Source organism: Delphinus delphis, chromosome 3 (genome assembly GCF_949987515.2).
Source record: "Delphinus delphis chromosome 3, mDelDel1.2, whole genome shotgun sequence".
Taxonomy (NCBI): domain Eukaryota; kingdom Metazoa; phylum Chordata; class Mammalia; order Artiodactyla; family Delphinidae; genus Delphinus; species Delphinus delphis.
In genome coordinates, this window is record NC_082685.1 from 13,714,947 (window position 1) to 13,855,476 (window position 140,530).

At 52.0% G+C, this 140,530-nt stretch overlaps 4 protein-coding genes across 7 annotated transcripts in view; 1 reads left to right on the forward strand and 3 right to left on the reverse strand.

The window, feature by feature from the left end:
• Nucleotides 1-14,419: 14,419 nt before the first annotated feature.
• On the forward strand, nt 14,420-78,762 carry UNC13A (unc-13 homolog A). The gene is made up of 44 exons (XM_060006684.1): nt 14,420-14,554; nt 23,716-23,745; nt 24,338-24,437; nt 26,309-26,426; nt 28,078-28,201; nt 28,898-28,971; nt 29,868-29,922; nt 31,805-31,840; nt 35,624-35,831; nt 42,123-42,659; nt 43,176-43,278; nt 45,073-45,119; nt 47,583-47,661; nt 47,826-47,831; nt 48,316-48,387; nt 48,661-48,880; nt 49,463-49,690; nt 50,608-50,749; nt 51,035-51,204; nt 52,168-52,283; nt 53,594-53,757; nt 54,128-54,278; nt 54,589-54,657; nt 54,977-55,066; nt 55,293-55,427; nt 56,985-57,118; nt 58,213-58,298; nt 58,492-58,618; nt 59,277-59,373; nt 59,753-59,896; nt 60,783-60,866; nt 61,448-61,525; nt 61,781-61,869; nt 62,311-62,463; nt 63,457-63,580; nt 64,671-64,676; nt 66,212-66,250; nt 67,406-67,435; nt 68,823-68,879; nt 69,261-69,341; nt 70,242-70,389; nt 74,535-74,627; nt 75,339-75,498; nt 77,198-78,762. Exons 1-44 carry the CDS (start codon nt 14,533-14,535, stop codon nt 77,496-77,498), a joined length of 5,127 nt encoding a protein of 1,708 aa, XP_059862667.1. The 5' UTR covers nt 14,420-14,532; the 3' UTR covers nt 77,499-78,762.
• A 13,076-nt stretch (nt 78,763-91,838) lies between these two features.
• On the reverse strand, nt 91,839-112,935 carry COLGALT1 (collagen beta(1-O)galactosyltransferase 1). Its single transcript, XM_060008082.1, has 12 exons — nt 112,581-112,935; nt 111,170-111,280; nt 110,336-110,453; nt 104,986-105,120; nt 103,647-103,851; nt 102,089-102,208; nt 97,127-97,203; nt 96,947-97,053; nt 96,547-96,679; nt 94,903-95,030; nt 93,858-94,064; nt 91,839-93,629 (listed from the first exon to the last, which is right to left on the reverse strand). The coding sequence occupies exons 1-12, from the start codon at nt 112,841-112,843 to the stop codon at nt 93,362-93,364; spliced, it is 1,872 nt and encodes a 623-aa protein (XP_059864065.1). The 5' UTR covers nt 112,844-112,935; the 3' UTR covers nt 91,839-93,361.
• A 221-nt stretch (nt 112,936-113,156) lies between these two features.
• On the reverse strand, nt 113,157-131,623 carry NIBAN3 (niban apoptosis regulator 3). Of its 3 annotated transcripts, none has more exons than XM_060006687.2 (15): nt 131,569-131,623; nt 130,138-130,268; nt 127,027-127,152; nt 126,288-126,402; nt 124,241-124,408; nt 123,525-123,640; nt 123,337-123,441; nt 122,952-123,114; nt 122,148-122,338; nt 120,540-120,698; nt 119,376-119,492; nt 119,188-119,295; nt 118,278-118,389; nt 116,211-116,309; nt 113,157-113,944 (listed from the first exon to the last, which is right to left on the reverse strand). In XM_060006687.2, exons 1-15 carry the CDS (start codon nt 131,621-131,623, stop codon nt 113,733-113,735), a joined length of 1,977 nt encoding a protein of 658 aa, XP_059862670.1. In that variant the 3' UTR covers nt 113,157-113,732. The 3 variants fall into 3 exon arrangements, with proteins under 3 accessions (XP_059862670.1, XP_059862668.1, XP_059862669.1); XM_060006685.1 differs by lacking the exon at nt 113,157-113,944 and adding an exon at nt 114,421-114,819 and having other exon boundaries at nt 116,226-116,309; XM_060006686.1 differs by lacking the exons at nt 113,157-113,944; nt 119,188-119,295 and adding an exon at nt 114,421-114,819 and having other exon boundaries at nt 116,226-116,309.
• A 3,118-nt stretch (nt 131,624-134,741) lies between these two features.
• PGLS (6-phosphogluconolactonase) overlaps nt 134,742-140,530 on the reverse strand; it is a 6,164-nt gene continuing 375 nt past the window's right edge. The window contains exons 1-5 of one of the 2 annotated variants that reach the window (XM_060006689.1): nt 140,331-140,530; nt 136,665-136,772; nt 136,106-136,207; nt 135,664-135,804; nt 134,742-135,103 (exon numbers count right to left, since the gene is read on the reverse strand). The exon at nt 140,331-140,530 is cut by the window's right edge and continues 366 nt beyond it. In XM_060006689.1, coding sequence (XP_059862672.1) covers nt 134,966-135,103; nt 135,664-135,804; nt 136,106-136,207; nt 136,665-136,772; nt 140,331-140,530 — 689 coding nt within the window. In that variant the 3' untranslated portion in view covers nt 134,742-134,965. The remainder of the gene's footprint in view (nt 135,104-135,663; nt 135,805-136,105; nt 136,208-136,664; nt 136,773-140,330) is intronic. The other variant, XM_060006690.1, reaches the window with a different exon arrangement.

A 140,530-nucleotide genomic window follows, 5' to 3' on the forward strand; every position in this document is an offset into this window, starting at 1 on the left:
TGTGATTCCAGGTCCTGAAAGGGGCATTCATTCATTCATTCATTGTTTATTCATTTGTTCATTCATCCATTCCATAAACACTTCCTGACAAGTTTACTGTGCCTCCAAGAGGTCTCAGTCCTGGTCCCCAAGGAAACCCCAGTCTGCAGGAAGAAGGGCGGGCCACAGATGCTCCCCAGCTGTGGATTCAGAACTGGGCTAGAGGGTGCACCTGGAGCTGGAGGAGTCAGGAGTAGGGCAGTGAAGGCTCTGTGTGGGGAGACAGGGAAGGTGTCCTGGGACAAGGGACATTGAGGCTGGGCTTTTGAGGAGTGCACAGGAGTTCATCAGGCAGATGATGGATTCATTAATTCGACAAACACCCTCAGCCAAATCTTCTATGCCAACCTCACCTCGGCCTGGTCCCAGGGAGTCCCCAGGCTGGGGGAGACGGTGCCAGACACAGACTCCCCAAAGGGTCATGGATGGGCTGGAAGGGGAGGGAGGGGCTGGTGGTGTCCCAGGTGGAGGAACATAGAAGTTCTTCAGCGGACCAGCAAGGGTCTCCTGGGAGGAGGATGTGGCTCCAATTTGCTCCCCCAGAGCAGAAAGAGCTGATGCTGAATGTTTTTGTTTTGGAATATATTGCTTGGGTTAAATGAGGCAAAGGCAACATGATTCTGCCTCAAAGGGATGCTTGGATTTGCTCCAAGGCACCTCCCAACAGTGGAGCCTCAGTTTCCCTGAGTGAGCAGTATGGGAGGAAAAACATACAGCCCCTTACCCATGAGCCTGGCGTGCTGGTGATAGAGGAGGACCTCAAATTGTTGCCTGTGGGTGGAAGTTCATGCATTTGAGATAAACAGGGATCTGTAAATGGAACAGGGTTGTCTCAACTACACCTGAAAGGGTCTAGGAGGACTTCCCAGGGGAAGTAGCGCTTGAGTCAGTCAGGACCTCAGCATAAGTATGGGACAACAAGAGGAGAAGCACGTGGAGAAGGAAGAGCATTTCCTCTGGAGGGGGAACAGCATGTGCAAAGGCCCTGAGGCCAGAACAAGCTGGCTGTGTTCAAAGACTAAAGAGGACCACAGAGTGGCTGGCTGGTGTGACAGGGAGGTGCAGGGAGGGGAAACCAGGGAGGTTGGTGGGGGGTGGGCCATGCAGGGTCACAGGAAAAGGTGTGGGTTTTACCCTGAGGGCCATGGGAGCTACGGACGGTTTGGGAGCAGAGGGGATGTGGAAAGTGAACTGTAAAAAGGACCATGAACTGATTCCAGGCATTTTACACCATTAACATGTAACTATCCATCCCATTTTACAGGTGGGGAAACTGAGGATTGCAGAGAGTAAGTCACGTGCCCAGGATCACACAATCACATGACAGACCCAGGATTTGAATCCATATGCCCTTAGTTTTAGGGGCTGGGCTCTTAAACACTACACTATGGGGCAAAAAGGAAAGAGGGGTCTGGGAGTCCCCTGACAGGGGTGGGCACTCACTTGCAATCACTTTCTATAAAATCACCAGGATGTGAGGTGGGGTGGAGGTGGGGTGGGATGGGGGGAGGGAGGCTCCATTTTGTTTATAATCCAGTCCTCTCTGGATGGGGGAGCTCTCAGCCCCTTCCCAAATCCCCCAATTAGTGCAAAGAGGCCCCCAAATGACGATAACCTCCCCTCTCCTCTTACCAGCTCAGGGTCCTGCCAAGCTCCACCTCCACAGAGGATTGGACGAGACAGCCCACTTTGGACACCTAACAGCAGCTCAGGACATGAATGCCCCCCCTTCCTCCCCCTTGGGCCATTCTAAATCTCACCTCAGGGCAGGCCCTAGATAGAGGGTGAGTAGGGAGGGAGGTGACTGGCTGGAGTGGCTTGGATCCCTGCGAGCTGCAGAGGACCATGAAGTGGAGCCATGAGTCATTGAGCACATACTGTATTCAATGTCATCCTCAGAAATGACCTTCACCCCTTCCCTCCTCTGTTCCACACACATGTATTGAGTGACAGACCAGTAGTGGGTGAATCTCGGTCCTGCCCTCATCAGGAGCTTCTAGCTCAGTGCTCCCAAGAGTATTACTGAACTGAACTCGGATCCTCTCATCCAACACGCTGCAAAGCCAGTCTACTGACACCAGGTTGTGGTGAAGGAAAGTACAGCATTTATTCTCAGGGCAGCAAGCAAGGAGAACAGGCAGCTAACACTCAAAAGACCCAATCTCTGCAATGGCTTCCAGAAAAGGGTTTTTAAAGGCAACGTTAGGGGTGAGGGTCAAAGGGTGTGTGACCACTTCATGGACATTTTTCTGATTTGGTGGTGGTGAGGTAACAGGGTGATGTTTCAGGAATCTCAATCATCAATCTTCTGCCTCCAAGCAGTTTAGGGTCTATATGTTTGTGGTCAGCAGTTTCCATCTGTTGGGGTGCTGGTTTCTGCAAAAACAACTTAAGAATGTGTGTCAGAAGATTATCCGTATCCCTCAAGGAGAAACTAGGGGCTCTGTGACTCTTTATATAATAACTCTTAAATAATAACCTATTATTTAAGTTATTGTCATTATTTTCCTCCTTGACTGCTTCTCCTTTGTCCCTGCTTTTCCACTTCTCTAATCATTAACTGCTTGAGTCTGCTCTTGAGGAAGGCCTGAGAGACTAAACCTTTTTCTACAAGCAAGAAGTGGGGAACACAGGGGTCTGTCACTGGGAAGGCCCCACAGGGTCCATTCTGTTTCATGAGGGCTGAGAGCTCCCTAATCTTTGATACCAGATTCATTCATTCATTATTCCAGTCAACATATATTTCTTGAGCACCTCCTATACGCTAGGCAATGGGGAGACAGTGTTGTCTGAGACCCCGTCTAGCTTCTAAAGAACTTGCTGCCTGGTTGGGAAACAGACAAGAAAACTGGTATGAGAACACAGGATGCCAAAGGCCCAAGGGGCGGTCTCCACCCAGCCTTGGGCATCAAGGAAGGTTTCCTGGAGGAGGGGACGTTTCAGTTGAGAGAGGGAGAGAAAGTGGCCTATACAGGAGAAGAGAAAGGAAGGGTGTTTCTGGCAGTGGGAACAGCGCGTGCAAAAGCAGGTAGGAGAGGCCTGTTGGAGGAATTAAAGACATTTAGGGAGGCCTAGTCTGGAGGAGGATGCAAGGGAAGGGAAGACCGGTTGCCAATCACCGGGCAAGAAGAGCCTTGTGGGCAGAGCTTTCGAAATACGTCCTCTCATTGGCTACCAGCTGTTGTATGAAGGATTGCCCTAGTGGTTACACCTGTCCTGGTCCAATCAGCGACGGCCAACAGGGTGCAGTCAGGGGCGGAGCTACATCCTGTCAGGCATCCAGTCCAGGGCCGGAGGCGACCTGCCTTGGGTGGCTTGCAGTCCAGGGAGGAGGATGGGGACTGGAGGAGATTGAGAGGAGTCCTGACCCAGTTTCCCACCATCGTCCAGATCTGGACCCCCAAGCGGTGCAGTGTCCTGACATCCAGACCCTATTCAAGTCAGACGGTCACCATTGTATCTGCATCTCCCGTCCTAAAAATAATGCCGCCGTGAAACACAAGCTTGAAGACAGCACAGGGATCAAGGGTGTAGACCCCAAGCCTGGTGAGGTTCAAATACCAGCTGTGTCCCTCCCCAGTTCTTTGACCTCCCTGTGCCTCAGTTTCCCCATCAACTGAACCTGTATCATAACAGCCCCACCCAGTAGGGGCGCTGTTGGGATTAAAGGAGTTAAAACACACCCAACAAGAACCAGATGCTGTATGTGCTAAGTACTCACGCGGTTAGTTCTTTTTTTTTTTTTTAATTAATTTATTTATTTGGCTGCATGGAATCCCAGTTGCTGCACGCGTGATCTTCGTTGCGGTGCGTGGGCACCAGAGCACTTGGGCTCTCTAGTTGTGGCGCGTGGGTTCCAGACTGCGCAGGCTTAGTTGCCCCACGGGCATGTGGGATCTTAGTTCCCTGACCAGGGAGCGAACCCATGTCCCCTGCATTGGAAGGCAGATTCTTAACCACTGGACCACCAGGGAAGTCCACCAGTTAGTTATTCTTGTAATTTGTCTTTTTGCTTTGGAAATCGACTGGCCACACAGAGCTCTCTAGACAGCTGGAGGCCATCTGCCTGGGGTCTTCCCAGGGAGACCATTCCAAACCCAGGCCTCTTTCCAGATGCATCGATTTTTAACCCCAATAAAGTTGACATCCTGTTCCTAAACATGGTTAAGCATCAGTTCATTTGGACTTTGCAGTGCCCCTTTTGCATACTAGAGCCCAAGTGTGTACACATCTGGGTCTCAAACCTTTTCAAAGGACTCTGGTATTCTTGGGAGCCCTGAGCACCTGGGGACTGACAGCCTTATCCTAGAGGCATGGCTTCGGGTCCAGCTGTACCTCATACTATCTGCACAGCTTGGGCAAATGCTTTGGCATCTCTGATCAGTTTCCCACCTGTCAAAGATGACATCATTGGGCTTCCCTGGTGGCGCAGTGGTTAAGAGTCCGCCTGCCGGTGCAGGGGACACGGGTTCGTGCCCCGGTCCAGGAAGATCCCACATGCCGCGGAGTGGCTGGGCCCGTGAGCCATGGCCGCTGAGCCTGCGCGTCCGGAGCCTGTGCTTCGCAACGGGAGAGGCCACAACAGTAAGAGGCCTGCGTACCGCAAAAAAAAAAAAAAAAAAGATGACATCATTGAAGCCCCTTTGTCGAGTGTTCTCAGCCCTCTCCCCAGGCTGGGCGAGAGTCCACTGGGTCTCCAGCCAGTCTGGGTTGGGGAAACAGGACTTGGAGGGGTGGCATGAATAGGAGTGCAGCTCTGAGTTGGGGCACGTCGAGGGGCTTGGCTGGGGCAGTGGTGGCAGCAGCGGCCTGGAGGCTGGAAAGGACAGAGGCTTGGGGTTCCTGCTGGCTTCTCCCCTGAGCTGGACCCAGGCCCAACTGCAGATGAGCCTCACAAGCTCTTGGGATTTTCACTTTGGACATACATCCATCTCAACTCCCAGAGTCACTCCTTTATGCCTCAGTTTTCTTGGAAAATAGAGATAACTGTACACACCTGGAGAGATGCCACATAAGTAAGGTAAACAAGAAGAGCTCAATAATTGTTGAGAGGGAGCCCTTACTTTAAAAACAAAACAAAAATCAAAGCAAAACAAAACAAAACTATCATTTTAGAGGATTTGAGAATGTAGGTGTTAAGGGTCCCAGCTGGATTCCCTGGGTTCACACCCCAGCTCTGCCACTTCCCTGCTGTGTGACCTTGGGTATGAGACTGAACAATTTTGCTCTCAATTTCCCTGCCTGTTAAATCAATTTGGGGATTAAACGAGCAAACATTTGTAGAGTTCCGTGCAGCACCTGGCACACTGAGGGCACTTGCCGAATAAGTTAACTCCCCTGGAGGTGGTCCCTGGCTCCGGGTGACCCCCAGCCTTAGGATCGTCTATTGACCCAGTACTGCCCCCTGCTGGTCACTCTGGGGACTTTGGGCTGAGCCCCGCCTTGGAGGCCAGAGCCCCTTCTGCCATCCTGTCTGAACCAGTCCCATTTCTTTGCCCCCTTCAAGGCCTCATCCTCTTGATCAATCCAATCACTCTCTTTTATTATCAGCACTCTCCAGGCCAATCCAATCCCTTCACTTCCTCGAGTTAGTCACGCCCCAGAGTGACGCTGCTCAGGGCTGGGAATTTGCAAGGGATCAGCGCTGACCTTGTCTCATTGGCTTTCTAGGAACCAATGATTTTATCCCCATTTTATAGGTGATAAACGAAGATTGCCCTGATCGATTTCTCTTTGTTACCACCGGCCTGAAAGCCACAACTAAGGCCATCAGAAGGTCCAGCCTCAGAGCATTTGCACTTGCCATGCTCTCTGCTAGGAATGGCCTTCCTCCAATTCCACTGTGCTTAGCGAGACCTTGCCACTGTCCAGCTTCCTCTCTTCTAGGACGCCTTTCCCAACATCCCAATCGAGTCTCCATCCCCCTTAGTCATCTCCCTTCCTTTGTCCCAGCACTGACCTCAGAGACTGGGTTCTGTTGCTCCACATCCTCCTTCCAGGCTCTAGGCAGCACCTTCACCCACAGCCCCACCCCGACCATGGACGTGGCATGGACATGAATATGGATCCAGGCTGCGTTTGTTGAATGAATGAATGAATGGTTACATGAATATCTGTGTTGCAGAAACAGCCTATTCTGAGAGTTGGTCCATCCTCACTTCATATCCCAGCCTTGTCTCTCCAATCTCTCAGGAATCTCTCCAATATCTTCCTATCTATAAAAAGAGCACAGTATTGCACCCACCTCTGGTTTCAGAGGATTGAGAGAAATAACACGTCAGGCAGGCACCCAGCACATTGCCAAGCACACAGTAGGCCTTCAGGAACCACACGAATACTCTTCTCCTCTCCAATTATGAGGACCTTGGACTCGGGACTCATGTCCTGCTTCATCTACTTCAGTTCTCCCCCACGCCCCACCCTGCCCCAGTCCCCAGGGCAAGGCCATTGACAACAGAACTGTCAGGGGAAGAAGATGAGAGCATAGGACAGTCCCAAGGGCTCTGAATTCCATGTTCCCCACACATCCCATTGCTTGCTACATGGATAACAGGGACTGGAGTCAGAGATAGACAAACAGGTGAAGGGTGGACCCCTGGGTTTGATGTCTTGATTTTGGTCCTAGAAGCCGGGAGGCCCTTTACCCTCTGTCTACACCCTGGTCCCAAGTGGCTACACTCTATCTCATGTTGATATCTCTTCCATTTGTATCACCAGCCCAACCTCTCCCCTGAGCTTCAGACTCCAATATCCAACAGTACTGGGTCTTCTCATTGGGTGCCTTGTAAGTATCTCATATTCAGCAAGTCCAAAGCACCGGTCCCAGTTTCTCACCCTGAGATCTGCTTCTCCATCAGCATGGCAGATGATAGCTCCACCATCACCCACGTGCCCAGGTCCCAAACCCTGGACTCATTCTTGTCACTTCTTTTCCTTTACCCCACATGTCCAGTCCATTGGCTGGTTGTGTAGGCTCAGACTCCAGAATGAACCCGAAACTTCCCTGCACTCCCATGGGCCCCACTGTCTCCTGCCTGGATTCTGTCCTGGCCTTCTGCCACCTACATTCCCCTCCTGACCATCGCTTCTCCCCTGAGCAGCCTCAGAAAGATTTTTTAAATTATAAATCAGATCATGTCCCTCCTCTGCTCAAAGCCCTCCCATGGCCACCCATTGGCCTTCAAGGAAAACCCACAATCCTCCCTGTGGCCAGAAGATCCCATGTGGACTGTACTCCTGCCCACTACCTCCTCCCTTCCTCCCTCCCTCCAACCCTTCCTCTCTCCCTCTGACAAGTACTGATGCATTCATCTTTATGGACTTCCAACTGTGTGCTGAGACTGGTCTCAACACAGTACAGTCACCCCCCGCCAGTGCAGTTGGGGCATCAGAGAGGGGTCTGGGGTTAAGTTTAGGGTTAGAGTTAGGGGTTCATGGGTGAGGATGAGGCCTCAGTGGCCACAAGTTGCCCATGGAGCCTAGGGTCCTGCTGGGCCTATGTTCTGCCCCACAGGGCTGAGGTCCCCTGTCTCCTTCTCACTTAGTCTCCTTCTCTCAGTCTCTTTCTCTCTCTGCATCTCAGACCCCTCCCCCTATCCCCCAGGCTCCTCACAGCCTCCCCATCTCCTCCGTCTCTCACTCTGCTCCAGCCACACCAGCCTCCTCGACATTCCTCCAACACACCAGGCATGTCCCGCCTCAGGGCCTTTGCATCTGCTCTGCCCTTTGTCTTGAATCCCCCTCCCCCAACTCTCCCCATGCCTGGCTCCTTCTCCTCCCTTGGGTCTTAGTTCCTGTGTTGCCTCTGCCGGGAGGCAGTTACCCTCTCCTCCACCATTTCTCTCTATCATAGGACCCTTCCTGTTTTCCTCATAATTTTCCTTGATTTCCTCTGTGCGTGCTTATTTGTTTGTTTCCAACTCTCGTGCTAGGGACCATGTCACTTGTTGCAACCTGTTGACAAGAGTAGTTCCCAGCATCCAGATGGTGCTGACAAATATTTGCTGAACAAATTGATTGACACCTGATTTATATCTGTCTCCTCCATGGAGCTTTGCTCAGTGCCATAAACCTTGCATGTACTCAGCAAGGATTGGGAATTTATTTGAAGACCAAGCAATGTTGCCCTGTGTTGGGACCCTAGAAGCAGCTCCGCTCACTCCCCAGTAAAGAGCTGAGCTCAGCAGATGCTGTGGAGGAGGAACTTTCTCATCCAAAGCCCAGATGTCTCCATAGCTTCTCTTGGCACCGGGGATTGGCAAGTTTTAATAAGAACAGGGCCCCTGGGGATGGCCAGGAGCTTGGATGGCTGGGAGGGATGTGTGTGTGCATTTGGTGGAGTGGGAGGGGGGTCTCTTTGCACGCACGTATGTGTGTGTCTGTTGTACTTTTCACCAGTCTGTGCACTATCTCCCATCACCTCTCTTTCAATAATTTTTATCTGTGGATTTTATAGGATGGTGGAGAGAAAGTGAGACATCAGAAGCTAAGAGAGATGGAAACACAGACAGACAGACAGATGGATGGACAGTCTGAGTTTGCAAAAGACATGAATGTAGATGCACAGTGAGGAGAGCTAAGGAAAGAGGGAAGAACAGAGAAGAGAGGAGAAGAGAAAACAGCAGGGCATAATTAAGTGGAGGGATGAGATAGCTCAAATAAGTAACTTTGGATTGAGCTGAGTTGTTGGTGGGAGTGAAATGGGACACTGGGACTTAAAAATTAATTGGATATGAGTGATCAGTTTATCAGGGGCTTTGGCAGAAGGAAGGAGATGCGGTGTGGGTAAGAGAGAGAGAACAAGAGATAGCCTTATCCACCAGAGGGCAGACAGCAGAAGCAAGAAGAACTACAATCCTGCAGCCTGTGGAACAAAAACCACATTCACAGAAAGACAGAAAGGATGAAAGGCAGAGGGCTATGTACCAGATAAAGGAACAAGATAAAAGCCCAGAAAAACAACTAAATGAAGTGGAGATAGTCAACCTTCCAGAAAAAGAATTTAGAATAATGATAGTGAAGATGATCCAGGACCTCGGAAAAGGAATGGAGGCAAAGATCGAGAAGATGCAAGAAATGTTTAACCAAGACCTAGAAGAATTAAAGAACAAACAAACAGAGATGAACAATACAAGAACTGAAATGAAAAATACACTAGAAGGAAACAATAGCAGAATAACTGAGGCAGAAGAATGGATAAGTGACTGGAGAATGGTGGAATTCACTGCCATGGAACAGAATAAAGAAAAAAGAATGAAAAGAAATTAAGACAGCCTAAGAGACCTCTGGGACAACATAAAATGCAACAACATTCGCATTATAGGGGTCCCAGATGGAGAAGAGAGAGAGAAAGGACCCGAGAAAATATTTGGAGAGATTATAGTTGAAAACTTCCCTAACATGGGAAAGGAAATAGCCACCCAAGTCCAGGAAGTGCAGAGAATCCCAGACAAGATAAACCCAAGGGGAAACATGCCGAGACACATAGTAATCAAATTGACAAAAATTAAAGACAAAGAAAAATTTTTTAAAGCAACAAGGGAAAAACAACAAATAACATACAAGGGAACTCCCATAAGGTTAACAGGTGATTTCTCAGCAGAAACTCTACAAGTCAGAAAGGAGTGGCATGATATATTTAAAGTGATGAAAGAGAAGAAACTACAACCAAGATTACTCTACCTAGCAGGGTTTTTATTCAGATTCGATGGATAAATCAAAAGCTTTACAGACAAGCAAAAGCTAAGAGAATTCAGCACCACCAAACCAGCTCTACAACAAAAGCTAAAGGAACTTCTCTAAGTGGAAAACACAAGAAAAGGACCTACAAAAACAAACCAATAACAATTAAGAAAATGATAATAGGAACATACATATCGATAATTACCTTAAACATGAATGGATTAAATGCTCCAACCAAAAGACACAAGCTCGCTGAATGGATACAAAAACAAGACCCATATATATGCTGTCTACAAGAGACCCACTTCAGACCTAGAGACACATACAGACTGAAAGTGAGGGGGTGGAAAAAGATATTCAATGCAAATGGAAATCAAAAGAAGGCTGGGGGCTTCCCTGGTGGCGCAGTGGTTGAGAGTCCGTCTGCCGATGCAGGGGACACGGGTTCGTGCCCCGGTCCGGGAAGATCCCACATGCCGTGGAGCTGCTAGGCCCGTGAGCCATGGCCACCGAGCCTGCGTGTCTGGAGCCTGTGCTCCTCAAAGGGAGAGGCCACAACCGTGAGAGGCCTGCATACCGCAAAAAAAAAAAAAAAAAAAAAAAAGAAAGCTGGATTAGCAATACTCATATCAGATAAAATAGACTTTAAAATAAACAATGTTACAAGAGACAAGGAAGGACACTACGTAATGATCAAGGGATCAATCCAAGAAGAAGATGTAACAATTATAAATATATATGCATCCAACATAGGAGCACCACAATACATAAGGTAACTGCTAACAGCTATAAAAGAGGAAATTGACAGTAACACAATAATAGTGGGGGACTTTAACACCTCATTTACACCAATGGACAGATCATACAAACAGAAAATTAATAAGGAAACACAAGCTTTAAATGACACAATAGACCAGATAGATTTAATTGATATTTATAGGAAATTCCATCCAAAACCAGCAGATTACATTTTCTTCTCAAGTGCTCATGGAATATTCTCCAGGATAGATCACATCTTGGGTCACAAATCAAGCCTCAGTAAATTTAAGAAAATAAAAATCATACCAAGCATCTTTTTTGACTACAACGCTATGAGATTAGAAATCAATTACAGAGGAAAAACGTAAAAAACACAAACACATTGAGGCTAAACAATACATTACTAAATAACCAAGAGATCACTGAACAAATCAAAGAGGAAATCAAAAAATACCTAGAGACAAATGACAATGAAATCACGACGATCCAAAACCTTTGGGATGCAGCAAAAGCAGTTCTAAGAGGGAAGTTTATAGCAATACAAGCCTACCTCAAGGAACAAGAAAAATCTCAAATAAACAACCTAACCTTACACCTAAAGGAGCCAGAGAAAGAAGAACAAACAAAACCCAAAGTTAGCAGAAAGAAAGAAATCATAAATATCAGAGCAGAAATAAATGAAATAGAAACAAAGAAAACAATAGCAAAGATCAATAAAACTAAAAGCTGGTTCTTTGAGAAGGTAAACAAAATTGATAAACCATTAGCCGACTCATCAAGAAAAAGAGGGAGAGGACTCAAATCAATAAAGTTAGAAATAAAAAAGGAGAAGTTACAACAGACACTGCAGAAATACAAAGCATCCTAAGAGACTACTACAAGCAACTCTATGCCAATAAAATGGACAACCTGGAAGAAATAGACAAATTCTTAGAAAGGTAAAACCTTCCAAGACTGAACCAGGAAGAAATAGAAAATATGAACAGACCAATCACAACTAATGAAATTGAAACTGGGATTAAAAATCTTCCAACAAACAAAAGTCCAGGACCAGATGGCTTCACAGGTGAATTCTATCAAACATTTAGAGAAGAGGTAACACCCATTCTTCTCAAACTCTTCCAAAATATTGCAGAGGAAGGAACACTTCCAAACTCATTCTATAAGGCCACCATCACCCTGATACCAAAACCAGACAAAGATACTACAAAAAAAGAAAATCACAGACTAATATCACTGATAAATATAGATGCAAAAATACTCAACAAAATACTTGCAAACAGAATCCAACAACACATTAAAAGGATCATACACCATGTTAAAGTGGGATTTATCCCAGGGATGCAAGGATTCTTCAATGTACACAAATCAATCAATGTGATACACCATATTAACAAATTGAAGAATAAAAACCATATGATCATCTCAATAGATGCAGAAAAAGCTTTTGATTCAACAACAATTTATGATAAAAAACTCTCCAGAAAGTGGACATAGAGGGAACCTACCTCAACATAATAAAGGCCATATACAACAAACCCACAGCAAACATAATTCTCAATGGTGAAAAACTGAAAGCATTTCCTCTAAGATCAGGAACAAGACAAGGATGTCCACTCTCACCACTATTATTCAACATAGTTTTGGAAGTCTTAGCCATGGCAATCAGAGAAGGAAAAGGAATACAAATTGGAAAAGAAGAAGTAAAACTGTCACTGTTTGCAGATGACATGATACTATATACAGAGAATCCTAAAGATGCCACCAGAAAACTACTAGAGCTAATCAATGAATTTGGTAAAGTTGCAGGATACAAAATTAATGCACAGAAATCTCTTGCATTCCTATACACTAATGAAAAAATGAAAAAATCTGAAAGAGAAATTAAGAGAAATTAAGAAATTAAGAGAATTAAGAGAAATTAAGGAAACACTCCCATTTACTATTGCAACAAAAAGAATAAAACACCTAGGCATAAACTTACCTAGGGAGACAAAAGACCTATATGCAGAAAACTACAAGACACTGATGAAAGAAATTAATGATGATACAAACAGATGGAGAGATATACCATGTTCTTGGATTGGAAGAATCAACATTATGAAAATGACTATAGGGCTTCCCTGGTGGCGCAGTGGTTGAGAGTCCACCTGCTGATGCAGGGGACACGGGTTCATGCCCCGGTCCGGGAAGATCCCACATGTCACGAAGCAACTAAGCCCGTGTGCCACAACTACTGAGCCCACATGGCACAACTACTGAAGCCCGTGCACCTGGAGCCCATGCTCCGCAACAAGAGAAGCCACCACAATGAGAAGCCCGTGCGCTGCAACGAAGAGAAGCCCCCTCTCGCTGCAACTAGAGAAAGCCCGCGTGCGGCAACGAAGACCCAAGGCAGCCAAAAATAAATAAATAAAATAAATTTATATTTTAAAAAAGTCCACCAACTGGAAAATAGATAATCAAAGATGTACGAATTCAAAGGAACACTATACAGCAGTGAAAAATGCATGCATTACAGCTAACCACAAGAAACTCAGATGAATAGCAGTAAAACCATGTTGTGCAAAAAAACCAAGTTATAACAATGTGAATGTTTTATTTTAGTTATGGACAGCTCAAGAACACACAAAACTAAACCCTGTACTGTTTGCTGATAAATATGTGGTAAAACTCTAAGGAAAAGTAGGGGAATGAAAAACAAAATTAGACGTAACTCTTCCTTCAGAGGGAAGGGACAATCGATTGGGGAGGGACAGTGGCCTATGGGGTCTACCATTATGATGGTATTGTTCTTTATTCAAGCCTGTCATTGCTGCTTCTTACTCCTTACCTATGGTTAATCAATATGTAATAAAAATTTTAAAAGCAATGAGAATCTCAACAATGGTTGACATTATACATTACTATTCCAAGTGCTTTCAGGTGTTAACTGATATAATAACTCCTGCAACTCTGCGAGATAGGTCCTGTTATCTCTGTTTTACAGGTAGGGAAACTGAGGCAGAGTGGTCACATGACTTGCCCAAGGTCATGCCAGTGATTAGAGGCAGAGTTGGGTTTTGAACACATGCCTCCCTTGTGACTAACTCCATATACATCTTCTGTTTATGAAGCTCCGTCATGTGTGCTGGAGGCTGGGGACTCTGTGGGCCTCAGCCTTCGGGACTGTTCTAGGTACTGGAGATAAACAATGAACAGGTTTGTGTATTAGGTGTGTTAGGGCACCGGCTCACACGGAACTGCCTGGTTAGATGTGTGGGGAGGGGTGGTGAGCAGAGCTGTGTTGGGGTCAGGGTCCAACCAGAGGAAGAGTTGGGGTCTGGGAGAGTCCAGAAATGTGGAGTAAGGGCTCAGTTTGGGGGAATTAGGTAAGGCTTTCTGGAGAAGAGTATATTCAAACTGGGCATTGATGGATGAATAGGAGTTTGCCAGTTACACAAAGGAGTGAAGGGTGGAATCCAGTCCGAGTGTGTGCCAAGATCCACAGGCTGAGAGAAACAGGGACAGAGAGAGACCTAAACAGACGTGGCAGAAACACAGAGAGATTGAACGGAGAGAGGCTCCGAGGGAGACACATGACCGAGAGAGACAGGGAGACAAAGAGTCAGGGGAATAGAGAGACCCAGTGAGAGAGACAGAGAAACAGAGGCAAAGAGAACGAGACATAGCGACAGAGGAATAGAGATACTCAGGGAGAGCAGAGAGACAGCAAACGACTCAAGATTGAGAGCTAAAGGAGAGACGAAAACACGCAGAACCAGAAGGGAACCTGCGTGATGGCTGCCCTCAGCTCCCACCCGGCTCCTGCCCTTTAAACCCCACCCTCACCCCAGAGCTTGCAGCACCCGCGCCCCATCAGGCTCCGCCCACCAGCCCCGCATCAGCACCACGTCAGGAGCTGTCCGCGCCCCCAGTGCTGAACCAAGATGGCAGGCGGCGGAGGCCGGGCCCCGGCGTGAGCTGAGCGCGGGCTGCAGCCCCCGCCATGCCCCAACCCAGCGGCAGCTAAGGTCGACCTGACAGAGCCGGCCCGCCGGCGACTCTGGAGACATGTCTCTACTATGCGTTGGAGGTAAGAGGCGAGGCTGCAGGGCGGGGAACCGATGTGGACCAGGACTGGGCTCGGGGTCCGTGTGGATGCGGCTGGGCTCCTGATGGGGTGACCCGAGTACACGCGGCTGGGTTTTGAGGGGGTAGCCCTTGTAGACGCGTCAGGGCGCCTGAGAGGGTGATCAGTGTAGATGCAGCTGGGCTCTAAGGGGGTCCTGGTTGCCGCTACTGGGGTCGTGTGGACACGGCTGAACGCGGAGGCCCGTGTGGACGCGGGCAGGGGTCTGAGGCTCCATTTGGAAACGGTCTAGATTGGGTCGTCTGTGTAGAACAGGTTATTAGCGAGTTCGTGTGGAAGGAGCCGGGCTGGGTAGTTCAAATGAATCCTGCAGGGTGCTTGGAAGGAGTCTTGGGCTGTGAGCTGGGCTGCAGGCAGGGCTCGGAATTCGGAGAGGAGTGGAGGGGGAGCGGTCTCCAAGCCCTGAGCGTGTAAGATCTGGGTAGAGGGGCTTGGTCATTAGGACTACGGTGAGCTCTAGGTATCCCTCACCCTGGGAGCGGAGAGGACTGGGGTGGGGGAGACGCCTTCCAGCATTATGAGAGGGCTGTGATTGGGGGGTCTGGGGGCACTTTTCCGGTTAACTCTTTGCCTTCTCTAGTGGAGGCTGGGGCAGTCGCCCGAGGGCCTCCCCCTCCCCGCCCTCTCTGGCCCCTCCGCATGCAAATCCGGCCTTCTCCGCAGGGAGCCGACCCTTTGGAAGTGCAGTACCACCCTGCACCCCTCACGACCCATCCTCACCTCACCCACTTTGCGCTGGAGGGAGGAAAAGAGAGGTGGGGTGGAGCTATTTTGGGGCCAGAACGCCATCTGCATCGAGGCCCACGCCCAGGCCCACCTTCTGCGTTGGGGTGGGTGGAGGGAAAGAGACTCGGGAGGGGCATGACTGCCCCCCCCCTTCACCCCTGAGGCAGGGTTGGGGGAGAAGCCAGCCCACTTGGACCAAGGCGACTGGGGCAATTCTGAGTTCTTAGCAGGAAACCTTGGCGGTAGGGGTGGTGGTGAAACAGGGCTCAAGGTTTATAGAGGTCTCAACCTTGGGTTTTAAGGGTTGGGGTCCACCCCTTTCGCCTCTATTCCTTTCAAGAAGGCCTGGGGTGGGAGAAGGGGTGTATCCGCTAAGCCTGAGAAGGCAGGCTTAGGGAGACCTCAGGCAGCCGGGAGTGTGCTGTTTGTGTGTGTGTGTGTGTGTGTGTGTGTGTGTGTGTGTGTGAAAGAGAGAGAAAAATTGGGAGAGAGAGAGAGAGAGATATGAACCCCAGCCTCCTCCTGGACCCGGGTGGGCAGGCCCAGGAGCCGGGAACCTCCCCCACTGCCCCTCCCCCTCCCCCCTCCTCCTGTGCCTCTCCATTCACAAACCCAGCCCCGCCCGCCCGCTCCCCGCCGCGGTGGCTTCCCGTGTGCTGCTCGCGCGGGGCTGGGCCGGCGTGGACGCGGGTGTTCTTAAAGGGACAGGGGCCTCCTTTCCTTGAGCTCGTTCCCAACGGTCGGGGCTGATGGTGGGAGAATGGCCAGTAAGATCAAAAGTCAACTCATTCAGCCCCTAGCCTAGGGAATTAGGGGAGTCAGGAGGTGGAGTGGACCCCCATGAAGCCCTCACAGACTAGGCCCAAGGGTAGGGGGAAGTGAACGTCCAACCCCCCTCCTGGCCCCTCCCCATTCTCTGAGCTGCCTAACACTTGGGAGGGGATAGCACTGGAGGAGGGGGCATGTGGGCTGCTGGCTGACTCCTCCAAGTTTGCTCTCCTCTGCTCCTCACCCCCGTCTTCGGAGCTGGGCTTTTCTAGAATCTCACCCTTAACTCTGATGCACACTGGAGTCTTGGCTGCAGGGGTGGTGTGAAGCGGAGGCAGTAAGTGGGGTGAGGCTTCCTAAATCGGAGGCCTAGGGGAAGAAGAGTGTGGGATGATTTTGTGGAACTTCTAGAGAAGGAGTCACCAGCTGAGTAGAGGGGTGTCGCTGGGAAGAGCAAGACTTGGGATGAGGTGGGAGGTAGAGCCCTGAGGTGTAAAGGGAGCAGTGGATGCTGGGAGAGGCTGGGTGCAGGGAGATGGGGAGAAGTGGGGAGAGGGAAATGCTGAGAAGTGTGGGGGAGATGCCCAGAGTGGGAGGCCTTGAGGGCTGAGGGGGAAAGAAGAGGGAGCAAGGCAACTAGGCTGAGAGGGCTTTTCTTGGATCTGAGTTTATCCTTAGAGTTGAGGAAATACCTGTTCCCGAGCCAGGGACGCACCCATGATTGCCCACATCTGCATACACTTGGACTGGAACGTTCAGAGTGTATGGTGTGGACAGAAAGGCTCAGAATTCACCAAGTCTCTATGAAGACCACTTGCCTCTGACTGCACATTCACGGACACATGTACAGGTTCACATGCCCATGTGAACACACACACATACATATATACTGGACACAGTCACCCTGCGCCATAGACATTGTCCCCACATTACAGGCATGTGTGTCTGCACACAAGCACACACACGGATATGCGAGATTAACGTTCACAATAGCCATGTCGCCTAAAGATCTACCCATGCCTTACCCCTCAGGCATGTATATATATATATACCTGTTAGGGCCCTGAATCCCAAGAAACACATGTATACACACGATCAAATGCCAAGGCCATATATGTACACACATGATAACACTTGCCTGGACACTCAAAGCAGTCACTTTGAATAGGTGAGTAATGTTGCACACATGAGTGTGTGCATGCATGCAAGTAAACAAAAATACACAGGCTATACAACTGCATATCACACACCCCAACTTGTGTCTCTACCTAACATATCACTCAAAAACCTGCACGTACCTAAACTCACACAAACCAGCATGTCCCACATACAGCCACACCCCACTCCCCAGCACATACGTGCAGACCCTCACCTGCACTCAGATGGTGCACATGAGTACATGTCCCTCTACACACGCACACATACGCCCATATACACTCACTTGCCTGCACTGGTAACACGAGCAAATACACATTCAAGAACACACAACTGTAAGTTCTTGTGTGCATGTCCTGCACTAACACATGGGAGACCACCCTGTACAGACCTTGCCTCTGCCCCCTCTCATCTCTTTATCTATGTGGAGCCCCATTGCCCCCTCCACCTTAATCCACTTGCTAAGTCTTGGCAGAGTTCTGAGGCTGCTAACAGCAAGTGCCACCTTGTTCCTTCGTGAATTCATTCATATATTTACTCAGCGAGCATTGAGCACCCACTGTATGTCAGGCACTGTTCCTGGCTCTGGGGACCAAGCCTTACTCCTGGCCTCATGCTGGTGGAGTCAGAGTGGGGGAGATGGGGAAAGGCTGCGGGAGATGGAGAGGAGCGTTTCTATGGCTCTTTTCCTCTGGGAAGCCTACCCTGTTCCCATCATCACCATTTGCCTGAGTCTCAGAAGATGAAGGGGAACTGAGCAGAAGGGAGACCATGCTCTAGGTGGAGGGCACAGCAAGCCCAAAAGTGTGGTGGCAGGGATTTGGTTCTAGACTTTCCTACGTGCATCATGACATTTTGCCAGGCCACTCAATGTTTAAAATGTTCCATAAATATTTGATGACTGAATATTGCATATAAATTAGCAAATGCGTTTGAGAGTGAGTTTACCGCACAACTAATAATAATATCTACAACAAGCCCCATCTATCCAGCATTCTATAGGCACACTGTTGAGGACTATCATGCCCATTGCCCTCTTTAATCCTCAGAGCAACTCGTTTTAGAGATGAGGAAAACCGAGGCTCTGGGAGGTTCAACAACTCGCCTGGTGCCACAGAGCCAGAGGTGTAGCTGCCTGACTCCACAGCCTACTGGGAGTGAAAAGTGAAAGTCGAACCTCCCCTCAGCCCCCAGAACCTGGAGACCCTACCACGGGGTGAGAATCTGTCCTGAGATCCCCTTTTTTCTTCATCCACTCAGCAAACAGACATATCACGATCTCCCATTCATCATGGCTTTTCCCCTGCCCCTCTCCCAGGAAGACTTCACAAATCCCTCTGTCTCTTACTGTTTCTGATACCACACAGCCAGGGGGGTCTGCATCTGACCTTTGCTCTCAGCAACCTCATAGGATGCCTCCGGTGTTGGCTCTGATTCACCTTCAGGGCTGCAATCTTAGCCTCCATATCTTGCACCTCACTTGCCTCCCACACACAATGAGCTTCCTCTGTGAGGTGTGAACCAGGACATCCTGAGTCCAGGAGGTCTGGGTTTGAATCCCTAAATCCACCACGTCCGGAAAAGTCCCATATCTTCTTCCTTCCTCAGTCTGTCCATCTGTAAAATGGGCACACTAATAGTGTCCACTGCCTAGGTTTTCTGGAACTCTCCAGTCATATGAGGCACGCAGAGAACTTGGCATGATGCCTGGCTTGTGGAAAGGGTCAATAAGTGTGAGCCAAAGACAGGAGAAATCTGTGATGGTGTTTTTATTAGTGGGGACTAAAAGCTTTCTGGAAAGAGGTTCGTGAGTGTAGGACATTTCCTGAGAGCTCACTGCGTTCTCAGGCCTGAGGAGGGCTCAGTAATACATAGGGCGCAAAAGAGGTGCCAACTCTTTGGAGGTACGTGGGCAGGGATGAAAAGTTCAGCACCGTGGACAGTTCAGGGAGGAGACGCTGAGTTCAGCACAGTGGACAGCGCCCACTCCGCGGGACCCCGTCTTCGCGTAGGGCTGCTGGAGGGGGCAATGACGTCATTCCTTCAGTGAACACTATTTAATGGGCAACTACTATGTGCCAGGCCTAGTTCTAAGTGGTACCTGGTAAACAACACAGACAGAATATCTGTCAAGTTTCTTGGTGTGTTTTTTACATCTAAGGCTTCAGTCTGGCCCTGGCTTATTTCTGTCCATGGAGGATGAGAGTCCTCATTTATTCTCTCCCAGATGCAAAGCCAGAGAGACCAATATCCTTACCCCAAAGCCCTTGTCTGCTATCGACATCACATATTAAATACCAAACATCCTAGAATCTATTTCTGAATTCTCTATTCTTTCCTTCCACCACTTGTAGTGTCTTCTGACACCTGATAAGCATGTCCTGTGGGTGGGCTTTCAGCCGCTTCCCCTGATGGCTGGAGTTCTCTATTCCCCCACTCCCACTCCCAGGACTGGCAGGTTATGGACCAGATGCCCCAAGGACTGGAGTCTACCTCAATTAGTATCCAGGGTCGTCCAGGCCAGGAGCACACTTCGAACTCAACCAAATAATAAAAATAGTAATGATACTAGTAACGGTAATGATAATCATAGTAGTAATAACAGTATAATAATGCTGATGTTAATAATAATGAAGAAGAAAGGGGAGAGGGAGGAAGAGGAAGGAAGAAGAAGGGAAGAGAAAGGGGAGAAGAAAGTGAGACCAACTAGGCTTGCCTTGCCCCATTTCCCAGATGCAGAAACTGAAGCCCAGAGCCTGGCAGCGCCAATGAGCCCCTGCTCTCACTTCCACCGATTCTGCCCTGGGCCACAACTGCCTGTGCGACCACGTTAATCAGCCAGCGCTGATGGGGCGGGGGGTGGGCGGGGACCGGGGAGGCCGCGCAGTCTGCTGACCTGGCGTGACGCGGTATCTCCTGCCCGCCCGTCAGTGGGCACCTCCCCCACTCAGCACTCCCCGCGGTCGCGTCGCTCACGCCCTCCGCGCCCACGTTATAAATAGCTTCGTGCTTGTGACCAGGAGCTCGTGAAGGAGGGGCGGCGCTTCCGCCCTGGTGACCCCGATACCGCAGGCAAGAGGAAGGCAGCGGGGCGGAGATGTGATGACGATGACGGCGGTGAAGGCGACAATGACTCGGGTTCCTCTTGCTGACGGGGAAGAGAGAGGCAGAGAGAGACTCGGCTCTTTCTCTGAGCCCCATCCGCCCCCCACCCCGAGCCCCTACCTCCAAGCCCTCTTATCCCCTGAGCCCCTTCCCTGAGGCCACCCACCCTTCCTGAGTCCCCTCCCCCGTCATGAGCCTCCTCCAAGCTCTCCGAGGCCCCTTCCCTTAGTCCCCTACCATCCTCCTCCTTATCGCACACCCTATTCCCCGCCATGAGCTTCCTACTCTGAGGCTCCTTCCCTGACTCCCCATTCTTCTCTGAGCCCCGTCTCCCACCCTGAGTCTGCCCCTCCACGCTCTGAGTCCTCAGTGATGAACATATATTGATGTCCTCACCCTGAACTCTCTGAAGGGGCCCGGGGGCTCACTCTTAGAGCTAGAGCTCTCTGGCAATCTCCCATTGCTTGTGGACCCCAACTGAGCCCATTACCCTCTGGCCCAGAGAGACTTAGGGAGGAGGAAAGGGGGAGAGATAAGGGACTGGGAACAAGAAAGACAGGCAGAGGGAGGAAGGGAAGAAGAGAGACAGAAAGACGTGACAAGGGGATGACAGGGGTGGAGAGAAACAGAATCAGAAGGAAGGAGACAGCGAGAGACCTCCTCCCTAGAGGAGAGGATGGACGACAGACCTTGGACAACTGGCTTCCCCTCTGAGCTCTGCCCCTGGTCTGTAAAAAAGGGACACAGAAAGGGAGTTGCAGAGTGGGGCCCAGGTTCGGTCATACCCCAGTGAGTCCCTCAGATCTCCCAGGGCCTGGCACGTACCTCCCCTCTGGTTCCCACCCCCAGCTTTTCTCTCCCAATCCTGCCTCTCCTCTCTGCAACATCTTCCCTGCCTACTCTCCCTAGTGAAAATCTGTGTGTCTCTCTGTGTCTCTGACTATCATGTCTTATCTCCCCTCACTTCTTCCTCCCTCCTTTTCCTTTCTCTCCTCATGTTGGTCCCTCCATGTATGTGCCTTTCTGAACCTCTGTGTCTCTCCCATCATTCTCCCTCCCCGCCCTCCCCCTGCACCCTCCTCCCCCTTCACAGAGTCATCAGGTTTGCAAGCTGGAGGTCCCCCAGGAGGGAGGCCTGGAGCTACTGCTGGACACAGTCCTAAGTGCCCATGAGCCTCACTCAGTCCCAGAGATGAGGGGCTGGGTGGCTGAGCTCTCTGTGGCCTGGGTGGGGATGAGACTATGAGAGGGGGCATGTGGGACAGGGGTAGGGACCCTCTCCCGCAAGAGAGGGACTTTTGCATGTGCAGTCACGTGCCTTGAGTGGGAAGGTGGGGAAGACAGGACTCGATGACTGATTTCGGATGTGGGGGAAAGAGAGAGAGACAGAGATGGAAGCCCAGAGAGGGGGGTTCACTTGCCCAGGGTCACACAGCACCATAATCTGAGCCCAGCTCCACCTGACTCCATGCTGAACAAGGGCTCACCTTTCCCGATGACCAGTCAAGGGCTCTATCTGCATTCTACCTCCCAAACCCAAACCCAGATATGGCGGGCATAGTGCCCAACCCATATGCATTTAAAATCTGGGTCTTGGGGTGGTGGTGGTGTTGGCATAGGAAGGCACTCACTCCCTCTTCTGCTCTGCAACTCTGGGGAGCTCACTCAGTGCTTCTGAGCATCAATCCCCACCCCCAACCTCATCCTCCCCACAGTCTGTCTGCAACAGGAAAAAATAGTATTTACTGACAAGTGTTTAGAACCACTCTACTTCCCCCACCCTTGATGAAAATTCTCTCTTCACTGGCTCCATTCAGGTGCTTTTTTGAGGAAGAAATTCAAGTGGTGAGGACAGAGAAATGAACCCCATATGGGAGGCTGGATCCCAGATAGGAGGTTGTGGCACTTGCCCAGAAAAAGGCTGAACTGGACTCTCAAAAAAAAAGAAGAAAGAATAGAAACACAATTCTGATTCCAGGAATTTATCCTTCAACTTACTTGCACACCCTCTTTAAGACATACTGAGAAAAAGAAAGGTTCTGCAGAGGGTGTAGAATGCGACCATTTGTGTAGGAAATAAAATAATGCACATGTGCACGTGATTGCCGATGCATCTCTAGTACCACAAGGAATTGGTACTGTTGATTGCATCCAGCAGGGAGAGTGAGAGCTGGAGTAAAAAAAGCCTTATCTTCATTGTATGATCTTTCCGTTGCTCTGGATTTTGTAAAATGTGGGTGTATTGCCTACTCAAACAAAAATATTCATTTGAAAATGTTAAAGGGAGAAGAAATATAGAAATCGAGAGGTCTCAGTTTGGGAGCAGGTTTCAGGTGGGAGTAGAGAGTAATGGTAGAGAAATGCATTGGGGGCAGATGCAGAGTTTGAGAGGTAATGAAAGGGAAAGTTTAATGTCCTGTGAGAAAATCTAGTAAAGAGTGGAATTGCTTTGAATCACTTGGGGTTGGGGGGTTATGTGAAATACGAAGAGACTGGACCACGTGGAACCCTGAGGTATATTTGGGTTGCACCTTTCACGGGCAGGTTGGGCTGGACAAGCTCTAGCAACCTACTGGCCAGGACTGGGATATCTCTATGTGCACTATGGAGTCAGCTCTTTGGGTTGTTTTTTCCCACCTCGCCCAGTCCCCTTTGAATATGAGACTCTAAACCCTGGAAGCATTCAGGAGGACAGGCTGAGCTGGACAATTCGTGGAGAAGTCTCACTGGTCTAACAAGGGGATGGGAATCATTGGCTGTTGTTTTCTCCTTTCTCCCCTACCTCCTCCTTCCCAACTCCCCTCCTCCTTCTGAAGCAATCCTGGAGGACTTCCTGTAAGAAGCCTCTCCTGCCACCTGCCCAGCTTCTTCTTTTGAATCTTGTTCAATTTTGGTCAAGTCACAACTGGAGGGAGGGAGCTATAGGGGAGCTTGATGGGGAGGAGGGTGGGACATGGACTGCTCCCAAGGTCCAAACATCCTTCCACCCCAGGTCTGCCTATGCTTATCTGTCTGATGGCTTCTCTCTCTCTCCCTCTCATCCCTGCCTCCCTCCTCTCCCTATTTCTCTTCCTCTCATTGTCTTTGCCTCTGTCTCTGATTTTGCCTCTGTCTTTATCTTGGGTTTTTTTGTGGTTGTTATTTTGTTTTGTTTTGTTTTTTAAATCTGTTCGGTCTCTTTATTGGCCTCTTTTGCTCTCTACTTTTTGCCTCTCTTCTCTCTGTCTCTTTCTTTCTGTATCTCTCTCCTCTCTCATTATGTCTCTCTTTTCATGTGTCTCTCTGTGTCTCTTTCTCTCCTCCCCAACTCTCTCCCCGTCTCCCTTCCCTCTCTCTGTCTCTCTCCACAGTCAAAAAAGCCAAGTTTGATGGTGCCCAAGGTAAGTGGCCTCTACTCCTGTCCTCTCCTGTGTTATCTGTCTGTCTGTCGGTCTCTTGGAGAGACGGGAGAGGGTGTCTGAGCCAGGGACGGGGAACTTGGGCTCTTTGCTGAGCATCACAGAGCGTGTCAGACTTGCTCTAGGGTCCCAGCAGTCTTCCCAGCCATCCCCTGAAGACTCCAGAGGGAGTGGGGCTCACCCTGAGCCAATGGTGCTTCCCAGGATCCTAAGAGATAGGGTGGGGACACTTACATTAGGCTGCAGGTGAGAAAAGTGAGGTTCAGAGAGGCAAAGGAAGTTTCCTATGTCCAAGGACATTAGACGAAGTCATTTCTAAGCATCAGGATCAGTTATCCCAAAACTCCACATTTCCCTGCACCAAGGCCCCTCCCTAGTGCTCTGAGGGGCTGGGGGTGGGGCTCTGGGGACTGGTCTGGGAGTGGAGGCACAGAAGCACCTCAGGGTGTTGGACCGGGGGTGGGCCCAAGAACTCACAGCCCCTGAGGGATCATAGGGGTGTTATTGAGAGCTTGGGAAGGGGTATGGGGGAGTCCCTGAGCCCTTGCACTGACCTCTTCTCTCACCGCCACAGAGAAATTCAATACATATGTGACCCTGAAGGTGCAGAATGTCAAGAGCACGACCATTGCCGTACGGGGCAGCCAGCCCAGCTGGGAGCAGGATTTCATGTTGTGAGTCTGCAGTGACTGGACCTGAATGGCCACGCCCCCTGGCACAGCCAGGCACTTTGCTGGTGCTGCAGGGCACAGCCGGACACCCGGGTGTCGTCTGGGACTCCCTTCGCTCTGCCTTCAGCCTTGCGTCCAGCCATCAGCTTTGCCTCCAAAGCACTTCCCGAATCCAATTGCTTCCCTTTATCTCCGAGGCCACCAGCCAAGTCCTCTCTGCCCGCCAGCCTCCACCCTGGCCTCCTGCTGCCATCCACCTCCTGCAATCTGTTCTCTAGGCAGCAAGGAGGATATTTTTAAAATTGCAAATCACATCCGGTCACTCTCCAAACTTGCCTGGGGCTTGTGGCTCATCAACCTGAGAGCAAAACCCATATCCGTCCCTACAGCCCCCCAAGGCCCGGCCCCTGGGACCTCACACCAGTATCTTGCTTCATCTCTCCTGTCTCACCTGCCCCAGATACACCCACCTCTGCACTGTTCCTCCAACATGTCCAGCTTGTTCCTGCTCCAGGACCTTTGCTCTTGTTCTTCTTTCCCCCTCTCTCCCCAACCCAGCTGACTCCCTCTGTCCTTTGGGTCTCAGCTGTGTCACCTCCTCAGGGAAGTCTTCCCTGACCACCACCCTCAAGCTGCAATTGAACAGTAATTTCAGGCCTTGTCACCAATTGTTATTCTATTTATTTGTGTGATTTTTGACAGCTTTCTGGCCCCTTCCCCTGGACTTTGAGCTCCACGTGGGTAAGGCCCTATTGGTCTCTGTCCCCACTGTGATCTCCATGCCAAGCACAGAGCCTGGCACACAATAGGTGCTCGATAAATATTTGTCTAATAGCTGAATGAATTCAAGACCTGGACCCTCCCCTCAACCTGGAGCTACTCAGGGACTCCTATTACATCCCACCTACTCTGATGATGGCCAACATGTGCCATGCCTTCTTCTAAGGCTTTGTTTAAATCAATTTTGCTTATAACCCTGGGAGGGAGGGTGCTAACATAATCCTCATTTTACAGATGAGGAAACAGAGGACCAGAGGGACAAAGCCACCTCCTCAGTGTCATACAGCCTGTACAAAGCAGAGCTGGGATTTGGACCCAGGCAGCCCTCAACCCCTGAGCAGAGCCTGGCTGGGGACTGTCACTAGTGGAGGCCATGAGGGAATCCAGAACTGGGATTCTGGAGCAGAGGAGCACTTGGGGAAGGAAGAAACGAGCTGGCTCTACAATTCTAGGAAAATGTGAAGGGGGCAGGACAGAGTGGTCCCCAACTCCCCCTAAAGCCAGTTACTGAATGACCAGGTCACGGTCAACAGATATATTCAAGAACATTCCTTAAGATAAACCTTTGGTAAATTGGTAGATTCAGTGAATTGGACATTCACCAAGGTTTACTACCAAATCTGCATATTTCCGGGATGGAGTCTGCAGGGAAAGTGCTTAGAGGTGTAATCACTGATATGCTCAAGGGTGTCCTCATATGATTGGTTAGAGATGACACTGGGAAGGATGAAGGCAACACAAATGCCCTTATCTTGGGGTCATAGGGAGCCATGGAGGGCATTTGAGCCTCTTCCTCACTTAACCAGCATTCTCAAGGTCTGAGGGCTAGAGGAAGGGCCAGGTGATTTGGGGTTACAGGAGACATGCGACACCTGTCCCCATTCCTTCTTTCTCAGCTTGGAATCCTGGTTCTGCTGTGATACCCTGAGCATGTAACTTAGTCCTTTGGCCTCAGTTTCCCCTCTGTAAAACAAGAACTGCTGTGTTACCTTCCTGACTAGGACTCACCCAGGCCTGGGTTTGAATTCTTGTTGGTCATGTGTCCAAAGGCGAGTGAACTGACTTTTCTGAGTCTTCATTACCTCTCTCCACAGCGAAATTAACCGCCTGGATTTGGGGCTGACGGTGGAGGTATGGAACAAGGGTCTCATCTGGGACACGATGGTGGGCACTGTGTGGATCCCTCTGCGGACCATCCGCCAGTCCAACGAAGTGAGTGGTGGGATGAGGGTTGGATAAGAGTGCCTGGGAGGGGTCCAGAGGCCAGTGGTCTAAACAAGATGGACATCTATCTCCATTCCCTGACAATGTTCATGTAGACATCCAGGGCTGCAGTGGCAGCTCCAGTCGACAGGGTTTAAACTCCTTCCATCTTGTCGCTCTGCCTTTCTCCTCATGTGGCTTCCACCTCATGGCCCAAGATGGCTGCTCAAGCATTACCATTACATCTGCATTCCAGTCAGGGGAGGGAAATGTAACAAGGGAAGGGGTTTGCACTCCTAATTAAGGGCCCAAACTGGAAGCTGGCTTTCATTGGCCAGAACTGTCATGTGGCACCACCTACCTGCAAGGGAGTCTGGAAAATGCAGTCTTAAGCTGCATAGCCCTGGGTCCAGCTAGAAATGCATCCCTATGGAAGAAAGGAGAAGGGATATTGCAAGCAACTAGCACTTTGTGCCCAGATGGGCATCAGGGAGTTTACGCCAGTCCCAAAGAAAATAACCTTGGCCTCCTCTCTAACCTCCTGGCCTTAAATTTCACCCTCTCCACTTGGCACCTAAGATCCAATCCTGCCCTCCCTGCCCATCACCCTTGGGAGGCCTTCCAGACGGCACCAACCCACTTTGCCAGTCTTATTTCCCCCACACCTAAACCTACACTCCTCACAGGGCCCAGGGATAGCTTCTGAACTTTCACATATGCTGTTCCCTGGGTTTCAAGTGTCCTCCTTTCCATCACCCTTAAGCCCAGCTCCCATGCCCTCTCCTCCAGGAAGCCCTCCCTAATTTCCTCCTGGATTCCTCACATCCCCTCCCTCCTTCTGGCCTGGCCCTGACTTCATGGTGTTGCGGGTGTCTGTGTCAGGCTCTATCTCCTGTGACTGTGGGCTTCTCAGGCATTGCCCAATGTGGACCAAGCTTAGAGCAGGCACCAGGTAGGGCTTATTTTTTAATGAATAAATGGAGATGGAGGAAAGAGGCGCAATAGTCCAGGCGAATCCAACAGGAAGGCTTGTGGGTGACCCAACATTTCCTCAGTGACCCTCCAAGTGTGAGGAAGGCCTAGTCACCTGGGACAACCATGACCTATGCAAGGGACCCTGGACTACTCCCCCATCACTGCCAGCCTTTCCCTGGGGCTGCAGAAGGAATATTCTGCAGAGCATCATTCTCATTTCAGAGATGAAGAAACTGAGGTTCAGAGTGGACCCCAGCTGCTCAAGGGCTCATTTCCCTGAACCAAGGGGGACTGGTTCATTCACTCAGCGGGTATCCTCCCTGAATGGTGGGAGGATCATGCCTTTTATCTGAAGTCGGGGCCCCATAACCCCTCGTTAGGGATGAGGAGTGCTGTGCAAGGCTGGGACCGCCCCTACCTGACCCTACAGGTCTCTCTCTCTGGGTCCTTGCTTCTGGGCTCTCTGGACCCACCATGTTGCCCTGGATTGAGACCTTCCTTCTCTGAGTCTTGGTTTCCTCATCTAAAGTGGGGACATGGCCCTTGGTCTCGGGGTAAGCGTAAGATGGGGTGAGGGAGACATTTCATTTGAGAATAGGGAGCCTGTTGGTCAGTGTGCAGCAGATACGTTACCCGCCACACCTCCCCCAGAACCCTAACCCCTGTTACCCAACCCACACCCCAGGAGGGCCCCGGAGAGTGGCTGACCCTGGACTCTCAGGTCATTATGGCGGACAGTGAGATCTGCGGCACTAAGGACCCCACCTTCCACCGCATCCTCCTTGACACCCGCTTTGAACTGCCCTTAGGTGAGTGTGGCGGGGGCTTGGGAGGGGTGGGACCCTCACCCCGCCCCAGGAGAATGGTCAGGTCTAGCTGGGTCCAGACAACACTTTATTCTGAGGATGAGGTTCCCCCTCCCAAGAGGAGAGTCTCCTGGGCTACAGCAAGTCAGCAGAGATGTACGCCTGCCGCACGCGGAGTACAGTCCAGCTCCTGCAGGCCACCAGTGGGCTGCAAGTGCTTTTCAACCGACGGGGCTCAGGTCTGAGCTGTCTTAGCTGGTCCTTGGTGAGGTCTTAAGCTGCAGAGGTGAGCTGGATGTGGAGAAGACACAGACAAAGGCAGAAAGACAGAGACAGAGAAATGGAGAGAGAGAGAGAGAGAGAGAGAGAGAGAGACATGTAGAGATCAACAAAGGCAGAGACACAGAGAGGCCTCTTTACCTTTCCTGGAAGCAGCTCAGTTCTCCCACATCATCCTTCCAAGAACCCATGATGTCCCCGTCCTGGTAATGCTAGGATGCAGCTCCTCTCCCATCCGCCACCCATTCCCAAGGCAGTTCTGGGTGTGTGGTGGAGGGGTGTTGTCAGGGGTGCCACCCCCTCCTCCCTTCCTCTCCCCCACCCACTGGAGACCAGCCACATAAGCCTGCAGCATGCATTGGCTGGAGGCTGAGGGGCAGGGAGGGGCTTCCAGGCTCACGGCCAGGTCTCTGCTTCCAGACATCCCTGAGGAGGAGGCACGCTACTGGGCCAAGAAGCTGGAGCAGCTGAATGCCATGCGGGACCAGGATGAGGTGAGCGTTGGCATGGGGGCTCTTTTCTTCCTCTCTCTCTCTCTCTCTCTCTCTCTCTCTCTCGCCCTCTCTCTCCGTGTCTCCTCCTCTCCTCCATTCTCTGTCTCTGTTTCTCTTTCCACTTGTCTTTCCCTGTGTCTGTGTCTCTAACTCTTTGTAACCTGACTAAATCACTGACCCATGTGGTCCAGTCTCGAACCAACGATGGTGTCAAGGAACATACGGTCCACCAATGACACGACAATTTCAATCGAGTCAAGTTGTGTATTTACCAAATACCATCAAGGAGATATAGAGGCCCTGTAACAGTTCTTACACCCCCTTTCTGCCCCTCAACCCTCAACTCCTTGAGTCACACTTTCAGGCTTTCTTAAAAGTTCTCCTCCCCCACTCCCAGCCCTAGCCTCTGTACCTCTGTTCTTCCATGCCATCCCCCTTCTTCTACACTCTATATTTTCACAGTTCAAAGACCCAGTGTGGCCCTGAAGACAATCTTCAGAAGGTGAGGGCAGGGAAGAAATAGCAGGCAAGGCTAGAACACCCTTTAGTGGGAGGTGGAGGGCAAAGGGGCAACACTCACATGTTAGCAATTTTTGTCCAACCTGAGTTCTCATCACCTTTCTTCAGCTCCCTGCGTCAGTGTTTCCTCTCTCTTTCCTCTGTTTCTTTCCCTCATCTGTGTCTCTTTTTCTTCTTTCTGTATCTGTTTCTCATGGTCTGTGTTTGTGTCTCTGTCTCCCTCTTTCTTTCTCTGTGGACGTCTGTATACTTCTCCTCCAGAGGGAGAGGATTTAGGAGGCGGGAGAAGTCAGGATAGAACAGAACAGAGGACCATCTTGATCCTCTGGCTTCTGGCACCCCCTGAGACACACCCTCTCTCCTTCCCTCCCCCTCAGTATTCATTCCAGGATGAACAAGACAAGCCTCTTCCTGTCCCCAGCAGCCAGTGTTGTAAGTACTTCTCAATTCCTTCCCGGGCTTCAGCTGAAGCCCTCATCCATCCTCTACCCCATGACTGTCCTGTGTAATGAATGGGTCACTCGTCTCCAGAGATATGAGTCCTAAGAGCACACAGTATCCCCTCACAGTGTAGTGGAAAGAAAAAGGGATCTGGGACTTGGGTTTGGGTCCTGCCTTACTACGTGGCCACAGGCATGTCCCGATCCCTCTCTGATCCTCAGAGCCCCTCTCTTTGAAACAGGGGCACCTGACAGCCCCCGCATTCTGATGGTTTTTGGAAGGACCCAGAACATCTGGAGGCTTGAAAAACACTTTGCAGACTCTTCAATTCCATTCATTAGACCCCAGATGAGGACTTAGAACTCATTCATCAAACTTCCATGAGGCCAACACAGACCCCCAAGCAGCCCACACTCAGATGGTGCAAACAGACAGTCCTGCCAACACATGTATAATAGGCACACATTTATTTAGATAAAGAAGCCGAGGCCCAAGGGGAGAAGGGACTTGCCAAGGTCACACACCTGGCAGGAGGCAGAGCCAGGGTTTGAACCCAGGTCGGAGGGACTACAAGTTTGCTTCTCTTTCCAGTGTGCTATATCTATTAATTATGATGAAGATCACCATGTTTCTCTGTATATTGTCCCTCCATCAAGGCAGAAATTTTCAAGAGTGTCTATCCTCCCGTGGACACTGAGATGCCCCCAGACCGGGTCTCCACGGGTCTAGATGACTTTCTCCTAAAAGTGCCCTCCAAGTCGTCTGAAGTGAGGAGGAAGTGAAAATCATATAGTCTCAGGACAAAACCCCCACCCATGACACTTGGTCCCTACCCCACACTTCAACCTCTTTCTCCTTTTCCATCTGCTTCCGCATCCTCCTTTCCCCCCCTCTCACAGTCTCCCCTGTATCCGTCGTCCACCTCCCCCCACCCCCATATGCCCAGGATATGTGATGATGGAGCCTGGTGGAGGGAGGGGCTGAGGGACTGCAGTTCGGAGACCTCATTCCTAACTTGGGGTGTGATATGGAGAAAGTCCCTTATCTTCCCTGCCTGGGGAGGGGTCATCACTGCCCTGAAGAAATTACACACCCCCTCTCTGGTGAATGAGGTCATTGAAGGATTGTGGTGGGGGCAGAGACAGGCACGGCGGGGGCAGGAGCAGATGACAAACAGCACCTGGGCAGGTGACCTGAAGCAAGAGGTGGGTTCAATTTGAGAATGGAGACTTACCACCCAGCGTTTACCTCCGAGTTCTCTTGGGACTGTCTTACCACCCCCATTTCACGAAGGAGGCAGCCAAGTGTCAGAGGAGTCAGAATTCTGGTCAAAGTGGTTTTTCTGAGATGCCAGATGCTGGGGATGAGGCGATGAAGATGTAGTTCTCTCCCTGGTCCTGATGCTCAGGCTGTGTGACTTTAGGCTTTTCACTCTACCTTTCTGAGCCCTCTTCACCTATAAAAGGACAAGAATGATTAAAAATAAAAACCCACCCAACAGGGGTGTTTCAAAGTTGAGGATTTCCAGTTCAGTGTTTCTTTCATTATCTGGGGGATGGGGGAGGGAAGGAATGAGGAGTGCTGACCCCAAACTTCAGAGTTGGAAAACCCTGGGTCCAAATGCCCTCTTTGTTACTTCCTGGCTAAGCCTGTGGTCTTGTCAAAAAATGGTGGTATCCTGCCTTCCTCCCGGGGTGGTGAGTGAAGGTATAACAAGTCAGTGGTTAAAGTGATCCTCGGGGAAGATACACAGGGCAGAAGGGGATGGGGTCCTGGGCTGGAAGAAGGAGATGGGGAGGATGGGGGAGCCCCCCTCCCCATGCCTCCCCCTCTGCCTTCTCCCTTTTATTATCTCTGCCCCTTCTCTTTGTAGGCAACTGGAATTATTTTGGCTGGGGCGAGCAGCAGAGTAAGTACTCAACTTGATGTTCTGGGAGGCCATGGGGAGGTGGGCACCTCGGTGACCCTGAGGCCCCCGCCCCATTGCTCAGGGAAATGGGGAGCCTGTGGCTGGCACATTGGGGCCAGAGGACTGGCAAGACCCCTCTTGTGCCCTCCTGCCCCCTGATCACTAACATCTGTTTGAGGGTCCTGCTCTGTCTGGTGGGGAGTGGGTAACGTGACTCTGGGTGGGAGGATTCAGCTGGGAGGAGTGGGCATATAGACAGGAAACCTGCCTGTCTCCAGCTGGGCACTGTGAGCCCCCCACCCCCTTGCTCCCCTTGTATAACCTTATCTCCTCTCCTGTGATTCCTTCCTCTTTTTATCTCCCCATCTTCCTCCTCTACCTGGAGCCCTCCTCCAGCCCCAACGTCCCTCAGAGGCTGGTGGGCAGGGAGGGAAGAGGGTCTCAGACAGAGCAGCTGAGCAGAGACCCCCCCCAGACAGATATCACTCTGGAGACCTCAGCTCCCAAAGCCCCCCCAACACATACACACATCTTCCTCCAATTTGCCCCCAGGGGAAAGAGACAAACTACCTCCCCCCAAAACTGGATGACCATTTTTCTCCTTAACGAATAGCTCCCTTTTCCCCATGCCCTTTTCAGAGAAATCCAGTCCTCTAGTCTAAGCATGAATCTACCTCCTAATCTCTACTCCATCAACTGGGGGGCCTTCCACCCCACCCCCATATCCTGATGGACAAGTTGCACCCCACTCTCCCTCCAGGAGCAGGAAAACTGTTTACAAATACAGCTGACCCTTGAACAACATGGGTTTGAACTGTGCGGGTCCACTTACATGTGGATTTCTTCAATAAATACTACTACGGGACTACACGATCCCTGGTTGGTTGAACCCATGGATACAGAATTGTGGATAATTGTGGCCAATTATAAAATCACATATGGGTTTTCGACTGCACGGAGGGTTGGCGTCCCTAACCCTTGCATTGTTCAAGGGTCAACTGTAGTTTGATCCAAAAGAATTTGTCAAAAACAAGTCAATCGGAAGCAAAGTTAGCCAAAATAATCATTTGGCAGACAGCTAGGCTTGATCAAAACCAGTTTGCGGGCTTCCCTGGTGGTGCAGTGGTTGGGAGTCAGCCTGCCGATGCAGGGGACGCGGGTTCGCGCCCCGGTCCGGGAAGATCCCACATGCCGCGGAGCGGCTGGGCCCGTGAGCCATGGCCGCTGAGCCTGCGCGTCCGGAGCCTGTTGCTCCGCAACGGGAGAGGCCACAGCAGTGAGAGGCCCGTGTACCGCAAAAAAAAAAACAAAACAAAACAGTTTGCCACAAATAAACAATACAGTAAAAAAAAAAAAAAAAAAAAAAGACATTTTGGATTAAAACCAGTTTAGCAAAAGCTGAGAATTGGGTGAAGAAGAGCAAAGACAATTAGGCCCAAAGCAGGCCATTTTGTCAAAACAAACGTGGCTGAAAATGCCTTATCCAGAAGCAGGCGATTTGGTCAAAAACTATTTGGTAAAAAGCAGAGTCTGCGTAAAAGCAGAAAGAATCCAAGAGAAAGCAATCTGCCCCTCAAAAACATAATTTGTCAGAGAAAATTAATTTGGTGAACATGCACAGAGCCTCATGTGATTTGGTTGGAAACATCTCAGTCCCGTCAAGGACGATACGGTAGGCTATAAACCCCAGTAATTGGGTAGAAAACAACTTGGTCAGAGGGGCAATTTGGTGATATTGACAAATCGTCCCCAGTTTCAGATCCCCCCACTTTAGGCCCTTTATGGCTTCACGGTTTCACCCTGACGCCCACAGATCTAAGTTGCGGAAATTCACAACTGCTTCTGCCCTTGATGCCAGCACTGTCAGCGCGCAGCGCATCAGAAGGTGGCCATATGGCAGGGACAGGATAAAAAGCTTGCAGGTCACAATGGCTCAAGTCAAATGAGAAACTAGGAAACCAGAGCTACTTTGGTAAGGCCGGCTTTGCTGGCTAAAAATGAATTTGAGGTTTTTCTGAAGGTAAAATAGGGAATGAATCAAATAGCTAGCTCTACATGAAGTATGAAATTAATTTTTTAGCAGTTTACCACATTAAATTTTTTGACCTATTTTTTTAATATATAGAAATACTCTATTAGTGGGAAAAGAATTAGAAAGTTAAAATAAAGCAAAAATATTGGGAAAAGAGCAAAAATACTTAAAGGCATAAAAAGTACAAGCCCCCCCCTTGGTGTTTAAAATCACCAGTAAATTGATACCATGGCGAGCATACCGTGGGCTTCCCAATCGGCTGGTTAATTTAGGGGGCGCTCACTTCTTTTCAGCTCAACTGTTGTTTTCTAAATAAATTCAGTCTTTCCTGTTCCCACCACAATACAACGTCCTTTGAGACTGTTTTCTTTTTACTAAGAAAGAAAATCTGTTTCCCATTTACTAAGGAAAGCAAATCGAACTGAAGCATCCTTTAATTCTTATGAAACACTTGGAGTTTGGCAACCCCTCCCTGTTCCATTAGAGCGATAGATTCTGGGCATGTGGTAGTCTTGCGAACTGAAGAATCTGATCTTTTTGAGGAAGACAGCACCTTGGTAGAGCCCCTTCTTTGTTCCTGCGCATGAGAGTTCAGGGCTGGGGTCCCCATCCTCGGATATTAAGGAATCTCTGAGGGTTAAAGGGCATTTATATTCTACCTTGTCCTCTTGATCCTCCAACTTCCCCATGAGTATCTGTGTGACTCCTGTTATGGGAAGCCTGATGGAAAAACCAATATTGTTTTCAGAGACCCTGGACTTTAGTCAAAGTCCATTTTCACATTTGAGCCAAAAGACACCTTCCAATTTGTCCCTGTCCTCCTCACGTTGTACGACCTACCATGGGCCCCGGACTCTAGGTCCAGTTTGACCCACATACAGCAAAGCAGGGTTTTCACTTCCCTTCTTCTTCTTTTTTTTTTAATAGATCTTTATTGGAGTATAATTACTTCACAATACTGTGTTAGTTTCTGTTGTACAACAAACTGAATCAGCCATATGCATACATATATCCCCATATTCCCTCCCTCTTGCATCTCCCTCCCACCCTCCCTATCCCACCCCTCTAGGTGGTCACAAAGCACCGAGCTCATCTCCCTGTCCTATGCGGCTGCTTCCCGCTAGCTATCTATTTTACATTTGGTAGTGTATATATGTCCATGCCACTCTCACTTCACCCCAGCTTCCTCCTCCCACCCCATGTCCTCAAGTCCATTCTCTATGTCTACATCTTTATTCCTGCCCTGTCACTAGGTTCATCAGTACCTTTTTTTTTTTTTTTAGATTCCATGTATATGCGTTAGCATACGGTATTTGTTTTTCTCTTTCTGACTTACTTCACTCTGTATGACAGACTCTAGGTCCATCCACCTCACTACAAATAACTCAATTTTGTTCCTTTTTATGGCAGAGTAATATTCCATTGTATATGTGTGCCACATCTTCTTTATCCATTCATCTGTCAATGGACATTTAGGTTGCTTCCATGTCCTGGCTATTGTAAATAGAGCTTCAATGAAGACTGTGGTACATGTCTCTTTCTGAATTATATGGTTCTCTCAGGGTATATGCCCAGTAGTCACCTCCCTTATTTGAAAGCCTATACCTCTGTTAAAATGACCCAAGATCCTTCATTCATTCTGGTAGATTCCTCTCCTTGGGTTAGCCATCAGTGAAGACCCCCTAAATCTGAGAGACTGTGTTGGCCTCCACTGCATGCTCTCTCTCTCCCTCCCCTCCTCTCTCTTCCAGATGATGACCCTGACAGTGCAGTAGATGATCGTGACAGTGACTACCGCAGCGAGACAAGCAACAGCATCCCGCCACCCTATTACACTACGTCCCAGCCCAATGCCTCGGTCCACCAATATTCTGTCCGACCACCACCCCTGGGTTCCCGGGAATCCTACAGTGACTCCATGCACAGTTATGAGGAGTTCTCTGAGCCGCGGGCCCTCAGGTAGTCACAGTGGAGTGAAGGATTCGTGTGTGTGTGTGTGTGTGTGTGTGTGTGTGTGTGTGTGTGTCCACCTCTTATCTCCTGGAGGGGAGAGAGGAATAGGGGGTTGGAGGGAGCTGGGGGTGGAGGTAAGTGGGTTCTAGGAAAGCAACATCTATACTTTCTTATAGGCAGTAAAACCTTTTCTTTACCCAAAATCTTGCAAGAAAACTCTCCAAGCTTGATTAAAGGGGGTCTGCTTTGGCGGAAGAAAGAGACGGAAGTCAGGAAGCCCCTGAGAGGTTCCCCTGAAATAGGCGGGCTCTTTGGCACTCCGCTTAAAAGCCCCTGGTCCCTTTGTACTCTCTAACTGTTCAGGGTAGGAGGTGAGAGGAGGAAGAGATGAGCGTTAATAGGGGTGGGAGGTGAGGCACAGTGATGTTGGAAAGACTCCCAGCAAGCAGCTGACTCGTGGTCCTGGAGTGGTCCTACCTAGCCCTCCTGGTGACCCCTGACTCTATGTTCCTGACCAGCAGGCATGGGCTCAGTGACTTGGGAGCTGCCCCTGATCAGTCCAGCCACCATCACTACTCTTTTCAAAGTAGGCTGTCCCTAGACCTACCCCATAGGTGGGTCCCCTGGCTTTCAAGGGTGCAGTGTGTTGGTCCTTGAGCCTGTGAGACTGAAACTTGTGCCTGCTGCTGCCCCCCCACCCCCCGCTTGCTGACCTGATCACCCCAGTCCTGGTTTCTTAACAGAACAATAGCAAACATGATATTAAACAGGTTGGATATTTGTAAAGCACTTAGGGTGGTGCCTGAAAGTGCTACGTAGTGACTGTTAGATAAACAGCACAAATAATAGTATTCGGAGCTAACTATGTGCCCAGCTCTGGTCCAGCGTCTTCCCTTCATCATCTCATTTCATTCTCTGGTTGGGAATATTATTGGTTCCATTTGACAGATGGGGAATCAAGGCACAGAGGGGTTAAGTCACTTGTCTGAGGTCACACAGCTGGTAAATCATCATAAGGACTAGTGTTTATGGTGAACCCACTGGGTGGAAAGCAGTGGCCTGGTGAATTTTTTTTTTTTTTGATTGTTTTGATTTTTGGCTGCGCTGGGTCTTCGTTGCTGCGCACGGGCTTTCTCTAGTTTCAGCGAGTAGGTACGGGGGCTACTCTTCATGGTGGTGCCCGGGCTTCTCATTGTGGTGGCTTCTCTTGTTGCAGAGCACAGGCTCTAGGCGCGCGGGCTTCAGTAATTGTGGCTCATGGGCTTTAGAGCGCAGGCTCAGTAGTTGTGGCGCGCGGGCTTAGTCGCTCCACGGCATGCGGGATCTTCCCCGACCAGGGATTGAACTCGTGTCCTCTGCATTGGCAGGCAGATTCTTAACCACTGCGCCACCAGCGAAGCCCCACCTAGTGGATTTTTGGTCATGGGTCTTCTTGCAAAATGTTTGCTCCCCAAAGAATACATTTCCTCCATTAAAGGATGAGCGGGATGAAAATTTTCAGTGCTCTTTACTCCCTTGATGTTGAACCTATACTTCTATTAATATGACCCCCCAAATCTCTTTAAGATATTAGGCTCAGTTCACACATACACCAGGGCCTCCTATTTGTGTGAAACCTTGATATACCAGAGTTGGAGGTTAACCCTACAACTTAGGTCCAGGACTAGGCTGGGGCGAGTGTGGTATGCTTGAAGTTGCCTCAAGTACAAAACTTAAGAGGGTGCCAAGAAACTCAGTCCTCAAGATAATAATATATTAATGCAATATTTTTAAAAATCAAAATGGATGCCAAAAACATCCATGAAAAAAATGTCACCAAAATGTTCTTTTGTAAGAGTAGATTTTCTTGTATGTAAGTTATACTTCAGTGAAATTTCTAAAAATCCATGACTAGGAAAATATACAAATTTAAGTTAAAACATGATCTGACTCTGCACTTGCAGGACTCAGCCTCACCTACCTCATTCTGATCCTGGTCCTGCTATATCTAGTCTATAAGCAAGAAAGATAATGATGGTTAATTGAGCGCTTACTATATGCTAGGTATTCTAATGAGTCCCAAATAATGTGCTTATTCTTTACACCAATCTCATGAGGTGAGAATTTACTTCTTCATCTCCCCGTGGTTTTGTAGATAAGGAAAATGAGGCAGAGAGATTAAGTTACTTTCCTGAGGTCACACAGCTAGTAAGTGGCTGAGCTAGAATTAAACCTTGTCAAGCAGGCTTCTGAGTCCACAGCCATGATGCCACACTGCCTCTCAGCCCTATAAAAAGGCACCTGGGAACCTGCAAAGTTAGCCTCCCAAGGTCCTACAGCTGGACGAAAGTGACGTTCCCTCTACATCATCAGCAAGGACTTCAACCGAGGAGATTGTCCATTCTCTGTGTTCCCAGCAGCATCTCAGAATCACCCCCGTGTCACCCCCCATTCAAAAATTCAGGGGCAAACTCGCTATTAAACATAGCTATCCAGGCTCCCGAATTGCAGCCCTTCTCCAATTCTTGACGAAGAGACGAATTACGCAGACAAGTGTTTGTATCTGGTTGAGATCTGGAGAAACCCTCAGAAGCGCTTTATTTCTAGTGCAGTAAGAAAAGAAATTTTAAATGGTTTCTCTTTGTACCATCGAGGTAAATGAGCTTTCAGAGCTGTGCTGTCCAACATGGTAGCCCCATGGGGCATTTTAAAGTTAAATTTAAAATAATTAAAATAAATAAAATAAAATTTCAGTCCCTCCATCTTCCTGGACACTTGTGCTCAGGAATCATGCACATGTGGCTGGTGGCTACTACGTTAGATGATGAGGACAGAAAACATTTCCATTTGCTGTGGAGAGTTTGGGTAAAACATAATTTGAAGAAAACCTTCGTAAGCTCCCTACTCAGTCTTTACCATCATCCAATATAATATTTTTTGGCAGGTATCTGAACAACTTTTATTTTGAATTTTCCTATGTTTTGTATATACCATAGAAAGTTTGGATAGTTTATAGATGGAATGTTTTAGCAGGAACTTTTTTTAAAAGATTGAGCATTTTGGATGCAACTAGAGATTATCATATTAAGTGAAATAAGTCAGAAAGAGAAAGACAAATATCATATGATATTACTTATATGTGGAATCTAAAATATGACACCAATGAACTTATCTACGAAACAGAAACAGACTCGCGGACATAGAAAACAGACTTGTCGTTGCCAAGGGGGAGAGGGTTGGGGGAGGGATGGAGTGGGAGGTTGGGATTAGCAGCTGTAAACTATTATGTATAGACTGGGTAAACAAGGTCCTACCCTATAGCACAGAGAACTATATTCAATATCTTATGATAAACCGCAATGGAAAAGAATATTTTTAAAAAGAAGGTATAGGGGCTTTCCTGGTGGTCCAGTGAGTGGTTAAGACTCCACGCTTCCAATGCAGGGGGGCGCAGGTTTGATCCCTGGTCGGGGAACTAAGACCTCTCGTGCTGCGCGGTGCGGCGAAAAAATAAATCAATAAGAAAGAAGAATATGTATACAGTATAACTGAATCACTTTGCTGTACAGCAGAAATGAACACCACATTGTAAATCAACTATACTTCAAAAAAAGAAAAAAAATTGAGCATTTAGTCTAGCCTCTTTATTTTTTAGGTCCAAGGAAATGAAATGCCATACTCAAGGTAAAACATTTAGTGGCATAGGGGGGAGTAGAATTAGTCTTACCCTGGGTTTAGTCTAGCATTCTTCATTCAACTCCTTTGTGCTTGCGCTATCCTGAAAGCAAAGAACTAGATCCCTTTCCATTTGTATTCATGACTTCCTTATTCAAACTATCTTCAGAAGCACTCCTGTCTCCCTAACAGCTTCTCCTACAATTTTTGCGACTGCTACAATTTGTGAAGCATCATTCATTTGCACATTCAAGGTGGCTCAGACTTAAGCAATTATTGGAACAAAGTTTCGATGCACTGGAAACAGTTGAAAGGAGAGTAAGACATCAAATATTAAGAAAATATTAACTCTTTCAGTAGATGGAAAAGTCTTCTCTCTCAGAAGAAAAGCAGAAGAGTGCCCATCTTACAGATAGAGAAACTGAGGCTTAAAAAGTGGGAGCGAGTTGCTTGAGTCTCAGAGCAGGATGTGCACAGAGCTGGTCCCAGATTGGCTCCCATCCTGTGTGCCTGGCCATGTCTTGTCCTTCTCTGGCTTTGGGTGTGTCTGTCTGTCCTGGGGGGAGTCTATTTATTGTAAGCATTCCTGGGATGGAATGGGGGAGTGGAAAAGGAGGAGAACTCTCCACTCTCACCATGAACAAGTCATACGGTGGGGAGGGGATGCAGAGGCAGAGTTCCCCTGAGAGTGACTCAAGCCACCATCCCAGGCCACCCTGGCCTTGCTGCCGAGCGCTGGATGATGCTGGGCCCCCAGAGGGACAGGCATTCCATCCCACAGGTCAGGATTTGACTGGGGGAGGGACACAGCTGGACACACTGGCAGAGGGGAAGGGCAGGGAGGGTTTCCTGGAGAAATGTGCCTGGGAGCCAACGCTTGAAGGATAAATGAAGAGTCTTAGGAGAGGAATTCCAGGCAGAGAAGACAGCTCAGCTAAAGGCTGGAGAGGTGAACGGGGCCAGATCATGCAGGGAGGCCCTTGGTGGCTAACTCGAGGACATGGCATCCAGGGGAGGCATCTGGGGTCAGAGCTGTGTTGGACCCCAATGTCAGAGCTGTGGTGGGAGGAGTCTTGGGGTCCACTGGGTCCCATGCCTGACCACTGGGGCAGTTTACGTGGCGCCCAGGGTCACAGATGGACACAATCAGGCTTGTGTGGAGATCCCAGTCCTAGGCTGCCCCCCTCACTTGGGACCCCAGAATGTGCTGGGGTGGACTTCTGGGGTATTCACCAGCAGAGGGAGTTTGGAGTCCTTTCCAGGCAAATAATACCTGGCAAATAATACCCCATTCCAGCTGTCTACAAGGACAGGCACTAAAAAGCAATCAACCGTATACATAACTTAGCAAACAAAGACTAAAGGACTGTAGGAATCAAACCCCTGTTTGATTCCTACAGCATCCCAGGGCCTGGCCAGGGAAGAGGGTCCCAGTCACTGAGAGTGGAGGAAGTAAGACAAGGAACGCTGTTTATTGAATGACTGAATGAGTGGTTAGAAGGGGGATGAGAGGTGGCCCATGTGTCATGCTGTCTGCCCTCACGCAGAGACAGATATTTCTTCCTGGTCATGTCGAGTGTGAACCAGGGCGCATATAAGGAGCATATAATGTGGGTGGGCGTGGACTTGACCTGGCTGGAGGGTGGGGGAGACTCACTCAAAGAAGTGCTATTTCAGTGGGCACCAAAGGATTTTTCCAGATAAAGCAGGCAAGAAAGGATATTCCTGGCAGAGAGCACAGCAAGTGCAAAGGTCCAGAGGTGGGCACAATTTAGGGTGTTGGAGGGACAGCGAGGATGGATGCTAATGTAGTTGGAGCAGGGGGAGAGAAGGGAGGGTGGAAGGAGATGGGGATGGAGACGGAGGATTTGGGCCACACAGGGGTGCAGAGCACGGCACAGAATTTTATTTCAAGGGAGGCGTGGTAGGGTTTGGAACAGGGGAGGTCCGTGTTTGGGTTTATGATTCCAATAAGCCCCTTTGTGGCTTCTGTGGAAAAAGGTACTGTCCAGGAGAGAAGTGGGTGTTGGGTAGGGCAGCATCTAGTGGAGATGGCGGAGCCTGGACTAGGGTGGGGCCCAGGGTGCAAGGAAGTGGATGCACTGCACGTATGTTTAGAAGGTGGAGCTGAAGGGACCCGCCGCAGGATCACCTGTGAGTGGAGGCAGGGAGGCCCAGGTCCCTGATGAACGGAGGGGGCTTGGCAGTGGGAGGACCAGGTTGAGGCCGAGGGTAGGGGGTACATCAAGAGACAGGGGCTACTATGTTTGTTTCAGAAGCGCTAGGTCTCCAAGGGGGCTGTGGCAGGGACACTGACTCGGGGTCCCAAACATGTGGGTGAAGGTTTTGCAGCCTCCACAGTGCATGGATAGGAGTGGTGCCCGGTAGGTCACGGATGATCACTAATGTCACTGATCTGGTTTTATTGCCTGCCCCCCAAGATGGTAAATGCCCCAAGAACAGGTGTTTTTGTCTTTTGTTCACGGCTGTGTTTCCCTGGCAACCAGAGGAGCTCCACCAATGCTGGGAATCCAGGGAATGACCAATCCAGGGAATGACTGGGTGATGGAACCTGTATGACCGGGGCTGGGATGGGCAGTGGGTCTGTGCCCCAGCCCCTGAGCCCTTGGCCCGTTCCTGTAGCCCCACAGGCAGCAGCCGTTACGCCTCCTCAGGGGAGCTGAGTCAGGGCAGTTCGCAGCTGAGCGAGGACTTTGACCCGGATGAACAGAGCCTACGGGGCTCTGAGCTGGAAGACGAGCGGGACCGGGACTCCTACCACTCCTGCCACAGCTCGGTCAGCTACCATAAGGATTCGCCACGCTGGGACCAGGATGAAGATGAGCTGGATGAGGAGCTGGACGAAGAGCTGGATGAAGACCTGGAGGACTTCTTGGAGGAGGAGGAGCTGCCTGAGGACGAGGAAGAGCTAGAGGACGAGGAGGAGGTGCCGGATGACATCCAAGGCTACACTGAGCGCGAGGAGGTGGCCGTGGCCGAGCCCAAGGACTTCAAGCGTGTCAGCCTTCCACCCGCCACCCCCAAGAAGGAGGACAAGGCCCCAGCCGTGCCCACCGAGGTCCCCGACATAGCCAAGGTGGCCCCTGAGCCAGCCGCCCCTGAGGAGGCACCTGCAGCTGAGCAGGAGCCTCAGCCTGAGCCCCCCAGGGCTGAGGAGAGGTAACGGGAAGGTGTTGAGGGCCTGTCACAAGGTCACAGGGTCAGTGGTGCCATGATGGGGTCAGTGTAGACCTGGGGAATGGGGGGAGAGGTTGTCACAGGGTCCTGGGTTTATTGAAGGGATCGGGATGCGTCTAGGAGGTCAGAAGTGGCTCAGTGGGGTCAGAGGGGGTCAAGCAGGGTCATGAAGGAGTCTTAGAGGTTGTGAGGGGCTGGAGGGTTTGCCAGGGTTGGAGAGGTCATAAAAGTATCAGAAGAGTCCTCGGATAGGGTTACAAAGTTGCAGAGGGGCCAGGAAGGTGGCAAAGAGACCCAGGAGACCTGAGGTGTCAGAGACATGATGGGCATGTGGGAAGGGGGGAGAGGATCACTGAGGCTGGTCAGAGGGGTCACAGGTGGGTCATTGTGTCTTCGAAGTGCCAGGGAGGCCATGGAGGGCCCAGAATCGCTCGGAGGGTGGAGGGTGGAGGGAGTGCTGGCCCCGGAGCCTCATAAAACCCGTTGCCTCACTTTCAGGCCACGAGAAGATGAGGAAGGCCAACAGGGTCAGGACTCCATGTCTAGGGCCAAGGCCAACTGGCTGCGAGCCTTCAACAAAGTGCGGCTGCAGCTGCAGGAGGTGAGTGAAAGCAGCAGTGGGCTCACCCCCAGCCTGGCCGCGCCCAGTGCCCCACCCACCCTCATTTCCCCACTCCTTCCATGGCCCAACCCACTCTGGTCCTTTCCCTGGCCCTGCCCACACTAGCCCATGCCACTCATGAGCCACCTGGCCACGCCCACTTTGCCACCCCACCCACCACCATGCCTCCATACATCCTGGCTCTTCTATGGCTCCGCCCACTCCAACCTGTTCCCATCCGTGCCCAGCCTGGCCCTTCCTTAGCCCCACCCACTCTTGCCCTGGCCCCAGCCCCACCATTCCTGGCCCAACCCCTGCCCAATCTGACTCCTCCCTGGCCCTACCCATGCTTGCCTACTTTCCCCTGCAACCAGCTGGCCCCACCAAGGTCTAGTCCAGCCTCCCCCAGGATAGCCTGGGATTTCTAAGTGGGGAAGAAGGAGAGGCAAACTGGAACCTAGAGCTGAAATTAAGCTGAGGTCTTGGCTATGGCCAAGTTCAGTGGCCAGGTTCATGGATAGGGATAGAGGTTAGTGATAGGGTTATAGGTCAGGGTTAGGGCAGCAGTCAAAGATCAGAGTTCAGGGTTAGACTTGGTGATAGAGGAAGAAGTCAGTGCTTGTGCTCACAATGGGTGTCAGAGTTGGGGTTTGGGAAAGGTCTGAGATCTGGTCAGTATTGCAGAAGAAATTCGGTGAAAAATAGAATTAATGTCAGAGTCAGGATGACTGTTCAGATGGGCAGCAGGAATGAGGCCGTTCATTCATTCCTTCATTCACTCAACCTGCTCTGGGCTGGACACCAAGCAGTGTTATTATCTGGGGTGACCTTCCAAACTGGGGTGAGGCTGGCAGGAGGAGATCCTAAACAGACTTCCAAAGTCTTAGACCATCAATTACCAGAGCCACAAAAGTTTCAAATCAAATTTCTTATCAGCTGTACTGTAGAATTTTCTTTTACTATACAGTCTCATGGTTCTGGATTCAAACAGTAGAAGAAAATATACCGTGAAAAATCTATTGAATAACTTTCACTAAGTCAACAAATTAAATGAAAAAGACAGCAACTACCCTTGTAATGGAACTAGCGATATGACAAGAAAAATAAACATGAGTAGGATCTCTGGGTTTCATAGAGGGGGCATAAAACTAATCCAAGGCAATCAGGAAGACTCACTGGAGGAGGTGACACTGAAAGTGAAGTGATATCCATAATACTTAAACAATATTTCAGAAGAAGGTGTCAAACCCTTCTCCCTGTCCCCACCACCACCATGCCACCCTTTAGTTGCATGGTAGGGGGTGTTGACTCTGGGTCCACACTGAGACCTGAATGATAGATGGAGGCTGGTCGGGTGCAGAAGGTGGGAGAGCATATATACAGGTGGCACCGCTCGGGCAAAGGTCCTGGGGCATGAGATCAGATAATCAGGTGAGGCAGGGGGAGTTTAGTGAGTGATAGGATCTCATGAGTATTGAGCCAGCCCCTTAGAATCGCAGGACTATAGAGCACGAGCTCTTGTTCGAGATGATGCTAACACATCCCCAATTTTGACAGACAAGGAGACTAAAGTTCACTGAGGTTGGTGTCAGAGAGTATCTCCTTTCTTCTCATTTTACAGATGGACAAACTGAGGCCCAGAAAAAGCCAGTGGGCTCCCTAAGGACACACAGTGAGGACTAGGACCCAGGCCTCCTGTCTCCCAACCCAAAGGGGAGACAGTTGTGGGTGTGGTACATGTGCTGCCCTGGGAAGGGGCAGCCACACTGACCTTATCCATCTTCTGTCCTGCAGGCCCGGGGAGAAGGAGAGATGTCCAAATCCCTGTGGTTCAAAGGCGGGTGAGTATCAGATCTTGGGGGTGAGGGAGAGGAAGTTTTGAACCCAGAGCCTGAGGCTGGTTTGCACCATAACCTCAGCCCAGCCAGGGCAGGGAGAGGTTCCATTTAGACAGGGAACAGATTGCACGTGAGTGAAATAATGTAGCCACTGTAATAAGGCACTCATGACCAGAAGGAGCCAAAGACAGTAACACATTGAATCCTCACCACAAACCCATGGGGGGCCCACTACCCCTATTTTCCAGATGGAGAAACAGTCCAGAGAGGCCTTGCTCAAGCCAATCATAAAATTCAAGAACATTTCCCCCTAGAGATAAATGTAAGGTAAAGAAGAAACCCATTTCCTGCACGATACATCTGCAACCCTGGAGTGAATTTTTTGCTTTGATTCTGCTTTTACATTTCTCAGATTATTGCTACAGTTGCTGGCTGTTTCATAACGATAGTTGTTGGTCTTACATGGAGCATTTGTCATATCTAATTTCTTAAGTTACTGCTTTTCCAGGGTGTTTTTTCAGCACTTGTGTAGTGAGGTGAGAGGATGCAAAAGATATTTGTAAATTACACTAAGGTTTTAAATAACAGCTGGAGAGTGACTGCCTTCCCTTGTACGTCCTTTTCAAACAGAGGCAGGGACACGGGAGCTGTGACTCCCAGACGGGCAAGTGTCCCGTGTGGGGAGCCCTGGAAGTGGGGTCTGAGATGGGGGCTCCTGTGTGCATGATTTATACAGGAAGCCTGTGAGGGCTTCCCTGGTGGTGCAGTGGTTAAGAATCCGCCTGCCAATGCAGGGGACACGGGTTCAAGCCCTGATCCAGGAAGATCCCACAGGCCACGGAGCAACTAAGCCCATGCGCCACAACTACTGAAACCCACGTGCCTAGAGCCCATGCTCCACAACAAGAGAAGCCACCACAATGAGAAGCCCGCGGACCACAAAGAGTAGCCCCCGTTCGCCGCAACTAGAGAAAGCCCACGCACAGCAACGAAGACCCAATGCAGCCAAAAATAAATAAATAAACTTATAGGGCTTCCCTGGTGGCGCAGTGGTTGAGAACCTGCCTGCTAATGCAGGGGACACAGGTTTGAGCCCTGGTCTGGGAGGACCCCACATGCCTCAGAGCAACTTGGCCCATGAGCCACAACTACTGAGCCTGCGCGTCTGGAGCCTGTGCTCCGCAACAAGAGAGGCCGCGATAGTGAGAGGCCCGCGCACCGCAATGAAGTGTGGCCCCCGCTTGCCACAACTAGAGAAAGCCCTCGCACAGAAACGAAGACCCAACACAAAAATAAATAAATTAGTTAATAAACTCCTACCCCCAACATCATAAATAAATAAATAAACGTATAAAAAAGAAAAGAAAAGCCTGTGAGGCAGGCGGGACCAGGTAGGAGAAACAGCCAAGCAGAGACGTAGTTCAGGAGTCACCAAGCCTGTAGTTCAGGAGTCACCAAGCCTCTGCCTGATCTCGCAGGGAGCGCTGGAGCATGAATAACACCCCAGGGCTTATCCAGAGTCACTGGCTGCCAGGCATCACTCTCATTGGCCAATGAGAACTTTCTGGAGAGGAGCCACACCTGAACCCTCTCTGGGAACACCTGCACCTCTCAGTAAAGTAGATTTGGACAGACCACCGCAGCATCTGCCACAGCCCTCCTTCTGATTAGCCCGCTCTGGCAGAGCTGCCAAGAGGCAACAGCACACATACAACTTCCAGTTCCCTCTTTCTCATGGGCTTTGAAATCACTTCTTCCAGGGTAGACTTTAAATATACGCAAATATTTCCAATTTTGAGCATAAAGAAAGATTTCGTTGATATTTTATCATATTATTTAGATTTGCCTTCATTCAAATTTTCACTAAATGTGGGCAACTGTATCATCTCCCCATTTCTCAGATGAGGAAGTTGAGGCCCAGTGTCTTCATTTCTTAGGGCTGCCATAACAAACTATCACAAACGGAGGGCTTAAAACAACAAAAATGTATCTTCTCTCAGTTCTTGGAGGCCAGAATTCCAAAACCAAGTGTTGGCAGGGCCACACTCCCTCTGACTTCTGTAGGAGAGAATCCTTCCTTGCCTTTCTAGCGTCTGGTAGTTGCTGGCAACCCTTGGTATTCCTTGGATTGTAAACGAGTCATTCCAATCTCTGCCTCTACTATCATACCACTGTCTTCTCCCTGTGTGTCTCTCTTCTTATAAAGACACCACTCATATTGGATTAGGAGCCCATCCTACTCTAGTATGAGCCTGTCTTAACTAATCACATCTGCAATGACTCTATTTCCAAATAAGGCCACATTCTGAGGTACTAGGGGTTAGGACCTCCATGTATCTTTTCGGGGGACACAAGTCAACTCTTAATACCTGGGGAGATCAGGGGTCCTGCCCAGGCCTCAGGAGATGTCTGCTGGAGGAAGGGGAACTTCCCTGGGCCCTTGACGTCCCTGGGTGTGTCTTGCAGCCCTGGCGGTGGTCTCATCATCATCGACAGCATGCCAGACATCCGCAAGAGGAAGCCTATCCCACTCGTGAGCGACCTGGTGAGCGCCTGTGCCCTCCCCTGCCCAGGCAGAGCAGCCCTGCCACAAGCAGTGCTCAACCTGTACAAACTGCCCATGGCAGGACTGGGGCTGGGGACTGGCAAGGCATTCTCTGGGACTAATGTGATCTAACTTCTACCCTGCGTGCTGCGCGGACACTTCAGGCCATGGTGAGTGATGGCAACCCAGGCCCTTGAATCTCCTCCCAAGACCCCTGACCCCGACTGGGATCTTCCAAGTGGTCCCCATCCCATGGGTTCTGGGGAGGGGACCTTGCCATGTCCAACAGTTCATGGGTTGGGAAGAGAGCAGGTGACTCCCCACCTTGGTTCATGGCCTGGCTGGTGGTTTTGCTCTGTGGCTGTTGACCATGGCCAAGTGCAGTTCCCCAGTCTGGTCCATGGTGGTGGGGAATGGGTGAGTCAGAGGTGTGGGGCTGCTCCCTTTCCAGGGTCTCTTCTAACCTGGAGCCTCTGTCATCTCCCAATTCTCTTCTGGTTCTGCTCCCGCTGCTGTGACCCGTTTCCTATTTGTGGCTGTGGCTTGAATCCGCGGCTGGCGGCCCCAAACCATGGCTGGGGATTCTGTTCGCGGTGACAACCCCCCGGGTGCCAATCGACCCCTCTGACTCCCTTGGTGACTTCCCTATTCCAGTCTCTGGTGCAGTCCAGAAAAGCAGGCATCACCTCGGCCTTGGCATCCAGCACTTTGAACAACGAAGAGCTGGTGCGTGGGGCACCTCCCCCTCCCCATCTTGGAGGGTGGGCGGGGCTGGGGGGCTCCTGGAGGAAAGGAAGCGGGTGGGGCAGAGACAGGCACTCCTCGCTTTCCAGAATTCCGACAACGCAGCCGCCAGCGAGCACAGTCTGTGCACAGGAACCCGTGGATTCCGACAGTGTGGGGCGGAGGACGGGGCGGGGGGGTGGGATGAGGGCGGGGCAAGCCAGTGCCCCCAGGTTAAGGCTCAACGCCCATGTCGCATGCCCTCCCTCCCCGCAGAAAAACCACGTTTACAAGAAGACCTTGCAAGCCTTAATCTACCCCATCTCGTGCACGACGCCGCACAACTTCGAGGTGTGGACGGCCACCACACCCACCTATTGCTACGAGTGTGAGGGGCTATTGTGGGGCATCGCGCGTCAGGGTATGCGCTGTACCGAGTGCGGTGTCAAGTGCCACGAGAAGTGCCAGGACCTGCTCAACGCAGACTGTCTGCAGCGTGAGTGCCGTGCTCCCGCTGGAGCGGAGACGGAGGGGCAGGACTGTTACTGGTTAGGGGGAGGGGCTCTGACGAAGAGGAGGGGGCGGGACAGGGGGCGGGGCCGTGGGACGGGATGGGAGCGACAGGAGGGGAAAGGAGAAGTGAGAGTGGTCCTAGAGGGGTGGGGCGGGACTCAGGGAGGAGCTAAACTGTTCAAGGGGCGGGCTTAATGGGAGGCAGCGGTTTCCACGGAGAAAAATAGGGTTAGGGTTAGGGTTAGTTCAGAGGTGGGAGGGGGCTCAAGTTGGGGAGAGGAGTCCGAGGAGGGGAGGAGCTTGGAGAGGGGAGGGTGTCGGAGGGGAAGGGGACTCACGCGGACTGGAGGGGCTAAGACGGGGGTGGGAACTTTAGGGGGAAAGGCCTGGTTGGGGGAGGATTCAGAGAGCAGGTAGGAGCTCTGGCAGCTCTAGCTTTGGGGGCGATGATTCACCTGAACCCCGTGTCCGTGACAGCAGATGAGGAAGCCCTGGAGTGGGAATCGGGGTTCTCGCTCCTGGCAGGGAGTGCTCTGTGTACAGTGACGGCTGTCTCTGTGCGCAGGGGCGGCGGAGAAGAGCTCCAAGCACGGGGCGGAGGACCGGACGCAGAACATCATCATGGTGCTCAAGGACCGCATGAAGATCCGGGAGCGCAACAAGCCCGAGATCTTCGAGCTCATCCAGGAGATCTTCGCGGTGACCAAGACCGCGCACACGCAGCAGATGAAAGCCGTCAAGCAGAGCGTGCTGGATGGAACGTCCAAGTGGTCGGCCAAGATCAGCATCACCGGTGAGGCCGCGGGGGGGAGGGGGAGGGACGGCCACGGGGGTCCCTTCTTCTCGGCCCCCTGTGCTCCCTCCCACGCCCCTTCCTTCCCTTTGCTGCACGTATTTGAGCGTCCCCCTGACTTTCTCATGTCGGTGTATATACGTTTGTGCCCACAGCCTGGGCATATATGCCTCCAAACGTGTTGCATGAAACTATCTGGGTGCATCTCGCTTGGTAGCCCCCAGAGCCAGACTTCAAGAACAGGAGTTAAGGACACACAGTTTATCTGGGAAGTGAACCCAGGAAGCCCCCAGGGGTATTGGGAAGTAAGACCAGGAGGGAATAAGCCACCGAGCAGGCGAAGCAGTGGACACCTAGGACCACTGGGGGACATTATTGACCTCCCAGGGCTGAGAGGTCCTTCCCAGGGGTGGGGGCCTTGTGGTGTTTATCCATTCCTCATCGTCATTGGGATTTCCCTGAAAACAGACTCCAAGATGAGGATTTCAGGGCAGATGGGTATCCAGGAGGTGGTCCCAGGGAGTGCCAGTGGGAGGTGGAGACATGAGTTTGAGAGCCGGGACGTAAAGAGCCCTGCGGAGGATGCCAATGACTAGGTCATACTGTGGGCAACTGGGGGCTCAATCCTGCTGGGGACCTTAGGGGGACATTGTAGAGCACACACCCGAGTGTCCCACCCCAGGGGTGACCCTGGGGCACCTTCATATTCTTCATTGGGTGAGGGTTCCCTGGATGTTAACTCTAGCAAGCCGAGCATGCCCAGTGGGTGTGTCTGTGGGCTCCTGTGGCCAGAACAAAGCCCTCAGTCCTTGTCACAGGCGTTCCCTGTGGAGCCTGTGACAGTGTCTGTCCTTGGCATGCCTTTGCTCCTTGAGCCCACATTTATATTTGTTCTGTGTGTCTTGTGTGTCTTCCAGTGGTCTGTGCCCAGGGCTTGCAGGCAAAGGACAAGACAGGATCCAGTGACCCCTACGTCACCGTCCAGGTCGGGAAGACCAAGAAACGGACAAAAACCATCTATGGAAACCTGAACCCCGTGTGGGAGGAGAACTTCCACTTGTAAGTGTCTGGCTGGGCCCCCAGCCCCCTATATGGAGCTCCCTGTTGGAGCAGCTGAAGGGTGAGCTTCAAGACACCTGCCCTGGGACTTCCCTGGTGGTCCAGTGGTTAAGACTCCGTGCTCCCAATGCAGGGGGCCCGGGTTCCATCCCTGGTCAGGGAACTAGATCCCGCATGTGACACTAAAGATCCCGCACGCAGCAAAGAAGATCCTGCGTGCCGCAACCCGGCACAGACGAAAAAAAAAAAAAGCCCCCCGCCCCAACCTCCTCTTCCCCCCTGCAGTGAATGTCACAACTCCTCGGACCGAATCAAGGTGCGTGTCTGGGATGAGGACGATGACATCAAATCTCGTGTGAAGCAGCGGTTCAAGAGGGAATCCGATGACTTCCTGGGGCAGACGATCATCGAGGTGCGGACACTCAGTGGCGAGATGGACGTGTGGTACAACCTGGGTGAGCAAGGGTGGGGTTCTGCAGGGGAGAGGGGAGGGGGTCCTGGGGAGCCAACCAAAGTGGGGAACCCAGCTGGAGGGGAGAGACAGTGTCAGCAGGAGTTAATCTAGGAGCCCAGTCTTATAGAGGAGGCAGAGTCTTGAGCCCAGTCTGATGGGGACAGGAAGCAGCAGGCTGAGACGGCGAGCAGAACCCAGGACTCTCTTATTTTGGTGTGGGAGAGTGAGGGAGGGACAGACTCCATATCTCATTCTGACGGGGAAGGCAGGAAGCAAGGCCTGAGGATCCTAGTGTAAGGAGAGAGGCACAGACCCAGGAATTTAACCTAAGAAAGGAGATTGAACTTTGAGAATCCAGTCTAAGGGAAGAGGTAGAGTTTGGGATTCCTAATCTGAGAGGGGGACCTACAGACTCAAGAGCCCTGTCTAAGAATGACGAGTAGAATCTGTGAGCCCAGTCTGAGGGCAGAGGAAGAACCCAGTCTGAGAGGGGTGAGCAGAGTCTAGGAACTTCTTAGTTTGGTTAGAGGACATCTAGATATCCCATTCTGATGGGGAAAGCAGGAAGCAAGACCTGGGGATCCTAGTCTGAGGAAAGAGGCACAGACCCAGGAATCCTGTCTAAGAAGATGGGTAGACTCCGGGGACCTTGATCTGATGGGGGAGGCAGAGTCTGGGAGCACAGCCTGGGGAAGAAGCAAGGCTCCTAGTCTAAAGAGGGAGATGCAGACCAAGGAAATTAATCTGAGTGAGGAAGGAAGATCTGGGATCCTAGTGAGGTGGGAGAGACAGGGCCTAAGAATTCTAGCCGAATGGGGGAGACACAAGTCTAGGAAGCCAATCTGAGGAGGAACACCTAGGCCTTAATTCAGGGAGTCTGACCGGGCTGCAGTTACGCGTATGTTAAAATAGTCCAGGGCTATATTGGGAACTTCTGACACTGCCATCCCTTTCCGCCCTGCAGACAAGCGGACTGACAAGTCTGCTGTGTCGGGTGCCATCCGGCTACACATCAGTGTGGAGATCAAAGGCGAGGAGAAGGTGGCCCCCTACCACGTCCAGTATACCTGTTTGCACGAGGTGAGGCCCACGGCTCCACCCTGCATTTGAAGTTCACCTTCGTCTCCCACGTTACCTCCACTCACCTTTCCTGCCTGCCCTACCTCCTCCTTCCTCTTTCTGACCACACCATTCACATTCCCCTGGGCCTCTGAGACTGTCCCCTATGCCATTTCTCTGTGCTCAGAAAACTCTTCCCCTTCAATCAGGGTCCAGCTTCAGGGCCCCCTCCTCTAGAAGCCCTCCGTGACCTCCAGGCAGACTCTCACTACAGAGATCCAGGTCTTCCAACTGTCCCAGCCCTGAACACTCAGGGTTAGGTTTTTGTGTGCCTGGGTTTGTCTCTTTCAGCTGCCTAGGGGTTCCTGGAGAGAACTCAGTATGTTGAATGAATAAATGATTGGATGAATGAGTATTGAATGAATAAAAGAATGGGTGGAAAGATGAAAGGATGGGTGGATGGATGTGTGCTTGATCTATTGGAAGTATAGATGAGTTGGATGCGTGAATTGGGGGTCGTTGGGTAGATGGATGGGTGAATAGATGGATGGACAGATAGATGAAGGATGGAAGGATGGATGGATGGATAAATTGATGGGTGGATAGATAGGTGATGGATGGATGGTTGAATGGGTTGATAAGTTAGATGGACAGATTAAGCTTCGGGTAGTAGATGGGACAGATGGGCATGTGGTTGAATGACTAGACAGAAGGATGAGTGGATAGGTGAATTTGGGGGTAGTTGGTATGGTGGGTAGGTAGGTTGGTGGATAGATGGATGGATGGAAGAAAGGGTGGGTGGATGGATGTATGGTTGAACCATCCACAGATGTATGGATGGGAGAATTTTGAAGTAGTTGGATAGGTGGATGGATGAGTAGATGCATGGACAGATGGATGATGGATGGGTGGATTGATGGTTCATTGGGTAGAAGGATGAATTATTGGATGGACAGGTGAAGTTGCGGGTAAATGTATGGGATGGATGGATGTGTGGTTGAATTACTGAAAGAATGGATAAAGTGAACAGGTGGATTTTTGGGTAGTTGGATTGATGGGTAAGGGAGTAGATGGTTAGAGGGATGGGTGGGTAGATGGGTGGATGGACGGACGGATGGATGGGTGTGTAGTTGAACTATTGGGAGGATGGATGAGGGATAGCTGAAATTTGGGGTACTTGGATGGATGGATGGGTGGTGGACGGCTGAAAGGGTAGATGAATGAATTAATGAATAAACGGATAGGTGGATGATGTAAGCCCTATACTTGGGATCTCTGACCCCCGGTGTCCCTTTGCACTCTCTATGACACCTTCTCCCTTGTGGTGGCAGAACCTGTTCCACTTCGTGACAGACGTACAGAACAACGGGGTTGTGAAGATCCCAGATGCCAAGGGTGACGATGCCTGGAAGGTTTACTACGATGAGACAGCCCAGGAGATTGTGGACGAGTTTGCCATGCGCTATGGCGTCGAGTCCATCTACCAAGCCATGACGTAAGGCTGCAGGCTGTGGTGGACATGAGGATGAGGTGCAGGAAACTGGGGGGAGGGGTGGTTACCAAGTGGACACTGGCAGATCTGGGGTGGAAGGGATTCTTGGGAGGAGGAGCCAGGGAGGAAGTGAGTGTGGTGGGGCTTATGTAATTTCCCTGGAGGTTAGACGAGTGCCATTGCTGGGGGCCAGAGTGACAAGGATGAGAGCTGGAGATAAGAGGCAGAGACAGGGCAATTCAGAGAGGAGACAAACTCAGAGGACAGAATCAAGAAGAGGAAAAGGGGACAGTTTGGGGGGTTGTGAGGGCTGTCTTAGAGGCATTCTGGGGTCTGGACACCAGACCCAGTGCTTCCCATTCCCTCCTACCAGCCACTTTGCCTGCCTCTCCTCCAAGTACATGTGTCCTGGGGTGCCTGCCGTCATGAGCACCCTGCTTGCCAACATCAACGCCTATTACGCGCACACCACCGCCTCCACCAACGTGTCTGCCTCTGACCGCTTCGCAGCCTCCAATTTTGGGGTCAGTCCCAGGGGCGGGGGCCTGGAGATGAGGGAGAGCTTGACCCTGTGCTGGTCACACCTCGTGTGATTTCCAGATCCCCAATCTGGACCTGACTTGCTGTGTGACACTGCACCAGTCACTTCCCCTCTCTGAGCCTCATTTTACCCCTCTGTTGAATGGATGTTATGAGGGGTCAGTTCAACAACGGATGGGGTACACTTAACGTATAGCAACCACTTAGCCAATGTGGCGGCCACCTTTAGCTGCTGCACTTGATCCCCAAGTCCCTGCTTTCATCCAACCTTCTCCTCCTCCTCTGCCTCCTCAGAAAGAACGCTTTGTGAAGCTCCTGGACCAGCTGCATAACTCCTTGCGGATTGACCTCTCCATGTATCGGGTGAGAAGAGCACGCGTGATGATTTGCTCACCCCATGCATGTGTGTGCCTGGAGGGGACAGCTGCCAGCAGGCATGCACATGGGAGGACCCATCTTAACATGTAGAATGTGTTCCTCTGACACATGTACACATATGTGGGCAGCACCTGCCCAAAAAGATTGGTGCATCCAAGCAGATACCCCAAGTTACTTCAAGGTGTTCTCAGGACCCCTAACACACCTCCTGAAACTTGGAGGCTCTTGTGTCTCCCCTAAAACACTGTCTCCCATCATCCCCTGACCTTCTTCCATAACCCCACCTCTCTTCTCCCTTCCATAGAATAACTTCCCAGCCAGCAGCCCGGAGAGACTCCAGGACCTCAAATCCACGGTGGATCTTCTCACCAGCATCACCTTCTTTCGGATGAAGGTTGGAAAGGGGACCCAGTTCCATTAGCTCTCCAAGGAGTATACTCCAGGACTGTTAGCTCCTAAATGAGGAACATTTCTCCTGGAAAGCAGTGCCCTTTCTCAGTGACCCTCTGCTTTCTCATTGCTACAACATTTCCTTAAAATCAGCTCCACTTGTAGTCACTTCCTGGGTACCTCCTGTCCCAACTGTGTACACCCATGTCCATCTCTCTTCCTCTTGCCAGGTGCAAGAACTGCAGAGCCCACCCCGAGCCAGCCAGGTGGTGAAGGACTGTGTGAAAGCCTGCCTCAACTCCACTTACGAATACATCTTCAACAATTGTCATGAACTCTACAGTCGAGAGTACCAGACTGACCCGGTGAGGACCCCAGATGAGGCAGAAGGGACTAGGGGACTCCAACCAGACCCTGGTCCAAGTCCCAGATCTGCCCCTTCCCAAGTGATTTAACCATTCTGGGCCTCAGTATCTCCCCCTGTAAAACGGGGTCATAAACCCACATCTCAGGATTAAGGAGGAGATTCAATGAGATACAAGCTTCAGTTAAGTGCTTAGCACCTGGTACACAGTAGGAGCTCAATAAATTTGGTTTTACTTAAACTTAGTTGAGTCTGGCATCATACAATGTGCCTAGAATAGAGTCCCAGTTCAATAAATATTGAGTTGAATTGAATTTCTTCAGTTCAGTCTTGAACTCAATTTATTTGAGATCTTTCAACACGTTGTTTACACGTATAATGTCCCAGGATTGTCAGTAAGGTTTCCAGGACCTTATACTCTATTAGGCGGGAAAAATGTATAAATTGGGAATTTACAACCTGGGGTGATTAGCACTGGGATGGAGGAATTGCAAGAGGCTGTAGGAGCTGAGCCCCTTCCTCAGCTTGGGCTTCAGATAGGAGATAACACATAAGCTGAACTCAGTTCAATTTTATTTCATTCTGTTCAGTTACATTCAGTTGAGTTGAAATCAAATCGCTCTTAACTGAACTGGGTTGAGATGAAGTAGATTAAATTGGGCTGGGTTTAGTTCAACTATGATCAGTTTAGATCTATTTATTTCTGTTTGCTTGACTTAAGTTAAAATTGCTCTAGGCTAATTAGTGAGCATCACTGAGTTGGACTGAGTTGACTTTAACTGAGTAAAAATGTATTCATCTCCATTCAGTTTACTTGAATTGAAATTGTTCTTGACTGGGTTTAGTTGGCTTGAGTTAGGATGAGCTAGGTTGTTGGATTAGATACCGTTGAGTTCAACTGAGCTTGGTTGAGTTGGACTTATTTCAGTTGAGTTTAACTATTTTCATTTCCATTGATTAACTAAAGCTGGATTGAGGTGGCCTGAGTATGTTAGGTTGAGATAAGTAGGTGGAGTTGGATTGGGTTGACTTGGGTTGAGTTGAATTAGATTACGTTGGGTTGGGTTGAGTTCAAGGTGATTTATTTCCGTTATTTTGATTTAGATTGATCTTGATCTTGAACAAGTTGATTAGGTTCAATCCAATTGGGCTCATTTGAGTTTAATTCAATCCAGTTACGTTTAATTCCACTAATTCAGTGTAATTGGCCCAGTTCCACTGAATTAACCCTGAAAACTGCCATCTGTTAAGCTAAGTGGTCCTGATTTGCATTCATTTCAGTTCTGTTTGGTTTAGCGGGCTTGAGTTTGTTCAACTAAATTCAGTTCCATTCAGTTTTATGAGTTGAGCCTAATTAAGCTTCGTTGAGCTGTGTGGACATGAGCTCTGTTGGGGCCAGTTTATGTGAGTTTAGTTCCTTTTCACGCAGACCTCACACCTGAAACTTACATATGTCAATGGGGCCCTTCCTCACTAACCTCCTGGCCCTCGGTAATGAAATGTCTGAGCTCCCCACCCCTGGATCCTTTGTGGCCAACATCCCCACTGTTCTTTCCAGGCCAAGAAGGGGGAAGTTCCCCCAGAGGAGCAGGGCCCCAGCATCAAGAACCTCGACTTCTGGTCCAAGTTGATCACTCTCATAGTGTCCATCATTGAGGAAGACAAGAATTCCTACACTCCCTGCCTCAACCAGTGAGTTCTGTGTCTGTGCGGTCAATTATCTGGAGGTCGTCGTGAATGTGTCACAGTTCTGTGTGTAAAGGCAATCGTATCTAATTACATATGAAACGTTGTGTATGTGGGGGCAGTTGTGGGTGTGGTTGTGCATGGATGAAATATGGCATAATTGGCAAACAAACAAAACTGTGTGCACGCACACAGCCACTGGTCTAATCAGACAGGTATTCTGTATGTGTTGATTTGTGTAACTGTGCACATATGTATGTAATTTTATATGTGTCTGTAGGTTCGGAAATAACAATAGATCGTGTTGTTCAAGTATTTACTGTGTTAGATACTCTACTAAATGTTTTGCATGTACATCACGCTATCTCTTACATGTGTGCATATAATTTTGTGTATAGTTGTGGTTTATGGATTTAATCGTTATGTGTGTACAATTGTGGAATGTACTTTAATGTGCAATGTGTGTATTGTGCGAATGTGTGCACAGTTTTGGTTTGTGGCTTTACATGTCTGTAGAATTTTCGCCTGTGTTAGCCGAATGAGCTATTGTGTTTTACTGCTCCCTGAGGTGAGCGCTAGAAAGGCTCCTGTCTCTGGGGTGCCAGCATCTCTTGGTTACTTAGATATCGAGTTAAGATGAGGGATTTTGGATGGATGGACCAAATGATGGATGGATGAATGGAGATGGATGGATGAATAGATGGATGGATGGATAGACAGGTGGATGAATGGATGGATGGATGAATAAGTGGATGGATGGATGGATAGATCGGTGGAAGGATGGGTGGGTGGATAAAGGAATGAATGCAGGGATGGATGGAGAGATGGAAAGATGGGTGAATAGACAGATGGGTGGATGAATGGATAGGTAGATGGATGGATGAATGGGTTAATGAGTGAATGGAGGGATGGGTAGGTGGAGGCTCAGAGAGAAGCAGGGCCCCAGTGCAGAGTCACTCAGCAAGTCAGTAGCTATGAATGAACTTGAATCCAGATCCCTTGTCTGTCCCGCACTACCCTCTGGGGCTGGGAAGGCCAAAGCATCCTGTACCATCTGGCTTCTGTCTGCCAAGGTTTCATACTTTCATGACCTTCACCAGGTTTCCCCAGGAATTGAACGTGGGTAAAATCAGCGCTGAAGTGATGTGGAATCTGTTTGCCCAGGATATGAAGTACGCAATGGAGGGTGAGTCCTCCCACCCCTGTATCTCCCAGCCTGGCTACAGCAGGTAGCTCTGCCTCAGTGTCCCCTCTAAGGCTGTGAGTGCCCTGGACCCTCATACCTGAGGTCAGACATCAGTGATGGCCAGAGTGGGCACTACCAAGACAGAGAGTAGCAGACCCTCCCGGCTAAGCTGCCCCCTTGCTTCCCCCACCAGAGCACGATAAGCATCGCCTATGCAAGAGTGCTGATTACATGAACCTCCACTTCAAGGTCAAATGGCTCTACAACGAGTATGTGACCGAGCTTCCTGCCTTTAAGGACCGAGTGCCTGAGTATCCTGCGTAAGTCCTGTGCCCTGAACCCAAGCCAGCACTGTAGCGCTGACAGCTAGACTGAGGTCCAGGGTGGGAGGGTTGACCTCCTCAGAGTTCCCTGGGCATCAGGGGCACAGGTGGGGTACAAACCCAGTGTTCTCCATTCTCAGCCATTGGACTATGGGCAGTTAATGATCACATGTATCGGGAACCGTGCTGAGCAGTCCCACTTGTCTTTTCTCATTTAATCCTTTCACCAATTCTACGAGATGGGAGTGTTGTCCTTCCCACTTTGTGGATCAGGAAACAGAGGATAAAATGCTGAAGGATTTGCCCAAGGTGATGTCTAATTAGTGATGGAGCTGGGCTTCGAACTCGGGATGTCTGACTCTCGGGCTTTGTTGGAGAGTGGGATGACGATCACCATTGACCAAGGACCTACTGTGTGCTGTATCAGGACCTCAGAGAATAAACCCACTTGCCCAGGGGCAGTTTATCAACCAGGATTTCCACATGTCTGGACCTTGCTCTGACAATAGTCACATCCTTCATTTCAAGGATGAAACAGCCAAGGCCTCGTGCAGGAGGGGAGCTGGGGAGCGGCCACCCAGGCCATAGCGTGATTTTGAGCAGAGGGTTTGGGGGACAGGAGACGGCAGGGCCACATCCCTTCTCTCCATTCCAGGTGGTTTGAGCCCTTCGTCATCCAGTGGCTGGACGAGAATGAGGAAGTGTCCCGGGATTTCTTGCACGGAGCCCTGGAGCGAGACAAGAAGGACGGGGTAAGAAAACTGATCCACCACCAAGGTCCCAGTCTGCTCACAGCGGCCTCACTACTTCTGGGGTCCATTGGGATCCAATCTGGGGGCAAAAAATGCCCTTGGGATGAGGCCAGTCTCTGAAAGGTGCCAGCCATGTTTGTCTTGTTCACAGTGTTGACGGTCTTTTGTTCATCCAACAAACGAATGATGGTTTATCAAGCCCGACCCCTGCCCGCTGTGTACACCTCTAAGTCATGGCTCTAAGGTCACCTTGCACACTGTCCATCCCATTATCATCCCAGGGCATTCTGGATCTCTCTGTGGAGGGCAAGAGGGTTGGGCTCTGGGAACTGTCTGGCTCTGACCTCTCTCCTCCCTCCTGTCCTCCCTCCCAATGCAGTTCCAACAGACTTCAGAGCATGCCCTGTTCTCTTGCTCCGTGGTGGATGTCTTCTCCCAGCTCAATCAGAGCTTTGAGATCATCAAGAAACTTGAGTGTCCTGACCCCCAGATCGTGGGTCACTACATGAGGCGCTTTGCCAAGGTTCGGGATTGTGGATGGGGTCCAGGTGGGGGATGGAATAGGGTCAAAGTTGGGGTTGGAGTTGAGGTTAGGATTGAGGTCAGAGTCAGGGTTGATACTGAGGTTGGGACTGAGGTCAAGGTTGGGGTTGGTGCTATCACTGGTATTAAGGTAGGGGTTGAGGTCAGTGTTGGAGTTGGTCATGCCATAGTGATTGGAATTGTGGTTGAAGTTTGAGGTTGGGATTTGAGGTTGAGGTTTGGGTTGAGGATAGGGCTGGTGATATCATTGGGATTGGAGTTGAAGTTGGGATCAGGGTTTGGGCTGAGGTTGAGTTTGAGGTTGGGATTGAGGTCAGGGTTGTGTTTAAAGCTGGAGTTGAATTTGGAGCTGGGGTCAGGCTTAGAGATGGGGTTGAGGTTGGGGTTAGTTTTAGGGTTACTATTAGGACTGAGATTCAATTGGGCATTGAGGTTGGAGTGAATGTTAGGATTTATGGAGAATGTGGGTGGGTGTTGGGGCGAGTTTGAAGGTTGGGACCATTGGCCTGGGATTGAGGTTCAGATGGGTTGACTTTAACCTGGGGTGAAGTTGAGGATTGCAGATAGGAATTGGGATTCCATTTGGGACTGAGTTATGCTTGTGTTTGGGGCTGGGTTAATGTGATTGTTGGTTGCTCTTGAACCCAGCTTAAAAAAGAGCTGGGTCTATGTAAAATAATCATCTTCATCTGGTGGTGTCTCCCGTTGGCCATGATGGTCATCCTGAGTGGAGAATTCACCCAGCCCCAGTGGTCCATCTTAGGTGCTAGTAGGAGTTTGGGTTCATCCCTGATCTCACTAGTGGCTCTTGATGGGCCCATCCAAGCCCAGCCCCTTGTCTCACCCACCCTCTCTGTCCCCCCCAGACCATCAGTAATGTGCTCCTCCAGTATGCGGACATCATCTCCAAGGACTTCGCCTCCTACTGCTCCAAGGAGAAGGAGAAAGTGGTGACCTGCGGGGATCCCTGTCCTGTTTCCTCCTAACCCCATTCCATACCCCCAGAGGTCCATCCTTCCCTGGGCTCTGATACCTGTGTCTGCATGTGTGTCCAACTGTGTGTGTCTTTGTGTCAGACTATGTGAGTCTGGGGGTATCTGGAGGCGAGGGGATGTGCCTTCATGTCATTGTCTGGTTGTTGTGAATGAAGCCTTCAGGGTGTATGCTTCGGGGTGTAAGCTCAAAACTTCGAGCTTACAAAGTTTTGAGCCCATGTAGAAGAATACTGGTATGTGACAAGAACTCCCCTTCCTGCTACTCCCAGAGGTCCAGCCCCTCTCCTGGACCCACCAGGTTCAGCCCACCCAGGGGGAGTCCTCCTTCCCCCTGTTGGTCCCCAGAGACACCCCCACCCAACACTCCCAGAAATCTGATCCCAAATGCTGTCTTCCATTCTCAGATGACCCTATGGGACCCCAGCTTCCTCCAGACCCAGACCCTGTAACCGTCTGAGGTCCCTGGCCACGTGGGGGAGGGGAGGCTCTGGGGAGAGGTCCTGAGCACTGACTCCCTGTTCTGTCCCCACCCCTAGCCCTGCATCCTCATGAACAACACTCAGCAGCTGCGAGTTCAGCTAGAGAAGATGTTCGAAGCCATGGGAGGAAAGGAGGTGAGGCAGGGCCCCCGTGGGGTCATCATCATCCCCGTGGCCCTGCAGGCCCCAGAGCTTGTACCTGGTGAATTCCACTTCAGCTACTCCATCAAACCCAAACAAGCGGCTTAACTGTCTGGGCCTCAGTTTCCTCTCCAGCCCCTTGGGATCCCTTTCCCTGGATTGGATCCCTTTCCCTGGGTTGGATGGGAAAATGCCCCATCCGTGTGGATGCGCTATAAACCTGACCTGATGTCCCTTCTCCCTCCTCAGCTGGATGCTGAGGCCAGTGACATCTTGAAGGAGCTACAGGTGAAACTCAACAACGTCTTAGATGAGCTCAGCCGGGTGTTTGCTACCAGGTGGGGGCATCTCCAGGGCTGGGAGCAGAAGGGAGGGGACAGCTCTCAGACCTCTGAGCCTGCGGCATCTGGAGACTCAGCAGATGTAGTGGCGAAGATCTCAGGCTAGGAGTTAGATGAAGTTGAATTCAATGCGGGCTTCACTGCTTACTAGCTGTGTGGCCTTGGGTGAGTTGCTTAACCTCTCTGAATCTTAGTTTACCCATCTGTAAAGTGGAGATGATGATAACAATAGTGCCTGAGTAGGACCGTGTGATGAAATAAACAACACAGGTAAATATCTTAGTCTGATGTCCATTTCTACTATTAAATCCCGCCCTGGCTGTTATATGCCGTGGCTCCCTGACGCTGGTGATAAAAGGTCCACAGATCAGCCTCATCCTGCCTTTCTTCCAGAGGCCAGGAGAGTCTGATCTGAGCTCCTCCTCTCTGTGTTCCCAGCTTCCAGCCACACATTGAAGATTGTGTCAAGCAAATGGGTGACATCCTTAGCCAGGTGAAAGGCACAGGCAATGTGCCAGCCAGTGCCTGCAGCAGTGTGGCCCAGGATGCCGACAATGTACTGCAACCCATCATGGACCTGCTGGACAGCAAGTGAGCCAGGCTAGGTGGACTGAGTCCACCAGGGAGGGCTCCGGGGTCGGGCCTCAGAAACGGGGGCTGGCATGGAAAGGACACTCAGGGCATGTTTGCTGGGTGGTGGTTGAATGGTTTGGACGGGTGGGTGAGTGGAGGCATGAAGGGATGGAAAAATGGGTGGGTTAATGATTGGAAGGATTGGTGGGTAAGTATTTGTATGGGTGAATGAATGGTAAATGACATGAGGAATGGGTGGGCAGATGGATGTGTAGATTAAAAGATAAATGCTTAGAAACCTAGATGGAGGGTATATGGGTAAAAGGATGGTTGGATAGATGAATGGATGGATGGAGAGTTGGGTAAATATTTGGTTGGATGAATAATTATTTGGAGGATGGGTGGATGGATGTCTGGGTGTGAGGATGGAAGAAAGGAAAGAAGGAAGGTAGGGAAAAGTGATGGAGGATGAATTAAAGAAGGTTTCCGGAAGGATGGTTTGGTGGATGGGTGGGTCAGTTGTCGGAAGGATCATGGTGGATTGCCCTCTCTCAATCCCATACAGTCAATCATGAACTCTTTGTTGCTTTCCCTCTCATGCCCTTCCTCTCCCTTCTGAGCGTGGCCTCAGCCCCCCCATAGTCCCTGGTCTCCAAGCTTCCTATTTCAGATCATCTCCCACTATGTTCTTTCAAACAGGAGAGTCTGGCTGTGTCTCTTCTCTCTTAAACACTCTCCCCACTGCCCTCATGCTAAGGCCCAGGCCTCCTTCCTAGACTTTGAGGCCCCTTCCAAGTCTAGCCCCTGCTCACCTGTCCAACCACCTTTCAATCTTCTCCCCATGCGTCATGCATCATAGCCCCATCAGACCACCCAGGGGTCCCTGTACAGGCTGTGCGCCCTCTTGCGTGCCCATGGAATGCCTTCCCACCTTGCCCATGTATTGAGGGGAAGGGGCTTCTCAGGTTAGGTCCATCTGGGCGCTCTCTCAGGCCTGTCCCTTGCCCCCAGCCTGACTCTCTTTGCCAAAATCTGTGAGAAGACGGTGCTGAAGCGGGTGCTGAAGGAGTTATGGAAGCTGGTCATGAACACCATGGAGAAGACCATCGTCCTGCCACCCCTCACTGACCAGACGGTGAGGCCCACAGGGGGCCAGAGGGGACACCTGGGCTTCCTCCTCTTTGGGAGCCCGGAGAGCTTGGTATCAAAGGCATTGGGGGCTTAGAGGTCATCCAGGCACAAGGGCCATCTGAGGGTATAGAAGCCACTGGAGGTCAGTGGGGCCATTCAAAATTCAGAGAGGTCACACATGGGTCAAAGGTCATAAAAGAGGCCATTTAAAGGTCAAGTAAAGAGATGTCTAGGGGACACAGGGGTCACATGTGGGTCACGAGATTATTCAAAGGTCAGAGATCACCCAGAAAACAGAGAGGTCAGCTTGGGGATCAAGGCCATCCGTGGGTTACAGAGGTTATAGGGGCCAGTGGGTTCATCAGGGGGCTTTGGAGGTCAATCAAGAGACAAGGAGAGGAGATACCCAGATTTCAAAGATCAGAGACCAATAGAACAGAGAGCTCCAGGAGGTCAACCAGAGGTTATAGAGAGCACCCTAGTTCGTAGAGGTCAAGCAGAGGTCGGTGGTCATCCAGAGACCAGGACCGTGCCTCTGGGACTCTTCTGGGAACAGCCCAGAGATGGTGATCTGCAGGGTTGGTGGGTGGGCGGGGGTGGGGTGGGTGGGGTGGGGGATGGGGGTGGGGTGGGGGTGGGGGGTGGGGGTGGGGGGGTGGGGTGGGAGGTGGGGGTGGGGGGGTGGGGTGGGAGGTGGGGGTGGGGGGGGTGGGGTGGGAGGTGGGAGTGGGGGAGGGCGACATCTTCAGAGGGGTGTGGCTGGGCGTGGGTTCCAGCGGGGAGGTGTCAGTGGCCTGAGGACAGTGATGGCATGCGGTTGATGGCACAGCACATAATGGGAGGACATTCCTGGGTGGATGAGGGAGGCTTGGGGGAGGGGCGGCGGAGGGGGCCCGCCTAGAGGCAATGATGGTGGGGGAGGCTCCGGACCTCCCGCTGCCTGCCTGTCTCCTTTGGGCTGCTGGGCTGGGCTGGGGCACCGGGTCCGGGGTCCGTCCCTCGGTGCCTTCTCCGCCCCTTCCCTGGCCTCCCTGGAGACTCATGGTGACTTATTCCCCCCTCCCCCACCGCCCTACCCCCATCACGGCTGACAGATGATCGTAAGTAGAGGCCCTTCTGTCCGTCTGTCTGTCCATCCGCTCTGTGTCTGGACTCGGCCCACCGCGTGGCTGCACCCCCCCACCCAACGCCCCCTCCTCACCCACTGGCCCCCCATCCACTGTCCCACCTCCCGCCTAGATGTGCCTGTGTCTGTCTGGGGTGGAGCATGGGGAGGGGCAGGGCCGGGAGGGAGGGAGGCCACACCCACCCCCAATTATAAGTACGAAGGAGGGGCCTCCCTCCTCCCAAAACCTCGGCCCAGCACCTTCACATCTGCCCACATCTTTTAGTTAGAATTCGCCCTTACTCCCATGCTCAGACACCACCGGGATATCCGGGTCCCCGAAACTAGAAGGAAGTTCAAAGTCAATGGAGCTCCTCTGACCTCTCTTTTCAGCTCTGAACTGTTAGTAGCCACCCGAAATACAGGTCCTCACCACCCCGGTCTGTATAGCTGATCAGTCCAGACCCCACCACCAGCCCTGCTCACCCCACTTCCACCACACATACTGACACACAAGAATCCCAGACACACACCCAGGCACCCAGGTGGGGGACGATGTTGTGACTCCTTGGCGTCAGGCAGACTTGGCATCAAATCTCAGCCCAGCCATTCTCTCTGTGACCTTGGGAAGTCACTTCACCTCCCAACCTCCATTTCCTTGTCCGGAAAAAGAGGTTAATTGTAGCGGCTCTCTGAGTGTTGTGAGAACCAAATAGGATGATGCGTTAAAGTGCTCGACTCAGTGACAGACTGAGGCAGAGCTCACTACATTAGAGCTAATGTTATTGGTGGTGGTGGTAGTATGTAGACACACAGGAAGGCAGAGATCAGTTAAAACCACTTTAGAGTCCTCTTTTGTAGGCAAGACAAGGCTGTTACAAGATTTCACCTTGTCAAAAGTTCGCTAGTGCTCATCTCACTTCTTGGGGCTGCAGTGTGGCTCTTTGGCTGTAACTACATGGTGGCAGCGTACCCAACTACAGACGATGCATTTGTGGGTAAAGAGCTAAGGGAATTCACATTTATTGAGGATTTCCTGTATTCCAGACCTCATAGCTGTTGTTTCAGCTCACCTTCATGACAACCCTTTGAGTAGGATGGATGTTATTATTCCCATTTTACAGATGAGGAAAGCTGAGGCTCAGAGAGTCACTTGCTCAAAGCCACATAGTAAATGTATGCCAGAATCAGGATTCAAATTCAGGTCTGTCTGAATATGGAGACTATTTGCTTTCCTGTTGACTCAAGAACCAAGAGCCTCAAATATACAGTAAATGTAAATGGATTATATTTTGGCAGCAACTTCTCTCTCTCTCTCTCGGGCTCTTTCTCTTTCCTGTCTGACTCTCTTGCCCTTTTTAAGAGTCAGTCATTAAGGCACACACACAATCCCCCCGGCAACCCTTTTACCAGCCCTCTGTGCCGTGCAGATGCCCTTTACTTCCTGTCCCCATGAGTATGTGTTGTTACTCTGGATTCCCATCCCACACAGCTTGCTAGGTTGATCACCTTGTGACATTGTCTCTGCAGGGCAACCTCTTGAGAAAACATGGCAAGGGATTAGAAAAGGTAATGAGGGCCTCGTCTGCACTGAGGTCCCAAGCTCTGGTGTCTGGGTGTGTGTGTGTGTATGTGTGTGTCCATTTGCATGGGCAGAAAGGCCAGCTGGGAGTCATGGGTAGGAGGAGGGTGTCCTCACGAAGTCCCACAAAACCAGAAGTCAGAGACAAAGTGATTCCCCAGGGACGTGGCTTAGAGTGTGTGCACGTGTTTGTGCGCAAACAGCTCCTGCCCTCTCACGACAATACCCAAAGGGCTTATCCCAGCCCTGGGCTCAGCTGAAATTCTGTGGCTTCAAGAAGGGCCCAGACACTGGACAACTGCCCTGGACTGAGACATGTTTTGTTTTGTTTTGTTTATTCTAGTGGGTGTTTGTTATAAGGAGATAGGAGCTGTGGCAACACGTGAACAGTTGCCCTTGCTGTGCAGTCATACAGGAGCTATCATGCCTGTGTGCGCACAAGTGGGGTCTCCACTTCATGGACATGGGTTGTAGGGCTTCCCAACTCATTCATCCAGCCCTTTGGGGAACACATGCAGTATGTCAGGCACCATATACATGTATGTACATCCCTGGGGGGGTGGAGAGTGCATGGGTTTATGTGTGTAATTGTGCACATGCGTGCAAGTGTTTAGTAGTACACGTGTGTACTTTAGCTTGTGAATTCTGCACGTGTGTGTCTTCGTATGTTGATCTGGGGGTTTGTTTGCAAAGTTTATGCATAAGTTTGCATAAACTTTCTGCACACCCATGGATGTGCCTGGGTGTGTGTCTGTGTGTTGAGTGAACCGGTGATACCCGTTAGTACGCTTCTTTTAGAGTCAGGCCTGCTGGGGTAAGGTCTTGGGAGTTGGGGGAGGAGAGACTCTGAGCCTTCTCTTCTTTCCCCTCCCCAAGGCACCCCATCTTGGGGCAGGCTGACTGTGGGATTGGACACCTGTCCCCAGGTGATGGGCTGATTCTAGCCTCCTGACAGTCCAGAGTCTGGCCCCAGGTCCCCACCAGAGGACAAGGGAAGGTGCCTAGCTGGGGAGGGGTTCCAGCATTAGCCCCAGAACCTGGGAGGGAGCTCGTGGGCTGTGCTTTGAGGGGGCAGGGAAGTCCCACTGAGTATCCTCTCAGCAGCCACCCGAACTCTGACCTTCGCCTGATTCTCTCCACAGGGCAGGGCGAAAGTGCCAAGCCACTCAGATGTAAGACCAGCCTCTCCCTGTCTGTCTGGCTCCCACCCCACCCCCTACCTACCCACCACCCACCCCCTACCTTCTTCCACCTCTGTGATCCGTGCCATCCGGGGGTGTACCGTGACCCTGTCTGTTGGTCTCTTCTTCCTTTGTCTGTCTGGCTTGCTCGTGAGGGGTGGCGCGGGAAGGGTGGCAGGTGGGGAGGAGGGTGCTGCAGGGGAAACCAAGGTCCAGGCTGGGCTCCCGAGTAACTGTGCCTCGTGACAGCCTTGGGGAATCACAGACAAGGAATAAGAAGAGTAGCGACAGCCAGGACGCTAATAATAATACCAGTAGCGGCAGGGTGACCAGATCCCACTGGCCAGCTTGGAAAAGCATCAACGTGATTCCAAACATCCCAGCTGTAAATGGCCCTCCTCCCTGGCTAGCCCTGCCTAGGACCCCCAGACCACCCCAGGACCCAGTAATTCAGGACTCATAACTTCACTGATACTCAGCTCCCACCACAGCTGTTATCCCCTAAGCTAGTGTAGGTGCCCCTATTAGCCAGGGGAGGCAACTGAGGCCCAGAAAGGGCCAAGGACATGCCTCAGGTCACCCAACATAGTGATGGAGGAGGCAGGACATGTAGCTTCCAGGCAACGACCCCGTCTCCCCTAACACTGCCCGTGACCTCGAAACCAAGTGATAAGAACTGTGAACACTGAACAAAGACACGATTAGTCCCAGCTAAGCTGGGATATGATTTCCCCCATCAAGATGGGAAAACTGGGGGTCAGAGAGGTTAAATGACTTGCCCAGGGCCACATAGCAGAGCTGGGATTTGAACCCATGCCCACCCGGTTCATCGGAGCCATAACCAGGATGTCATATTGCTGATGTCTGTTTGGGGGGCGGGGTACTGAGGTGTGTGTTAAGGGGGAGGATTCTTCCTCTAAAAGGTCAGATTAACAGGCCCCCCAGATTACTGGGGAAATTCTTCTACAGAGGGAATGGGCCCATGGTGGGTAGTGGTTTTCACTACACAGAGCCCACCCCTTGAGTTTGCTCAAGGCTCCAAGACTTGGGGCTGGCAAGCCCCACCCATACCCGCAAACACCATCACAGCCTGCTCTCTGTTTTCTTCTCTGTCCCACAAACCTGGGGTCATGGTGGAGATGGCAGGATGGGTAGCACCCCACGGGACCGAGATTTCTGGAGACAAGGTCACCATCTCCTTCTCAGCACTTCCTGGGGGTCTCCAGACCTCTGTCCCCAGGACACAACCATTGCCCTGCCCAGAGCCTTTGGACAAGAACCAAGATGGCGTCCAGGGCTGGGGTGTCAGTGGCAGCTTGGGCACTGGGCAGAAGGACCCCCCCACCCTCACCGGGGTTATGTCTGTTGTTACCTACAGGGAACCCAGATGATCTTCAATGCAGCCAAGGAGCTGGGTCAGCTGTCTAAACTCAAGGTGAGGCCAGGGGTGGGGGCAGGGCATTGGGGTGGGAGGCTTCTTAGGGAAGAGGTCCCAGAATAGTGGCATGCTTTGCAGGCTCAAAGGACAGACACCCTACTCAGACTGGCTTAATCACAATGTATTTGCTCAGTGTATTGAAAAGAGGTGCAAGGTTCAGCTTCAGATACAGCTTGATCAAGAATACAAACAATTTATTTGACAAATATTTATTGAGCACCAGCTGTGTGCCAGCCACATGCTAGGCACTGGGAACACAATGATGAAAAGACAGACCCACTATCCAACTCTTCAGAGTTTAGCAAGAATGAGACCCATAGGCAGATCCCCAAGGCAGAATTTGCTCCGCCCACGTGGACACTCTCTCCATCCATCCAGGACCACATGGTACGAGAAGAAGCCAAGAGCTTGACCCCGAAGCAGTGTGCAGTTGTTGAGCTGGCCCTGGACACTATCAAGGTGAGAGGCCACACCCCTGCCCATCCCAGATGGGGCAGGCAGAGGGTGTGGCTGGTGTGGACATGGACCTAGGCTCAAACCCACCTTAATTCATTCCATTTATAAACACTTCCTGATGACCCTTCTATGTCAGCTCCAGGCTGGCTGATGGCAGGGACTTGAGGAGCCCCAGGCTGGATGTCAGTTGGATGTAGACATCCCCAGCCTTGTGGGGTCAGGACAGGGTAGAAGAAAAGATGGGAGAGCCCAGGGAGGGGGCAGTAAGGGCTTTCTGGATTAGAAGGCATGTGGGAGGTGGTGGGGTTTGAGGACTGCATAGAAATTCACAAGGCAAAGCAACAGCATTCTAGGCAGGGAACCAGTCCATGCAAGAACATGGAGACATGAAAGGGACCGTGGTCTCCATGAAATAAAAAGCGTGAAAACTACTCTGAAGGAAATGTTTTGTTGAAATGGAGAGTTACAGCACAACAGGGTTGGCAACACATGTAGTTGGGGTGGTTAAGGAAAACTCCTTGAAACCTTAATCAAAGAAAGACAGGGAGCCAGCCGTGGCAAAATAAGGAGTGGGAGTGGGGCTGGGAGGGCCTTCATGCCAGTGAGCATAGTAAGTGCAAAGGCCCTGAGGCAGGTACGTTCTAGGGAAGACTTTTGGAAAGAAGGCTGGGAGGGGTGCAGGGCATGGGTGTTATTCTGAGGGGGCTGGGAGTCCACAGGCGTGTTTGGGGCAGGGGTGGAGGTGAGGGAATAGCAGGACCTGGGTGTTCTGAAGATCTGCCCTGTCGTGGCATATCACAGCAGAGGGCAGTGGAGTAGGGGAGGGAGAGTTGGGGCTGCCCAGCCCAATGCGTGGGTAGGGGGTCCCGCCAGCCTTACCTCTCTCCACCCTGTTCCCCACAGCAATACTTCCATGCGGGTGGCGTGGGCCTCAAGAAAACCTTCCTGGAGAAGAGTCCAGACCTGCAGTCCCTGCGCTACGCCCTGTCCCTCTACACGCAGGCCACCGACCTGCTCATCAAGACATTCGTGCAGACGCAGTCGGCCCAGGGTAAGGAGCCACTGGTTAACGCGATGACAATCCCCCGCCCGCAGGGGCAGCCGAGCCCCTCTGACTCACCTCCTCTGTGATGTCATGGGTCTGGGCCGAATTAACAGCTCCGGGGCGCACCTGAGCTCCATGGTGTCACCAGGCCAATGAGCAATCTACAGCTCGTAGGAACCTATGACGTCATTGGGCCAGGAGGGGATGAGCTCTCCGGGGAAAATCCATGACGTCATGGTGTCAGTATGTGATTGAAAGCTGTGGGGAGGGATCTCTGACGGCCAGGACTAGGGAGTGATTGACAGCTCTTAGGGGCGGGACCTCGACGCCCTGGTTCCAGGGAGTGGTTGACATCTCTGGGGGTGGGACCTGTGACGGCAGTTGACTAAGGACTGTTTGACAGCTCTGGCAGGGGCGGGACCTCTGACGTCATGCGGCCAAGGAATGATTGGCAGCTCCCGGGGAGGGACCTCTGGAGGAATGGTTGAAAGTACCCCAGGGAGGGACCTCTGTACTGTCGGGGGCTAAGGAATGACAGCCCCAGAGATGGGAGGGACCCCGACCTGGAGAGGACGGACGGAGAGGGAGTTCTCATTTCTCAAGTTCTCTCTTTCTCTCTCTCTTCTCTTGCCTCTGTCTCCTGTCCCTCTCTGAGTTCGCACACAGCAGCTGGGGCTGGGGGGGCAGAACTCCAGGGTCCTAGTTCCCCTCCCTGGGGACCACCCTTTTCAAAATTGGCCCTAAGAGTGCAGACAACGGAGAGAAGTTTGGCCTCTGACCCAGGTTTAGTTCCGGCAGTGAAAGAGGAGGCCGGGGTGAGGGGTGCTAGACCCCGTGGCCACAAGCGGCCCCTTCCCCCCCGAGTCAGCCCAGGGCCTAGGGCCCTCGGCTTCGTGCCCAGCCCACGCTGCTGCTTTTAGTGTCCCTGGTGTGCCCCCGGAGCAGGAGGCTGTCTGTCTGTCCGTCTGCAGCTGACGTTTCTCTCTCTCTTGTTTCTCCTCCCTCTCACTCGCCGCCCCCTCTCCGCGCCTACCCTACTCCCCGTCACGCACACTCGCCCTCCATCCTCGCCTCTCGCTCGCTCGTCTCTCCCCCCACCACTCCTCCCTTCCCTCCTTTCTCCACCTCCCCACCGTGATTAGTCCATGGTGGAAAAGGGACTAGGTTTACCCTTAGTGAAGACATTTATCCTGAGAAGGGTACGTGCTTCCGCCGCCCACCCGCGCCCGGTGCCCGGTGCCTGCGCCCCTCCCGGCCCGGCTAGTAAAAGGCCCGTCCTTCCGTCTCCCAGGCCTGCGGGGCCCCGCCCAGACCCGACTGGCTGCGAGGGGGCCGAGGCGGACAAGGGGGAAGGACGGCTTGCTGGTTCCACGTGGGGAAGGAGAAGCGATTCGAGTCGCAATTCGTTTCTCCCTAGGTGCTTCTCTTAAACCAGATCCCGGGTCCCCCCAGACAGGCGCCTGCCCGGTTAAGAGCGGGCTCAGATTACAGCTCTGCCACTCCGTGGCTGGGCGCCTCTGGCAACAGGCTGCCTCCCTGAGCCTCAGGTTTCTCATCTGTAAGATGGGAGCAGTCAAGGACCCTAATTCATAGGATTATTTTTAGGATTAGGTGAATTAAATTTAGCCCTGAGACTTTCCTGACAGGAAAGTTCCTGACGTGTACTAGCTGGCAACAATTGTTAGTTGTTTTATTATTATTGTTTATATGATTATTATGATTATTGATGTCACTTTTCTAAGCATAGAAAACCAACATTTTTTAGGCTCTAACTCTGGGTCAGCCCTTGTGCCAAGCATTTCTCAGGGACTCTCGGAAAACATTCCTCCTGGTCGCTCCACAGGGCGTCCATCATTCCATAGATGAGGAAGCTGAGTCTCAGAGGAGATTAAGCCCTTTGCCCAAGGAACCTTCCCCTGTAGGGGGTGTCCAGGACTTGGGGAGTGGGGATGGGGTTGGGGAAAGCACAGAGAAGCCCGCGAAAGACCCTTCCCCTTGGAGCCAGCAAACCACGGGATGGGGGTGCCCAGCACTGCCCCCCTCCCCCTTCTTACTAGCTTTGGCCATGATCTGACCCCTCACCCCACCCACCACTGTCCGACTCTCCCCTGGCACCCCTCAGTCTGGCCCGGATTGAGCTTGCTGTGAAGCATCAGCCTGGGGGTGGCGGGTGAGGCTGAGCATGTGACTGGTTGGGGCAAGGGGGGTGGGAGCCTGAGATGACAAGGAAGGCAGCCTGGGGTGGGCAGCGAAGATGAGGGGGTGCAGGGTCTTCAGGCCCCTCTGCCCCCTGAGCCTCGGTCACTTTCCGCCCAGAGACAGGTAACCCGGTCAACCTTGGACTGACCCGTTCTCCTTCCCCACACCCACCCCTGCCTTTCCCCCTGTTCCTCCCCCCATGCATGGAGTGCTCCAGGTGTGGGGAGCTTCCTGAGGGGCAGGGGAGGGGACTGGTGGGGGTGCTGACGGTCACAGGTTCCCAGGCCCCACAGGATGCCCTTCCCAAGAGTCACAGAGGGAGGAATGGGGACAGAAGCTTTTAAATTGCTCCTTCAATGATCCCCATCAGAACTAATCAATCAGGATGCTTGTGGTGGCCAGAAACTGAAGCGTACCTTACCCTGACTCAGGCAGACTAGAGAATTTGTGAGCCTGTAACTGAAAGATTAGGAATTGATTTGGCATCAGTAATAGCTGGATCTAGAGTCTCCAACAATGCCATCGGTCACTGGTCTCTGTTGAGACCTCTGTGAGGTGGACTCTCCCCTCACTGGGTAGAGTCAGCCTTGCCAGCCTAACCAGAGAGAGACTCTTTCCTAAGAGTTACAGCAAAAGTCTCAGGGCCAATTTCTATTGGCCCAGCTTGGGTCACATGACCATCCCTGAGCCAATCACTGCAGCCATGGCTAGAGAATGCTCTGATTGGGCACCCGTGGTTCGTTTAGCCTTACCTGAAGTGTGAGATGGAGCCACAAGGTCTGAGGTGAGGTAGGGACATTTCTCAATGGAAACTTGAGATGGTCTATTGGAAAAGGAATGGCAGGGAAAATGAAAGATTTCTCTACAAGCTGTCACTTCAGGAGAGCTGAGGATTCTGGGTCGTGTTATCACAGTGTGTTGGAGGAGTAGTGAGGAAGCCTGTGAGGCTGGAGCCAACGTGGCAAGGGTAAGAGTGGAGGGAGGTGAGGCAGGAGAGGTAATAGTGACACATGTCAGGAGTGACACTGCAGGCCACAAAAGGACTTTGATTATTTCAGAGTGAGATGGGAGCCATGGGAGGATTTTGAGCAGAGAAGGGACATGATCTGAGTTAGGATTTCTCTGGCTGGTGTACTGAAAGAAGCTGAGAGGAGGGTGCAGGGAGACAGCGAGGAGGCCACTGCAATATTCCAGGTTGGCCTAGTTGGCCCAGGGACAACTCCTATTGGCCTATCTTGGGTCACATGACCATTCCTGAGCCAGTCACTGCAGCCATGGCCAGGGAATGCTCTGACTGGGCGGCCATGATTCATTTAGCCATACCTGAAGTGTGAGATGGAGCCAGAAGGTTGATGGGGGCTGGACCAGGATGGAGGCCAAGGAGGTGGGCCAAATTCTGGGTGTATTTTAAAGGTAGAGCTGACAGGATTTTCCACCGTACCAGTACTTAGGGAGGAAATGAAAACAAAAAAGGGGTTGAGGACTAAGGCACCACCTGCCCCAACGGCTTGAAGATCAACAGAGGAGGAGGAAATGGCAAAAGAGGGTGAGAAGGAGTGACTAATCTGTAGGATGAGAACAGATTGGAGAGTGTGGCCTTGTTGCAGCCAAGAGGAGAAACTGAGGCACAGGAAGCCAGGGTATCAGATGCTGCCAAGATGGTGTGAAAGATGAAGGCTGAGTTTAATGACAGGGAATGAGAAAAAGGACATTAGGCTCAGAGAAGTTAAGAGATCTGCCTGAGATCACACAGTGAGGCAGTGAAAGGCTAGAACCCAGGATTCTTGGCCTCCCTAAGAATACCCATCTTCCCAGCCCACCCTCAGTGCCACCCTGTCACGGCTGATGACCTGGTGCCGCCAGCACATGGTGGGTGGGAGGCAGTCCAGGTCCTTTCTGGTGGGTGGGAAAGAATGAAACTTATGCCAAGCATCCTCCCCTGCCCCGGCCAGGCTCGGGTGTGGAAGACCCTGTGGGTGAAGTCTCCGTCCATGTAGAGCTCTTCACTCATCCAGGAACTGGGGAACACAAGGTCACAGTGAAAGGTGAGTAATCTGAGGTGGGAGGGAGAGTGCCTCAGAGTGCCTCAGGTTCTAAGACAGAAAACCAAACTCAAACTGGTGTAAGGAAGAAATTTTTTTTCGTTAAAAAAAATCTTTTTATAAAACTGAAAATTCCCGAAGTCACCACCTTCAGGCATAGCTGGCTGAAGAGGTACAAAGAGTGTTACAGACCTCATTCCACTTTCTGTCTCAGCTCTGCTTTCCTTTTGTTGGCTTTTATTTTCTAATTAGAACACAGATTGGGCTGTCTTAGCCAAAGCCTAAAATAACAGTGGCTTAAACAAGATAGATGGAATAAAGCTTTCTCTGAGGTAACTCCGAGGACAGTCAGCCCAGAATTGATGAAGAGGCTTCACAGTGTTGGGGATCCAGGCCCCTGACATCTTTTGTTGTACTTTTATCCCTAATATGCTTTCTTCCTCTGTAGGGTCCCAAAGAACTCAGCCCCCATCAGCATCCCACCTTGCAGCTAGGAGAAGGCGAAAGTTTAGGGCATTCTCCCTGCCTTTTAAGCCACAACCTGAAAGCTGTACGCATCACTTCCTCTTACATCTCATTGGCTGGAAGTTAGTCATATGGCCACACTTGGCTACAGAAGCATTCTGGGAAATGTAGTCTTTCAGACAGGCTTTGAAAACCACAACTGTGTACTGGGGGACTCTAACCAACCTTACCTTCTAATTCCCCCAACAGTGGTGGCTGCCAATGACCTCAAGTGGCAGACTTCTGGCATTTTCCGGCCATTCATCGAGGTCAACATCATCGGGCCCCAGCTCAGTGACAAGAAACGCAAGTTTGCGACCAAATCTAAGAACAACAGCTGGGCCCCAAAGTACAATGAGAGCTTCCAGTTGTAAGTCTGGGATGCTTAGGGGAGAATGGCAAGGGGACATCCGCTATATGAACCTCAGGGCCCACTAGGCAGGAGGGATGTCTGGTGGGCCAGTGGTACCTAGGGACAGGAACAGGAGAGCTCACATCCTAGGTGGGTATGCTGGGAAGGGAGGCACCTTAGTACAGGAGTGACATCAGTGAGGGAACACCAGGATGGAGGTGACCACCTAGGGGGGCAGACAGGTCCCAGAGGACAGTGAGTGTGATATAACCTCATGATGAGGGCTCATGAAGGGGAGGAGTCTGGCCAGAAGGAGCGTGTTGGGCAGGGGCATTTCCAGGGCTGGAGATTCTGGTCTGTTTAAGAGGCGTGGTTGGTCATGATGGGGCAAGAGGCTTGTGGGTGAGGGGCTGAGGGGCATAGACATGGACCTCCTCGAGTCAGCAATGAACTTTGTCAGGGCTATTGGGGCAGGTCATCTGGAGGAGTCTGCTCTGGGGGACAAGAGTGGAGTGTGGCTTGGCCCAGGTCATGGGGGTATGTGTCGTATGGGTAGGACTGTGGTCACATCTAGGTGGGGCTCCCTAGGTCAGGGGCATCAGGGTCTAGAGGAGCAGATGATTTATGGGGAACATAAACAAGTCTGATCAAGGTGTACAGAGGGGTTCTCTGGGGTGGGGGTGAGGGTCGGCGGATCTTTGGATCAGGTGTGAACCTCACTGGGGCAGGGTAACATTGGGGGTGTTCTTGGGGGACAGAGTACAGTGGGGTAAGGGGACATCAGAGCTGGGGGGAAGTGGAGGCCCCTGAGGGACAGGAGCCTGGCCAGTCCTGTGAGGGGAGAGCTCTTGGTCAGAGGACTTTGGAGAGCTAGGTCACCTGAAGCAATCCCTGGGGGCAAGAGCACCGCCTAGGAGGGGGCAGATGTCTCCTGGGGTGGCCCAAACTAGTTGAGGGCTAGGAATGTAGCCTGGGAAGGAGAGGCAAGGGATCGGTGTGCATGTAGCCTGAAAGAAATGAGTTCTTGACTAGCCAGCATCAGGCCGCACTGGCGACTTCGTAGCCTTTCGTAGCCTGGGGGAGGGGGAGGAGCGCTGGAGTGGGTAGTCACTCATGGTGAGACATCTTGGCAGGTTACATGGGCGTACGAAGAGTAGGCTAGGGAGCAGGGGGGAGGGGCCACGTCAAGGGGAGAACTTGAGTTCAGATGGGAGCCTGGTAAAGGGGCTTCTTGGTGTCATATCTGGGTAGGGTGGTGGAGGCAGCAGCTCAGCTGGCTGAGAGTGTGGGCGCTGGTATCACAGGGTGGGAGCATGGCCTAGCCAGAGGACTCTGGGGGAAGGGTCTCTTGGGGGTGGGGATGTGGCTTGGCTGGGGGCTGGGAGTAGTCTGATGGAGGCGTCCTTGGGTGAGGAAAAGGAAGAAGGGAAGGAGAGACTTGGCAGGGACAATGCTGGGGATGGACATTGTCAGCTGATGTGGGCGTGTCCCAGCGCGGGGCTATGGGGCCGGACATCTGGGTCAGGGGTGGGGCCCGGCCTAAGTGGAAGGTTATGAAAATAGGAGGCCACTCATTATGGGAATGGCCCAGCTCAGAATGCCCCAGCTCAGAATGCGCGGCTGTGGGCGTGACCCGGGGCAGGGGAAGCGGGGGTCACCGGTAGGGGCGTGGCTGGTCAGTGGGCGGGACGTGTCCTCACGCCTAGCCTTCCCGCAGCACGCTGAGCGCCGAAGCGGGCCCGGAGTGCTATGAGCTGCAGGTGTGCGTCAAGGACTACTGCTTCGCGCGCGAGGACCGCACAGTGGGGCTGGCCGTGCTGCAGCTGCGCGAGCTGGTCCAGCGCGGGAGCGCCGCCTGCTGGCTGCCGCTTGGCCGCCGCATCCACATGGACGACACGGGCCTCACGGTGCTGCGCATCCTGTCGCAACGCAGCAACGACGAGGTGGCCAAGGAGTTCGTCAAGCTTAAGTCGGACACGCGCTCCGCCGAGGAGGGCGGGGCCGCGCCTGCTCCATAGCGTGGGGCACGCAGGCGGGCACCACTGCGCCTGCGCAGAGCGCACGGGGTGGGGCGGCGCCCGCGAGCTGGGACCTCCCAGGGGGCGAGTGTCCGCGCTCTGTGCTGAGGTTGGGCTGCACCTGCGCCCTGGATTTAGTTCCCCCTCTGGGGAAAGGTGAATGGCAACGCCCCGCCCCCTCAGGAGGCCGCGCAGTGGGGCGCGAGGAAGGAAGAAGGCACATCCCCCTACTTGAGGCCACTCCCCCATCGTCTAGGGGGACTTTCGAGCTGGGATGGGAGGAAAACCCACCCCCTAGTAAGGAGGCCAGGTCCCAGGGCTGTGGTACCGGGAGGCTCTGTCTCCTGCCCCCTGGGGAAGCCATAAGATGGGTCCCCAACCCCTGGGGCCCAAGATCAATTTGCCAAGTATGGAACTCTCAGCTCCCTCGAGGGGCGGGCTCTGGGCAAGGGGCAGGGCTTCCTGGAGCGCCTCCTAGGGTGGTCTGGGGCCTGGAGGGACTAGGGTGGTGATTGGAGGGCCCCCCGGGTGTACCAGAGTCCCTTTTGATGTTTGTGCAAAAAATAAACAGGGAAGGGGGGAGGATGGAATTTCAAAAGCACATGCGCCCTTGGGCGCCCAAACCCTGGGGACCAAGGGGTCGGCTTTGGGGCTCCCGCGCCGTCCCCACTTCCCTATGGGGGTTTGCCTCCCTTTTCCCCCCCACATACCCAATCCTCATATCGTAGAGTTCAACCCACCCATTTGACGACGAAACTGAGGCCCGGAGAGCTGCCTGAGACAATGCCGAGGGTCCCAGTGCCACACCCTCTCCCCATTCCCTTTGGCCTGTGTGCCCCATTGAAGGGTGGGCTGAGATCGGATGACCCGATACAGCTCCCCATTGCTGCTAATCCCCCTTAGGGGACCTCCCCCAACCCTTAAAGGGATGGGGGTCCTGGGCCAAGACCCCCAGTGCCCCCTCCCATCTCTGGTTGCCAAGCAAAACCCCTGCCCTCAGCACTTTCCAGTGGGACCCCACGGGGAGATACCCTGAGAACTCCTGACCTCCCGCCAAAAAAGTGTGAAGGTTTGGGATTCCCTGGACCCAGTCCCCTAAGCCAACCCCTTCTTCCTTCCCCAGAATGCTCCAGTCAGGAAAGAACAGAAAGAGACCAGAAACTCGAGGGTGTGTGTGTGTGTGTGCGTGTGTGTGTGTGTGTGTGTGTGTGTGTAGCTTCCTCCCCAGAAACTCGAGGGTGTGTGTGTGTGTGTGTGTGTGTGTGTGTGTGTAGCTTCCTCCCCAGAAACTCGAGGGTGTGTGTGTCTGTGTGTGTGTGTGTCTGTGTGTGTGTGTGTGTGTTGGGAGCTTCCTCCCCAGAAACTCGAGGGTGTGTGTGTGTGTGTGTGTGTCTGTCTGTGTGTGTGTGTGTGTGTTGGGAGCTTCCTCCCCAGAAACTCGAGGGTGTGTGTGTGTGTGTGTGTGTGTGTGTGTGTGTGTGTGTGTGTTGGGAGCTTCCTCCCCAAAAACTCGAGGGTGTGTGTGTGTGTGTGTGTGTGTGTGTTGGGAGCTTCCTCCCCAGAAACTCGAGGGTGTGTGTGTGTGTGTGTGTGTGTGTGTGTGTGTGTGTGTTGGGAGCTTCCTCCCCATAATCCCATTCATTCATTTAAACACACAGGTTACAGGATACCCCGGGGGGGGGGGGGGTGGGCCTCTAGCTGCCTGAAACTCTTCCTCCTGCAGGGATGTTGGGGCAGTTTGGCCAGAGTCTAATTTCCCCATTTTAGCGCATGCAGGCATTTTGGGAAACATTTTGGGAAAGGTTGGCAAGGCTTGTCTTTGCCCAGAATCTGCTTTTCCACGTTGGACCAGTGTGTATGTCATGGGATTTTTTTCTGCCAGGTTGATAAATACAGGATTGTGCTGTGCTAGGGAGAAATTAAAACAGAGGGATGAGATGAGGATTAGCTGCGCTCTCGGAGTGGTGGAGCCTACGTCAGATGGGGAAGGTGAGGGAGGGCTTTCTCTGGAGGTGAAAAGTGAGAAGGAACCACCCATTGGAGAGAAAAGAGCTCCAGGCAGCAGGAACAGCAGGTGCAAAGGCTAGGAGGTAGGCTGACTTGAAGCACAGCCAGGTCAGCGTGGCTAGAGCTGAGCCAGCGAGTGGGGTACTGGGGGATGGTGATGAGGTTGGGGACACCTGCAGAGGTATCAAACCAGGTCTTGTACGCTGCCCTGGGGAGTTTTGATTTTACCCTCAGACGCTTGGGGGCCCCAGGAGATTTTAAAGCTGAGGAGGGTCTGATTTCAGGTTTTGAAATCTTCCTCTGGCTACGTCATGAAGAATGGACTGATGGTGGGGGCGAGAGGACAAAATGCTTTCAGGACACTGACATTAATTCTTGGAAAGACTTTGGAGTATATATTTAAAACTCTGCCTAGATGAGCCCCAGGGTCCCTGGGTACAGATGTCCCAGTTGTGCACTGCCGAGGGATTGAGCATCTCTAAGGAGGCCGTGTGCAAATTGAGTGTTGTATGATAATGGTTTCCCCATCCGTGAACAAGAGTCTGGAAGAAGCGACACTGTTTTCTCATCTACCCGGAAGCATTTGTGTGTTCCTCTAAATTCAGGCAGGTTGAAGTGACTGAAGGTTCTGAACCAGAGATTAGGACGAAAGTTCTCCTTCAGGATGGTGGGGAAGGTGGGCCCCAGCCAGGGGCAAGGGACAGGCTGAGAGGTGGCTTGGGGAGAACGTGGAGTCTCCACCACAAGGACTGAGAGGCAGATTTGAACTTCAGACCATCCAAGAGGTGGAGGTGCGCTGGGCGGTTCACTTGGAGTTGAAAACGCCAGCAACACCCAAAGGGGAGGTAATCTGTGATCTGGGGTGGGTTCTGAAAGATTTTTTTGATGACTGGCAGGAAAAGGGGGAGCTGAGCTTCTGCCGGAGAGAGCCAAGGTATTTCCCAAAAGATTCATCGGGAGGCTCTCTGGTCAAAGCGCGCGCGTGCGTGCGTGCGTGTGTGCGTGCGTGCGTGTGTGTGTGTGTGTGTGTGTAGGATTCCCCAGCACTGGCCCAGGCACATGAAGGAAGCCTCAGGGAGTATTTGTCAAATGACACTCTGACTCCCAGGCTAGAACTGTTTTGGAAATTTCCTCCCTCTTCTTTCTCCCAGAGAACTCCTACTCATTCCTCAAAACTCATCACAAATTTTCCCTTCTGTAGAAAACACTCTCTGATCCCCCTTAGGACTTCCCCAGCCTCTGTCCCTCCTCCTCTGTCTGTCCCTTCCCCAGCCTCTGTCTCTGATGCCATGGGGCTAGGGGTGTCTGTGAAAGGCTCTCTGGGCACAGGGGGATGGCAGGGAGGGGATGCCTAGTTGAACTATGTCTCGGGCAGGGGGTTCTGTGTGTGCCCATGCATCCACATGTGTGTCTGTCCATACCAGCCTCCCCCTCCCACACAGATCTGGGCACTCAGGAGATCTTCCAGTCAGAGATGGGGAGATACAGAGACAGAGAAAGGAGAAAAAGCAAAAACAGGTTTCTAGAAGGAAGAGGGTCCCCTGCTCTCTCTGGCTCTCACCAGTCCGTCCTCGAAGGATTTACCTAAAATGAGGAGGCACCCAGTCGCATCCCTCAGTCCTGATTCTCAGGCACCACAGCCTGAAACCTCACCATGCCTCCATCACAGATAAAAAAAAAAAAAAATTAGCCAACTAGAAATCCTTGGGACCTCTCTCAGCTGGGACCTCAGAGACCTTTCTGTCCCCCCCAGCGCTGTCCATCTTACAGGTGGGAACACTGAGGCACGAGGCAGCGTGGAGACAGCCTGGAGTTGCCCCAACTCTGCTGTGCAGGCAGAGAATGGGGGAGCTCACTGGGGGGCTGGTCCACATCATGACCCCTGCTGTCCCCTGAACATCCTTTCCTAAGAATTGTCAAGGACCAAAGTCGTTTTCATGGACACGTGTTGCTCTTCTCTTTGCCTTTTATTTTTTTTTAAGAGACAAATCAAGTTGATGGTGTTAGGTAAGACCCCCTCCATCTTCCCCCTGCCCCCCGCCCAGCCACAGTGGCACAGGCACAGGTCACAGGCAGAGGGTCCCTATGCATCCCCGGCCACACGGCCAGGGGGATTCAGACCCCAACCCTGGCCCCGGCCCCCTAAGACCCCCCACCCAAACCCGGCCACGCAGTCCAGGGAGGTTCTTCCTCCACACAACTTCTCTTAGCATGTGATTGCAAATGTGAACTCAAGATGCTGTTTGTCTGTTTTAATTCCATCCCGTTGGTCTGGCATCTGCACAGATGCCCCCATTTCTCTGTAAATATGTGACTTGGAACAAATGTTTAAAATCAACGAGAAGTGGTCATGAATGCATGGTGTTGAGATGTTTTGCACTATTCTGAATTTTTGGTCTCTGTAAAAATATTTTATTAACAGCAGACATTAAAAAAAAAAAGAAAAAGCACACAGCCTCAGATGTATGGTGGCCTCCTTCCCTCCCCTATTGGCAAAAAAATCACGTAGCATCTACCATGAGCGGCTACTGCTGAATACACTTCCTGCCCACGAACGCAACTCATTACAACTACCATGGTCCCATTTTACAGAGAAGGAAAACAGGCCCCAGGGGCAGAGCCAGGATCTGAACCCAGGATACTGGGCAGCTGTTGCTCTTAGCTCAAGCAAGTTAGGACATAAATGCCAGGGACACACTCAAATTCCACCTACACCCCCATGTTTGGAGGTTTTTTGTTTTGTTTTTTGCTGTAGCAGGTGAGAATCTCATTTCATAAACTTGGATGTGCAACGAATGAAGCTTCATTTTTCTACACCTGAATTTGAATTTGAATTTCTGCTCCACCAGGAAGCAGAAAGGGAATCTTATTCAGCACAGGGTTTCCTCGGTAAAGTCAGGAGTTTCCTCCTAAGGTTTCTACCTTACGTTTCCTCCTAAGATCTGGAGTTGTTTCCACATTTGAGTGGCCAGGGCAGGGGCCGTGGGATCCATCACTGGGAGTGAGGTTTTTTGGGGGGTTTTTTGTTTTAATAAATTTATTTATTTATTTTTGGCTGCGTGGGGTCTTCGTTGCTGCATGCAGGCTTTCTCAGTAGCAGCGAGTGGGGGCTGCTCTTCGTTGCAGTGCGTGGGCTTCTCATTGCGGTGGCTTCTCTTGTGGAGCACGGGCTCTAGGCGCATGGGCTTCAATAGTTGTGACACGTGGGCTCAGTAGTTGTGGCTCGCAGGCTTTAGAGCACAGGCTCAGTAGTTGTGGCGCACGGGCTTAGTTGCTCCGCGGCATGTGGGATCTTCCCGCACCAGGGCTTGAACCCATGTCCCCTGCATTGGCAGGCGGATTCTTAACCACTGCGCCACCAGGGAAGCCCGGGAGTGAGTTTGATGAGTGCGTTTGGCTGCAAGTAAGAGACACAAGGACTAAAAGAAAGGGACTTTCCTGGCGGTCCAGTGGTTAAGACTCCACGCTTCCACTTCACGGTGCACAGATTCAATCCCTGGTTGGGGAACTAAGATCCCACGTGCCACGCAGTGCATCCAAAAAAAAAAAAAAAAAAAAACTACAACAAACACAGGGATAAGCCATAGCTCAGCAACTCTGCCCTCAAGAGACTCTCGCACCTGGGTAAGACTGGAAGCAGCCTCAACCTCGTGGTATCTTCACAAAGGGAGAATATGATACAGGTGTGAAGTGGATAAGCCATAGGTGTCTGCATGACGTCAGAAGAGGCAGCCTGCAGGTCCTGAGCATCCCTGCACATTCTTGCTGACTGTGCCAGCCTGCAGACCTGTACTTCTCCCAAGACTAAGCAGTTTCCGTAGCTAAGCACACAGGCTACTCAGCATGACTTTCTTTTTTTTGCCGCACGCTGTGCAGCATACGGGATCTTATTTCCGCGACCAGGGATCAAACCCGTGCCCCCTGAAGTGGAAGCGTGGAGTCTTAACCACTGGACTGCCAGGGAAGTCCCCCGACAGCGTAACTTCTGAGTAACTGTTTGATCCCTGATGGAGGGAAGCTGGCTTGTTTGCTGCTTCCTACAAAAGGTGCTCAGCCCTTGACCCTGTATCCCTCAGCATATGGGGTCCATCGTGTCACCCATGGGGCTTGGGGACTGAGGCTCATGCTGCTTGCTGTCCTGCGAGGAATTAACCATCTTGCTCTGATGCACTGAGTCCCACAGTTGACTCCACACCTATGGACGAGGGACAGGCTTACTTCTCTAGGAAGTGAGCTTCTTCATTCTGACAAATGACATGAATGAAGTGTGATGTTGAGTGAAAAAAAGTCCCAGAAGGCTTCAAAGAGCATTACACTACATTTATAAAGCTCAAAAGACATACAAGATACATCCACAGAGATTTTGTTTAAGGATAATTGTGTGATTAATAAAAAATAATAAGTATAAAACTAACTGTTAAAAAAATTGAGGATTCTACCTCATACACATCAGGCTACTATCAAAAAACAAAAACAAAATAAAACAGAAAACAAGCATTGGCAAAGATGTGGCGGAATTGGAACCTCTGTGCACTGTAGGTGGGAATGTAAAAGGATATAGCTGCTGTGGAAAACGGTATGGTGGTTCCTCAAAAGATTAAAAATACGGAATGTAAATTGGTGCAACCACTATGGAGAAGAGTATGGAGGTTCCTTTAAAAACTATAGAGTTACCATATGATCCTGCAATCCCACTTCTGGGCATATATCTGGAAAAGACAAAAACCCTAATTCAAAAAGATACATGCACCCCAATGTTCATAGCAGCACTATTTACAATAGCTAAGACATGGAAGCAACTTAAATGTCCATCAACAGATGAATGGATAAAGAAGATGTGGTACATATATACAATGGAATATTACTCAGCCATAAAAAGAAGGAAATAATGTCATTTGCAGCAACATGGATGGACCTAGAGATTATCATACTAAGTGAAGTAAGTCAGAAGTAGAAAGACAAACACCATATCATATCACTTATATGTGGAATCTATAATGTGACACAAATGAACTTATTTACAAAACAGAAATAGACTCACAGACATAGAAGACAAACTTATGGTTACCAAAGGGGAAAGCGGGGGGATAAACTGGGAATTTGGAATTAAGAGATACACACTACTAGATATAAAATAGATAAACAACAAGGACCTACTGTATAACACAGGGAACTATATTTAATATCTTGTAATAACCTATAACTGAAAAGAATCTGAAAAAGAATATATATATATATAAGAATATATATATATAACAGAATCACTTTTTCTGTACACCTGAAACATTGTAAATCAACTATACTTCAATTTAAAAAATTAAAAATAGAATTAGCGAGTGATCCAGCAATTCCACTTCCGGGTATATGCCCAAAAGAATAGAAAGCAGGGTCTCAAAAAGATATTTGTGCACCCATGTTCATAGCAGTGTTATTCACAATACCTAAAACATGGAAGAAACCCAAGTGTCCATCATCAGAAGAATGGATAAGCAAAATGTGGTCAATGGAATATTATTCAGCCTTAAAAAGGAAAGAAATTCTGCAATATGCTACAGCTGGATGAACCTTGAGGACATTATACTTAGTGAAATAAGCCAGACACAAAAAGACAAATCCTATATGATTCCACTCAGACGAGGTAGTCAAGAGTAATCAAAATCATAGAGACAGAAAGTATAATGGTGGTTTCCAGGGGTTGGGGGAAGGGGAGAAATGGGAGATGGTGTTCAGCAAGTACAGAATTTCGGTTTTACAAGTGAAAAGAGTTCTGGGGATGGATGGGGGTGATGGTGGCACAACACTGGAATGTATTTAAAACCACTGAACTGTACACTTAAAAATGGTTAAGACGGTAAATTTTAGGTTATGTGTATTTTAACACAATTTTTAAAAATGAAGGATTGAAAAAAAAGAAACACAAAACCAAGGGCAGTGATTGCCTCGGGGAGTGGGGGAGGCAGGGAGGTGGGAATAGGGAACAGGAAAGTGTGTGTGATGACATTGATGAAGATCTAGTGCTTAGTACACAATGCCATGTGGGCCTCTGCACAGGACAGCTCACAACATGGCAACAGGCTTCATGGGCGGGGGGGGGAGGGCGTGGAGAGAAGTCCCAGTCCTTTGTAACCTAATCCTGGAAGTGACATCCCATTACTTTTGTAATCATCTATTGGTTAGAAGGGAATCACAAAGTCCAGCCCACGTCAAGGGGAGAAGATTACACAAGGGCTTGAAAACCAGGCAGAGATGATTGGGGGCCATCTTGGGGGTTCCCTAATTATGGCCACATTCCCCTTGATTTCAAATTCCTGCCCTAACCCTGAAGCTTACAGGAGTTTGGTTTCTGAGCCTGCGGCATTTTGGCCTGCTTTTTCTGCTGGAACAAATGCATTGGAATTGAATGACAATAGAGAACAACCCCCCATCAGAAATAAATTGGAAAGATAATCCTGCTACAGGTTTACAAGGGCTCCACTGATGATTTTCATAAAAAAAAAAAAAGAAAGAAAGAAATGGGGTTTCTGTGTCAAAAAATAAAAGGAAAGCATTTGAGGATCCTGGCCTACCCAACATGAAACTATACACAAAACCCAACTCTGGGTGTATTAAAGATTTAAATGTGAAAAGCAAAATGATAAAGATTTTAGAAGTCAATGTAAGAGAATACCTTCATGACCTTGACACAAGGAAAAAAATTTAAACAAGACACAAAAAGCATAAAAGAAAAATACAGGAAAAGATGATCAACTCAACACCATTAAAATGAAGAATTTCAGTTCATCGAAAGACTGTGAAGAGAGTGAAACAACAAGGCAAATACCGGGAGAATATATTTGCAACACATGCGACCAAGAAAAATATAGTATCTGTAAAGAACTCTGAATCAACAAGGGGCAGATCACATCCTGTAGAAAAATGGGCTAAAGCATGAATAGGCATTTCCTGAATGGAAAACTTGATGGCTGATAAAAATATGGAAAGACACTCCTGGTAATCAGAGAGTGAAAATGAGAGCCACAGTGAAATTGTATTACCAGGGCTGACATGACCATATGGGACCATCTTTCCATCTTGCTTCTTCCACCTCAGGGTCCAAGATGGCTGCTCCAGCTGGCGGTAAAAGGGAAGGGTCTGAGGGGGGCAAATCTTGTCCCTTTAGGTAAGACTGAGAGGCTGTGACCATCACCTCCACTAGGGGTCGTCAGACCAGAACCTCATTACTGCGTGTGCCTAGTTGCAAAGGATGCTGGGAAATGTACTCTTTGCTCTGAGCAGCCATTTTCCCAACCAAAGTTATAGTTCTATAGGAGAAAAGAATGTTTATTGGGGCAAAAGTAGAAGTTTCTACATGGTCCTACTGTATAGCACAGAGAACTATATTCAATATCTTAGGATAAACCACAATGGAAAAGAATATTTTTCTAAAAAGAATGTGTATATATATATGTATATGTATAACTGAATCACTTTGCTGTACGGCAGAAATTAACACAACATTATAAGTCAACTATATCTCAATAAAAAAAAATTGATTAAAAAACAAAAACTAGAAGTTTCTGGTGGACGACCCAGCTCCCAAACTCATCCAACCAGGAGTCAACAAACTTTTTCTGCAAAGAGCCAAATAGTAAACATCTTAGGCCATACAGTTTCTGACACCACTCTTCAACTCTGCCGCTGTAGCATGAAAGCAGCCACACATAAATGAATGGCGGGGCTCAGTGCCCAAAAAACTTTACCTGGAAAAACAAGCAGCTATAGTCAAACAAATCCTTGTCCACACATGTTCAAGGCAGCACTGTTCACAATAGCCAAGGGTTGGAAACAACCCAAATGTCCATCAGCAGAGGAGTGGATGAACAAAATGCATTCCATATAGTGGAATATTATTTGGCTTTAAAAAAGGAACGAAGCACTGATGCATGCTATAATGTAGATGAACCTCAAAAACATGATGAGTGAAAGAAACCAGACACAGAAGACCACATAGTATATGCTTCCATTCATATGAAATGTTCAGAGGAGGAGACAGAAAGCAGATTGTCAGAAGCTGCAGGGAGGGGGAGCTGGGGAGTGACAGCTAATGGGTACAGGGTTTCCACTGGGGTGCTGAAAATATCCCAGAACCAGACAGAGATGATGGTTGCATAATTTTGTGAATGTATTAAATGTCACTGAATTGTACACTTTAATTGGTTAATTTGACATTATGTGAATTTCACCAAAATAAACACTAATAAATAAATATATTTTTTTAAAAAGACGTGTAGCAGCTGTGGAACACTGGATGAGAGTTCCTCAGAAAATTAAACATAGAGTTACATATGCTCCAACAATACATTTCTGGGTGCATACCCAAAAGAACTGAAAGCAAATATGGAACAGACACTTGTATACCTACGTCCATAGCAGCTTTATTCAGTATAGGCAAAAGGTGGAAGCCATCCAAGTGTCCACTGGCAGAAGAATGGATAAACAAAATGTGATGTATACTTACATGCAGTGGAATTGAGGCGGGAGATAGATGGGCCCCAGGCTGAGCAGCTGAAGTCTGTCCCCTGTGGACAGATACTCTAAGATAAAGATAATGGCAGGGGGGGAGAGGAGCTGAGTCCTGCCTGGATAAAAGATAAAGAGACCACATATTTCTCATTCTCGAGGTCAGGGAGAACTTCCCGACTACACATGCGCAGAAAGGCTCCTCCGGGGCCAAAAAAGGAGGGGGGGCGCCACCCCATATTAGATGTCAACCTTCCCACAGGCCTCTACGCTGGAATCCGTCTTGGCTAAGAGATGCGCGTGCACACAGGGGAGGACCCTGAGTTATACCAAATACGGACTCAGAGCCAGGCAAAGCGAGATGATTGACCAGAGGAAACCCAGAAGAAATGCCCTGTATAAATGATTTGAACTACCACGAAGGCGCAACTCTCCCTCTGAGCCTACCCATGTGTGTCTATTCACATGTACTCTTTTTTCCTCCTAGTAAACACTTCACTTTTTTCCATCCCATTATTGAAATTCATTTCTACAAAGCAGACAAGCCAGGGCCTTGTCACTAGCCACTGGCCCTCGTAGCCTGGTAGCTAGGATTCCGTGCTCTCGCTGCTCTCGCTGCTGTGGCCAGGCTTCAGTCTCTGGTCGGGGAACTGAGATCCTGCTTCAAGCCACTGGCGGCCGAGGCCACCCAAGAGCAGAATATTATTCAGCCTGAAAAAGGAAGGAGGGCTTCCCTGGTGGCGCAGTGGTTGAGAGTCCGCCTGCCGATGCAGGGAACACGGGTTCGTGCCCCGGTCCGGGAAGATCCCACATGCCGCGGAGCGGCTGGGCCCGTGAGCCGTGGCCGCTGAACCTGCGCGTCCGGAGCCTGTGCTCCGCAATGGGAGAGGCCACAACAGGGAGAGGCCCACGTACCGCAAAAAAAAAAAAAAAAAAAAAAGGAAGGAGATTCTGGCTCCTGCTACAACATGGCTGAACCTGGAGGGCTTTATGCTGAGTGAAAGAAGCTACATACAAAGTGACAATTACTGTATGATTCCACTTATATGAGGTCCCTAGAGCCATCACATTCATAGAGACAGAGAGTGACAATTACTGTACGATTCCACTTATATGAGGTCCCTAGAGCCATCACATTCATAGAGACAGAGAGTAGAGTGGTGATTGCCAGGGGCTGGGGGAGGGGAGAACGGCGAGTTAGTCTTTACTGGGGCAGGGTTTCCGTTTGGGAGGATGAAAAAGTTTGGAAATGGATAGTGGTGATGGCTGCACAACAGTGTGAGTACATTGACTGCCATGAGATTGCACACTTTGATAGGGTTAATTTTACGTTACCTGAGTTTCGTCTCAATAAAAAAGACACTTTTTTTTTAAACAACAAAACATGGCTGGCCAGATTCAGGCCATCGTTTGCCAACCCCTGACTTAATCCATTCGTCTTCAACTTCCCTTCCTCTTTCTCCCCGCTTTTCCCAACCTTAAGCTAAACCCTAGCACCGCCCTTATGCTCACCCCACCCTCCAGTCTCACCTGAACCCTCCGGTTCGGCCTCCCCCCCTTCCCCCACCCGCCTTAAACTACCGTAATCCCGCCCCCACTATTTACCCAAGCCTCCTTGTCACAACACCTGCCAACAGGGCAGGACCACCCAGGGAATGTCAACAAAATGCACAGTCAGTTCCTGGAGGTTGTAACACAATTATGTGATTCATGACCTACGTAAGATTACATTTCATTCCCTAATTTGTTATATTGCATTATCATTATTCTGCTCCTAACCCTGCAATTACATGGAATGGTTGCTATGATTACGCAGCCTGCAATTACACAATCATTCTTACCATCACCACAACGTACAGTCATAAACGAGGGGGAGTGGTGGGTTGATATCAGCACCCACTCCCACCCAACCCCTTTCTGGGCAGAAGCTGCAAAGCCGCAGCCACGCTGGAAGAAGTCCCTGCAGCAGTGCCTGTGCTCCGGTCCACCGGCCAGAGGTGACCTGGGGGCGGTTGGGAAGGCAGAAGAAACCGGAGCTGTCTTGGTTTCGCTTCCTCTTCCCTCTGCCGGAAGCAGGGCATGGAAGCATCTGATATTTTGGAATCCAAATTCCCTTGTCCAGTGACAAGCTTGGAGGGCACTGCAAAGCAGTTGTGATGGAGGCAAAGGTAGCATCGTATTCCTGAATCACAGAGACAGGGTGTGTGCCCCAAGTTGGAGATTTCAAGGACCTCCCGGCTCTCTGCCTTCTGTGAGCGTGGGGTGCCTCAGTTCCCCCGGTGAGCCAGTTCTGTGGAGTCATTCCTGTAGGAATGTTCTGGAAGGAAGGATGCGGTTCTCCCGGATGTGCAGAGAGCAAAGGGGAGATCAGAGTTAGGTAACTGGATGGGGGCATCGAAAGAAAACTCAGGTTCCCAGGCACCACCTCCAAGCTTCTGACCCCTTCAGTCTGGAGGCAGAGCCTGAGAATCTACGTTTGAATCAGAGACATTTCATAGCAAAGGAAATTTCACTCGTGCCACGAAGAAGACTCTTCTAGAGACTTCTGTCCCCAAAGGGCTGTGGACTTTTGGGGCCGGATCATTCTTTGTTATGGGTCCCCCCTGTGCACTCAGGGAATTTAATTTCTGTCCACTAGATGGCAGGAGCACCCACCCCCAGTCATGACAACCAGAAACGTCTCCAGACATCGCCAAATGTCCCTGAGGGACAAAATCCGCCCCCCCCCCCAAATTGAGATCCACCAGGTTAAAATAAGATTTGGAAACATGGCATGTAACGGTAACACATGAGAAACGACTCCAGTGTTCTACGAGAGGGGACTGGCTAATGAACTGGGATCATCCACCCTCGCGGATACATGATGAATAACTAAGATTTAACAAGAAGAGAAAACATGGCAGCCTCTACTGAAACTTCTAGGGCGCATTTCTGTTAACCCAGCAATCCCACCTGTATCAACTTACCCAACTGAAATAAAAACTCCAGGAGGAAAGATGGATTTTATAATACTGTTCATTGCCAGGCTGTGATATTCTTCCATCAGGATGATTGAATAAATGCTGGTCCATCCTGATCACAGCCTATTTTAGTGTATGTAACAATCCAAAAAGAGCTGGTAGACATCTGCGCTGATTAGAGTGTCTACAATATGTTGTTAAATTGAAAAAGAAAATTGCTGAAAGAAATCCGGGTACAATTTGATCCCGTGTGTATGAAATTAAAATGGGTTGTGTGGGAGAAAAAGAAAAAAGCAGGTTGTAACAGAGTTTATGTAACATGAAACCTCTTTTTCAAAACATGTATATATTTGTACCAGGCAAATGGGTAAGACTGAAAGGTTTGTCACTAAAAAGTTAGGAGTTGTTGTCTCTCGGGACGCGTGATTTAATTTTGCTTTTTTTGGTTTGCTTAGCTGTATGTTCTCATGTTTCCCCAAGGATCACACACCATCTGTTATTTTGTAAAAGCCTAGGGTATGTGCCTGCACACCCTAAAAGGGCTTGACAATCTTGAGAACCCTTATTTGATCCAGAAAATTCAAATGCGGTTGAGGGTGGATAAATGCCCCACCTCCCTCGCCCCTGGGGTGGGACCACTCTGAGGTGCATGCTCTATGCTGCCCCCACCCCGCCGAGTCAATTGCTCACTGGCACCCCCTGGAGGGCTCCTTCCCTCTGCCTCACGTCCCCACTGCCATCAGGGTTTCCTGGGGTCACCTCTCGGATAATTCAAATCCTCATCTTGGGGTCTGTTTTCTGGAGACTCCAAACTATGACAGCCCTGCTCTTCATTCTGTTATTTGACCCCGCAGGATAGAGTGAGGTTGACCATCTGTCGTCCCCGGGCTATTTTGGGGAAGTTTTATGGGGCACACTGGAATCCCGGGGTCTCACTCCCCCCGCCGCACCTGGTTTCCTCCCACATCTTGGCCTGAAGCGGAGGGGTGGGGAATGTGGGTGGTACATAGGTTGTGAGCAGAGCATTGGGCCAAGAAGGGAACACAGATGTATGTGAAAACCAACCAGCAACATTTAATAAAAAAATAAGCAAGTTATCCGGGACCCGACCCGGACAGCAGTTAGTTATCCCTCAGAGAATGAGGCACTACTGGTGGGCTCTGACATTCGTTTCAGGCTGAAGACACAGCGAGTCCTCCAGCCTGTGCCGGGGGACGTTCTGCCCAGGCCGTGGGTAGCGCCCCAGTGCAGCGGAGCCCACGCGAGGCCCCAGACGCATGATCCCACCAAAGGCTTGGACAGAGGAACCCCACCGAGCAGGCAGAGACCACACCTGACGTGCAGGGCAGGGAGGTCAAACAACTGAGACCAGGAGGGGGAATGGGAGACCCCGCCCCCAGCTTCACCCCTCACCCCCTCCAGGGGGGCCGGGTCTAGCAGGGGGGCCGGGTCTAGCAGGGGGGCCTTGCATGAGGACATGAGGCTGCTGGAACCCATGGCTGCCCCTGGCAAGGGAAGAGCCAGCCCCTCTCCTGGGCGGTGGACAGGGGATGTTATCTGCACACGGCTCGGGCGACGGGGGGTGAGGGGAAATGAGGAATCAAACTCAGTCAACCCCACTGGGAGTCCACGAGGTCAGGCACACAGCCAGCACTCAATAAATGCCTGCTGCATGAAGAAACGAAAGGACTCCTTCATCTCTGTTGGTGATCAGAAGCTGACTGAACAGCTGTCATCCTATTTTGTATCACCAGGGCCCAGCACACAGGAGATGCTCTCTGGATGTGTGGGGAAGAAACCACTTAGGAGTGAAAAGCACCTTGTTTATCTTCAGCCCTAACACAAAGCTCAGCTCCCCGCACACAGCAGGCACTCAGCAAATGCACCGAGTCAGTAAGGACTTTTGTGTCGCAAGTACCAGACACAGAGTACGTGTCTGAACACATGAAAGTTTACCTCACTAGTCCCAGAGCCTGGAATGGTGCCCAGCATACAGTAGGCACTCAATAAATACTCGAATGAATTCAAACAGTGAGTGTGTACCACTAGCGCCTGCTTCTTGATGGGGGATCAGTAACGCCTGACGACTGGACCCATCACCGAGGGAGGGAATAGTCATGCCTCATTCACTGCCAGAACACAGGAACCTGGTACCCAGTACTCGCTTAAAGTGTTGGGTGCACGAACTGCTGCCACCCGATCCACCTGTTCCTGGCATACAGTAGGCACCTCCGTTAATGCTGCCTGCGTGCACGTGACTGCTGAGCATGGGCTGGCTGGACGCCGCCCTGTGTGGGGAGCCCTCCTTGGCCTGCCAGGGGTCGTCCCCGGCGGGCGTGCGGGGGCCGGGCCAGCGACAGGCTGCTTTGGATTCATGGCCACCGCCCCTCAGAGCTCTCAGAGCTCATCCCGGGCAGCGCTGTCCAGGGGGGACTGCAGCACGTCAGAGTTCTTGGCCTCGCGGCTCAGGGCCTGCTGCTCGCGCATCTTCTGGGATTTGGCCCGGTCCCAGTCGGTCTTGACGTGCTCGTTGTTCCACACGACCGAGGTCTCCGTGTCGCTCACGTACCCGTCGTCCCCTGTGTAGTGTGTGGGGTAGACGAGCAGGGGCTCCACGGAGAAGGCGCGCAGGTCCCGAGGGGAGAAGTGGGCCTTGTATTCAGACCTGCAGGGGAGGAGGGGCACGGGGGCCGTGGTGGGTTGGGGGGTAAGAGGCGAATGGAGACAGAAGTGGGTGGCAGGGGTGGGGGGAGGGCGACGGCGAGGGAACAGATGGAGGAAGAAGCAGGCAGAGGAAAAGCCACCTCCCTGGGACCCACGAGCCTCACGCCCCCACCCAGGCCAGCTCCACAGTGAGACCCCAGCCCGCCTGCCCACCGCCACCCCCTCTCACACTGGGTGCTTGTCGAACATGACCGGCAAGAACTCGTCCACGGGCAGCATCTTGGAGAGTGGCCGGGCAGCCAGCAGCTTGCGGGCGCCTTGCAGGGAGATCACGTAGGCCAGCGTCCAGTACGAGTAGTCGGCCTCCACCAGGTTCCTCACGCGGGGCACGGCCTTTTCGGGGTGCTCCACCTGCATCCGCTTCCGGCCCACGTAGCTGGGGTGCAGAACGGGGGCCCAGTCACCTTCCTCCCGCCTGCCCACGCAAGAATGCTGACGCAGAGATCCCCAGAGCCCCTGTCAGGCCCTGGGGGGTGGGGAGCGATGAGGAGGCCGGCGTGACTGCACTGGGGTGAGAGCAGGCCCACAGGGGTCTGGGGCCACAGGGAGGGGGTGGGCTTTCTCTGAGGGCACGAGGGAGGATTTGGAGCTGGGGAGGCTGTGCCACGGGAAGGAGAGCGGAGCTGAGAGGGGAGCTGCTCTGGGTTCAGAGGGCTGTGAGGCAGGCGGGCAGGAGTGAAGGGGAGAAGCTATGCTCCTATCGACAGCACGGTCCTGAGTCTGAGGCCCAGAACCCAGATCAGGGCCCCGCACGTGGCGCTAGGGGCAGGGGTTGGGTGGCGAGGATGAACCAACCCACCTGCATGAGACTCCAAGGGACAGTTCCAGAAATAGGCTGGCCATACTCTACCTAGCACTGCTCTGAGACCCAGGCTCCCATGGGCGTAGCCCACGCAGCCAAGCCCCCAGGCTTCTCGCCCTGCATCCAAGCTCGGATCAAACCCACCGCAGGCCACACCCCAAGTTCTTTAGCCACGTCCCCAGTCTTCCGGGTCAAACCTTAGCCTTATTCTCTACCCCACAGGCTCCAGTCAAGTCTCCAAACCCTGGACGAGCTGGCAGGCTTCCACCAGGTCCCTAGACTTCTGGGTCAAGAACAAGTCCTCCTGCCAAGCTCCCAAAAGCTGGCCCAACATATTAACCTGCAAAGGCCCTCCGACCTAGAGGCTCTGGGCCACACCTTTGAGCTCTGGCCCCTCCCAGGCTCCACTCACATGAGGTCCCAGTCCAGACCCTCCCGCTCCACATCCTGCATAAGGTTCATTAGGCGCCTCTTGAAGAAGATCTCGAAGCGCAGGTCGTCCTCGAACACGAGTGATTTCTGCAGCCTGCGGTCCACAACCTGCGGGAGGAGGCCCTGCTGAGATCTTGGAGAGACCAAAGCCAGGCCTGACCCCGAAGCCAGTTCTGCTTAAAAGCTCTGGGGCATCAGGAGAAAAGCAAACTACCCCCCCCACACACACACCACCACCACCACCAATTGTTTTTTTTTTTTTTTTTGCGGTACACGGGACTCTCACTGTTGCGGCCTCTCCCGTTGCGGAGCACAGGCTCCGGACGCGCAGGCTCAGCGGCCATGGCTCACGGGCCCAGCCGCTCCGCGGCATGTGGGATCTTCCCAGACCGGGGCACGAACCCGTGTCCCCTGCATCGGCAGGCGGACTCTCAACCACTGCACCACCAGGGAAGCCCACCACCACCAATTTGGATCTACCTCCTGGCCAAAACTTCCTCCTCACAACTTGGCAGCAGAATCCACAGCCTCACCTCAGCCTGGCTGCTCCTTCCCAACCCAGGGCCTGGACGTACGCTGTGCCTTTGACACAGAGCACCCTTCCCCCACACAGCAGCAGGTAGGTTCCCTCTCACCCTTCTGGCCTTAGCTCACCTGTCACCTACTCAAGAGGTCCTCCCTGACTATCACCCAAAGCTGCCAGTTGAGGATAATTCATAACCCTGGGCCTCTCCTGTAGTTGCCTCTCACTTATTTCATTGCCATTCATTTCTTTGTGGATTCTCATCAGTCTCCCCACCTCCCAGGGCTGTGAGCGCCCTGAAGGGGGCTGGGTCTATCTTGGTGGCTGTCGTGTCCCCAGCACCAGCATCAGGCTGGGCACACAGTAGGTCCTTGACAAATGTTCCCAGAATGAATGAACTAGCGAATCTTCACAACTGCCCCTGAAGTTGTGACTCCATCATCTGGAGAATCTGAGACTCAGATTGGGAAATGCCTTCCTTGCTCACAGAGCTCACCCCTCTCAGAGGCAGGGCTGGACTTGAACCTGGATCCCCTCTGGCTCTACAGCTACCTGGACACCGCAATCCCTGCCCCATGACCTCCGTGATGAATATCAGAAAAGGAGGGCAACCTGGCTGAGCACCTGTCGCCTCAAACACCAAATGCCCCATCTGGCCTCACGCCTGCTGGTCCCAGGTTCCAGTCCGTGCCTGGCATCCTCGCCCATCATAACCTTCCCTTCCAAGGGTGTGTGACGAGCCTCTGGGGCTAACGGGGTACCAACATGTGGGGTCTGCATTAGTTATCGTCGCCATGGCTATTACTCCTACTAGTAAGCTATGAGCACGGTGCCTGGGCTCTAGATATTTGACAGTGGGTGCACATGAAGAGGTTTCTCCTGGAGGTCCTGGGCCTCAGACCCCACCTGTTTCTAGAGGAGTCAGGCTTAACCCTCCCCGGACTCAGGCTCCACGTCTGCACAGGAGAAGGACAGCAGCTCACCCACCCAGGGTTCAGGTGACACATTCACTAAAGAGAGAGGACTGTCTGGGATGCAGGTGATTCCCTCCTTGAGCTGTAAAGAAGGCTGAGGAGGGGCCTGCCCCGCTGCAGGACCCACCTCTTTCCAGATGTTATAGTGGCTGAGGAAGCAGCCCAGTTCGCCCTTGGTGAGGGGCCGCCCGTGGTAAGGATCCCGGTAGCCGGGCAGCATCTGGATGCCCAGTGCCTCTACCTGGCTAGTGTTCATGGCTCTGCAAGGGGGGACAGGAGGGGGTCAGTGGAAGACTCTCTCTGCCCACAATTCCACCATTAGCGACATTCCCCCTTGCCACCCCGCCCCCCAACCTGCACACCCCTCTTGGACCCAATGTGGGCTGCCAGGGCGTGGTCTACACTACGTGCGCAGACCTGCCAGCACCCCGCGCAGGGTCAGACTCACGTCCGCTCCACAGCCGCCACCCACCAGGTCCACATACCCACACGTGGAGCCGCCCCTCCCCCACCGGGGTGGGACTCACTTGCCGTCCACAGCCTCCACCAGCCGGCACTCGATCTCCTGCTCCTGCAGCGCGCGCAGCATACGTTCCCGTCGGTCCTGCCGCCGCTTCAGGTTGATCATGAAGACCTGTGGCCCAGAGCTTTGGTTGGACCCTCCAGGTCGGCCCCCAGCCCCACCCATGAGGGAAGGCCCAGCCTACCTCGTCAAAGCCCATCTTGTCTGGCGTCTTGGTGGGCACCGAGATGAACCGCGAGGGCTCCGCGGATGGGTGCTTCACTGGGCGGCAGAGAGAAGCCGAGGGGGTCACGGGGGTCATTGGGAAGTCGGGGGGTGTCCAGCCTCTTTCCAACGCCCCCTCCCCACCCTCTGCGGGGCTCCCTGTCATCCCGAGCTCCTCAGCTTGGTGCTGGAAACCCTGTCCGACACAGCCCCGCTCACAACATCAGTGCTAGTCTCTCTCCTCCGCCTCCTACCCACTCTGGCTGTTGGCACTGCTCCAGACTTACCCATCCCCCATTCCTACCTCTGGACCTTTGCACATGCTGGGCCTCTACTGAAATACCCTTCCTTCCTCCCCTCCTCCCCCTGAGTTATCAGCTAAGAGGCCTTCTGGGACGGGGCGGGGGGTGGGTGGGTGGCAGCAGAGGAGTCTCCTGACCTCCCCAGGCTGTCAGGTACCTCTTTGGGGGTCCCCACAGCGCCTGGGCTTCCGTCAAAGCCTCATTCTGCTGTCCTACCTCCCCGGCTCCCTGATTATCTCCCATGAGCTCTGCCAGACGGATACCAGGTCTGTCCACTCACACTGGCTCCCTACGCCCAGTACACAGAGCTCGGCACAAACTCATAAACTGAACAAAGGAATGACTTTCCTCATCTATAAAATGGGCTAATAAGTCTCTCAGAGGTTTATGTCATGATAAGTTGCCATGAAATCACACACATTGTTTTGGGTTAAACTGTATCCTCCCCCAAAAAGATACTTTGGCATCTTGACACTCTGGTACCTCAGAATGTGACCTTATTTAGAAAATAGGATCTTTAATGAGGTCATTAGGGTGGGTCCTAAGCAGTTTGACTGGGGTCCTTATAAAAATGGGAAATTCAGATACAGAGATACACACAGAAGGTAGACGGTGTGAAGACATACAGGGAGAAGATGGCCATGTGACTGGAGTGACACATCTACGAGCCCAGGTATGCCAAGAACTTCAGGGTGTTCGCGATCGGTCCCCTTTTAGCTGCTATGAGCAGTGCTCAGACCATATCCCCGGGGCCCTGTCTTGGTACATCCCTGACGGTTTCCCACAGAAGGATCAGATCCAAGGGGACTGGGAGCCTGGTGAGGCTCCTGGCCATCTACCAGGCTGGCCCAGAAAAGGCGAGTGTGGCATCTGCCGCCCCAAGAACAAAGGCCCTGTGTGAGCTCAAAGGACAGACACAGGCCCCTCTGTCTGGGAGAAGCCTGGGCGAGGCCCAGGGTCAACCTGGCACCTCCCACCTCACAGCCTGGGCCTCCTCCAGGGACACTGTGCCCTGGGGTTTCTTCCTATCCAGGGCCCGCCACAGCTCCCTGCCACCCCCTGTCCTCCTCAGGGGAGCCTAGGACCCAAGGGCAAGGCTTTGGGATCTGAAGACTCAAATTCAAATCCCAGGTGCCCTTTCCCTGTCTTTCTCAGCCTCTGCCTGCCCGCTTGGGTGTGGATGGTGAAAGGACCTGCTGATGGGAAGTGGGGGTATCTCTTCATTCTTTCTTATCAGTTCTGGGAAAATGGAGCATATTAGGTCCAGAAGGAGCAACACAATGCAGCCTTTCCAGAGAGCCACGTCAAAAAATGTAACACGGGCCTCCCTGGTGGCGCAGTGGTTGAGAGTCCGCCTGCCGATGCAGGGGACACGGGTTCATGTCCCGGTCCGGGAGGATCCCAAATGCCGCGGAGCGGCTGGGCCCGTGAGCCATGGCCGCTGGGCCTGCGCTTCCGGAGCCTGTGCTCCGCAACGGGAGGGGCCACAACAGTGAGAGGCCCGCGTACTGCAAAAAATAAAAAATAAAAAAAATAACACCCCTTAGACCCATCATAGGGTGAAGAATTAAACTTGACCACAGAGAGGTCTGGCCTTTGCTCCCAGACCCTGGGAGGCTGAAGCCTTGGAAATGCCTTTGTTCACCTCAGGGCTGGGGCCATACCGGGTATGTACGCCAACAGTGTGATTCAGGGTGGAGGTCTTGGGCTACTTGGTATTGGCTCAGTTTCTGCAGGGCCTGGAGATGGAGGTTAGCCATGTGGCAATCATCTGTATCTGTGTGTAGGAGCCCCAGTAAAAACCCTGGACATGGAGCCTTGGGAAGCATCCCTGGTTGGCAGTACACCATGCATGTTTTCACATACGAGTTCTAGGAGAAGCAAGCACTGTCCGTATTACTCCACGGGAAGGGACAGGGACAATAGGGATCTCTGTGCTTGGAACGCTCCTGGATGCTGCCCCGTCACCTTTTCCCTTTGCTGATTTTAATTTGTTCCTTTGGCTGTAAGAAATTGTAACTGTGAGTATAACAGCTTCCAGTGAGTTCTGAGTTCCTCTCATGAATTATCAAACCTGAACATGGTCTTGGGGACCCCAGATTTTGCAACTGGTGTAAGAAGTGAGGGCAACCTTGTGGATATTCCCTAACTTTGCACCCACTGATGCATGTCTAGAACTCTCTCGCACATGGCAATGTTGGGGAAAATGGGAAATGCCCCCCATGCCGCTCAGGAGAAGACTGGTAAAGTGACACATGACACAGCCAAGAGTGAATAAATCTGTGGCTGAACATCTAATGGAATACTACGCAGCAAGACAAGAGAACGAGCACAGCCACACGCAGCAGCCGGTGACAGCACAGACGCGGACACTGGGCAGAAGGCACCGCACTTGCGCAGCTTGACTGATGTGAAGCACAAAAAGGGAAAAAACCCGTCAGCTGGTGGAATCACAACAGTGGGGGACCCCGGGGAGGGCCAGAGCCTGGCCCGTGTCTGGTGACAAGGATATTAAAAACAGAGAACGGCGAGCTCCGAGAGGGAATGCGGGCTTCCTCACCGTTTTCCACATACCTTGCCCTATGCACCTCTTGCATCTGCCTGTCTCTGAGTTGTCTGCTTTTAGATAAGGGTATTTTTTGGTTGTTTTTTTTTAACTGGGCACAGATTGATCAATAAAAACATGATAACATTGAAAAAAATTTTAATTAAAAAATAAAATAAAAACAATCATCACGCTGCCCACATATGACCTGTCACTGCTGTGTATGCTAAAACTCAAAGAACAGGATTTACACTAAACCAAGTTTATGGGGCCAGCTGGGAAAGACACCCCATAGTCCATGAGCAGGTAGGGTAGGAAGTTGCTGGATTCCCCACACACAGAGGGCAGCACTCTGAGCTTTTCTGTAAGCCTGAAATTTTGTTGTAAGAAAGATTTTTTTCTTCTTTGGGCCATACCGCGTGGCTTGCGGGATCTCAGTTTCCTGACTAGGGATCAAACTGGTGCCCCCTGAAGTGGAAGCGCAGAGTCTTAACCACTGGACCGCCAGGGAAGTCCCGAAAGATTTTTGAACACATGAGAAATCACATGCACAGCCCGGGGACAGGTACCCACACAGAGGTGGAGAAAAAGGTGGTTTTCACTAGAACTGTAAGGAAGGATCTGCACAAATATCTGAGACCTCCAGACCCTCCTTCCGTCTGTTCTGTGTGATTTGCTCTGGTGCTTGAGAAACAGGAAAATATTCACGCTTCTGTTGTGCCATCCGTTTATAACGGCAGCGTAAACAGTCTTCTGGCCAAAAATAACGACGGAAATATATGTGAAAAGTTAAACTAGGAAAACTATGGCAGCCTGGAGAAGCTTCTCGGGGTCCGCTCGCCCACAGGAGTTGGCAAGAGGCAGAGACCCACTTCTTAAGACTACAGCCTGGTGGGTTTGCCAGGCTGAGCGTGGGCAACTACATGGGAAAGACACTTGGGGGTTGCGGGGGTCTTCACCCTGATGACCTTGCAGCCTCCAGGTGTCACCTCAAAAGACCCCAAAGCCCCCACAAAACAAAGGCTGGGTGTCATTCCACCTTCAGCCACAAGGGGGAGCCACAGCCAGAAACGGATCAGAGCGGGGGGGGGGCGGGGGGGGCGGCACGGACTGAACCGCAGGGCAGGGGCCTGGCCCTCCAAGGCGCTCTCCATCTGTGCAGTGGGAGGTACAGCCATGCTGCTTCACAGGCCTTCACAGGGATGTGGTCAGCACAGGGCAAGGCCCCCATGGAAGAGGACGCCGTACCACTGTCCGGTTGCTTCAGAGACCCTCAGCCGGGGCAGAATCCCCTCCTCAAGCAGCATCAATGGCAGCTCGGCCCTATGCGTTCAGCCCACCTCACCTGAGGGACAGCTGCTACTTTAATAGTCTACGGATTTATTTGTATACGTGTCAGAGAGACGTGAGTTTGCAACCACGGTAAAAATATGTAGTCTCCTTTTTAAAGTGTATTCAAGTTTAAAAAAAAAAAAAGTGTCCGTTAAGATAGATATTAAACAAACAATAGTGGGTCTGGAGGTTGGCAGGGACATGAGTGACAAAATGGCCCGAAATGGCTGTGTCCTAGATGCTGCCACGCGCATGCAGGGTCATCCGTGAAACCTGCTGCCCTCACTGCTCCTACACCCTCCATGGCTCCTGACTGCCCCGGGGGAAAAGGCCCGCTCCTCAGCTGAATGTCTGAGGCCCCCGCCCTGGCCCTGCCTGCCAGCCCTGCCTAGCTCACCAGCCCCACTTCTGTCCCGTCGACCTCACCTGTTTCCTGAGCTCACAGCCCCTCCAGCCTCCCGGCCTCCGCATGTGCTGCTCCCTCCGGCTGCGATCCTCTTATCGGCTAACTCCTACTTACCCCGCATCTTAATGCCACCTCCGCCAGAAAGCCCACCCTCATTTCCCCGAGCACGCCATGCACAGCTGCTTGCAAGCCAGCACTCTGTGAGAGGGGGGACAACCGTCCACCTGTTCATGCTGGGTTCCCAGTGCCTGGCAAAGAGACTGGCGCCCAGCAGACACTCAGTCAGTGTTCACAGATGCAAGATGGCAGCGAGAGGGAGGCGACTCAGCCCTCCCAGGTTGGCGCAGGCAGACTCACCCATGACCTCCAGCTGCACGTGCATGAAGCTCTCGGCCTCATCCTGGAGGGTGCTGTGTGCCCGCAGTGGCACCGGCAGAAAGCCATACACCTCCTTGTTGCAGACGTACATCTGGACCTCTGGGGCCAAGGAAACAACAATCAAAATTGAAAACAGAGCAATAAGGCAGTGGAGGCAACCTCTGAACAGAGCATAAGCCTCACAGCCCAGCACGGGGCCAGAGCGTAAATGGGTCCAGCTGTTCCCAGCAACCGGCAGAGAACCCCTTGGCGCTCCATCTGGGAATTGGAGCCAGAACAGGGGTTCGCAGTGCCAAAAAACTCCAGAACTGTTAACGAGCGCCTCGCACCAGTACTGACTCAGTCCCTGCAGGATTCCATGACAAAGCAAACCACAAAACTGCGGGTGAACAGTAAAGATGCACATTTATGCACAAAAATGAGATGCAGTTGGACAAACCATGAGTTACATTATCTCTGTGTTAGTCCTTTTCTGAACGGTTTCAAATTTTAAAATGAGTATGTATCTTTTTCTAAAGTGATAAACCCAACGAAAATGATTTTCATTGAAGGGCCAGACAGTAAGTATTTAGGTCTGTGGGCCAAACAGTTCTGTCTCAACAACTCAAGTCTGCCTTTGGACCGTGCCCAGAGAGGGCGTGGAAGCTCTGCGCCCCTTCCCCCAAACCTTGCCCCGTGCGTCTCTTCCTCCGGGTTGTTCCCCAGTTATATCCTTTTATAATAAACAGTAACCTAGTGAGTAAACAGGTTTCCCGAGTTCTGTGAGCCGCTCTTGCAAATTAGCAGAACCCAAGGAAGGAGTCGCGGAAACCTTTGGTTTCTGGCCATTTGGTCAGAAGCACAGGTGACACCCTGGACTTGCAATCAGCATCTGAAGCAGGGTGGGGGACATAGTTTTGTGGGACTGGGCCCTTAACCTGTGGAATCTGAGGCTATCTCCAAGTAGACAGAGCCAGAACCGAGGTGGAATTGAGCTGAATTCTCAGACACCCTGCTGGGGTCCCAGAATTGCTTGTAGGTGTGGGGAATACACCCCCACCTCCAACCTACACACATAGGAATTGGGTCCAGGAACCCAAAAGACATTCTTAGCTTGCATTCATACGAAAACAGATAGTGGGCCAGATCTGGCCCGTGGGACATACAGTTTGCTGACCCGTGGTTTAAAAATAAATGACAGGTCAGCATATGGCTATGTTCTCTTCCTCTCTAAACTTTTTTTTTTTTGCCCAAAGTATACAACTAGGGAACAATTATGCTCAGCCACAGATATCTGGGGGAACAGAGGAAAATATCAAGATGGAAATAACTTTCAATAAGCAGATCTTAAAGACCTGGGGAATGAAGCCACCCAGCAAAGCCAGGGCTGGAGAGAGAACGGGTCCTGGGGATATCATCTGAACACCTGGATACAGCTGCACCTGAAGTCATCGCTGCACCCTGCAGTTCTGGTTCTGTGAACCTTCTGTGGGCTCAGCACTGGTCCCAAAGAAGCAGAGAGAGACACCCCATGATGGCAAATCCCCTGTGGGCTCACCTGCCTGTTTGCAGGAGAAGGCAAAAACAATGATGTCATCGAAGGACCAGGTATAGTCAGGGTGGGGAGGGTAGAACGCCAAGTTCCTGGAGGCCGCCTTCCTCAGGTCAATCAGGAAGGTCGAGTGCACCATGGGGACTGCAAAGCAGCCCCGGCGGTCCCGCTTGCGGATGGGGATGTAGGCAGGCGTGCGCTTGTAGTAGCCCTGTGGGGAGGTGGGCAGAGTTTTGCATGGGGGTCCCTGAAGGTGAGGCTGGAGGCCCAGGACAACAGGAGGCCCAGAACACCCGGAGAGTAAGACTGGGTGCCAGTTTGTGGCTATGGTGGGTATTCCCTGAGCACAGGGCTCTGAGCAGGGCCTGTCAGTCTCCAACCCCAGAGCCTCAGTTGCTGGGCAATGGCACAGAAACCCAGGGAAACAGTCAGTCATTTGCAGACCCAGCTCAATACTTCTGATCAGAAAAGCAGCATTTGAGAAAGGAAATTAAAAAACTGAAAAAGGGACTGGATATTTGAGATCCTTTGATTTTAAAATTAAACATCAGAAGTGGGACTTCAAGAAATTCGGGGAGCAATCTTTTAGAAGTTTTAAAAGCTTCTGGAACAGTCCTCTCCCTTCCTCCTATCCTTTACGAACTGGAATTGTTAGCATATGACATTTAGATTTCTATGACATACTTTAAAATATAGAAACCACTGAATTATTCACTTTAAAATGGTGAACTTTATATTTTGTGAATTACACATCAATTCAAAACAAAGATAGGAGGAGATAGGATGGGTCAGCATCCTGGCTCTAGCCACCTAGCCCCCTCCCCCTGGCACAGCCCTGCTCCATCACCGGCCCCTCACTCTCCCTGGCTTTGCCTAAAACCCCACCCTCGTCACTGGGTGGGACAATCAGAGCCTGACATTTTCCTGACTTCAGTAATTGGTTCAGGGGTAGGAAGAGACTGGACAAGGTTCAATCAGAGTAGACTCTGGCTGAATGCTGCTGAGATCATTCCCCAGGAGTTTGAAAATGAAGGAAGAGGAGGAAGAGGAATATTGTTTGAACACCTGGATCAAGCTGTGCCTGAAGTCCTGTCCTGGCATCATCATGTCATAGCTATGTGAGCGCAGGCAAGTCACTTCCTCTCTCTGCATTTGTGCTTCTGCCTCAGTAATGGGTGTAGGGGCAGGGGGCACACAGTCGTAGACCCTCCCTCAATGTCTGTTTAAGGATTATCACAATAGTGTTTATCAAATGCTCACCACGAGGCAGTGTGAGGCTAAGTTAGACTCCAAATCCAGCCCCCAGCACCCCCAGGCCCCTGCCCTACCACGGTAACCCCCTGACCTGGGAGGTCATCCCACACCAGAAGTTGGAGTATGCAGCCCGGGAATCCAGCATGGGGGCCACCACCGTCTTGTTCTCAGCGATGAGCAGGGTCAGCGTGTCAGGGTTGAGAATCAGGTTGTCCGCATCCACAAACTGTAAAACACCCGACATGGCATCAGTGTGGGCCGCCAGAGTGAGCCGGGCTAGGCCACAGCTTGGAACAGCTGGGGCAGAGGCCGGAGCCCTGGGGAGGGGGGCACCTGGAATAGCACGTGCGGCCCTGGAAGCCACCTGCTCCTCAACGGAGAGCTCTGCCCTAAGTCACCAGCAGGGTTACGTTCACACAATGAAATACACGACACTGCAAGAGAAGGGACGGACCACACAGCACGAAGCAACACAAATGGGTCCCACACACCGTGCTGGCGAGCCACGGGAAGTGACAGTGGGTGCATCACGTGGCTCCTTTTTTTTTTTTTTTTTTTGCGGTACGCGGGCCTCTCACTGTTGTGGCCTCTCCCGTTGCGGAGCACAGGCTCCGGACGCGCAGGCTCAGCGGCCATGGCTCACGGGCCCAGCCGCTCCGCGGCATGTGGGATCTTCCCGGACCGGGGCACGAACCCGTGTCCCCTGCATCGGCAGGCGGACTCTCAACCACTGCGCCACCAAGGAAGCCCACGTGGCTCCTTTTATGGGAACTTTTAAGATGGGCAGCACTGGTCAGTGAGGAGGACAGTCGGGGCTGGGAGGACCACACTTTCTTCTATGTGAGTGAAGGGCCAACAAAAAAATTCCTAAAAATAGGATCTTTACATAAGGCTTTTTTTTTTTTTAACACCTTGAATGTTGGGGTAAAAAGATGATAACTTGTTTGCTGCAGCCTGGAAGGAAACTCACCAACCCATGAACAGGGTCATCATGGTGGGGGGTGCCTGCTTGTCCCCCCAAAACCGTTATGTCACCAACACCTTCCAGAAAGGCCACACCAGAATATTCATGGCAGGGTTGTTCATCACACAAACTGGGAACGACCCAGGAGTCTAGCAGTGGAGAATCAGCTACAGAAACTTTGGCCCTGCCCTGCTGTCCCTTTGCAGAATGTGTCGAGACAACTGAAAAATCAAGCCACAGAAAACAATCAGGTAAGGACGTTCCTGTCTACCGGGATGTGAAGACACACCCAGCATGATATATTATACAACTATTAGGAGGTGGGTTTTTTTTAATGCATTTGGTCCACAGATATGCTTTCTGTTACCCATGCAGGGTTTTTCTGTGTTTTTTTTTTAATTAATTTATTTTATTTATTTATTTTTGGCTGTGTTGGGTCTTCGTTGCTGCACGCGGGTTTTCTCTAGTTGCGGGGAGCAGGGGTTACTCTTCGTTGCGGTGCACAGACTTCTCACTGCGGTGGCTTCTCTTGTGGAGCACAGGCTAGGGGTGTGGGCTTCAGTAGTCGTGGCTCGCAGGCTCAGTAGTTGTGGCTCCCAGGCTCTAGAGCGCAGGCTCAGCAGTTGTGGCGCACGGGCTTAGCTGCTCCGCGGCATGTGGGATCTTCCCGGACCAGGGCTCAAACCCGTGTCCCCTGCATTGGCAGGCGGATTCTTAACCACTGCGCCGCCAGGGAAGCTCCCCATGCAGGATTTTTAGAATGTATGAATCACTTGCCATAAACAAGAGCAAAACCCAGAATCCCTGCCTTCTCCAGCAACGTGGGAAGGGCATTCCCACGTGGCAAGCCCCAGCTGGAGACGGGAGATGGCTGCCCCTTGGGACAAGCCGTGCGCTCCTGTTATGTTCCTGCCCAGACCCCTGTGGACATCTGAATTGGTGACCTTGGAATACAGATGCAGTGAAAACAGCCAGAACAGTCTGGCAGTTCCTCAGAAAGTGAAACATGGAGTTACGGCAATTCCAGTCCTAAGTACAGACTGAGAGAACTGGAAACGGGGACTCGAACAGACGTCTGCACACCATGTTTATAGCAGCCTTATCCACAGAAGACAAGCTGTGGAAACAACCTAAGAGTCCACTGACGGATGAATGGATAAACAAAACGTGGTCCATCCATACAATGGGAATATCACTCAGCCAGAAAGAGTGAAGCGCTGACACACGCTACCACCTGGATGAACCCTGAAAACATCAGGCTGAGTGAAGCCAGACCCAGAAGGCTACGTAGCGTATGATCCTGTTTATGTGAAACGTCCAGAGCAGGCAAACCCACAGAGACAGACAGCAGATTAGCAGTCACCAGGGGCTGGGGGCGGGGATGCAGAGTGACTGCTCATGGGCACAGGGTTTCCTCTGCGGTGATGGAAACTAGTTCTGGAAGCACACAGAATGAAAAAACACAGCCAGAGAGCGAGCCTCTCTGGGAGGTACGACTACAAGGTATGATTTTTTTCTTTCTTTCCAAGCTTCTTGTTGTTTCTTGTATATTTTCTTACAAGTAAGACCCACAGTGTTTGTAAAAAGAGAAAAAAAGAGGCCATTTTAATAATAAGTTAAAAACACGAGACAAATGATTTCACATTCCAATATGGATTACTTAAGTCCCCGATTGCAAAACTATACGGTATGTCAAAAGCTGCTTTGAGTTCTGAACCAAAGCCTTGAGTTCCACCCGGGTTTGCTGAGAGAAAAAAGTGAAAACCACTCGACGTCTAACAATGTAAGCAAAACCCAGGGAAGCAGACAAGGTGGCCCTGGGCTGGACGGTTCTGGGAGGTTCAAGCCCCACCTCTGTCTTCACTGTTTCTGAGACCCCACCCAGCAGGCTGTCACTTCCCTCTCCAAGCCTCCACTTTCCCATCTATAAAACAGTCTGAGAAGCCAACTCACAGGGATCCCAGGAGGAGCCTGTTCCATCCTTCCTCCTCCCAGGAGATGGCTCCGTCCTCCCCACAAGGTTCAGGCCAGGACGTGAGGTCCTTCCGGCACCCACACATTCAGCAGGGCCTGTCCCCTTGGCCTCAGAACGCATCCTGAACCCACAGCCCCATACAGGCCCCCACCCTGGCCTCCCGCTGCCCCCCTCCTCTTGCCCCACGGCAGCCACAGGGACTTCAGGAAATCAGAAATCAGAACCTAGCCCTCTCCTGTTCACACACCGTCCATGGCTCCCCATTACCTTCAAAGTAAAAGTCACATCCCTCCCTTGGCCTGAATAGTCCAGCCCCCACCTACCACCTCAGCATTACCCCCGCCATCACTCCACTCTGGTTACACTGGCCTCCTCGCCAGTCCTTGAATGCCCCAGGCTTGCTCTCTGCTCTGTTCCCTCTGCCTCGGACACTGGCCCCCAGCTCCCGCTGAGGCTGGCTCCTTGGCTCCTTTAGATCTCTGCTAAGACCCCCTCCTAAGGGAGGCCCCCCAACCCCTGGTACCTGTGGTCGTGACCTTATTTGGAAATTGGGTCTTTGCAGATGTAATTAAGATGTAAATTAAGATGGAGTTCATCCCTCCTACACTGTTGATGGGGATGCAAATTGGTGCAGCCACTATGGAAACCAGTGTGGAGGCTCCTCAGAAAACTGAAAATAGAATTACCATATGACCCAGCAATCCCACTCCTGGGCATATTCCCAGACAAACCTGTAATTAAAAAAGATACATGCACCCCTATGTTCATAGCAGCACTATTTACAATAGCCAAGACATGGAAACAACCTAAGTGTCCATCAATAGATAAATGGATAAAGAAGATGTGGTATAAATATACAGTGGAATATTACTCAGCCATAAAAAAGAAAAATAATGCCATTTGCAGCCACATGGATGCAACTAGAGATTACCAAACTAAGTGAAGTAAGTCAGAAAGAGAAACGCAAACACCATATGATATCACTTATACGTGCAATCTAAAGTACGGCACAAATGAACCTATTTACAAAACAGAAACAGACTCACATATATAGAGAACAGACTTGTGGTTGCCAAGCGGGTGGAGGATGGGGGAGGGAAGGACTGGGAGTGTGGGATCAGCAGATGTAAGCTATTATGCATAGGATGGATAAACAACAAGGTCCTACTGTCTAGCACAGGGAACTATATTCGACATCCTGTGATAAACCATAATGGGAAAGAATATAAAATAAATAAACAAATAAAACAATAATTACTTTAAAAAAAAGATGGGGTTCATAGTGGATTAGGGTAGGCCCTAGATTCAGTGACTGGTGACCTTATAAGAAGAGACCACGTGACCACAAAAGCAGGGACTGGAGTGATGCAGCCACAAGCCAAGGAACACCGGGAGCCCCCAGAAGCTGGAAGAGGCAAGGAAGGATCCTCCCCTGGAGTGCAGCCCTGCCTGCACCCTGATTTACACTGCTGGCCTCCAGAGCTGCAAGACAATAAACTGTTTTATTGCCCGCCAGTGTTGGTGTTTGTTTATTGTTTTAAGCCCGCCAGTGTTGGTGTTTGTTTATTGTTTTAAGCCCGCCAGTGTTGGTGTTTTGTTATGCCAGCCCCAGAACACTGATATATCCTCAAGTGCCTTTCACAGCGCTGGCCGCCTTCTGGTATTTCCTCATGCAGTTTTGTTTGTTTTCTGGTCACATCCACCTTTCCTGGGATGCTAGGAAGGTGGGGCTCAGCCTGTGTGATCCTCGCTGTGTCCCCAGGGCCCGGCACGAGGAGGGCATAGGGAGTGGACGATAGGTATATGCTGATTAATAAATTAAGAAGGTAGAGACCAAAGCTTGAGGTTTGGCACGTAGATGGAAACCCGCCGCAGGCACTGTCAGGCTGGCATCACTGCATTCAACCTCCATGGCGAACCAGGCTCAGCTGTCAATGCCCTGCCCATCGCACCAGGGGAGGGGACCATGCCCAGGTCAAGGAGCCAGGCTGAAGGAGCTCACAGGAGACCCGTGATCTGTGGGCACGTAACCCAACATTGCATTCAAAACCTCAACAGGCCCCCTCTTCCCAGAGGCCCAGGAGGAGGAAGTGAAAGTCAGGGCTCAGCAGCTCAGTGTCGCCAGCATCCCCCAGCCCCGGCCCCATCCTCCTGCTTCTTGGAGTGACCCAGAGGTCATCATCGTGGTTGCAGAGAGAACTCACATCACTGGTGATGCTGGTAAAAGTGGAGATGACCCAAGTGTGCAACTACAGGGGTCGGCTGGGGACACAAAAGCCCACTTGTTCCTGATGATTAAGAATCCAGGTGGCCGAGGATCAAATCCCAGCTCCTCCACTAACCTGCTGTTACCTCTGACAACTCACTTCCCTTCTCAGAGTCTCAGTTTCCCCTCTGTAAAATGAGGTCAAGGCTGGTCTCCAAATCCCGCCACTCTGCCTTCCCTTGGATACCCCAGACCTTCGGCTAGGGACCCATGGGCTGGCTGGCCAAGAAACTCACCAGGATGTAATCGGCCCACATGTCCCGGGCCGATTTCAGGGCTGCCTGGCGTAACTTCATGATGTGCTCATAGCGTGAGTCAGACCAGTGTTTGGGGCCCTCCTCGTCTGGGTAGGACCTGTGGAGAGGCAGCTGTGATGTGGGAAGCACAGGGCATTCTTGGAGCCCAGAGAGGTTTGAGCTGGCTGAATGTGGGGTGGTCAGAGAGGGCTTCCTGGAAGAGGGGATGTGTAAGCTGGATCTGAAGGCTGGGAAGAAGCAAGGAGAAAATAGGAGAATGGAGGTGTGTCCCCAGTAGGGGGTACAGCATGTGCAAAGGCCCAGAGGGGAGGGGAAAGGGCCTCTACTGCCTTGCAGAGACATCCCTGAGGGTGAGGGGAGCCACTAGGAGAGAAGACCCAAAGACCTCCCAGACTCCTAATCTGGTCTGGGCAGTGGGTGGGTACAGAAATAAATCCTGAAAGAGTGAAAGGAACCGAAGTCCACATCACTCAGGGGCTCATGGGGACGCTAAGCAGCAGAGCTGATGTTGCAGCTGAGTGACACAGGGAACAAAGCAGTGGGCGTCCACCACAGAGACCAAGGAATGAAGGAATTCCAAGTGGAGCGAACGGCGGGGCAAAGGTCCAACGGGAGGCTTATGACCCACTGGTGAAGCTGAGGTGGGGTGAGAGTAGCCACAGCCAGCGCTGAAGGCTGCAGAGCTGGGCTACAGCATCAGGGACTGGGGGCTGGGGGCTGGCCCAGGATGATGCGGAGTCATGGAGGGTGTGTGAGCAGGGGCACAGCCAAGTCCAGCTGGGGGCAGGGGGCAGGGCAAGGCCTGGCACTCACTTCGGCTCCTCTGCCGGCCGCCACTCCACAGAGTGGTACAAACTCTTCACGGCCACCAGCCATTCCCGAAGCACGGCTGACGTGTTGTCTGAGTTGTGGTCCGTGGCCACCCTGCAGACAGAACAGGCCAGTGAGTGAAGTTAGGGAGACCAAGGCAGGGCGAGCAGCAGCAAGGCAACAAGGGCTCCCACGACCTGGCTGGGCCTCCCACCAGCTACACAGCCCTGGGCAAGACACTTCCGCGCTCCGTGCCCCAATTTCCTCATCTGTGACACACGGGGTGAGGACAGGGCCCACTTCACGGGGCTGCAGAGGGGACTAAAACAAGCTAATTTTGGAAAAACACATTAGATGACGTTCGTACTATGGGGCATCAAGGATCTTATAACCACATTCGCTACTAAATATGTGAGATTTAATAAAAAATATATATATATATATATATATCATGCAGCCCTGCCCCACCTTCCTCAATTCTCTCCTGTGAGCAGTACCACTTTGGAGTGGGCTGTGGTCACTCGTTCATTCAACAAACATTTCTTAAACACCAACTGTGTGCTTGGATTATCCGGCCTGGAGGGAAAAGGAATATTTGGAAGTCTAGTTTGACCATCAGCTGAGAGTTATTCTCCCAAAAGAACTGTTATTTAGTCAACAACAAGGATAGCAACGATGACAATAATAACAGTAATGATAATAATAACCACAGCTCTGGTCACTGATGCCAGGCGCAAGGGCTTCACACTCAGTAACTTGTTCATCTTCAGAGACAACCCAACTAGAATTATATTAGTATCCCCATTTTCCAGATGAAGAAACTGAGGTAGGAAGCGGTAAGTCACCAGTCAGGCTTGTTCATGGCCCTGCCCCATTCTGCTTCTAGGAAGAATCCACTCCCCGCAACCTTCCGCCTTCCGTCCCTTACCCCACCCACCCACTCCAGTAGTCACAAGGCAGGAGGTCCGATTCAGGCTGGGTTTAGGGAGCAATACGGCAGCAGGAGCGTAAAAACGTTCAGTCAGTAGAAGTGCAATGTGGGCCGCTGCAACGCCCCAACTGGGAGTGGGGGCGGGTTCTCAGGCTTCCCTTTGAAGCTGTGTGTGCACGGGCAGTGCGCACGGGTGATCCCGGATATGCCCTAATGCGGGGGCCAGAAGGCAGAACTGTGGCCCGCCCCACCCTAAAGAGGCCAGCAGGCAAAGCGCCGTTCCGGCTGGTGCTAATGCGGCAGGGGGAAAGCAAGCAGGAAGGCACGCGTGGGGTTGGCCTGCCCTGATGGGGGACAGCAAGCAAAAGGCACGCGTAGGGCTGGCCCGCCCCGCCCGGTGCCAGGACAGCGGGCGGGGCGCGGCGTGGACCCGCCGGGATGGGGACAGCAGGCCGGATGCGGGGCCGCGGGTGCCGCGCTCACCACAGAGCTGTGCGGTCCCGGGGGTGCCGCAGCCGCTCGAGCGCGCCCAGCGTGGAAGGCAGCGCGTGGGCCGCGTTGCGCGCCAGCAGCGCGACGAGAACGCGCGGCGCCTGCAGCGGCGACTCGGGGCTCCAGCGCTCCTCTGGGAAGTAGGCGGCGGCGCCCGGCGGGCCCTCCAAAGGTGGCAGCGCCAACAGCAGCAGCAGCAGCAGCACCGGGAGGGGCCGCCCGTGCCCCCGCCATGCGCGTGGGGTCGCCGCCATCGCGCCACGCGTCGCCTTTAAGCCGCTTTTCTGCCGGCGGACGCGGACGGCGCCTTAAAGGGGCCGTGGGGACCCCGCCCCTGCCGCGCGCCTTAAAGGGGAGGACAGCTCCTGGCGGAGTCAGCCGTCAGGGCCCGCCTCCAAACGGCCTTAAAGACACAAAGTGCCTCCTACCCTCCTCAGCGGCCCGCTCGAAGTGACGTCAATCTGCAGGCCTGCCCGGGAAGCCCAGCCTCCCCCGACCCCCCACCCCAAGACGCCGAGCGCTCAGAACTTGGGTCTGTGCGATAAAGCCGTCAGACCTCAGAATCTGCCCTGCCACCGAGCAGCTGCTCTCGCCAGGATCCCAGCCTGATTCGACATCCAACTTCCATTTGTATAAGACCGGCTGTGTCACGAGTCGAACCTGGATAGTCAGGATCTGGTTTGGGACTCAAGATATGAGCCTCAGTTTCCTCTGCTGCAACATGAGTTTTACCACTCTAGTTCTCGAGCTCCCTGGGATGCCCTCAAGGGTTGTTGAGTACCAAGCGCGTGGGCCCTGGCGTCCCCAGACCTGGCTTCAAATCCAGTCCCCAAGTGGGCCGTCTGTGTGAGCCTAAGTTTGTCCATCTGTAAAATGGAGTCAACGACCCCGCAGGCTTGTGTGTAGATGGAACGGGAGGGAGGTGGACGTTTCCAAAGAAATGCTACGAGGGGGCTGTTTTCCAGTAATCTAATGTGTTTTCTAATTCATCGTTTTTGTGATGCTCAGAAATCTATTTATTAACGTGAGTGGTGGGGGTGGGGGCTCAATATTGTTAAGTAAAATTCAGGGGACAGATCGTGTGTCCTCAGTGTGTGCAAGAGACAGTAGGGCAAAAGTTAGGAAGTAAAGGTGAGGAAAATCTCATTCTCTTGGGGAAGGAAACCATGGAGTGTGCATTACCCCCCTCTGAAAGCTGAACTGAGAAAAACACTGGGGAAGTCCCTCCCAGAACCTACTCCGGAAGCAGCTGGAAGTCTTGTGATGTGAAGCTGCCAGGCTCCAGTGGACAGATGGCTTTTCTGGCAAACAGAGGAAGGCAGTAAAAGCTCTACTCTCAGCTGGGAAACTTGATACTAAGGTAAGAATTTGGAGCAAGTAAACAAACCCAAAGGCCCACAGCAAGCTGAAAAAAAAAATCTGTGGCATATCAGAAAGTGTTACTATCCTTAATATACAAAGAGTTATTAGAGATCATTAAGAAAAATATAAATTCTCCTGAAGAGAAAAGTAGGTAAAAGCTATGAACAGGCAATTCAGTAAAAAAGAAAAGAAAAGAAAGGAAAACACAGAAACACACATACAGTGGTAAAGAATCCACCTTCCAATGCAAGGGACACAGGTTCGTTCCCTGGTCGGGGAACTAAGGTCCCACATGCCACAGGACAAATAAGCCCAGGCGCCTCAACTAGAGAGAGAAAACCCTGACGCCACAACTAGAGAGAAACCTGCGCGCCACAACAAAAGATCCCACATGGCACAACTAGGACCCGACAAAGCCAAAAATAAATAAATAAATAAGAAACACACAAACATATTAATGGTCAATAAACATATTTTCAGGTTCAATGTAGCATCAAAGAAATTTTAAATAAAACAATGCACTCTGTGTGTGTGTCTATCAAACTGGCAGTTTTTCCTTTTATGAAAATTCCTAGTGTTTGGAAAGGAGAATATGTATAAATGCTGCTGGTGAGAGTGTTAAAAGGCATAGCCTTTCTGGAGAGGAGTAAGGCAGAGGTGTGGGGATTATACAAGCCTTGAACTGGTACATATGCTTTGACTCAGAAATTCCACTAGTAGACATTTATCCATTGAGAATGACGATGAATGTGGGCAAAGCTTCAGCTCTGGAACGTCCCTGGAGGAGGCAGTGGGCAGAGTGGCTAGACCTCGGTGCTGGAGCCTGGTTGCCTGGAGCAAGTGCCTCTCTGAGCCTCAGTTTCCACATCTGTAAAATGGAAAGTGTCATAAGGATGCCAAAACATTTGGACACATCAAATGCCTGGCACATAATAAATACCCAGTAATTGGAAGCTTAGCGAGAATAATTTAATAGAAATGCAAAAGCACCCAGAAGATAAGTGGGCCACAGAGAGAAATGGAGGTTCACAGAGAAGCTCCTAAACACATGAGAAGACTCTCCACCTCATCCCCAATAAGACATGCTCATTAAAATGATGCCAAGACCACATTTTTTACCCAGAAGATCTGGGAAATCCCAAGTCGGCTGACAGCCTGTGGGGAAATGGGCCACCTCCACACAGATGAGTGGGCACCAGGTGAGACCACTCTGACGGAGAGCACTCTCAAGACTGCTATTGAAATGACAAACATGCATGCTCTAAACCCTGAGATTTCACCTTGGGGGATTTACCCCCTTGCATGAAAAGTATGTAAAAGGTCGTTCGCTATGGTGTTAGCTGTTAGTGCAAAAGATTAGAAGCAAAACCCCATCATCAATTAGATTCTGGTTAAATAGATTAAGGAGCCCATCCACAATCCTTCATCCCCAGTTGCAAATCCCCAAATATTATGACACCCAGAAGTCTTTCTAAGATTGTTTAATCTTCATGTATCTCAGTGAGTGTGGATATTCATCAGTTTATCTGCAGCAATTGACTAGGAGATGCTGCCCCCAATCAGCTAGGGAGTGTATTAGTTAGCTATTGCCACATAACAAATGACCCCCAAAGTTAGCCACTGAAAACTATACACGTTTATTATCTCAGAGTTTCTGTGGGTGAAGAATGTGGGAGCCACTTAGCTGGGTGGATTCACAAAGCTCTCATAACAATGATACCCAAGGGAGTTGAGGAGCTGAGAGCCGCTCCAGAATACCTGCATCTGCCCTGGGTCCTGAACATCCAGATTATAAACATCTTGCCCGCTGGTCCGCTTCTAGTTGGACCAGTTCCTTTCTGTCCCATTTCAGGGAAGTCCCCCTATAGTAGGACCCTACTATAGGGTCCTATAGTAGGAGGCCAGGCTGCCCTGGCCCTGAGCACAGCTCCATGCACCCATTGTTAAGGTGAACCCAAGGCTCCCATCACCACTATCTCCCCCACCAGTGCTGGGAACTGGTAGCCGTTGGGAGAGGCCCTATAGAGCCCTGGCAAGAAGAGATGGGACACAAATTCATATGCATGTCAGAGGATACCTCTGACACTCAGGCACACTCCTTGGCTCCCCATCGCCCTAGTTCACCATGAGCTTGGCCAACCTGGCCAAGTCAGGAGACAAGGTGCATACTGTTCCATCCCGGAACCCACACTCACAATCCTCTTGTATACCCCACACAGGCCCCCCGACCCTGGCAATTCACTGGCATGGGCCAAGAACCTGTGAGGTCCCCACCTGTTTCTCCTTGGTCCCATGGAAGCTCCGAGCAGCCATCCAGAGTGCAGGACATGTTGCTGGCACCAAGGGCTTTTTTCAATTCTAAAATAAGAGATAGAGACTTCCCTGGTTGCACAGTGGTTGAGAGTCTGCCTGCCAATGCAGGGGACACAGGTTCAAGCCCTGGTCTGGGAGGATCCCACAGGCAGTGGAGCAGCTGGGCCCGCGTGCCTCAGCTGCTGATCCTGCACTCTAGAGGCCGCGTGCCACAACTACTGAAGCCCACGCGCCTGGAGCCCACGCTCCACAGCAGGAGAAGCCACCACAGTGAGGGGCCCACACACTGCAGCAAGGAGTGGCCACTGCTTGCCACAACTAGGGAGGGCCTGCATGCAGCAACGAAGACCCAATGCAGCCAAAAATAAATAAATTTAAAAATAAAATAAAGAGATAGGGCTTCCCTGGTGGCGCAGTGGTTGAGAGTCCGCCTGCCGATGCAGGGGACACAGGTTTGTGCCCTGGTCTGGGAAGATCCCACATGCCGTGGAGCGGCTGGGCCCGTGAGCCATGGCCGCTGAGCCTGCGCTTCCAGAGCCTGTGCTCCGCAACGGGAGAGGCCACAACAGTGAGAGGCCCGTGTACCGCAAAAATAAATAAATAAATAAAAATAAAGAGATAAACCCCTGGATACACCTGGATAAGCCCCAGAATCCCAGGGCTTCCATGAATTTTCCCAGAGAGGCCACAAGAGGGCAAAGCATGGAAGAAATGTCTCAACCAGGAACCCTAAACAAGTGGCTCACATGAGCCTCTCTCCACACCTGTGCCCATGGCAGACATTGCTAGCCGATCCCCACACCTTCACTGAGCCTGGATGCTACCTACCCCACCTTCCAGCACAATGCTTCAAGCAGACATCACAAATCAATTGAGGATGGAAACACCCCACCCCCACCCCACCTTCAGTACATGTAGAACTTCTAGGAATGGAAACCTGTTTCTGAAAAATTTTTTCCAATCAGAGATTAGTCTTTTTCCATTTAAAATGGCCCCTATTCTAAAGGAACTCGGTTCTTTTTGTTTGGCCTCAAGGACACTTCTCACCCTTACTTCCTGGCTCCCAGAACACTGCTATCTCTGGGTTTCTCCCACCTCTCTGACTACTCCTTCTGCATCCCTTCTTCCTCTTTGTGTCCTTCAAATCCAGGCTCTATGGGACTCCTCTCCTTTCTCTCCACACCATCCCCAGGGTTGTGGTCCCTCCCATGCACCCAGTGACACCCCAGGCCAACAACAACCTCTGACCTCCGTCTCATCCTCATGCCTGGGCTCCGTCCCCTTGGTTGCTGCCCCTGCTCGAGTCCATCCTTTGCTCCCCAGGACCAGGCCCTCAGCCTCCTCCCTGGCTTCCAGTCTAGCCACTGTTGCCTTCTTGCTCACACACCCTCCGTGGCTCCCTATTGCCTGCCACAAAATGTCTAAACTCCTCTGCCTGTCATTCAAGGCCCTGCACGTCTGCCCTGGCAGCCTGCAGCCTCCTCTCCTTCCTTCTGTGTCAGCTGTGACATTCCCTGAATAACCATTACACATTGCTCATTCCCGTTAGTACCCGTCTCAGCAGTCATAGGCATTGGGTCAGGAAGGAACAGACAAGGCAGGAGGGAGAAGAGACAGTCAGGAGCCTCTTTCCAGCCCAGGAAATCCTAAGAGGCCTACCCCAAGTCCACGTACTCTTGAGGGCTCAATGCCAGCCCAGAATAAAACATGGAGAGGTTGTTGAATGAGTAAATGTAAATGTCTATCCCCAGTTTTTAAATTTTGCCTCCCTTCTCTCATCCTAAGAACTCCTGCATATCCGTCACAGCCCCACTCCAATGCCCCCTCCTTCAAGGAGCTTCCATCACTGCCCCTCTAGGCTCGCCCACCCCAGACCCCCTCTGTCCCAGTCCTGGCCCTTAGTCAAAGGACTAGTGTTCACAGGTAGTGAGAGGCGATGGGGACCCTGGTAGGGCTCAGTATACACAGCCAGGGGTCACCAGGCTCCCCTGAGCCATAGGGGGTGGGGCTCACCTCGATTGATCCTCTGCAGCAGGACCCCCCGGATGACATCCTCATAAATACCCTCAATGGTCAGAGCAGGGCTGCCCACAGCAAGGACGTCCCCTTCGAACTCAGGCAGCTCCTGTAACCGAGGCAGGTGAGGGGCTGGGCTGGAGGGGTGGGCTCTGTGTGACATGGGTTTGAGCCCCAGCTCTGTCACTGATTAGCTAGGAAAACCTGGGCCTCAGTTTCCTCATCTTTAAAATGGACTCCTTGACTCATTATTCCCTCGGGTTGTTGTGAGAATCGGTGAAACAAAGCACATCACACCTCAATGGGAATAATACAGGTGTTTCTGCTGGGACCCCTCACAGTCACTTCCTGCCTGACCCCTGGTGCAGACCCCTTCATGGCGCCCCTAAGCCTGCGTAGCAAGGCCCCTGTGACCTCTCCCCTCGACTACCTCCTACCCCATTGTTCGGTAAGCTCCAGCCACACTTGCCTATTCTCTGTTTCTCCAACACACCAGGCACAGACCTACCTCAGGACCTTTGCACATGCTGTACCCTCTGCCTGGAATACTCTTCCCCAGGACATGGCTCATGCCTTTAGTTCACTGCTTCTCAAGCATCATCTTCTCAGAGACAGCCCCCTTAACCACTCAGCACCCTCACCATACACACACATACACTCCCCCTCTGCCTCCTCCCTTCTCTGAAGCCTGTATCACCTGCTGATATGTGATGCATGGGACCCCACGCCAGCTCTGCAGACACAGCATTGTCATGGGAGAAGCAGAGGGCATCATGAAGTCCCAGAAGAGCCATCCAACCCTGCCCCTGGGCTCAGGGAACAAAAGTCTCTAATCATCAAGGTGGCTCTATGAGCCTTACAGAAAGATGCTTGGTCGCTCTATAGGACCCGTCCCCCATCAGCTCACCGCTTTGCAGCTCAGCTCCAGCTGGCTCAGCACGAAGGGCAAGAAGATGCAGAGCAGCCAGCCATGGATGAACCGCCTCCGCGCTGAGCCACTATCCGACTGGAATTTCTGCATGACACACACGGCAATTGGTCTCACAACCACCTGAGCACCCAGGCCCACTGCCATGCCCTCCCCGCAGACCTCACCTTCAGCACGCGCCCCCTGACTTTCTCCAGCTGCTGGGCAGCCTGGTCACAGTCCAGAGCCGTGGTCAGACATTGGTCAGCCAGCTGCAGGAAGGTGGCCACGGCATCAGCCATGAGCTGTGGGAAGAGATGCTGGGATGAACCCTGGGAATCCATGCTCTTTCTGGGCCCTACGCCTGCTCGGTTGAACCCTTCTCAGCATCCAGCCTGCCCTGACCAACTACTTCGCTCCAACCTCCTTCTTGTCCCAAGAAACAGCACTCTCTTCCTCTCAGGACTCGGGGCTCATCCATTCAGTGCCAGGATGCCCAGCACGGGGATCAGAGAGCTGTCCACAGTCCAGGCTCCTTGGCTGAGCAGGCTTGTGCAGTGTACAAACTGAACAACCGTGCCGGGCAGCACTGGGTCTTCTCAGTCCCCGTCTCTTTCACTCACCATGTCCATTAGCACGTCCCAACCCCTTGGCTTTCAAAACACACCCTGCTCCTCTCCACCGACCCATTCTGGTTCAGACCTCCTCCCTGCCTCCTCCGCTTCTGCCCCCGACAGCCCCTGCTCCCCAGGGCAGGCAGGGCTTTCTAAAAAACCTTGAATCTGGCCATGCCCCGCCCCTGCTCACACACCTGCTGTGACTCCTGTTGCCCTTGGACAGAGCCCAGCCCCCTGAGCCCCACACTCAAGGCCCTGACCCATCTGCCCCCCCACCTCACTGGCATATCTCCCACCTCTATGCCCTCCCTTGAAATCTACAAGCCAATGTCTCTAAACTGCTTCACTTTCCCCAAATGTGGACACGCTCTCACACCTCCCAGGGCTTATCCACACTGTTCCCTCCACCCAGGACATGCCCCATTCCCATTCCTCCCCCAGCTGCCCCAGCCTGGCAGTCCTCTCCTCCTGGAAGCCTTCCCAACCCTGGAGATGGATCAGGTGCCTCCTCAGGGTTCCTGTAGCACCTTATGTGTCCCCATCACAGCCCTGTCCATCATGTGTGATTACTGCCTGCCTGGTCATGAGCTCATGTCTGCATGACACTGGGGAGTCCAGCGAGGGAAGGCCAGGTCTGTCTGGGTCATCGTGGTCTCCCTGGCACACACTCGGCACCTACTCATTGGAGGCTGCCATCCTTGCCTCGCTTCCTCCCAGCCTCCCACTCACCCTTACCTGCTGTGCGAGATCCTGGGCCCCAAACACCAGGCTCTGAGTTCCAAAGAAGCCAAATGGTTCTGCCAGCTGCCCCAGGCGCCCCCGGCTCCGCTCCGCCTCTCGGTAGCAGGTCTGCATCAGCTCTGGGTCCCATGGCATCTCCCCAAATGAGTAAACCTGTGTTCCCATAGCAGTCAGGTAAGAAAAATACCACCAGCCCATGGAAGAGCAAGGCTAAGGACCTCATAGACAGTTCATCGAAGGAGAAACACAAATGGAAACACATCCCGCCTCAGTTGTCACCAAAATAATGCATAATAAAAGTAACTGTGAGGTATGGTGTGATGGACATAAAATGGTAAAACTTGAAACCAATGATAACATGTGGTGCTGGCGTGGCTGAGGGGAAAGGGGCACACTCAGCCCTTGTCCCACCTGATGTTCTCTTTGTGCTGGACCCTGCGGCTGCAGAAGTGCAATAATCCAAAGTGGTATTTGCCCTCAAACTGCTCACAGAAAAGTTGGAGGAGACAGAGTGTAGACAAACAACAGTAGTGGTGAGTTAATACTCCTGTGAGGAGGGAGGCACGCGCAGCTGCAGATGCAGAAAGGACCAGGGAAAGTTCCTGGAGGAGGTGATTATGAAATGGAGATGTGAAGATTAATAAAGGGAAACCTCATTTAAAATAAAGTCATGGGAGTTCCCTGTTAGCCTAGTGGTTAGGATTCGGAGCTTTCACTGCGGTGGCCCAGGTTCAATCCCTGGCCGGGGAACTGAGATCCCACAAGTTGCGTGGCTAAATAAATAAATATGAAATCATTAAGCCCTGAAAGGGGCGGGGGGGGGCGCTCTCGTGCACTGCCACTCCTTGCCCTCTGCAGATCCCAAACTGGAAGAAGGTTACTACTTTACCACTCCAGCAGGAGGAAGATTTTCTCCTTATGCAGTAACAGCCCCAACCAATGAGAAACTACCACCACTCAGCCAATGAGAAACTGTCACCACCCTGAACTTTCGCTTCTCTTCAATGGACTTTCCTTGAGAGCTGCCCCTCCCAATTTTTTCCTTCTTCTCTATAAAGTAATGTTCCTCCCCTTCGTTTGCCAGACTTGCCTCTGGTTTTGCCATAGCTTGCACGTCTTGAATTGCAATTCTCATGCTAACCTCCCTTCCCAAAATGTTCTGCTGATAAAATAACTGGCTGTTTCATTTTAAAGGTCAACAGACACTTAACGAGTTGAAGGTTTCTTGGCACAGAGTATGCTCTCATTTAATATCAGAAGAAAAGAGCTGACCTGCGTGTTGCAGAATTCTGTCCCAGGGAATGGGGTGGGCTGTGGCCAAACAAGGCAATGGGAGGAGGAACAATTTGTAGGGAAGGTGACTCCAGATTGATGTTACTAAAATGCTAATCTTGTCATCTTACTCCTTCCCCCCATGTTATAAACCGTGCCCCAGTGACCATAGCATAGTGGACCACCGTAAGTAAAATGCAGCTTAGAAGAAAGTTCAGAGATTTTTAAGAGAAGGTTTTCAAACAAGAAAGATTCAAGGTTCATGCAACTCTTCTATAAAGTTAACACACTGCCCATAGGCCCGATGAAACACGACCCACTGGACCTCACCTCCTTCCGCAGCCGGGTGCTGGAGGGGCTCCCACGCAGGTGGCGGGACAGGCGGTCCATGCCCTGGGTTAGGAGGGTCTGCACTGCCGTGAGTTCAGCTTCCACGATGCTCAGCAGCGTCTGCGTGACCCGGGGCAGCTGCGCATCCACCTTCCTGCGCAGGCACGACTCGAGGGGACCCTGGACGTTGGCTGTGAGTGGAAGACACTGGCCTGGATCTCCTCCTCGAGGTGCTCCGCAAATTGGGAGGTGGGGGGGGGGGGACGGAGTGAGGCCATGGGCTCAACAGGGTGAGGTAGACGGGAGCCCTGACTTTGAGCCCCCTCCTCTACCCCATTATACAGAATAGAAAACCGAGGCCAAGTGCCATGGGGATCGGCTCAAAGTTGCACACAGAGGCACAGTTAAGATTCCAACTCTGTTCTCTTTGTTACTGAGCTGAGTGAGAGCTATCTCCGCTGTCTGACTGGACAACCCACAACTGGACTCAGGCCTGATACCGCCAACGCCTCTGCCCCTCTCCCCACCCAGTCTTGGTCTCCGGGCTCACCAGCTCCATCCCTGGCCTTCCCACCTCCCAAGCACCCGCCCTCCCTCCTGACCCCGCCTAGAGACCTAGTCTCACCACCAAAGCATCAAGGCCTCGCCCATTTTCCCACTTAGGCTCCACCCTTTTCTTCTCCGGCCCTGCCTCCACCGGGTCCCAGACCTTGGGCCCCTTCCCTTACACCCAAGCTGTTCCCCTTCTTCCTCTCAGGCTCCCGGCCCCGCCCCTCACATCCAGGCCACGCCCCCGGACCTCACCCTGCAGCCTCCCTAACACGCGCTCCCGCAACTTCAGCATCTGATCTACGTCTGGGCGGATAGTCTTCTCCAGGGCGGCGAGCAGCTCCTCCTTTTCGGGCTGGAAGGCGCGGAGCCCAGTGGAGGCCCCGGCCAGGACTGCAGCGTGGACGGCGTCCAGTAGCTGCCCAGATCAGCCGAGGGGACCCCACACGGGCCAGGGACGCGGTAGAGAGACGAAATGGGGCGAGGGTAGGAGGACAGAGAGAAGACAGACGCACAGAGATGGGCGGAGAGGTTGGGCGACAGTCGCAGGGAGGGCGAAGCTGAGCACCCGGGTCCGGCTCCTATCCCCATCCGCGGCCTCCCGCGTGTCCCTGCCCCACCTCCGCCACCGCATGCGTACCTTGGCCCAGGCCCAGGCCCGAGCGCGGCCGGCCCCCCGCAGGCCGGGCAGGGTCTGGGCTCGCAGCGCAGGCAGCAGCTCCCGCATCAGTACCGCAGTCAGCACCTGCGGGAGAGGTGACCATGGGTGCTTCGGTGGGCCGAGAAGGGGTCAGGGGGGTCCCGGGTGCGGCCTTGCGCGGCACTGACCTCGGCGTCCGAGCCTAGGGTCACGTCGTCGTCGCCAAAGTGGCCTTGCTGCTGCCGGTAGAGCCGTATGGCGTCCAGGAAGGCACGGGCGGCTGGGGCTTGACTTCGCTGCAGGACTGAGGGGCGGCTCCTCAGTGCCCGTCCACCCCTGCCCTGCTCTCAGGCTGCCTGGCTCCCCATCGCCTGAGAAGGAAGCCCTCCGCCTCCTCGCCAGGTCCCAAACAGCTAAGACTCACCCACTTCCAGACCTCTGCGCAAAGGAGTGCCCTCCGCCGAGAACACGCTCCCCTACGTTTATCACCAGCCCATAAGGGGCCTGTGTACCATTTTGGAAAAGGCATCCTGGGCAGGCAGTCACAGCCCAGATCCCACTGCGGTCTCCAGTTGCCTCTCCAGTTAGGTACGTTTGTTCAGTCAACAAGCTGCCCAGATGTGTCAGTCCTAACTCCTCTTCTTCACCTGGCTGGCCCCTCATCTTTTTTAGACCCCAGTTTGGACATCCCCTCCCTGAACCCCCAGGCTAAGCTCCCATGGTGCTGTGCCCTCATTACAGCCCGGGCCATGCACACCTGCCTGTTTCCCCTCTGTCCTCCCCCACGATCCATTTTATAAATAAGGAAACTGAGGCTTGGAGAGGATCCCACAGGCAGCAGGAGCGGAACCCTCCGACTCCAGACTCTGTGCTCCACCACTGCCTGCCCTTTCCCAGGACCCACCTGTGCCTCGAAGCCGGATGCCGCCCTGCAGGGCTAGCCTCCAGGCACGCTGCACCTCCGCTGTGGCTGCAGAGAAACAGAGGTGCCGGCGGAAGGGGTGCTGCAGGAACAGGGGGAAACTGACAGGCATTTCCAAGAGGGGGTCAGGCTCTTCCTGTGCATGGTGTCCTGAAAGCAGAGGAGGTCGCATCTTCATTCATTCATTCACTCTAAAATCATTCATTCACTAGGAGACAATAACCATGAAATGTGTAGAGAACCCTTACTTCAGCTCAGTCCCAGGACGAGGTGTGCCCAGGGCAGACATCAGTAATCCATCCCAGCACTGTTTCCCAGCCTCAGCAACATGCTTAACACAGCAGCCCTAGGCAGCCACCAACAATCTCTCCTAGCTGGCATGTGGTCTGAGCCCTGCCTGCTGTGGGGTGCTGGAGTCGGCTAGGCCCTGGTTCAAACCTGGCCAGACCATTTTCTAGCTCTTTGCACAGAGCTAGCTCTTTTCATCTCCCTGAAAAAACCTCAGTTTTCCTACCTGCAAAATGGGCTAAAAAGTGATACCAATGACCTAGAACTGTTGGGAGGACAAAAATGAGTGAATTTATTTTGATGAATTAAATTGGAGTCTCCCAAATCCTCAGTGTTTTGTTCAGATTTCCAGAGTGATACATACAGACTGCAGTAAAATGCAATAGTGCAGAAAGGGCTTCCCTGGTGGTGCAGTGGTTAAGAATCCGCCTGCCAATGCAGGGGACACGGGTTCGAGCTCTGGTCCGGGAAGATCCCACATGCCGCGGAGCAACAAAGCCCATGCGCCACAACTACCGAGCCTGCGCTCTAGAGCCTGCGAGCCACAACTACTAAGCCCACGTGCCACAATTACTGAAGCTCGCGCGCCTAGAGCCCGCACACCGCAGCAAAGAGCAGACCCCGCTCGCCGCACCTAGAGAAAGCCTGCACAAAGCAACGAAGACCCAATGCAGCCAAAAATAAATTTAAAAATAATAATAATGCAGAAAAAGGTGGACGTCCCTTGTCATCCAGCCCTTCGATAGCAGCCCCCAGAGATGATAATAGCTGTTAACAGTTTGGGGGACATTATTCCAGATTTTAAAATCTGCACAAAGCTGTATGACGTGCTTTTTTTTTTTTAACAATGTGGAGTTTTCTGGTTTATAACTGGCCTTTGGGCTCCTGCATATGTCTGGGAAACCTTCAGAGGCTGCACAGCTTTCCTTCCTGAGGGTCAGGCTGTGATTTATTTAATCAACCCCAAAGGATGCGTATGTGGGTGGATTCCCATGTTTTCGACATCATCAGCATTTCTGCAGACGGTTCTTGTTGCTACATCTTCGCCTGATTAAACAGCAGGATAGCTCTGCAGTGAAGCAAAAGGTGTAAATTCTGGCTCTGTCCCTTACTAACTGTGTGACGGCCCTTGGCCTCAGTGTCCCCCCTCTGTAAAATGGGGTGGTTAGTGATGGGGCTGCCTCCTGGGCAGATTCAAGGAGATGATGCAGGCCCTCATCAGATGCATGCCAGCCCACTTACGCTGCTCCTTACCTATTCAGAGAGAGAAAGAGGAGGAAGAGGAAGAGGAGGAAGGGGAAGGGAGGAGAACCATCCTGGAAACACTGGACGGACCAATTACACGCTGTAACAAGTCTGTGCAATTTTCCTGCCCACCACTGTCCATCTCCCCACATGCTTACTGACACCATATTTTATCGTTTTTACCCTTTGCTGCTTTGATTCTGGTCCGATGACCTAACTCCTTCACCCTGACAAGAATGGGTGTTTCTCTTTCTAGAGCGAGGCTGCTCACCCAGAGGCAATGCTGCCCCCAGGGACACTTGGCAATGTCTGGAGATATACTTGGTTGTCGCTCTTGGGATGCAGAGTGCTACTGGCATCTGGTGGGTGGAGGCGAGGGATACTGTTCAGCAACCTGTGAAGCACATGGTGGCCCCCACTGCAAAGAATGATCTGGCCCCAGTGTCAACAGTGCTGAAGGAGAGAAACCTGCTCTTGGGGTCCCCGGGAGCCTTACCTGAGGGTTCTGGGCAGAGAGTGTCCAACAGGTGGAGATATTCACTCTGGGAAGTCAGGACTGTGTACCCTGTCAGGACCACGGAGCCCAGGGGACGGTCCCCATTTTCATATTCCTGCAAAAGGCATCCAAAGAACCGTTTTGGGACAGGTCTAAACTGTGGCTTCCATATCCCAGTGTGGGATCAGGGGAAGGTTTTGGGTTAACTGGGGAAATCCTCCACCCTACCTCCCTGCCTCCACCCTCCCTCCTTCTGTCCACCCCTCCCTCAATCCCTCCTTCCTTCCCTTCCCCATAGTGGAGCACCCAGCACCTGCTGTGTGCTAGGCCAGTCCCAAGTGCTATATGAGGACTAACCCATTGAATCTTTACAGCCCCATGTGGCGTAGACCATCATCATCCCATTTCACAGAGGCGAAAACTGAATCCCAGAGAGACAAGTGACCTGCCTGAATTCCTCAGCTGGAAAGCAGGGCACAGGCGGCATGTGCAAAGGCCTTGCATGGTTTCAACCTCAGCTCTGCTGATGACCATGAGTGAGCCCCTACCCCTGGCCTGGGCCTCAGTTTATCCACCTGGCACAGCAGGAGATGTTCGCCCACCCAGGACCAAGCTTACAGGCTGGCCCTACTTGATGACTGAAGAAAGGAGGGGGGCTATGCTGGGAACTGGACCCCAAACCCACACTGGGGAGGGTGGGATGGAGACACCAGAGGTAGATGGGCTGCAGGCCACTCACCTCCCTGTGCCTGAACCACTCCAGGCGGCCGTCCCCACGCAGGACACAGAAGACTGGCTGCCACTGAGGTGGGTGGCCCTGCAGCTGGGTCAGGGGCCCTCGGTGCTCCCGGACTCGGGGCAGCTTCTGTGGGAGGAGGGGCGGGCGGATGTCAAGAACATGGGCCAGTGTCCCGGTGTCCAGACCAGCTGGACAGCTCCTCCTGTGTCCCAGGTGCCACCAAGTACAGTAAGTCCCCTACATACGAATGAGTTCCGTTCCGAGAGCAAGTCTGTAAGTCCAATTTGTTCGTAAGTCCAACAAAGTTAGCCTAGGTATCCCAACTAACACCATCGGCTATATAGTACTGTACCGTAATAGGTTTATAATACTTTTCACACAAATAATACATAAAAAACAAACACACACAAAAAAATAAAACATTTTTAATCTTGCAGTAGAGTCCCTTGAAAAGTACAGTAGTACAGTACCACAGCTGGCATACAGGGCTGGCATCGAGTGAACAGGCAAGAAGAGTGACTGACTGGAGGAGGGAGAGGAGGTGGGAGATGGTAGAGCTGAAGGATCGTCAGCAACAGGAGACGGAGGGCAAGCTGCAGTTTCACTCACGCCTGACGCTGATGGAACGCCCATTCACATCTTTGAAAGTTTGCAACTTGAAGGTTCATATGTAGGGGACTTACTGTACAGGTGCTTGGGCCCTGCTGGTGTGGTGTTATATTCTTTATCAAGCACGCTCACAGCCTGCACTTCCAAATATGAACTGAGGCAGACACTTTTGTTATCTCCTATTTACTTGCAAGTGGACCCTTCCCCAGTTGAGCCTCAGATGAGACCCCAGCCCTGGCCAACATCTTGATCGCAGCCTGTGAGAGACCCTGAAAGAAAGGACCCAGCAAAGCCCCATCTAGATTCCTGACCCACGGTAACTGAGATGACAAACGTGTTGTTTGAAGCACTGATTTGGTGCTGTATTTTTACACAGCATAGCTAACTGATACAGGTGGGATTGCTAGGTCATGGAGCAGGTGTAGTTTTTTTATTTTTGTTTTTTTTTTCAGGTGTAGTTTAACGTTATGAGAAATGGCCAGGCCTCTGCCCACAGACCCCTCCCTCAGGCAAGATGGGACATCACCTTGTTTCGTTTTCTTTGTCCCTCTTCTCACTTCCTGGCCACCTGAATTGTGTGCGTTTGTTTCACCAATGGTCCCAGAGTAGCTCCTGCTACACAGTTGGTGCTCGGTAAATATCTGATGACTAAATAACCAGCATTTGTGATGTTCTGATTCTTCAGCGGGTAGTGGGAACTCAGAGGTTTATTAAATGATTCTCCATCTCTCTTCCTAAGTCTGAGATTTTTCATAGTAATAGTGTTAAAATGTTATAATAGAAATGATATACATAATGCAAGTAGATAAAACTAGTATTAAAGAAAATGTTTCAACTGAAGCGAGGAGAAATCCCTCCACGCTGCTTGAACCCCAACATCAGCTGTTCCCTGGCCCAGGGGGTTGGGACCAGCAGGAGACAGAAGGTGCAGGTGGAGGCGATGCCCAGGCCCCATGATGCCCCAAGCGGGACAGGGGGAGTCCCAGGTGGCAGGGGGCTCTGTCCATGGTGCCACAGAGCCCCCACCCCAGGGCAGGCACAGCTGGGAGAAGGGGTGTCCAAGAGAGGAAATCTCAGAGCAGCCCTGATCGGGACAGGGGACCCAGTATCCCTTGTAAGGAGTCTGGGCTCTGGGTTCAAATCTCGCCTCTGCATCTTGCTGGCAGTGTGACCTCAGTCAGGTCACTTCACCTCTCTGTGCCTTGGTTTCCTCATTGGTCAAAGACCCATCCCCTGGGCTAGTGAGAACTAAGTTGTACAGGGCACATGGAGATCCTGGACACCATTTGCCAGCTCAGGAGACCTTTGGAGCTGGGGCTGGGCAGCTCCAGGCTATTTTGTTCCATCGATAAGCCCTTCCTGAGCCCCTACTAAGTGAAGGCACCATGTGGGCACAATGGGGTCAGGGGGAAGGGGAAATAAGGCTTGGACCCTCTCCTCACAAAGCAGACAGATGGAGGTGGCAGACGTGTGAGCCCGGGCTGCGTCGGAGGAGCAGACAGACAGGGGTTCCAGAGGAGGTGCCTGACTCAGGTGGGGGTAACAGTAGTCAAGGAAGGCTTCTTGGAAGAAGTAGCAGACGAAGTATGGGATAGAATGGGGAGGGTGGCACATGCAAAGGCTTGGGCGTCCAGTGGGCATGCTGTGCCCTTGGGTGATGCACTCAGCCAGGCCACACCTTTTCCAACTTCAGAGCTTTCGCATTGCCTGTGCCCTCTGCCTAGAATGCCCTCCCACTCTGGGCTTCAGGTCTGGCTCCTTCCCATCCTTTATGTCTCAGCTCAGAAGGACCTTCCTACACCCCAGCTTCCAGCCCCCAACACCGCCCTTCATTTTGTCTTCCTAGCACCTGTCAGAAGTTATCCTGCATCATGATATGTTAACTTGACAACAAACTGGTCATTTCCCCCAATTAGACTGTGAGCCCCGGAGGGCAAAGCGGGATCTGTCTCAGTCACTACTGTGTCCCCAGCATCCAGCCAGGGGTGTGGCACGCGGTAAATGCCCAGTGAATGTTTGCTCGAAGAATGAATTTTGGGGACATCCCTGGTGGTCCAGTAGTTAAGACTCCACGCTTCCACTGCAGGGGGTGCGGGTTCGATCCCTGGTCAGGGAACTAAGATCCGGCATGCCACGCAGCATGGCCAGAAAACAAAAAATGAATGAATTAAAAGCAAATTTTAAGCATTTATTATTATTTTATATATTATATATATATTTTTATTTGGTTGCGCCGGGTCTTAGTTGTGGCAGGCGGGCTCCTTAGTTGTAGCGTGCATATGGGATCTAGTTCCCTGACCAGGGATCGAACCCAGGCCCCCTGCATTGGGAGCTCGGAGTCTTAACCACTGAACCACCAGGGAAGTCCCAGAATGAATTTTTAATAGTCACCCCAGGTCGTGGCACCAGCAAGGACAAAGGTGTAAGGAGGGACCCTCAAACGAACGAACGGCCTCCCCAGCCTCACCCACTCAGCACCCCCTCCCCCTTTGCGGCACCCACTTTGCTGTGCAGCAGCTGGCATCCGGCTGGCTCCTGGGGGCCCAGCTCTCGGGAGATCTGCCACAGGACCGAGGCTGCCAGCTGCCCGCGGTAGCAGGGCAGGAAGTTCCTCAGCAAGGTGTCTACCTGGCCTGCAGGGACAAAAGGATGGTGAAGTGGCTGAATCAGGTCCCCCCCAACCTGCCGGAGGTGGGGGCAGAACAGGCAGAGAAGCCACTTACGGATTCCTATCCGCACCCCAAAGTTGCCCCAGAAGACATGCTCCAATTCCATTCACCCTTAACCGTCCATTGCCTGTTTTTATCCACATGGGGGTTGGTGGGGGGTGGGGGAGTTAAAGGATTCAGGCTTTATTTATAAACGATGTACAACACACCTTAAATGTATAAAGCATAGAAATGAATGAGTTTGACACATGTACACACCCGTGACACCATCACCGTGACCCAGATAAAGAACAGATCAATTGTACCTGAAAGTTTCCTTCTGCCCCTTACTGAGGGAGATTTTCAAAATCTTTTAAAAACCTCACCCAGCACAAGTGAACTTTCTGGGGTGACAGAAGTATTCTGTATCCTGATCTAGGAGGTGATTACACAAGTGTTAAAGTTCTTCAAGCTGTTCCCCTAATATGTGTGCACTTGACTGTGTGTAAAACACATCTATCTTGCTGCCTGGAATGTGGATCCGATGACTGGAGCTTCAGCAGCCATTCTGAGTCATGAGGTGACCCCAGGCACAGAAGCCACGCATGTTAGAACCATAATATGGAAGGGGATGGGTTGTCTGACTTTTATCAGGCTGCCTGCCACTGTTCCCCTCTATAGGAGAGAGAAACAAATCTTTATCTCGTTTAAGCCACTACAGAAAAAGAAAATTCCAACACTTTGCAGAGTAGCTTATTGAATCCATTCATGTAATGACAACTTGGCCTTGTTTCTTTGTCTAGATCATGAGGCCCCCCTCCATATCCCCAGTGCCCAGCACACCGTAAGTGCTCAACTGTGTGTGTGGAGGATGGAGGACACTGGCCCTTCTTTGTCTCAAATCAAGAACTGTGACTTAGTCCCTGGGGGTCCACACTGAGGGGCCTACTGGTCCTTGCCCACCTGGGAGGATCATCCCACAAGATCTGGCTGGGTTTGGGGCACTTCCCACCTGGCCCTATGCCCTCCACCCCAAACCCATGCCCTGAGTAGGTTTACCAGATTTACCAAATAAAAGTACATGACGCCAATTAAATTTGAATTTCAGGTAAATAATGAATACATTTTTAGCATACGTATGCCCTCTTGCAAAATTTGGGACATACTTATACTAAAAAAAGTATTCATTGCCTCTCTAGGATTCACATTAATAGGTCATCCTGTGTACCTGAACCCAGCCCTAAACCCCACCCGCCAAAATCTCGCTCCTTCCCAGTCCACTCACCCCTCAGGTGCTGCTGCTGTCGCTTGTCCAAGGGGCTCGAGGGCCGCCCACCCATCCTGCTACTGTGTCCTGGGCTCCCCTGAAAGTGAAGTAAACACCCCCCTCCTCCCCACAGCCCCCCAGTTCCTCAGCTCAGGGGCACCCTGGGAGCAAGGTGACCTGAGGGGCCTGGATGCTGCAGAGACCAGTGCCTGGGGTCAGAAGCCAGAGCATGGTCCTGGTGTGGTGTGGGATGCCTGCTCCCCACCCCGCCCCGCCCCTTGCCCCACCCCACCCTGCACCTGTGTCCTCCCAGTTCCCCTGTGGCAAAGTGCCCTAAACTGGTGGTTTCTGTAGGGGCTGCCCCGGGTTGGGGGGGGGCACGGGGTGGTGGGAGACAAAAGTCCTAGCTGGCCTCAGAGGACGGATGCAGGGCAGATATCTGGCAGGACCTGAGAGCAGTTGGTGTGGGGTGGCAGGGAAGGGGGGCTGGGCAGAGATGGGGCAGCTAAATCCTGTACCTACCCCTTGCCGGGTGACTCTGGATCCCAAGAGGATCCAGCCCAGGCCCAGCACCAGGCTGGGAAGACGGAAGTGGACTGACACTCCGGGCCCCTGGGGGCAGTGCCGGGGTAGTGGGAGCGGGTGGGGAGCCGCTGCTGTGCCGTGGACTCGTGGGCTGTTTCCCTTCGGTTCCTGCTTTGCCAGTCCATTCCCTATCGGCGCACAAAGCCCTGGACTGGATCGGATTAGTTGGGTCTTCCCACTAGTGGCACCTGCTGTTGCCCAAGCACGGCCAGGCTGCTTTCCTTCCAACCCTCTACTCTGCTTTTCTCAATCTGTTTCCGCTCAGCCCGCCCCACTTCCTCACTCTCACATCTGAGTGATCAACCCAGACAAGACGTTGAAGGAAACTTCGCTTTCTGTGGTTTCACCTTTAAGGTTTCAATTCCCACGTGCCTTTCCCACCAGCCTCCCCTGGTCCCTGGAGCCGGGCAGAGCTGATGGGTGGGACATGAGCAGACGCACTCTGGGCCAGTGCTGCAGTCCTGACGCAAAGCAGCAGCACCTCGGAGCATTCTAGGCTCTGAGCAGGACTGCAGCATGGCCAGGTGCAGAGGTCACGACTGGCCCTGGGTGTGCAACGGGAGCTCGGCCAAGTGAGTGGGCAGGGGATTGAACTGTGTCCCCCAAAAGGATATGTCCACAGGTCACTATCAAAAAAACAGAAAACAGGGGCTTCCCTGGTGGCGCAGTGGTTGAGAGTCCGCCTGCCGATGCAGGGGACACGGGTTCGTGCCCCGGTCCGGGAGGATCCCACATGCCGCGGAGCGGCTAGGCCCGTGAGCCATGGCCGCTGAGCCCGCGCGTCCGGAGCCTGTGCTCCGCAACAGGAGAGACCGCAACAGTGAGAGGCCCATGTTCCGCAAAAAACAAAAAAAAACAAACAAACGAAAAACAGAAAACAAGTGTTAGCAAGGATAAGGAGGAATTGGAACCCTTGGGCACTGTTGATGGGAATGTAAAATGATACAACTGCTGTGGAAAACATTACGGAGGCTCCTCCAAAAATTAAAAATAGAACTACCATATGCGTTATGACCCAGCAATTCCACTTCTGGACGTATATCCAAAAGAACTGAAAGTAGGCTCTCGAAGAGATATTCATCCACCCGTGTTCACAGCAGCATTATTTACAATAGCTAAAACACAGAAGCAACCCAAGTGTCCACTGACCGGTGAGTGGATAAGTAAAATGTGGTACATCATATCTTAAAGAGGAAGGAAGTTCACACACGCTACAACATGGATGAACCTGGAGGACATTATGCAGAGTGAAATAAGCCCGTCACAAAAAGGCAAATACTGTATGATCCCAATTACACGAGGCACTTAATAGTAGTGAAAATCATAGAGACAGAAAATAGTATGGTGGTTGCCAGGGCCGGGGAGAGGGGAGCGTGGGGAGTTAGTGTTTAATAAGTACAGAGTTTCAGATTTACAAGATGAAAAGAGTTATGGGGACGGATGATGGTAATGGCTGCTTAAAACTGTAAATGTATTTAATACCACTGAACTGTATACTTAAAAACGGTTAAGATGGTAAATTTTATGTGTATTTCAACACAGTTTAAAAAAAAGAATATGTCCACATCCTAACCCCTGGAACCTCAGAATGTGATCTTATTTGGAACAGACATCTTTACAGACAAAATGAGTTAAGGATCTTGAGATGAGCTCAGCCTGGATTTAGGGTGGTCCTATATCCAATGACAGGTGTCCTTATTAGAAGACGACAGGAGGGAGGGCTTCCCTGGTGGCGCAGTGGTTAAGAATCCGCCTGCCAATGCAGGGGGACACGGGTTCGAGCCCTGGTCCAGGAAGATCCCACATGCCGCAGAGTAACTAAGCCCGCAAGCCACAACTACTGAGCCTGCGCACCACAACTACTGAAGCCTGCATGCCTATAGCCCATGCTCCGCAAAAAGAGAAGCCACTGCAATGAGAAGCCCACACACCCCAACAAAGAGTAGGCCCCGCTCGCCACAACTAGAGAAAGCCCATGCGCAGCAACGAAGACCTAATGCAGCCAAAGATAAATGATAATAAATAAAGTAAATATTTTTAAAAATCTTATCTATAAAAAAAAAAGAAGAGGACAAGAGGGAGCTCCCTGGTGGCCTGGTGGTTAGGATTCTGGGCTTCCACTGCCGTGGCCCGGGTTCAATCCCTGCTCTGGGAACTGAGATCCTGCAAGTCGAGTGGCATGGCCAAGAAACCAAACAAAAGAACAGACAAAAAAAAAAAAGGAGGACAGGACACAGAGAAACACACAAAGAGAAGGCCATGTGACAACAGAGGCAGAGATGAGTGATGTGTCTACAAGCTAAGGAAGGCCAAGAATTGCCTGCAGCTACCAGGAGAGAGACCTGGGATAGATTCTCCTGCAGAGCCTCCAGAAGGATGTAACCTTCCTGACACCTTGATTTTAGACTCCTGGCCTCATGAACTGTGAGACAATAAATTTCAGTTGTTCGAAGCCACCTGGTTTGTGGTACTCCACTATGGCAGCCCCAGGACACTCATCCAGGGGGCCCTTCCCTGCCCTCCACGTGCTGGGATGAGGGCTGCAGGTCAGGCCCTCCACCCGGGGACCAACAGTCCCACTGCCCACCAAGGACCACGAGACAGCGGAGACTTCAAAGAGATGTTCCTTTTAATAACTGAGTCACCCAGAGCCACGGCCCATGGGCTGAGCCCCTGGGCAGGGCTGGTGGCCAGACCCTATCGGCTTCCAGTGGTACCACTCGGCTTTTCTAAAATGAAGCCTGGAGTGGGCTGGCAGCGGGGCCCAGACTGGGAAGATCCCGGCCCACTTGGGCTGTGTGTGGTCCCAGCTGTAGCATCTCGGCACCAGTTACAAAGTGGAATGCTTCTCGAAGGGCACGGTCAGGAGTCGGGCTGCTGCCTCGTCCAGGAACCAGCAAAGTTTCCCAGTGCGGGGCTGGACCAGGGCGGCGGGGAGCGGGTTTTCCTCCTTGTCCTCCAAAATGCGCTGTGTGGAGAGGGCAGGAGCGTGGGACCCTGCCCACACCCCAGCACCCTTGGACCTCTCCTACCCTCAAGAGGTGATATCGCCCATCCCGGATGTCCTAGCTTCAAGCAATCAGGAGGGATGGGGTCTCTTCCTTTTTATCATGTGACTGTTTAATATGGGGGTCAGCACACCTCTTCTACAAAGACCAGAGAGTCACTATTTCGGCTCTGCAGATCACACCCCGTCTCTGTTGCAACTACTCAGCTCTGCTGTTACAGGGCAAAAGCAGCTTTCTAAAGTGCTTGATTTCTTTATTTCAATTGTTTTTTATTTAACAATTAAATATATATGTATATGCATTAAGTGCTACGAATTTACCTCTGAGCAGTTTTGGCCTCGTCTCATCCGTTTCATTTCATAATTGTTAACTCCTAACTAGCCTGTATTTGCAGTTTTCATCTCCCCTTCAACCCAAGAATTATTGAAATATCCTGGGATCTGGTGCTTTCAGCACAGTGGTGTCTAGGGCCATATTCTATGCCTACAACCTTCTTGGGAAGGGGGCCCTCAGCTGTTACCTTCAGAACAGCTGCCTTGCCTTCTCCAGTTGCCACAAAGATGATAGTTCGAGCTGCATTCAGCACGGGAAGTGTGAGGGTCACGCGCTGTGGAGGTGGCTTCGGGGAGTCGCTGATGGGGGCCACAATCTTCTCCCGCTCCTGGGGAGGGAGGCCCAAGGTAGAGACAGGAGGACAATGTCACTTGACCTCTTGAGTACTCACACATGCCAAGCACTGTCCATCCATCGTTCCATCCCGCCCTACTAATCCTGTGGTACTTGATTTAAGGTTCCTGTTTTAAGGTGGGTGAACTGAGGCTCAGAAGGGTCAAGCCCAGCGGGCATGCCTGTTGGCAGAGGCTGACTCACACCACGCTGTAGGCACCTTCCAGCGCTCTGGAAGCCCCAGATGGCAGAGGCTGGGGCTCAGACATGAGCAGGGCCTTCGTGGGTGTGCTCACCTGCAGGAGGGGGTGGTCTGGGAAGAGTGAGCAGGTGTGGCCATCGGGACCCACACCCAGAATCAGCAGGTCGAAAACCGGGATGGAGTCCCCTTGGAATGCCTGGGTGAGGAAAGAAGACAGTCCCAAGAAGTTGTGAGGGAAGGGCGCAGAGGACACAAAGAAACAGTTGTCAGAAAAACAGGTCGCTGTAACCCAGTGAGAAATGCTCAGCCTCACCTGCAAAAAAAGGAACTCTAATCTACAAGGTTCCACATTTCACTGTCCACCTGGCTGACAGTGTGGGTATACAACTGTCCCCAAGATTTGAAGACCCAGGCCCACTACCAGGGTGTCAGAGACCAGGCCACCTTTGGGGTCCCCCAGGGCAGGGCTGTGGCCTCTCAGAGGGGGGATCCTCAAAGGGGGCTCTGCAGGGTGAGGCTGGGTCTGCTGACTGCCCCCAGGGAGAATTTCTGCCAGTGCTGAGCACACAGTGCCCCCAGCAGGGCAGCTCCGGCACTCTGGGAGAGGGCATCGGATGGAGGAGGTCTTGCTGCAGCTACTCCGAGGGACTCACCTGTCTCAGCTTCTTGGCATAGTCCTCAGCTGCCTCCTCCACGGGCAGCTCGGGGTTAACGGTGATCACCTGGCTGTCGGGGATCGGCAGCCTGGAGAGCAGGTGGGTCTGCAGCAGACGGAGGCACAGTGTCACCAACAGAAACACACAGTTTGTGGTGGCATGGGACCTGCACCTATGACTACCTGGATCCTCCAGGTGAGGACTGACTATCATTATACCCACTTCCCGTGTGAGTGAGGATCCCAGTGGCATTCTGCCAGGGGTCTTTCAAGTCCATGGTGCTTGGGGGCCTCCTGGCTCCAGCCTGCACCTGTTTGGCCATACCACAGCCCTGTTTCTAAACCCCCAGGGTGGGGAAAGGGGGGTGTGGGATGAATTGGGAGATTGGGATTGACACATACACGCTACTATGTATAAAATAACTAATGAGAACCTCCTGTATAGCACAGGGAACTCAGTGCTCTGTGGTGACCTAAATGGGAAGGAAATCTAAAAAAGAGGGGATATATGTGTACTTATAGCTGATTCACTTCGCTGTGCAGCGGAAACTAACACAACACTGTAAAGCAATTATACTCCAATAAAAGTAAACAAACAAACAAACAAACAAACCCCCAGGGTCCTTTGGCCTTCAGGATAAAACCTAGCTCCTCTCTGCCCTCCACGAGGCCCTGCTGACCTTCCTGCCTCAGTGGGTACACCAGCTGCTGACCCTGCCTGGGAAACTTACACATCCCTCAAGCTGCCTCGTCTGAGCAGCCACCCCTGCCTGCACCTCCCCTGTAGTGCTGCCTGGTGGCATGACATATAATTGTGAAAAGCACTGATTTGTCTTCTGGGCTGCCACTACGGGGTGAGCGTGCCCAGCACATAGCAGGCACCCCAACCTAGTATGCGTGGGTTTAATGCAGAAGCACCTGGAATCAGGCCTCCCGCAAGGCAGAGGGCTCTAGCCCTCGCCCATGGAGATGAGCCCCAGGGCCTTGGATCTGCCCTGGGATGGATGCTGGCAACCCCCACCTCGGCGCCTCCTTTTAGGCAGGGACTAGCTCAGCCGAGGCAATGCTGAGCTGAACCACAGAGTAAAAGCAGGTAAACAATATAGTTTTTGGAGCAGTGGGGGAAGGTGGCAGGGACATGGGACAAACCCGCCAGACCTTATGGCGCTGACCCCCCTGAATGCTGGCCTGAGTGTGGGCTCTGTGTTGAGGGTAATGGGAAGCCAAGGAGGGTGTGTGAGCTGGGGAGGGGCACGATCAGATCCATCGTTGGAAAGACCTGCTTTGTCCAAGGTCCCCATCTATACACACCCTTGGGGATTGTACTGAGCAAAGCCAGATGGAGTACGGGTGCCCCATTTCTGTCACCTGAGTCCACTCCTTAGCTGCCCTCCCCCACAGGGTCAGAGCCATTCCCTCCTCCTCAGTGTGGGCTTCCAGGGAGCCCAAGGCTGGGCATCGGTTGGGCAGGTTCCTGGAAGTGGAACTGCTGGTTGATCGGGTGGGCTTTCTCTAAACACTTTGTAGGTGCTGAGGAACCATCCCCGGGAACGTGGCCCCAGCTAATCCTCCCAGCCTGGACAGCAGAAGGCCCATAGAACAGGGTGAGCCATTCATGCTTAGAGAGCCCCAAGGTGGCCGGGGTCCATCCTCAAGGAGAGGAATACCTCTGCACCCCTGTACCAGGTCGCTTAGTGGCCCCCCCAAATTCATGTCTACCCAGAACCTCAGTTATTTAGAAAGAGGGTCTTTGCAGTTGTCATTAGTTAAGATGAAGTCAGTGCATTAGGATGGGCCCTAGATCCAATGACTGCTGTCCTTATAAGAGGAGGACACAAAGAGAAAATCAGAGAAGATGATGTACAAACAGAGGTAGAGGTTGGAGTGATGCAGCCACAAGTCAAGAAACGCCTGGGGCCACCAGAAACTGCAAGAGGCAAGGAAGCCTCCTCCCCTAGAGCCTTTGGAGAGAGCATAGCTCTGCTGAAAACACCTTGATTTTGGACTTCTGGCCTCTAGAACTGTGAATCAACGCCTGTTGTTTTAAGCTACCCATTTGGTGGTACTTTGTTACGGCAGGCCCAGGGAACTAATATGACTCCCCTCACGGGGAAACGCAGAAGCAAATCCTCGCCCCACGTTTGTTCCCACCGCACAGCTTTTGCCTCTACTCTACCCTCTGTCCCAGCTCCCCAGTGGCGGGCTCCTCACACCTTCTGGTCACAGCCCAAACGTCACCTCCTCAGAGCCCCCCAGTGCCCACCATCCTGGCTGAAAGATGCTCCCCCCTCTTCCCTGGCACTTTCTTTCATCTTACACTATTATCTTTTGTCCAAACTGCATTATGTTATGGCTCGGGGTGGATTTCCCTTATTTATTGCCCTGTGTGTTGGTACCCCTTGCCCCACAATGAGCCCTGCGAGGGACCTGTGCTGGATACATGGACACGCATTGAATATCCGTGCAACTTTCTCTTTGACGGTTCTGTTAGAATTCTGTTACTTGAGCAAGTACGGCTTTTCTAATTAAAAGTCTTTCAAAGTCATGCAAAGTAAAAAGAAACAAGAGCCCACTTTTAAATTAGGCTCTGGGGGAAGACACACAGGAAAGCAGACTTAAGGGTGGCCCCTGTCCCTGCTATGGGTCCCAGGTGCTATCTGGGGGGCTGGGCCAGGCAGGTTCATACCCCGGCTCCCTCACTGGTTACCAGGTGACTCTCCTCTTCTGGCCTCAGTTTCTCCATCTATGAAATGGAGGTACTAACAGCCCCCGCCTCATAGGCTATTGTGGGGTTTCATGAGATGATGGATAAAGCGCTTGGTAATCAGTAAACCTTCCTGCTTATTACCAAAACAAACAAAACAAACAAAAACCCATCACCTCAAACTTCTTTGTGAAGAGAACTTAACACATCCAGGACCTGAGCGACCTGAGCCTTCTGGCCAAACCTGCACCTCCCACACTTCCCTGGGTGGGTTTTCCTCCTCCATCCATGGCAAGAAGAGTTGACTGAGACGCGGGGGGCTGTGGGGGAGGCGTAGGCACCCAGCTCAGACCAAAGATCCTCCAAGCCTCAGTTTTCCTGCTTGTAAAACGGCGGGCAGGGGGTCCCCTGATTCTATAGGAGTCTGGGGCCCGAGGCCAAAGTTAACCAGTCACGGAGTCATCAGCGCCACAAGCTGTGTGGAGACCACCGAGAACTCGTCCAGGTTACAGATGGGGAATCCGAGGCCCAGGTTCCACACCAGATCCCTCCTAGCTGGCTCTTCCCTAACTGCCTTTGCACGCTACGAGCCTGCGGCGCCTTACCTTCTCTAGGTCCCTGGAATGGACCACTCTGTTTCACCTCCACGCCTTTGCCCATGCCATTCCCTCTACCTGGCTACCGGATAAAGCATCAAGAGAGGCTTCAAGGTCCCCACTTTCCACCCGGGTGGCAGTGGAGGTGCAGCCCAGATGGGACCTCAGGGCACCCAGCAGACCATTCCCGGATCCAGGCCAGATAGAGGCAGAGGGCACGGTGTGACCCTGCAATACCCCCGTAGCCTGGTTCAGGCGGTGGGCGCGGCCTTCTCGAAGTGACCCCCGGTGGCCCCCGTAGCCGGGTTCAGGCAATGGGTGCGGCCCTCTCGACGTGACCCCCGGCGGCCCCCGTAGCTCTCACCCGGTAGAGGCCGTACGTGCTCTCGGCGTGCTCGAAGGGCACGAGCCGCTCGTCGCAGAAGCCCAGCGTCCAGCGCGCGAGGCTGGCGGGCCCGGCGGGGGCAGCGGCGGTGGGCAGCTCGCGGGCCAACATCGAGACGAGGCTGCCGCCTGACAGGCCGAGCGTGAAGCGGGCGCGGGCCCCCGCCAGGCAGCACGCTG

Excerpts from the sequence above, each read along its gene's own strand:
- COLGALT1 (XM_060008082.1), bottom strand. The coding sequence starts at position 112,843 with ATGGCGGCGACCCCACGCGCATGGCGGGGGCACGGGCGGCCCCTCCCG. Across the intron at positions 110,454-111,169 it reads CGGCCGGCAGAGGAGCCGAA|GTCCTACCCAGACGAGGAGG; the intron begins GTGAGTGCCAGG and ends GCCTCTCCACAG. Across the intron at positions 102,209-103,646 it reads CTTCTCCTGCAAACAGGCAG|AGGTCCAGATGTACGTCTGC; the intron begins GTGAGCCCACAG and ends CCTTGGCCCCAG.
- UNC13A (XM_060006684.1), top strand. The coding sequence starts at position 14,533 with ATGTCTCTACTATGCGTTGGAG. Across the intron at positions 54,658-54,976 it reads TTGACCTCTCCATGTATCGG|AATAACTTCCCAGCCAGCAG; the intron begins GTGAGAAGAGCA and ends TCCCTTCCATAG. Across the intron at positions 70,390-74,534 it reads GCAGACGCAGTCGGCCCAGG|GCTCGGGTGTGGAAGACCCT; the intron begins GTAAGGAGCCAC and ends TGCCCCGGCCAG.
- NIBAN3 (XM_060006687.2), bottom strand. The coding sequence starts at position 131,623 with ATGGGTGGGCGGCCCTCGAGCCCCTTGGACAAGCGACAGCAGCAGCAC. Across the intron at positions 124,409-126,287 it reads TCTCTGCCCAGAACCCTCAG|GACACCATGCACAGGAAGAG; the intron begins GTAAGGCTCCCG and ends CTCTGCTTTCAG. Across the intron at positions 119,296-119,375 it reads TCAGGGGGCGCGTGCTGAAG|AAATTCCAGTCGGATAGTGG; the intron begins GTGAGGTCTGCG and ends TGTGTCATGCAG.